At 42.0% G+C, this 144,179-nt stretch overlaps 1 protein-coding gene and 1 pseudogene across 1 annotated transcript; both read right to left on the bottom strand.

Moving 5' to 3' along the window:
• Positions 1-24,354: 24,354 nt before the first annotated feature.
• LOC124594454 (serine/arginine repetitive matrix protein 1-like) lies at positions 24,355-141,111 on the bottom strand. Its single transcript, XM_047132830.1, has 4 exons — positions 140,902-141,111; positions 65,656-65,946; positions 35,402-35,615; positions 24,355-24,707 (listed from the first exon to the last, which is right to left on the bottom strand). Exons 1-4 carry the CDS (start codon positions 141,109-141,111, stop codon positions 24,355-24,357), a joined length of 1,068 nt encoding a protein of 355 aa, XP_046988786.1.
• A 2,444-nt stretch (positions 141,112-143,555) lies between these two features.
• LOC124597714 lies at positions 143,556-143,673 on the bottom strand (annotated as a pseudogene).
• Between the last annotated feature and the right edge of the window lie 506 nt (positions 143,674-144,179).

Genomic DNA, 144,179 nt, shown 5'->3' with positions numbered 1-144,179 from the left:
TAATTTTCGAGGGATCCTCAATTTGCCATGGTTACATACAGCATACGTACTTATGGGCTTCAATTAAAAGCCAATACGGCGTCTCGCGGCTATGTACTGAAGAAAAATGGCGGAATGGGACGTAGGTGGCGTCCTTCCATCTCATTAGTCTATGTTCAAACACACGTTCAGCATATCTGACATGCTACATATAGTTCTGCAAGTTCGGGAAGACTCCCCAACGTGAGGTTTCCACGCTATGTCGTCAAGAACTCGGTACGCTCAATGCTTGATGTTCGAATGCACGGTCCGCGTGCCGGCAGCTATAGGGTGGGACGACGTGTGTAAATTACTTTCTGGAGTCCGCTCGTAATCACTGGTCACGGTAGAGGTTCGTCTTACAGTCTAACACATATTTCCCTCAGGTGCTTGACAGGTGTTTAGCCCGGAAGCCACGCGGTCGATGGCCAGCGAGCGCTACCTTGCACTCGCAATATATCATAACAGACTGGCGCGGTGCGAAGCGGTGTGTTTATTCGGCCGCGGGGGCTGTTTGCGAACAAGTACAGTCCAGTGACCCAGCCAAAAGGCCCGGCCGGCCTGCGGCTATTGTCGGCCATCTCAGCCAGAGCGGCACTTTCGCCGCAGCCACTGCCACCTGGCCGCGTAAGGCAATGAGGACTCCGTAAATAACACGGCAGCCGCTTCCCGCACGGATTAAGTCCGAGGAATTTAATCTTTTTGTGGGACCACGTCCGAGCGGGTCATCATGCCAACACTTCGTGACCTTCGTTGGCGTGCAAAGTGGTTACACGGTTGTTTTAGTTTGCTTGCCGTGGCCAGGAGAGGAGATAAAGTTAACCAGTCATTAACCTGGAGGTTGGCTCGCGCACCTCTGTACTTTATTGGGCATGGAGGAAATTCCTGTGATCTCAGAACCGGCCTTGGTGAGGAGCTTCACGACACTTACAACGCGCTGAAATTTAATCGCACACAAACACCTCTATCGGCTCAACTTACGCGCCAACCCTCTTGTTGTTTGAGGAGAGGAGGAAGATACAAAGCATATATTCATACATTGTCCTCGCAACACGTGTCACATAAACGTACTTGCTAGCAACCTTGGGCTCTTGATCATCAGCTCCCAAGCAGCCTCCAAACCTTGTTAGCATCCGACGCTATAGCAACGTAAAAAATCCTGTACGAGTTTGTAAACAGTGCCAACATCCCGATATAGCTCCCTGCGCTGCTAATCTAATGCTCTCGGTAATTATAGTGCCAGGGGAAGATCAAAACACTATTAACCGACTGGATTTCCACGTCTGTTCAGCAGGGTATGGAACACTCACGAGGAGAACACGGCTAGTGCCATAAATCCATTTTCGAGAAACTTTGCTCAGTGGAAGAGGAGACCAAATAAGTGAACATGTGTCTTGACTTATCCGTAGATATTCAGCCGTTTCTGAGAAGATTACTGTCAAAGATTTCGATGTAATTTACGTGTAGGGTGACCAGATGCAATTGTTTAGAAAGGAGGACAAACAGCTTCAAAAAGGAGGACAAAATAAGAATAAAGAGGACACATCAAACGGGTCAACTACAGATGTGGATACCACCCGTCAGTTTTGAACAAGTCACGTGACTGCCGGGAATTACCGGTAAAACTAATAGTTAATTGTTACTGATGGTCAGGTGTTAACTGAGCAATATAAAAAAAATTAAAAACATTGACTGTGGTGACAGTGTGGCGTAAATTGTTTTGTTATGTCAACAACACTAAATTGTTTATAAAGCGAAAAACGTGAGACCATTCACCTCCCTTCATTCGACGCACTGCTACCAACATCTACAATTCAAGCAGCAGCTGACGACATGTAAACTGCACTTTAACCTTCCGAATACAAATAAATTGAATGACTATGGAACAATGAAATAAAACCATGACAGTTAATCTGTAGGGTTATTTCTTACCTTTATTGGCCACTGAGACGTACGTTCCAGCTCTGCATATCTTACATTCCGCGTCAAATTCATTTCTCCCTTTCTTAAAGCCGGATATTTGCAGGAAAGGACATCAGAAAATGTACACATTCGTTTAGGCATAGCCAAATATTTTACGTAACTCATTCGGTTAAAAATTACACTCACAAATCACACGTGCACTACAGGAAGCCAAGCCAATACAAAGTGAAGATACGAAACGAAAATTTTAAATAATCTATACTTGCATTCGCTTATAAGTAGATCAACAATAACATCGACAGTCCTGGTGCCACCTACTAACACCGCTTTCGTGCGTGTTTATCACGAAGGCTATGCCAATAGTTAAAGTATTTAAGAAATGAGCAACAGAACGGGACGAATTGTAAATTTAACTGTATTACGCTCAACTTTGCGAAAAAGCCGGACACTGTAAAAATCCGCCCGGACCCGGGACAAAGAGCTAAAAAGGAGGACACGTCCGGATTAATCCGAACGTCTGATCACCCTATTTACGTGTCTTTCAGCGCGTGATAATCTCTCAGCCGAAATGGTGTCACAGTAGCTAGCATCGTTTTTTTTTTTTTTTCGCTTTCAAGTCCGTTGTTCGAAACCCAATTAATGTTCGTATTTATTTTATTTATTTATTTTTCATTTATCTACCAATGTCCGTAGAAGGTCATTACATGAATGTTTGTTGCCAAATTCGTGATGCAAGGACGTTGTATTTATTCGAAACCCACAACTGGGTTTCACAAGAAGTATCATACATTTACTGTATGATGTATGTGTGTATGGTATTTTCAGGGGTTACAATCTTTTTAAATTCTCATATTTCATTCATACATCAATTTATATTAATTCTAATATGTTATTCTTATATTTACTCTTCAGGAACATTTAGTGCATTCTCTTGAATGACACCGATCGTAGAAACATTCGACACATAAAAATTCCGAACACCACGAGCATCACGCAAAGGCAGATTTGCCACAGTGGCAGTTCTTCATATGGACCTCAGTCGGGAGCGAAACGAAGTTGACAATGCTGAAGGTTTCACGCGTCGGTAATAAGTTCGTGGCTAACTGCGCATAACGGATCACTTTACCGAAGACTGGCACTTGCAGCTGATTATGAGTCAGGACATACATAGGAAATTCACCGAAAACAATTTCAAATAATTTTGTTATTCATTATTGTTTTCATTTATTTTTTTGAATTCATGCACCACACATACATTCAGTAGACTAATAAGGACATCGTTATCTCCGTATACAATGGAAAAACATCCCTGTAGCAATCAATTCTGACACTGGTAAATGAAAGAGAAATAAGTGTAATCGAATTTCGAACACGAGGCGCCAAAGTGTGATGCAGCGACGCTAGCCACTGCATCATCTCTTTGGCTGAACTAGTTACCCGCTATAAGGCGAATAGAGTAGCTCGCAAACTTTGACCGCCGTTTTCTCAGAAATGGTCGAGTATCTACGAATAAGACGAGACACATGTTCGCTTATTTTGACTCCCCTCTCACTGAGCGAAGTTTCTGTTAAATCGGGTTATGGCACTTGCCGTGTTTTCCTCGTCAGCCTAGAAGAGTATCTCACTACGTAGCTCATACATGTATGTGTCTGAATACTGGAGTGTCTATACGTACGGCTGCAATACAGAAACCTGGTTCTAGTGTAGTGTTCTCATGTTCTATCTAGATGGTACTTACAAATGGCTCTGAGCATTATGCGGCTTAACTTCTGTGGTCATCAGTCGCCTAGAACTTAGAACTAATTAAACGTAACTAACCTAAGTACATCATACACATCCATGCCCGAGGCAGGATTCGAACCTGCGACCGTAGCGGTCGCTCGGTTCCAGACTGTAGCGCCTAGAACCGTGGTACTTAAAGACCCGTACAAATATTCTACCTGCAGCTTTGAAACGATTGTACTGATAAGTTAGATACATAGTTATTAACATGGAATGAATTGGGATCTTTGTTGTCGTACATTTTCGTCTTGTTTAGTTGTTTACATATACATTTGTTTTATGTTGGAATCTGTCCTTTGTTAAGCCTATGTAAATTCGTAGCAGCGTAAGAATTAAACTAATGTTTATTCTGAACTGTCAAAACGAAGTGTAAGAAAACATTTCTAGTGCTGAGATAGCTGTGGACACTTGCCGAAAGCCAATAAATTAAAAAAAAAAGGCATCGTTACAACCTGACGTTTTCCATAAACAGAAAGCAATGCTAGTAATGACGGGGGAACTACATCCGAGTAACAAGATAACTGAAATGACTCTAGCATCTGCGGAAATGTATTAAGTATATAAATCAAAGTGTTCAGTGTATTATTATTTGTTTTACTGACCAGAAGTAAGCAAATGAACATTATTTAACAGCACTTCTGAGCAGCTACGTATTTCCCACTTCTGAGCAGCTACGCATTTCTAGTACATTTGAAATTTTTTACATAATAAAAAAGTTTCCTCGTGTTTTAGATGATATACTAGAAAATCTCTTTCTGAGAATAGTTAATGTCCTGCTTGTTTAATGTAGTGCTGAATTTACCACTTTTTATTTTCTCTGTCGCTCATAAATAAGAGGAAAGAGAGAACGGACAAAACATCAAATTGTCCGCCCACATTCGCGCCGTGTTGCACAAGCTGGCAGCGTTGTATGGTCACGTCTTACTGTTGCGTATGCGGTGGTTTCGGTGTCCATATTTTGTACTATGGCAACAGACGACTTCAGAAGACCTACACCGATACTAAGTAGCATTAGTCTGCATGGCTTGAATCTGCGATTGGTCAGCATTGAATCAAAATGGTTTCGCTGTATTGTCACCTTTGGTACAGCTACCTGGAATTATGGATTTTAATCCAGACCTTCAAAATTGTTTTTCTTTCAATATTTTGAATTGTTTCCCTTTCACGTATTCTTAACAATGTACCAAAAGACGCACCGTTTATCGATCCATAATGTAATCTGACCCGAAAATATCTACTGAAAATACATTTTTGTACATAAAAGGAATTGTATCTTTTACTACAAATTTTCATCTACGTTCCATTTTTGTTCCTCTGTATCACTTGGTGCAAACGTCAGTTTCGTGAGTAGTATCTGTGTTGACGCAGGTGACCTGATAAAATCTTTGAATGAATAAGTATTTTCGGTGATTCTGACAGGACCAAAATGTTAGCTGACGTAGATAGTTTTTACACAAATTTGACTTTCAAACCCTAGTCAGCTTCTTGGGTAGACTTATCATTTTTATTATGGCACTGAGACATTTTCATTCATAATTCGAACATTTTTGTAGAAAAGTCACACTATATTTCTTGATACATCACACAAACATTCACAACCGTCGGAAACAAGCGAATTGGTGTAAAAATCATATTTGTGGTTTTACTTCGATCTGTTTGCTCAGAACCAGATCCATGATTTTATAAACCAATTTACTATATGAGGGTCATCTAGTGTGGAATATGTCTAATAGTCATGAACGTGTCGAATTTGTTTTGAGAAAGCTTCGTTACAAAAATATTTTCAGCTCCGCCCAAGAAGTGATTTTAAAAAACACGTAGGATTATAAGCTTTCACGTTTGAGTATTTATTTTTTAAAATTAATAAATGATGAAATCCATAGGAAAATATTTATTTGTTGCTATGCCGACATTGTTCGTATGTTAAGGATGGCCATGTAGTTGAAATTCGGAGGAAAGGACCAACAGAACGGGGAAGTGCACGGTTTAATGCCACACCGACGTCGAAACAAAAGCACAAACTCAATTTGGAGGAGATATGGGAGCAAAATCGGCTGCGGCGTTTCATAGGTGATTTAGGGTGACCTCGGAAATTATTAATTATGATTACTGATAGGGTAGTTGAGCCCGCTCCTTATCAGTACGACGCTACTGTTTTAAACACTGCGCGAATTATCCAGTGACTTTATAGCGACTGACTCACACCACAAGGAAATCTGTAAATAAACGTCAATCGAAAATAGTATGTACGAGTATAACATTTCAGTACTGAAATAATATCCGCATATGTAGTGCTTTCTTTATTTCTCTCTTTTTCAGCAATTGTCTCTAATTGCCTCTAAACAAAACAGGCCAGTGTTTGATAGTTTAGGCAAGTGGCCCTACTGAAGCTCTGTGCCATGAAAATGACGACCGTAACGGTTTATCGCAGAATGAAAGCGGATGCACTTAACAACGGTAACACCTGTTTAGAGGCCCGGCGACTTCTTGCAACGTTCAGGGGCTTTTTATGTGCCACGGTTGCGTCTGAATAATTTAACGTGATTAATGATAATTGCCATCTTTTTATTGTGAAAATGACTAGTATCTGAGCTTTGGACGAGTAGAAAGTGTCTGCGAAGGAACGGATCAGACTCTGAAAAAAAAAGTTGTTTGCCATGTTAGTGATGTTAATGCAGTTGCAGATAATTATGCTTGATCAACTTTGAAAATATTGGCTATTCACATAAAGAAAAATTATGTAACCACATAATTGTTAGCCGGACATGGAACATACATACCAAGATAATGTGTTACCTAACACTTTGACCAGAAATAATTTTTCACAAGAGAATTTCTTCGAGAATTATGAATACTTTTCTTTTTATTATTGCACTCTCACCTTATTAAAACAATGACAGAGCGTATGTGGCGAAAGAAAAATTTATTAATAACGTTACTAAATAGGTAATGGAATCACTTGTTGACAAGAGAATGACGTAGTGTTGGTGTAAGGATTAATTGAGGGAAAAACTTATCGCTATAGCATATTCATCGAGAGAATAGAAACGATGGTAAGGAAAAAGACGGTGGGGGAGAGGGTCTGTTTGACGGACTCTGATGCCTCATACACATTTACGTACCAGATTATTTAAAGATTATTTATATTTAAGTTTTTATCACTTCATAAACAGAATTTTAAGACAGATAATTTGTTGCTAGAGAGGAATAGTCAATGTTGTCGTAAGCGAATCACTGCTGCAGATGCTTTCCCCCTCCCAGCGTTTTCCTCTATTGTATAGTCATTAGCAAATAACTCTTGGCAGTTATGCTTTGTACAGACACCGTCATTACAGTAATATCTCTGATAAAAAACTTCGTATCTCCGACACGCTGCGTACCATCAGACAATTGATTCTTTCACGCTGTCCATTAACTATCATTATTTTGGTGAATAAATTTTGTATTCTTCAAATCTGTCTGTTGTATAAGAGTTTGATTCTTTGGTTGCCATAGTCGTACGGTCACGTGCAGAGAATACAGAAAGTAGTGAAAATGGTATAAGTTCTTTTGGAAACGAGGGAATTCTGCTGTGCCAAAAATTATGACACATCCTGTTTTCATGCTTTTATTTATTACTACAATTGGTTATTAAGAGAAATATATTCTAGTTCTAGCTACGCTTGAAACTGCGAGTTACGAATGTTGAGATTATTTTATTTGCGGTTGACTTTTGGTTGCTGCGGACTTAACACACATTGCGAGGGGAATTTGGGTGAGGGCATGAGGGGGAAGCGGGGAATGCTTACTTTTCATGAACTTAGTTCAAGCCCATAGAGTGTTAAAGAAAAAAAAAATTGAACCATAGCTAACTATAAATCATTCGGATATCTGTGAATAATTTTTTTTATTTAAGAGAAAGAATGAATTACGTCTGAAACAAACGAATTACTTCTGAAGCACGGATATGTAAGGTGCGTATAATATCTTTCCCCTTTTATGTGAGTTTAGTCTGACAGGAAAGTCAAGTATCTTTTACGCAGTTCTTGCCAGAAGCAATGTCACCTTCACCCCATTTTACGCAACGCAAGAGCAAAAACATCAAGTTTATCTAACAAAGAATTAGAGACACTGTTTTTCGCTGAGAATGGCAGAAATATTCTTCCATAGCGCATACTCAACTACCAGGCTCCTGTTGTTCAGTGCGAGAGGCGAAAGGTGACTCAACCGCATAGCACAAGTGAATATCCGTCGAATTACGTTTGACAATTGAATGTGGCCAACGTTTTGTCAGTGTCATAGTTTCTAGGAGTAAGTAGGTGGAGAGAATTTAAGAGGAGATTTTTAGTGGAAAATAAAATTACGCCGCGCATTTGATAAAAAGAGATTGCATAACCAGTGTAAGGGCGATGGTACTCAAATTCCATCCAGCCCCGGTTAAACATTCCCGCAGTTAACGGCGTATAGTCTAGCTTACCAACTGCCGTCATAATTGTGTTATTGGGCAAGACTTAGTTTGTTCCTAGCATAAAGCTTGCAGCATGGAAACGAGAACGATTTCGTTTGTTATGTTATTGGCAGACTGAACCCAGACAGATTCAGTTTTAGAATAGCAATAATGAAGAATGTAAACGAAATGTTTTACAGCGCGGTGTATTAGGTGTGTTATCCAAAGTGAAGGATGTGAATCCCTAATGTTGCCATGAAATTTAACACAGGTATTCACCTAGCGCATTTCATCTTTTAGTATGTATGGTCACAACACTGTCAAATAGAAACTTGAATTACTTTCTGTTACTACTCTTTCGTGCCTCAGTCTCACTAAAATCACGAATAAAAATCTAGAGAATTTCAGCAAATTTACTTGACTATGTTCATCGTTTCCCACGTCACGGCGGGAACGACAAAAAATAAATGTAGCTGTGTAAACTCTGAAAGTTATCGACAAGCGCTTTCCACAACAAAATAACATGTTACCGTGAAATGCTATATGCATCACATAAACTTTAGTTACTGCAATTACAGGCTCGTATTCCGGCACAGAATATATTCAGCGAATACTAATTACTATAATTACCTGGAGCCCCGCAGCATGGTTACTGTAATCCAAAAATACAGAATGCTACAAAAATGCCTAAAATTAGCTTCGAACAGTAAAACGACAGCTTCTCGTCGGTGCAGAACTGCCGTTCGTTTACCGTTACCGCGCAAAATCGAAATATGTTGGTGCTGTGTACTCCGGACCGAAGCGACGATTAGACGCCGTTCAAATTTGTTCCAGACGAGAACGTTGTCTGCACTGCTACACCACCAGCGACAGTTGCGTGTTGACTCTTCGGCATCCCACCGTTTGTGTCTTCTGGAAATAGCTCCAACCCCCGATATTTGATGACCGGAACAACCGCGGCGATGACGACTATTGGGGCATGTTGCTTGATGTTTATAATTTTTTCTCGCTGGTTAACGTTGCTGCACGTTTAGCATTTCCCTCGGCGATTTACAGATATTGTCCGAAGTCACGGAAGAAATTAGTGACGACCTGTGTGCGCGCTGCGAAGGAGATTGTCTTCATCTCTGGAAGAACCATAACGAATGATAATCCTCGAAACGCAGTTCTTTCCCCCTTTTAGCAGATTGTGCATACTGCAGGAAAGGCGTAATTTTTTTAAATAATTCGATAACTATAATTAAAAAAACAAATCCGAGTGAGTATCATTTTCAAATCAGCTTTTGTGTGCAGCATCACCGCCATCATATTAGAGAATAAACTGGAGCTGGAGAGCACTGACTTAGACTATACAATTCTGAGAAAAAATACTTCAGAGTCTGTCGTACTGTCTCCAGAGACAACAACACATCCAGTGAGATAACGATCTCTATTTATACAGTTTAACGCGATTATAGGCTCTACGGTTTTAGAGTCAATATCCACGGATATTTTCAAAATCGGATGCGGTGTATTCTTTGACAATGGACAATACACAACTGCTTTTTCTGTCACTGTACCTCATACTATGGTGACTACGTGTTGTGTCGTTATTAGCCTTCTTTAGAGAAAGGGCTAGAACCGCAAATGGAGAATTACACAGGAATACTGATTAGCCACGAAGAAAGCTCGTTGGAAATGTCCAAAAACCGACGGAGAATTAACATACAGCAGTCAGTCTCGATCATGAAAGAGAAAGCGGAAAAAAGCTTGTGTGACTAACAGAAGGGCCTTGCAGTGAATATACATATAAACACTGGACAGAGCTGTTGTTAATTGACAACACTGTTCGCCTTCAAATATTTTGCCAGTTAGCATTTTGCATTCCGTTTACACAGCATATTATTACGAATCAAGGAGCTATATTTTCACATTTTATGTCTATAGAATATTGTGACACTGTTGTTCCGATGTACAATATTACATAGACTTCAAATTTTAAAAGTGAAAAGATGTTAGTATTCCACTTGGTTAAAACAATTTTTTCTTATCATTTAACATTCCTATCCTCGACGTGTTTGAGTAACGTTAAAAAACCATCATAATTGTGACGTACAAAATATGTTGCGATAAAGATTCATCAATGGTACCTCTTTCACAGCAGTTTCGTGGTATGATGTCGTGCCACAGATGATACGTGTTGCCCTCTTCTACCCATCTCGTGGTAAAAGATAGTTCGTCAATTAGTACAAGTGCATGCAAATATTTTTTAATGCAGTCTGTTGTTGCCTTTGCAATGATTACTGGTGTCGTTAAAATTTTGAGCTTCGGAAACGGTAATCATTAAAGGACAAATGCGGCTATTGACTGCAATATAAATGTGTTAAAGTAGTCATTCAGCTGTCGCGGATTTATCTTAATTTGACATCCTGTCAAGCTTTCATAAAAAACCATGTAATATAAGAAGGAAGAAAATAATACAATCCATGATTATTTCATTGGGTATGAAGGAGAGAAGAATTAAAATAACAGACACGTCAAAATCCAATATTCGATGAAATTATGGTCGAAAAAAGTAGCAAAAAAACATGTCGAATATCTGTTAGCATGAGGAATATTCGATGCGAGTTTCTTTTACGAATATATGTATTTAATATCGTTCTCAAATGCTATATTGCAGTTAAACAGATGTCTCCTCAGGAATAACAGCCGATGTTGCGCACCACTTACTTTTTCTTAATAGGTTTTCTTTGTTTGTGTAAAGTACACAAAAAGTATGGGCATTTTCAACAATCCCTTATTGTTATTAACGTATTAAGACGGGTTAATTATACAAGCAATATACCTTTTTAAGCTGTGGTATGGAGTTTCTTACACCGATTACAATAAAAAACAGAATAATCATTCAGCTATCTCCAATTGACCTCAAGCTTTCATAAACAGTCATGTAATAGAAGAAGGAAAAAAAAACAAAAAAAACTCTCTAGTGATTATTTCGTTTGGTACAGGGAGTGAAGAATTAAATTACCAAGTCAAAATCCGTGATTCGATGAAACTCTGTTCGAGAAAAGTACCAGAAAAACATGTCGAATCTGTTAGCGGAGGAATATTGGATGCGAGTTTATTTTACGAAAATATGTATTTAACATTGTTTCAAACTCTATGGTGTACTTTCATTGATCTACCCCACTAGACTAATAGCTGATATTACGCACCACTTACTTTTTCTTAATCGGTGTTCTTTGTTTGTGTCAAGGTACGTTTACACTGGGATACATGTATCGCGACATGTATGAGCGACATGTCAATTTGACATGTCGCGATACATCACCTCATACAAAAATTCACGGAACTTGTATGCGGACCCTCGAGCTCATACATGTCGCGTATACATTTTGTATATCGCTTTTTGGCCATATACGCGACATGTATGAGCGACATTTGAACTCGCGCATGCGCAGTACTATCATTTCCTGTCGCCTTGTCGACTGCCGCTTATTTCGACGATTAGCGCGTGCGTAGTTCCAGGCTCTTTGGCGGCTGTTTGAGTTTTGAAGGTGCCGACTGTCGTTTCGACGTTAACGTATCTGCATAGAATATCAAAAAGTGCCATATGCAACATTATTCTTCGTGTTTGCGAGGCCATTGTGCAAGTTTTATCCTAAGAAGTGAAGGTAAAAGTTTTATATATATATATCAGAGTATGTAATACATTATATAATTTTTTCATGCATCTGGCACGTATATCAATGTTTTGCTATTATTCCGGCGGCCTCGCGTGATAATGTTGACAACGGATGCCGACACTCGTGTGTGAGACGTTGGCATTAGCAATCGCGCGACAATGCAAATGTTTTGTCATGAAATCTTCGTTTTACGAGGAATCCCCAGTGGCTAAAAAACGGAGTGTTACTGCCAACTGATCCTCTGGTGGAATCGCTTCCCGAAAGTTTGTGTTGGTTTTGGACACAAGAGGAGCCACAAGTGATAACAAACCGCGGAAATCGTCCATACTCATCCTAACATAATTTCTAAAATATGCGCCATCCTCTAGCGTTAATTCGCGAGAAACTCTCTGTGGCACCATCTACGCTTCCTCCGCCTTTTCTTCCTATCATCTTCCAAAAGAGCAAGTGTATCAGCACATAAAAATGTGAAATCTTCCAAATCGTCGTCGGAAGCTATCGCACAGTGATACATATCAACCAGTGTAAACGCACGCTCATACATGTATGAAGTCGATACTTGTCAACTCATACAAGTCGCGATACATGTCGCAAAGTCGCATATACATGTATCTCATACATGTGCCGATACAAATCGCAGTGTGAACGCACCTTAACGTAGACAAAAAGTATGGGTCATTTCCAACGATACCTTATTGCTTTAAACATATGAAGACGGGTTAAGTATACAAGCATTACATTTTTTAAGCGCCGGCATGGAACTTCCTATACCGAATTGCAACGTAAAGATTTATTACAGAAATTAATTTCCGAAACTGAACGAAAATAATGGACAACTCTCGATTTCCGACTCACGTATAATAATTGTATAATTGCGTCGTTGTAGAAAATTCCGAAAGATGACACTGGCGGATTGATGCGAGAATGGATACTTGCAGCTATACTCACGATGGAGCTCAGACATGCGATAACTATAAAAAGTGAAGGAAAATTCACGAGATCTGTAAAAGAGAGAATTTATTTTCTTTGGATGTAGTCAACTAAGAAGTTATTCGAGACCATCACGGAGATCGCATTTAATGAGAGACTGGATCAGCGTTTGTTTCGTCTAAAGACAACAATAGCTATGGTTGTTCATTTCCATAATATATCTGTAAAATTTTCTTCTTTCTTTTCTCAATTTTTCAGCCACATTTCATAAGATAATAATTCTAATTTCTGCTATGTCTGCTAATTGTTTACTGAGTTCCGATAAAAGTTTTTTTGCGAAGCTAGAAAATTCGTGGACATTAGTAATAATAGCACTCTGACCGCATACCAATGAAACAATGTACAGCTAGCTGTAAAGGAAAGTGGGTATTGCTAAATACTTTCCAATTTTTATACAGTATGTATAAAAAACACATCTCTCGAAAAAGTTTCAGGTATGACTAGTCTCTCCATCAGACGTCAAACAACACAACCGAAGGAGACCTTACTATCAAGGTCTACAATTTGAATTACGCATGAATTTATTTTGTGTGAAAATAATTCCTCTCGAGGCAATATACTATTTTGGACAGCGTGTGAGTGATTTATAGCGCGTGTCGCTATGCGTTCGTTCCTTTCCTGACTCTCATTTCTTTGCGTAAGAAATGACAACAAATGAATTCCAGGAGCAGTTCTCACGACACTTATGGAGATCTGTCCGATGTTGGATAGCCGCGGGGAGGAGAGACGGGGTAAAATGTGAAGCCTTATCTTTATTATAAACTAAAAAACGTAAAGAAGTCAACAAATGCACGGTCATCATATCTGTCTATCACTAGATACAGCTACGTAGTCTCTACATAACTGATGGACAGATTACAAGCCATATTTTGTTTAGAACCTTATCCACGGCAACATCTGCCCATCATCAAGTGGAGACGATTTGATAACTTAAGAAGATAAAATAATCTCTTGTAATTCCTCTCACCTGCTAATGTCGACGAAGTACCGAGATCAATATTGTGAACAGTTTATAATAATTATCTACCCTGGCTTAAAAAAAAGATTTTATTGAAGCCAAAGGTGGATCCTACGACTTCCTGGTGACGTTATGTTATTCTTTACCTTCCGTTGAGTACGACAATCTTTTTGTGTTGCGGGAAAAACGCTGTAGTTGATAACGGAAAAAAAATGCGTTGCTGTTGTTTTCTAAAATTTAACCACAACACTCTATAACCAATTAAAAATATACACATTTATTGTTAGTTGTTAATGGAAGTTAGGATGATTCTTAAAACAGTGACTTACATGAGATTATATAGCAGTCAAAGAATGATCAGTGTGACCCAACCAAGATCCAATCCGCGGCCCTCCTTGTATGATTCCATTGTATTTGTATTCTGATGTCTGAAATGACGTAGGGTGGGATACACTGCTGTACTCTCATGGTCTTTGTCGCGAGCTCTGGGACAATTTTCCGCTTCTTTTTCAAGGACAAGCGCTGCACAATGCCTGACGTTGTTGTACCTTACCACCAGCTGGTTTTAAGACTTGCTGTTTCCTGCAATCGCGCCTCTCCTTTCAGTTCCATTTGAGGGTTAAGCAACAACCAAACTTTTCGATTTTTATTCTTGGCAATTCACTAAGTCAGAAAAATATAACTGAAAGCATTTGTTTGCATGTTCGCAGCCGAGATTAAGAACTCTGGCCAGCAATCGATTGCAAAACTACCTTGATTTTCGTCTCATTGGTTTATAATGACTAAATAAACAGAACATGGTTATATTCACCGGTGATCTCTACAAATGAAGAAAGCCGGAAGCACGTGTGGCGTTCGCCCTGGATCTACCTCCCATATGTCCGTTAGTGAGGAGTATTTGTTGAATGTAAACTACAGGATAGAGATAATAGAGAATCTGGTAGTATCAATTTCACTCACTGTTTGAACAAAAATAAAAATTAGACGTATGGAGCGTTCCAGAGCAACATAATCATAAAAAATTTACAAAGGTGCTGATCCCCTCAGTATTCAGTTCCTCTCTAATCTGTCTTTCCTGATCCGTCCTGGCGTTTGCAATCTTTTTCTGTTCTCAGAAATCCCGTTTCACCTGCCTGTATTTAGCTCTTGTCCCTCTTTGTAGGAACGCAGGTTTCACACCTGCACAGCAAAGACGTCCTATTTCATCAACGGACGTTTAACAATATGTGCATCATTAACTGAAGACCAAGAGTATTACTAAGTGAGGTTCAAATGTAGCACAATGTTTCGTTTTATGTTTAGACTGTACAATCTATTATATTCGTATTGTTTGTATCTTTCCTTATGCAATACTGCAACACTCATATTTATTCATGAGATGAGATGCAAATGCAATTTTTCTTCTTTGTTCTACATCTAAACGATGAAGTAAATTAACCTAGAACAGCTTCAGTTCATTCGTGTACCTGTGCTTCTGTCCTAAAATTTCTGGCCACGATGATACATACACATTGATAGCAAACACCGGGTAAAAAGAACAGATACAGTAACATTAGTGGGTGCACCAAATAACAAGTGAACAAACGAAACTGAAAGAAAGCTATTCTGTGTTCTCAGATACTCTTAACAGTCTGCTCCATTCTTTTTCTATACAGATATTGCCTTAATACTCCAATAGTACTCCAAAACTATCACCCTCCTCCACATCTCACAATCATGTAGATTAGCTGTTTCGTAACCTTGATTAAAAAAAGGACTGGATCGCTGTTATCCCTGTCCGTAGCTCGTGGTCGTGCGGTAGCGTTCTCGCTTCCCGCGCCCGGGTTCCCGGGTTCGATTGCCAGCGGGGTCAGGGATTTTCTGTGCCTCGTGATGACTGGGTGTTGTGTGATGTCCTTAGGTTAGTTAGGTTTAAGTAGTTCTAAGTTCTAGGGGACTGATGACCATGGATGTTAAGTCCCGTAGTGCTCAGAGCCATTTGAACCATTTGATGTTACCCCGAAGATCAAATGACTTGACTGAAACGATGGTACTGTTTATGTAACTGCCCGAATCTCACGTTCTGTTCGTACGTTGAATATGCAGGGGATCAACAAAAATGCGGAAGCAACAGAAACAGAACACGTTAGCGCACCCAATACGATGTAGGAAATCATTGACATTAAAAAGAGCTTGCAGACATCTCGGAGTGGATAAATACAAGTTCTGAATTACTCTATTTCTCCTGCAAAATGGTGCCAATTCAGGTAACGATGATGGTGGTGGGTAGCTACCACGCATTCTTCTCTCCAAAGTAGACCTCAGAGGCTCAGTAATACTGAGATCTGGTGACTGAGGTGGCCAGACACTTCATCCTCAGGTTCACAAGGCCAGTCCTTACGGAAGTGAGCTGTGTGAACAGGGGCCCAATAGTCCTGTAACACGGCATCACCGTTGAGGAACCTGATCAGCCAAAATGATCACATAATTCATGGCAGTAATGCGGGATACGGCCTGGCCCATGGGGTAGCACATTACGGTCGTCCAAATTATCACCGAACTCTTGAGACTTGAAGTCGGCCAGAAGTTCGAAAAAATATGAAACAAGACTCATCCGACCAAATGAATTTCTTCCATCCTCCACCGCGTTTTCCTGTTGCGGGCTTTTTCATGACTGCTGAGCAGTTTGGAACTTCAAGCTCATCCTGAAATCCCCTGCCTATGAAGCTCTCTTCGTGTCTTTTTGGCGCTGACAGTGTTTGCGTCTTTGACATTCACTTCTGCAGTGATTTTTGCAGCTGTCGTCCCCTGATTTTCTGCGATAATCCTCTTCAGTGACCAACTGTTCGAAGCTGTTACAACATCGGTATGTTACTATCAATCCAAACAATCTCAAATGTCGCTGATTATACATCAACGTGAAAAGGAAACTCCCTGGCAGATTAAAACTGTATGCCGGACCGAGACTCGAACTCGGGACGAGGTACTGGCAGAAGTAAAGCTGTGAGGACGGGGCGTGAGTCGTCCTTGGGTAGCTCAGATGGTAGAGCACTTTCCCGCGTAAGGCAAAGGTCCCGAGTTCGAGTCTCGGTCCGGCACACAGTTTTAATCTGCCAGGAAGTTTCATATCAGCGCACACTCCGCTGTAGAGTGAAAATTTCATTCTAGGAACGTGAAAACGATTAACGCATTTTTGTAATCTGTGCAGGTTATTCTTAATATCCTCGTCTGCAATGAGAATCTTTCTCTTAACATATAGCGTAAAATGTCCACATCCCGGATATACTCCTACAAATTGCAGGAGAGTAGTTGTATAAGTAAGGATGTTACCACCACGCTCGTCTCCGACGACGGCGGTGAACTGCTAATATATCAGTGTCAAAGAGTGCTCTGGAAAGGTCAGAAGTATGATAAAAGTTGTAACATATAAGCGGGGGACCCCGGCCCGCCTTGGTCGGACGCTATCTCGCCGGCCACTTCACCCCTCCGGACGGGCAGCGCTGGCCGGGTGGGGGGGGGGGGGGGGGAGTGGATAGCCGGAAGTACTTGCTGGCTCACCGCCATATGGCGGCCCAGCCTCGGGCGTTTCCACCTTAATAAAAAACCGAAAATAAAAAAGCCGCATGAACGGCCAATTAACGTCTCCAATGGCAGCAAGTCCTGATTTTCTCGCGATGTTTCGTAGCATGAAATAGCTTTCCTATTTATCTAAGTTACATAATTGGAGTCGCATCCTTGCTGATTTTTTTATGTCACAGACAATTATGTCATTTTTTAGCGGACAGATAAAAGGCGACTGTTTTCTTCTTTACTATTTGTCTAAGAGCTAACAACACTGTGGATTAATAAAGGGCCAGAAGGTGAATTCTAAAAATGACCTGAGCACCTCAAATAATAACCAGTTGCGCTTTGATGGAGGAAGCGCAACTGCATGCTCTCTACTCAGGGCATGAATGTTTAATGCGCAAAATCAGGCAAGTCGAGTTCCCACATTAATTTGGTATACTATCTTATGTTATCATACTTTCTAGAACTATGGTACTGTTAAAAAAGAAAATGAGTTTCAGTCTTCATTCAGTTCTGTATTATTAATTAACGGCGAGTTAGTGTCACGGGGCCCACTTACAGCAGAAAATGCATATATGCACATATTCAGAAATATAAACTCTGGAAAATAATGAAGAACGCTTCTCATGTTGTGCAGGTCACAGAGAAAATTTCTAATATGAAAAGGACGTTATCATAATATTCATTATGACAGTTATCACTAAACATATTTCAAGATCCTTCTATTACGATCTGTCTTTCGCTACTACTTTATTTTTATTTTGATCAGCAACTTGCGATCACACGCATGTAGTTATAATAACTACATTTACAGGTTAACTGCGAGTAAAAACATACTTCTGTCTGTTAGATAGTACAGACAAACCTGTCGCAATTTACCAGTTTCGTAGCTACCATTTTCAACTTCGTTTTCTTCGTAAACTGGGAGTAATTCACTTGCTAGAACATTTTTCTTAGCTACGTCTCCTACTAAATATTTATTGCTTTTCTTTACTGTGGTGTTTGTGGACACACGTCGTACCATGTAAATCTGAGAGTTTATTGAAACTGTATCTGAAAAAAAAACAGTAAATTTATATGTCCACCCTGTTTTTAAATTTTCGCTCTACCATTATTTTTGGAGTCACAGTCATGTGGAACTGTCTAAATGACAAAACTCAGACCAACTGACCATTCTTTTGTTACCTTTTGGACACTGTTTAATCTCTATACCCATTTGAAAGTAATTCATTCTTATCATGTGCTAATTAGTCATATTTCCAAACATACCACACCATACGCCAAAAACATCATACGGGGCCTGATGTTCACTGCATGGTTAGATGTTGCATAATATGTCCTTGACATCTGTTACGGTATGCTATAAGTCTAATTACCACAAGGTGGTAATGAGTCACTTGAAAATGACTATAGAGCTGGTGTTGCAACCGTGTTCGAAAGGAACTGAAAAAATAGTCAAATGGCGAAGTTATTACCATTTAGACTTTAGAATGCATATACTTTGAATATTCATATGTCTGCTATCTTCATAGGCCTCAACAGTGGAATTTATGTTTTTCTTTTAGACTCAGGAAACTTGGACAACTTAGTATTTCAGAGCCATTTCTGCATGCAGACGTGGGTACTGAAAAGAGCTCCATAACAGCGACGAAGATAAATGTAACTGAAACATCCGACATAACAGGTGTTATCTGCGTTTTAGAACGCCTGCATCTAACACCCCGTGTCCTTTGACAGGTAGGCCTAGCTCACGGAAAGGGTTTGTGCTTCTAGGCGTCGTTAAACAGCTAACGCTGATTCGCAAGCGAAGTTGCTGCAAAGCGTTACAGTGCTTCCTTCACGTCCTTATCCAATTACCCAACATGATGTTTCGGTGCGTTGTTTCCCGTTTACTTCAGTCAAATGCCAACAATAGGTTTAGTTCAACAATTCACAAGCAAATTAAGACTCACTGCCCAAGTTAAAATGACTAAGGTCCCATAGCAAAGCATTGTTGGGATGATCCCTACAACAAAGTTTGAGACTATTACTTCCTCATTTTATGTAAAAACGTTCGTGTTACATTATCATTAACACTGCTTTCAAGAAGTGTAACGATGAGCAGAGGAATAGAGGGGGAAGAGAGACACACAGACACTGAAAATTGCAAATTTAATTCTAGCAATGAAAAGACAAGTGAAGCACAATTTACATTTCAGCCAAGTTCACATATTTTCGTTATACCTGGAATCTGTCTGCTATATTCCATAAAAATGTGACGATAACAAACCCTAAAACAATGTCAGGCTTCGCTCTAGTTAGATTCTCATACGATTTAGTCGAGGGATAAGTCACGTCGACGTCGGTGTCTTTACGAACCGTGCGCTAGCCCAGTTGGACAAGGATAATGGTGGGAATCTGAGTGAGCCTATCTCTGGAATGCTTTTATGTATCTTATTGTTATAGTCATCTGTCGAGCGACTGCGTCGATATTGTCCTACAACAGTTCTTGTAAATTTGTGTCATTCTTTTCATTTGTAAATATCAGCTTCACTAACGTGTTCACTAGTCATTGTAATCTATATCTGAACCCTGCTGTTTTGTTGTTCTGCTTCTTTCAGTACAGGATGATCCTGGAGATCTTAGCACAAATACAATATCCCTTCAGCTGTGAAATGTTTCCCGGATGATGTTTTCGTCAGTTACATTTGAGGAGCTTCTTCATCAGGCCGTTGCAAAGTGAAAAAAAAACCCTAACAGTGCTTTGAACTTCTGTCGTTTGTCTTGATCTCCAAGATTGTTGCTGCCGTCGTGTCCCGAGCGTAAAAGGAAGACCTAGTTCATTTCAACAGAATGTTTTAAAATCCCTGCAGTTTTCCACTGTGGTGAAACCAGAGCAATTGCTGGTCATCCAAACGACTCTTCCCGACGGGTAGTGGAGCTTTTTTTCCTTCACGGAGGAAGAATAAACACTTTTTATTCCGCTCTGTTCTATGTATTATCTTTCTTCATTCATCTGAATTTATTGATGCCTTTGGTTTCAGAGCAAAATAAAAAAAAATATTTACCTTTTTCAGGGCTATTTCCGGAAAATCAGAAACAAAATCCTCAAAAAGTGAGGTTCATTTTCCAAGAGTCACACGAGACATTTCGCCATGAGTTGGTGGAGCAGTAGCAACTTGGATGTAGCGAAAGTCTGTTTCACTGGTGGATCACTGCGATATTCCTGAAAGTTTTTTCTTGTTGCTTTTACGACGCTGGAGAATAAGAACTTGAGATGTAAGTCATTTTGTTTTGGAGCACACGGGTTATATTTTCGCTCTAATTTTCCACTCAACCTTTTTTTTTTTTGTTTGCTTTATTTGTAATCAATTTCGAAGCTTTCTACGGCTTCATCCTCAGGCTTTTAAGCAAAGTTATCCAAGTCAAATACAACTGCAAATACAGGCGACCGCCAAGGGTGGGAAAAGGGGGAGGGATACACGTGGGGGAGCTGGCTGCTCCACCCCCATCCCCGCCTCCCTCAACCGGAATTTAGATTACAGTCACCTATAAAATTTAGTTCTTATGTCATGTCTTGAAAGTGATCGACCTATTATGGCATGACATATTTCGGAATTGACCGACTCATTTATATAAAAAATGGCAATTTTAAAGGCCGTACCAGAGCCTCCGATAATGTGATCTACAGTTCGTAAAATACATGCTGTGATGCAGTCCAACCCCTTTGAATACCACGTTGCCAGTATTACGATCTGAGAGGGGTCAATGCCAGTTGAAAAAGGTCATTTCTTTTGAACTAGTGGTACTATGCCAAACAATAAACTGTTTTCAACTTGGAGGACTTTTACGATGGTCCACCAGTAAAATCGATTCTTGCATGACACAGGCGTCACTTGTTCACGTCATGAAAGCTTTCATGAGACTTGGAAACACTGACGGTGGAGCCTATCACTCTGAAATTCGTGTCGGAAATAAAAACCTGAAAAGTCGGACTTTTGTTCGTAAAATATGCAGGATGAACATAAAGTCTGTCCATGATTACAAAAATTTATTTCTAAGAAACTATGCTAAGTACAGATACGCGGCTTGTTGCAAATGGTAGCTGAACTAAAGGTTTTTTGTGGATGCCCATTCATGTGAACGTTTTTACCAGTAGAACGATTACGCGATAGTCTCTCCCCCTGTCTTTGCCAAAATCTCTTCCGTCGCCGGCTCCACGGAATCTCAGGAACTTAATGCAAACTCTCAAGAAAGTCAAGTGGGATAAGTTTGGTGAATGTGGTGGCCATGATGTAAGGCCGTATCTACCAGTGCATCCTTCCGGAAAGGTTTCATCGAGTGTGGCGATACGCCATCTTATTGAAACACTATTAGCGGTTGAAACTCCTGTAACTGAGGTATCAGAGCACATGTACAAATGTATCTATAAAAACTTCATGAGCGAAGCTGCCATTTGCAAAAAGCTGCATAGCTCCACCTAGAAAAGTTGTTTAGCAGTAATTTTTTGTTATCAAGAAAAAGAGATTATTCTCACCCTGTACACAGGGTGCTAGGAAATTTGTAGAGAAGAGTGAGTATGTAATATTTTGAACAGATACCCATATCCGGAAAAGTACCGTTTCCATTCTATGGCGGTTTCAATTCAGATGTTTAACTCATCCAGTTCTGCTTGATTATGTGAATTAGGCGTGACGCCGTATAATTATTAGGCAACAATTCAAAGGAAAACGTAACGTGACATCCTTTTATCGCTTAAGCAATTTGTTTGTATTAACACTTAGTCATTGTTTACATGATTCCAAAACAAAAAAGAACCCAGCATACTGTACGTACAGAACAGTACTGATGCGTTACAACAGTCGCTCGATGTGACGACCACCAACGTTGTTAAAGATTTTGTACCTACGAGGCATGCTCTGATATAAACTCTTCATCCCATCTGGTGTTTCTTCAACTTCCAGTGCAGCGACCAGAAATCGTCCTCCTGAAGAGGAGTCTCATAAATTAAATTTTCCATACACATTAAGTGGCATCAGGTGAGTCTGACGTAGTACACGTCGTCCTGTCTACACTATTGCATACCAGGACAAGCAACCTGACTTTTCTCTTTCCCTTCGCAGACGTGGACGCCTTACACATCTTTGTTTCCAGACATGGATTCCTATTCAAAATATTTACTTGGTTCCTTCTACATGTTCAAGGAGTTTGTAATGGGAATTACCAAATACCACGTATACCCGTAGTTTAGTGCCTCTCTGTTCCATGTCAAACCCTTAATGGATTTCCCAAAATAAAAAAAACAAAAAAATCCATGAAGTTTTTTTATCAACTGGGCAGCCCCATTGTCTTCCCCTACATGGAAAATATAGTATGATAGTGGTACAGGAAGTCTGTCTCACATAATAAGGTAAGAAGAGTGTGAACATGGACGTAGAGTGTCCCTTCTTCTGGTGAGGTGTTTGCTCTGCAGTTCGTACTTGACCTTCTTTTCTTCCTGTACAGGTCGTTAACAAATACAACATGGCGCAGTTAAAGAAAGTAGCCCGCCTCCCCGTTGAACGCGTACGCAGTATTTCGACTTCTGAAATAAACAGCTACAACAATGGGCAGTTTTATTCAATAATCGATTGTTGGCAGCATTCTTCTGTCAGTATTTCAATTTACTTCATCAGTGAAGTTAAGACATTTTTCTTTGCGGTCTGCAAAATTATTTTCTTGATAGAACAAAGAACGGAAATTGTGGTAGCGTATATGAAAACAGGTTCGATTAAGGAAACTCGAGAAATTTTTAGGGGCAGGAATCTGGATGGAGGGCTACCAGCAAGGAGAGCAATACAGAGCCTGTACAAACATTGTCGCACCTATGGACCCGTGCAGTATCTAAAACGACAAGTAATATCTTCAGTTTGCTCATCAGAAGTTACTGCTGATATTCGCCGGAGACGTATTCAGAACTCAAAGAAATCTCCGGGTAAACTGGCGCAATAGGTGCATGTAAGTAGGAGGAATTGATAGCTGGTATTGAAAAGTACATCATGTGACGACTGTGCACCAGTTAGGGGGAGTGCCAGTCAAAAACGTGTAGATTATTGGACGTGGCTTTGAATAACATCAACAACGGTTTGCTAGGCCCTTTCCATTACATTGTTCAATGATTAAGCATGGTTTCGTCCTTCCGGCCATGTGAATTCACAGAACACGGGGTACTGGGTAACGGAGAACCCTAACACTGTTAGCAACCATCCATGATGAACAAAATAGGCGTTTGGTGCGGTGTACAGGAAAGCTCATCTTTGGAGCGATATTTTTTGACACTATCCTCAACACGGTTGAATATACGAAATTTTTTGACACAATTTGTGCTCAACTCACGGAAAAAAAGACAATAGTGTTTCTTCCAGCAAGATGGGGCCACATGCCATAAGGCTGTGGTATCCCTGGAACGAGAAACCAACTGTCAGCAACATTGATGGCCACCACGTTCGCCGGATCTAAGAAGATGAAATTTTTTTCCTGTGGGAACGCCTGAAGAGCGAGGGTCCACACATAATACAAGAACTCAAAGAATACGTGAACCGTGAAGTTTATGCCATCGAAATCCGAACTTTGCGCTGGGTGTATCTGAATATGCTTACACGTGCGTAACTGTGTAATGATGTTGCAATACGTCTTGTATAAAAATATTTTTCACTGTATTTTTTATTGTAAATAAATGGTAAGTCCATCTTAGCTCTTAGTTTGCGTAATTTCACTGTATTTCCTTTATACTTACACGGGCTACTTTTATCCGCAGCCGGCCGGTGTGGCCGAGAGGTTCTAGGCGCTTCAGTCTGGAGCCTCGCGACTGCTACGGTCGCAGGTTCGAATCCCACCTCGGGCATGGATGTGTGTGATGTCTTTAGGTTAGTTAGGTTTAAGTAGTTCTAAGTTCTAGGGGACTGATGACCTCAGATGTTAAGTCCCATAGTGCTCAGAGCCTTTTGAACCATTTTTTTTATCCGCGCCACCCTGTATTATGGACGAAGTTTCCGAAGAAGTAAGATGATATTCGGAGATTGTCAGTGTTAAGTCAGAGGAGTGCACGGCGCTCCCTTTCCTGCAGATTCCTCGCGCCTTTTCTGCCGCTGCTGTGTTGTGTCCTCCGGAGCACGCAGCAAGGCGGCGTGGCGCAGGGCAGACTCCGCCCTCCGGAGAGCTCTCATATGGGGCCGGGACGCCGATGTGTACGGCAGCGGGCTTCCCACGGCCGTCATGCGCTGCCGGCGTATCTCGGCGATCCTCGGCCTATCCGCGGCCGCCCGCGGACGGCTAATCTGCAGCCGACATCTCGGCCCGACAGCCGTAACTCTGGCCGTCACGTAGCTCGCAGATCGTGACGCTCCGCAGATGCCGCCGCCGCCGCCAGCTGCCGCCGCCGCTGCCGTCGCACACGCATCGCAGGGCCTCCTGCGTGGCCGCCGTAGTCGCCGTGTGCGATAAACGGGGTAACAGGCCCGTGGCAGGACTCGGCGCGGCGTAACTAGGCTTAACGGCGGCCCCTACTATAGCACGGAACAGTCGCAGCGCGTTTCGCTGGATGCTAATAAGGCAGGGAGGGTCCGTGACTCTGCTCTGCGCTCAGAGCGCTGGGAATGTTCTCTTCGAGGTCCTGCATTCTAATCTCAAGAAATATTGTTTCAGTGCAATTTCTCACATATTCTCAGGCGTTATCTGTCTACTTAACATAGCTGTATTATTGCGTTTTCAGTGACAGAGATGTGTTTCTCCTCGACAACTCCTTCTATTCCATAAAAGAATTTCTACTATCGTAATGTGTAAAAGGTGGTGGGTAGGAATTGCTAGCTCTATAAACTTTTATAATTTAACTTTACATGGTTCACAATCATGTAGAATTTTTAATTGACATCATATGGGTTGTTCACTGTGGAAATTATTTATTTTACGCCGCGCGGTGTTAGCCGAGCGGTCTGAGGCGCCGCAGTCATGGACTGTGCGGCTGATCCCGGCGGAGGTTCGAGTCCTCCCTCGGGCATGGGTGTGTGCGTCTGTCCTTAGGATAATTTAGGTTAAGTAGTGTGTAAGCTTAGGGACTGATGACCTTAGCAGTTAAGTCCCATAAGATTTCACACACACATTATTTATTTTACAATTTCAATTTCGGCTTTTGGGCCATTTTCGAGTGGTACGGCAAAATATTTTGCTTCAGCGAATGTTAGACTTCAAAATCCCCCGACATGTATACACTATTTACATGCGGAAACATCCACGGCACGTGAAACTAACTATCGCATGTGTTCCACCGAGTAAACAAGTTTCCATCAGTATTAAAAAAAATGGCTATCTTCGGAGTTTACCATAATACAAACGGCTTACAAAATTCGTATTGTAAAACTTGTATTTGTTTTTCACCGCTACAAATTCTATACCTCAACTACGAATGATTTAAACTAACCAAAATTGCCAAACAAGCGCTGATTATGAATATCGCATTACAATATTAAATAGTTAACACTTCCTAACGTTCTGCGAAACTGTATCTATTTGAAAAAAATTCCCACCATTTCACTGTTAATTTTCATTTATTTTACAAAATCATGATTTCATCTTATAGTCTTTCTCAAGTGCATGTTGAAGCGTTAAAATACGGTATATCGGACCTGTATGTGACATGTCATCGTAGAGAAACGTATTTCTGGTCTTACAGTGTTTTCGACGATGACATATTTGTGACAGGCAGGTTACATATATTTTAACGTTTCACCTGACAATGGCTCTAAGCCGAAATAATGACTGTGTAAACTAAGTGAACAATTAACTGTCAGACGGCGGAAATTTCTTACAAAAAGTTCTACGTGATTGCAGCCCCTCTCGAAGGAAAGTACACGTGTCTCGAACCGGCTTTCGGCTGCTTAGGCGATTGTTGCAAACACAAGTAAAATGACGTGCGACCTACAATAGAGATATTATTTATACGGAAGATACAAAGATACAAATGATGTGTAGAGTGTTTACATAGGAAAGTTTTACATTCTTTACGTCACGCAGAAACGGCCACATTGAATAAAAGGGGAAATAAAATCTTTTATCTAGAAATGCATTTAATTTTTAATCTGGCATTTTAACTAAAAATTTAACAGAGGACGGTGGGGGGAAGGAAACTGAGTTTGGCTATTTAAATTGAATACTAAGCTGGCATTCTGTCTCATATGTTCGTTGATGCCCAGTATTTCCAACAGGGTTATCTTTCCGCCTTTTTATTTTTATTTACTTTACTTCATTTTTTGCAGAGTGCAAAACTTTGCATTATACGTCACATGATTGGTCTCCTGTTAAAAGATAATTGGCAAAGATTGAATCCTTCTTACTTAACGTCAAGCGGTTCTCGTTTTCAGGTAACCTAACTGCCACAGCTGTGTCTGGCTGACCAGCATATATTTTTCCGCAGTATTTGCATGTGATTTTATACACAGCAGTCTGTGGCAAGGGTTGCAGTTTCTCTTAACTGTTGAATAAAAATTTGGACATGCTGCTGGCGTTATAAAATGCAAGTCTGTAGTTGCGAAGTTATCTGAAATGTTGGCAGTATGTGGGATGGTACATCTGTTCTTGTAAGTGCTGAATGGTTCCTGTCGCTCAGCGTATATACGTGGTGTAAATTACCCATTTTCTTTTTTCGTTTTCCCCTTGTTTCCTTTTGTAGCTAATATAACTATTTCCGTGCGAAAAAGAAAACGTATTACTTTCTTATATAAACTTTCCATATTTCATCAGTTTGCCATCTTTTCTAACGTACGTGTGAGTAATATCTGTGTAAGTCGCACGTCATTTTATCTGTGTTTGCGACATTCAAATGTCACCTGACGATAGCCAAAGAAGTCGAAAGCCTCTTCGTGACAAAATAAAACTAGTTTTTCATGTCATTAAGAAACGTTTCCTATTTAATATTATCATCATATGGTGCCAAACACGACGGAAAATTCGCTTAATGTTAAGTTTCCTTATATATTACGATTAAAAGAGAAATACTTTATTGTTCTGGAATATTTTTTTAACTGCAGATCCACAGATACATTGCATTGTTTTTATTTTACTCTTTGCTCCTTTCAGGATTGAGGCCTCAATTTGGAGGGATCATTCTTGTAATTTGAAGCGATCAGTCTTGTCAAGCGGGAGCCTGGGGTCATCATCACTGTCTCCAATTAGTCTAATAAATGTCTTTTTTATTCCAGTTTTTGATCAAAATATAAAGTCCTTCGACGATGATCGATTTCACTCAGTAATGACCATTTTCAGATCTTTTCTACATCATGTCCCAATGTGATAAAGCCGTGATGACATCGTCAAAACATATAAATACACTCAGAAAAGCATCGTCACGTAGCACTAAAATAAGGCGTAAAATCGGCCATTGCTGAGTATACTTATACATTTTGACGATACCATCACGGCTTTATCACATTAGACATAGTGTAGAACAGATCTGAAGATGATCATTACTGACCGAAACCGGTTATTGTCGAATGACTTTATATTGCGATCAAAGGCTGGAATTAAAAAAAATTGACAATACCTGGTTCACTGTTTGTATTCGAGACTATGTCGCAGCTGGTGAAATTAGACTAACGTCTCTCCAGGAGAGACTTGTACAGTGGCCAGTGACAATGCCAGATTCAAGCTTGATAACCGGACTGATTAAAAGAACGAACGCTTGAGAATGGCGCTATGAAATATAACTAAACAAACTGCAAAATAAAAACATTAATTTTTTTGCACTGCTATTTCCAAAAATATCATACACCTGTCAACAAATCACATTCTCCTTCTTGCAAATCGGGAAAGATCACCATAAACATATTTTATTGACGGCTGAAGGATAGCATTATTTTTGCTTGTTAAATGGTACAGTGAACATAAAGGACGCAGCAAAAAATGTGGACGAGGGTTACATTTAACGCAGTTTTAAACGGGAAACAATAAGAGAAATAAGACACATTGTTTTGGGTAATTATACAGAATGAATGACAATAGGATTATAAAAAAATCTTCAAATGTCTCGAGAACAATAAATTAACAACAACCTGCTTCCGAGAAGTTAAAATAGAAGCAGCAGAAGGAACAGTTTTCTCAAAATAAAAAATATCAAAATTTGAAGGACTGCATGGAAAAGGCGGTAAGAGAATAGGTGTGAATTGGCCTAAGAAAATAAGCAAAAGAGGTATAGTGAAAAGATGAAAATAATGGACAAAAATAAAACAGCAAATGAGGAGGAATTGAAATTGGCAAGTGGTAGCTTATTTTTAAAAAAAGCAAGTTTGTCTTGGTTCCCGATGATACAGTGTACTGCCGAAACGCTTCTTGACTATTTTACTTTATGATAAAAAGGTAACTAACGCAGAAATTGTTGCAATAATAGAGAGACTTTTTTTTTTGGGACACTGCAGAATACACTTGATTCGTTAGCTGGAAGACATTTTTGTCCCCACAACCTTTTAAGGTAAGAAGCAGCAGTTGTAGGTCATCTCTTCGAGAAATTTTTACTTGTACCTTCATTGATTTATCTGTTTGTGTGTTAGGTTACTGAGATGGAAATTTGCCTCAATGAGTGTGGGTATGAGTGTGGGAAACTGCCCCAAAGGCGTACCCACGACGGTTAATGTACTAGACCACCGGTCGCTAATCCTGCACGCGGATCACATCCAGGCTTTCGGCTCCTTGCCTGCTGAAGTTAGTGTCCTAATTTTTGCCCGCAACGCAACACAGGATGACAAGTTACCAATGTGTCAGCACAGTTTCCGTCCGCTTCTACAGCGTGAAGTCGCTAACGTTTGTGAACGTTCTTTGTATCTCATTGGTCTTGTCTCAGCGCTTGTGCCGCCGCCAGCAAAACGTTACGAAATTTAAAGCACATATTTTACACAAAAAAATAAATATCGACAGCACTGCATTCAGTGGTCACAAAAGAGTGAAAAAAGTTTTTTTTTTAAAGAAAACTATTTTAAGAACACCAATAATGCAGACTACCACATAACTGAAAAAATTATAAGGATATAGTCGTACGGGACACTTTCCTTAATGTTATAACTTCTAGGAGAAATATTTCTAAGCAAAAGTCGCGTAGCAGAGAAGTATATTTACTGTCTTAATTTGATTTTCCGACCTGTCATTAAGATAAATAGCTGGAACTGATTTTAATTAATTGCTCCGAGTTAGTATTAGCGTTGTCATATTTCCCAATTCACGCCAAAACTGGTGTCTCATTTCTAATCGGACTTCGGTCGATCAGAAATTCAGCGCCACGAAATAAAAGCGTGTTTCCTTTTTTTTAAAGCGACATTTACTTTAGGATGTCGATCCCTCTGAGATAATTGAAGAATGTTTGTGTTATTATGATAATGGGAAGGTATTTTATAGCTCAAAAAACCGTGTTCAGATGCTGTGATACGTTCGAAATACTGTAGACGGCAGCACCGGGGGACAGAACTGGTAATTTCTAGATTTAATTTTACAAAAGAATTCTGAAAACAATCAGGTACAAACATCTTCACTTGATTCGACTATTTCGGTGTTACTGCAATTATTATTGATGTTGTTACCAGTTCTTTCTAGTAATCAGTGTTCCACTGGTATAACGCCTTGGTGTACTTTTTTCCGCCCTGTTCTAATGTCATCGCGTGTACATAAGCCCATTCTTACGTATTCCAGTATTTGATACCGATTATATTTTTTCCTCTTTGCTATGCACTATATATGCAAATTATTCAGTCCTCGGTGGCGGCGGCTTAAAATCGTGTACTGTGACACACCAACAGCTCGTCCTTGATCGGTTCATTTAATTTCTTGCACCCGTCAGTAGCATTATATTCCAGACACTTCCTGTTTGGTATTACCCAGTCTTCCTGCTATCCACGTTTCACATCCGTGCGGTGCTGTGTTAAAAACGTGTAGTTTAAGTACTTAGGCTACAACAGTGACATTTCATTGTCCCAAATGAACTTGTACATTATTTAACGGGACAGTAAAAGCACTTGGCACAAGCGAAAGAAAATTATTTTGCTATTAGTATACAACTCATAGGAAGACAGCAAGTCAGTCACTAATAGCAAGTCACTAATAAACGTTCACAGGGTTTGGTATCTACGAAACAGATGACGGCAAAATTTAGCATTGGTAAAGTACCAAGATTGTAAACCGTCTCCTTCACTCACAAGAACAGTGGATTATATCTATCGAAATCCAGAACTAACATTTTAGCGTAACTTCATTCCTCGTTTTTTTAAGGAATGGTCTGTAGTGGTCAATATTTTGGTACACGACATAGATATTAGGTTTTTTTTATGTCCCACTCACTTTGTTTGAAAGCGCTCTGGCACTAGACCTGAGCATCCGTTCAAATTGTTTGTTTCTTTGGCGACCCAAACACATCATTTGTTTTGGAGAATGTTTATTCTGTTTGAAGCAGGCTACACATAAAAACTAATCTAATACTTACACTTGCTCAGTCACAAAAAAACACACTTTTGAATACATTATGTTGCGTTCTCACAAAAAGAAGTACATCGTATCAAATGAAATACTGTTAAGTTTTTTATACTATGTGTTTTGAAACGTAGATAATTGAAATGCAAAATAGCTGATCGTTTCATGATCAATGATTTCGACTAAGCTGTTATCGTTCTTTGTTTCACTTTGTGTGCGTATGACACATGAAATTCACAAAAATATCACATGAAAATATAAAAGTTTTACACATGTTACGGAGCCAAACCAGTAAAAACCACTTACTGGTGCGTTACAATACTGAAATTATATTTTATATCACTCGAATTAATGTTTGATTATACTGCAATTAAGGTATGTATAACAGATACTGTAACGCTAACATTATTATAATATATCTTTGAAAAAACGAGTTTCTTCTACAAAGCTAGGAAACGAGAGCGCACATTCGGGATCAGATGCTACTTCAGTATTGCTGAATACGTAGCTCTCCTTTTTAAACATATCGTGGTTCACCAGTATTTACAATTAATTATCGCACTCCGAGGACACAGATGCAGTGAAAAGAAAGGGTACAGGAGAATATTAAACGCTCGCTCCACCAATTATGATTCAGCCTACTTCTACGTCATTTTGACAGCAGTAGATAGTCTTTGGAAACAAAAATTATTTACACTTCGTTGACATGCAGCTAGCAATATTAGTGATCCCAAAGCTAAGAGATTCTCAAATATTCCAGTACAATACATGTTGTCATCCAAGTATTGACGCTGTTCATAAATGAGGAGTTACTCAAATATGCTTTTTGTTTTGATCTTGATCATGCTATCATGGTCGTAGAGCGCAAAAGTTACTATTTTTATGGGATACTTGCTAAAGAACAATGCTATTATGGACGAGAGAAAACATCTTTGCATCTCTATTTGGGCCTAAGCATTAGACTTGTGTTCCGTAATCGCAGCACCTCTTGACAGTGACTACTGTCTACAAAAGGAGCGTAGATAAATTATTTTACGATGTTTTATCGATTTTACAAAGTATGTTACCTTAGCATAGCGTTATTTTTATGCGCGCTGGTGGTTGCAAAACTAATCGAACGTTTATGGTTACAGTTGCCTGTTTTTCTTTTTTTTTTTTTTTTTTCAAATGTTTCTGTGTTCCTAGAATTGTCTTCTCCGGAGTTTTAGAAGCCAATGCATTTATACAAGCAGTGCATACGATTGTAAATACTATTTGAACGTAGAACAGGCACAGAAATTTGTAACCGAATTTACGGCCAACCACTATTACAATTCCAGTGAAATTAGAGAGGCTAAGACATGAAAAAAAGGACAGTCATTATTTCGTATTTCGCAACTATACCTAATACTACAGAAGTAAAGACACGTATAATGAAAAGTATTCCTGCATAAAAATTTCCGATTGTCGAAATTCGCCTTTGCGCTTTTCTGAACGGTAGTGAATATTTATGATAAGTGTTATATCTAAAACATAACTTTAGCAGCGGCTACGTGTTACTCATCTACACTTTGCGAATTCTTCATTTTTTAATTTGAGAAGTTAAGGGGAGTTTTGCCATTCTCTTCTTCTAAATTTCCACAGAGGGCAATAAATTGTCACCTATAATGTAGTATGCTAGGCTATCTGTCACAAGAGAATTCATCAGTTAGCTATTATGTGTACCTGTCATTTGTCCGTTAACTTTATGCGTACCTGTCTTTTGTTCATAAGCTTGCCTCATTTCCTAATGATATTTGCAATCGTCTGATGAAACGGATCCTTCAGATTGTTTTTCTGTACCTTAATTACGAACAGAAATCCGAGACAATCTTTTCGACTCTTCGCAAGATACCCGAATATCTAGCGATTCTTGCAAAATAAAACGACTAACAGGTGCTTGCACGCTGGCGCTCTCGGAGGGGCACGACAGCCACCCAGGATTACGTAGGATTACGTAGTCATCACAAATCCACGAGCGCGAATTTACTTCCAATTTCACTGCCATACTTATCTGAATGAATCATTTTCTCAGGATTTCGAGGCTGTTGTTTTTAGACGAGACAGTTCGGCCAGAACGAGACGAGGAGAGTAGTTTTGGGTTCTGTTGCCGACCGAATTTGCGGGCAAGGGTGAGAGGGCCTGCAGCCACAACGTGGTCGCCACGCGGGCGGTCTGCAGATGGCGGGAGGCGCACGTGGCGGGCACGCGCATTGGCTGTCCCACACGGCAAAGTGCCTCTGCCACCACCTTGTCGTTCGTATCACTGTTGCCCACATTTACTAGGCGTCTTCGATGTGGTAGTTTCACACACACATTGTCGCATTATTTGCTGAACGTAACTACGCGAGTCGGTACGAACATAACATGGCTATTTCCACGTACTGTACCTTCGGAATAAAAGATCCCGAAATGTGCATTCGGCGCTTCTCTTACGAACAATGACGACTCGACGTTAACAGAAAACTAGGGCGCTAAGAAATACAGCGAATCTTTACACGAATTCATACACGTATAAAGAGAATCCGAAAACATTCTGTGCGCACGGCTCCTGCTTTAGCTTATTTAGCTTTTGAGGCACTATAATCGTTTGTCGAAGTATTCGTTCGTTCTGAATCTTCAGCAGCATTTTATATTTTGTTCTGTTACTGCTGCGATTTGTGTTTCAATATGCGCATCAGGAGCACACACGACGCTGACGAAAGCCGCTGTTTTTAGTCCAGAAAACAGCTCTTCCGGGAACAAATATTATAGGATGACCCGTCAAAGGAACGGAACCGGAGGTAGCATTCAGTTGAAAAAATTTCCCAACTTATTTTTTTTGTGGGTCATCAGTTTTCTGACTCTTTTGATGCGTCCCGCCACAAATTCCTGTCTTGTGCCAGTCTCCTCATCTCAGAGTAGCACTAACGGACTTCTGATTTAGGGTATAATTCTTGAACTTGCTTACCCTGTAGGGGTATCCTTCGACAGGAAAAATATACCGAGTGGTTTAAAAATGGTGCCAATGAGCAACTATGTTGTTGTACTCTCTATATATATATATATATATATATATATATATATATATATATATATATATATATATATATATATATATGTGTGTGTGTGTGTGTGTGTGTGAAACATATAAGAATTTGTCGGAGCTACTTTCGTTACACGGTTAATGTTTAAGTAAATAATTGAACATACACGATGTGGAATTAGTAACACACTGTCCTGTTTAAAGGAATAGAGTAAATATTTCTCAAATAACATTATTTGCGCCCCCAACTGTAATTATTGTCTATTTCCCACTAACGGCAAATTTCTATCGTTACGCCGTTGTCATCTGGCAGTTGACGACATACGTGAGGACGGGCTATTAAATTGTCCAGTCATTGGCATATGGCGCGCAAACATAAGATTTACGACAAGTAATCATCCGAAAAACTGCCATAATTTTTATGTTTGCCTCCGCTTGACAATGACATAATAGGCAAACTGCTAATAAACTGTAATCCTGGGCGATGACAGAAATGTCATTTCAAATACATTGTCAATGAAAGAAAAGAATAAGTATTATTAAAACGGTGGAGGCATGTCGTGCAGTAAATTGGAAGTATCACGCTAATTAATTTACAGACTTTGCGTCACAGTTTCAATTTTTTTTTTACGGTGTACAGGACTTTTGTAGCGCTCTCGCTGGTAGACGATACAATACGATCGCTCGCACACGATTCAGACGTCCAGAACGCGGATCACGAGCCGGAACGGAACGTTCTGCCGCGAACGACGCCAATAAAAAACGAAGCGCTCGTAGGCAGCAGTCTGTGGCTGATCGTTAATTAGTGGGTGCGCTTCAGCAGGTTCTCACGTTACGCCGGCCTCAAAGGATGCCGCCGCTCCCGCCGCTCCGATAAATCTTAGGCCCTGCGGATGGCCGGTCAGTTGGCCTGTCCCACAGCGAAAGGCGAGCAGAACAAGGCGGCATGGACAGCGTACTTACCATCTGGAGACCTCCAGGCGAAGGATCGGCCTCCTGTTGCAGCCTGCCGATGTGACGGAATCGACGATCTACGCAGGAGTCTCGAATTCGAAGCTTGCCGGTTGTTGTCACAGTCCTCAGCCTGGTTACAGAGTTAGTGGTGTGATGACCGGTGATGGCTATGTTCTAATCCTTTTCATTACGGAACCACCCTTCTTGTGAGCGCACACAGGAGAGCCGTCTCAGGGTCGTGCTCGCTTCACTTCCCCCTTTTTGTTTTCTTAGATCACTGCACTCGCACAAAGTCCGAGAAAGGGGGAAAACTCTAGTTGCCACTGTGAGGGAGAGTTTTCGCTGACTCTCGCGCGTAGTTTGCGCCGAAGCGAGAGGGGGAACTGAAAGTGTGTGCGTGTCCAATCACAGTCCTTCACTTTATTTATTCTTTACGCATCCCACCCCTGGCCTTCACTTGTCTCAAGTTTCATTTGCTCGCTCCCGATGCTATTTAAATAACAAAAGGGCAGCGGGGTGGCGCGCGGGAAGGCTACGAGGAAAAGAAGAGAAGCGGCAGCGGGAAGGAAGGGCGTCCAAGAAAACAGGGAAATCCTGCGACGAGGGTAGCACTCGGCGGATAATTATGCGGGATGCACCTGCCGTGTAGCAGCCGCGTTGTCTGCTTGGCGGACGATGCTGCTGCTGCTTCTGCGGAGGAGGCGGCAGCGGCGGCGGCGGCGGCGGAGGAGGCGAGCTGTCACGATCAGCTGACTGCGGCGCGCGCAGCGTAAACAGTTTAGGCACATGCGCCGGCCGACGGGCTGTCTGGCTGGGCGTGTTTGTCCGCCCCGGAGGGGAGCACACGTGCTCCTGCGGGCGAGTCCACCGCTGCTCACGGTTACGGGAAAGACGCTCCGCGGCGAGGGCTCGCTCGCTACTGCCTGGGCGCGAGGGACGGCGGAGGCGGCGAGAAAGGAGTGCGGCAGACTCCGTCCGCCGGGAACAGGTGGAAGATGTGTTTTGTTTCGGGTTTGTGCGAGGAGTAGATCTACTGTGGCCGGTAAATCGACTCGAAGGCGAGTGCAGTTGCCGCGCGCGGCACCGGCGCCCGGGAGTGGGGGGAGAGCGGCTGCGCGCCTCGGCTCGCGAAGGGGGAGAAAGAGAGAGGGAGAGGGAGAGAGAGAGAAAGAGCGAACGAGGTGAGAGGGGGATGGAGCGGCGCGGAAGGGGTGGTGGGCTACGGAGCGGGGAGGGTGGCGCTCGCGGAGTGCCGCCACACACGGCGCGCTGGTGGGGGCCAGCGGCCGGCCAGGGGAGGGAGAGCGCTGGAGGGGCGGCGGCCGACCGTGAGAGAAACCAAGACGCCAAGACGATGGCAGCAAATTACCAGAGCTCTCCTTGCCGCGCGCCGCTTAGCCCGACTGATAGACCGTGCCCACCTCCCCTCCCCATCTCTCACCCCTTACGCCCGTGTCCCTCAGCCCCTTTTCCTGTCAACCTGCTCCCGCCGTCCACACCCCCACCTCATCCCTTCTGCCCCTCCGGACCGCCTCGCGACGTCTTGCAGTCGCCGTGCCCAGTTGATCGACCTTAACAAACGGCGTTTCGGTGCTTGTGTTTGTGTGTGTGTGTGTGTGTGTGTGTGTGTGTGTCCAAGCGAGCATGAAGCGGCATAAAAGCTAGAGGCCGGTAGTAGCGCTCTATTTGTTACCGCGAACTACATTCGCTGCGAGAGAGAACGGTGCGGAACGGAGCTCGTACGTGTGCATCCACTACAATTATTTACACATCCTATCCAGCCCCAAATGAAAATAAATAAATCCAGCTTTAATTTATCCGTGACAGAGTTGGTTGCTCTCCATGGCCGAGGATAAAATTATTTGAAGAAATACAACTGACAACCATATTTCATATGTAAAATATGACGTATTACTCTTGCACTATTCCGCTAATTCTTGTCACTACTCCACTAGTTAGATAACCATTCAAGTTAATTGTCAACATAATCATTCCTATACTATTAGTCTAAAAAAAATATATAGCTACAAAACAGCGTTAGCCGTTACAATACGCACTTTGTATGTGAGGCAAGGAATTGGAAACCACTGATTTTTGCAGTCTTACAGAGGCATGTATAATTTATAAAGTCAGAAGTTTGTAAACATACCTCACTTCATAAGTGTTTTCACAATGTAAAAGAAAATTCTTACTTGAGTACAGATGTGATTCCCGAAGTAAACAAACGCGTAAGCCGGTTTTCATGATGAATGCTGCACTGCATCGTTGAAGCTGAAAGAGTGTGTATTATGAAAATAAAGACAAAAACGAGCTAAATCTTTCAGAATAAAAGTAAGTGCACCTAATATTAATTAAACGTAAATATACAGCTCGACAAATGTTGCAGCTAAAAGAATTATTATTTTGCTCACAGCAGTTACTGGAAAACAACACAAAAATGTTGTGTTGTTGAAACATAAATGTATTACGCCAGCTGAAGATGGGTAAAAATCTAAAGGGCGTCTTTACATAAGAAGCGCCCTGTTGCTGTATTTTTTGAAGTAAATAAATCGAGGGCTATCCGTCTTACGACGGTGTAAACTATAATCCATCTGTCCAGCGGCCAGCAGCTGAAGTACAAGCTCATGACAATGTACGAGTGTTAAGATAACAGAGAATATGAACCGAAGAAAACATAGAGACTGTATAGTGTAGTGTTTACAGGGGGTTGACATTGATCGTACAGCTCACGTCCAGCACGAGACGGCGCTCGGATTCTACCCAAAGGTGTTCCCAAAACTTTTTTCTATGCGCGATGTCTAGTTGTTAGTGTCACCAGGACCGACCTAAATTCCATAATTTTCCATAGTAATTTGCACATCGTTCGTCATTTAGAAAACATATAAGCAACATTTAGATTCGGAAATACTTGTAAAATATTTTAATTAGCTTGTTAATTGATCAGTCCATAAGATTGACGTCTCAAATACCAATGGAAATCTAAAAGAAGAGTTACCACCGACTGTTAACGAAATTGATGAAGTAATTAAAACCTGAAGAAACAATGAAGGTAATAGAGAAGACTCCATTATCGTGCAACTTTTGAAATGGTGTCTACCATCAAAAATAGGTAAAAGTATTGTTTGCAAAATCTGGAGAGCAGAAAAAGCCATAGGATACTGGAAGGCAGCATCCGTTACATAAAAAAACAATAAACAAGACTTTAAAAAATACAGAGAAATTTCTTTGCTACCAATTGGATATTAAGTATTTTCCCAGATTTTACTAAACAAAAGAGGAACAACGCTGACAGTCATTTATGTAAGTTTCAAGGTGATCTTAGGAAGGGCAGATCATGTTCTGACCACATATTTAATCTGAAGTTAATCGAGCGCCACAAATTACGGAATCCAAAAGATGTTGTGATGGTGTTCGTTGCGTTCAAAAAGGCCTTTGATTCTTTTGACCGAGAGCTATAGATACAACAGTCTGACAACTTGTCTAGATTAGCCAATTCAATTCGTGAAACACTTACAGCCACAATTATAATATAAAGTGAAATATCTCGAAATTAACACAGGTGTGCCGCAAGTTGAAAGCCTATGTCCAATTCTTTTGGATTGTGTTCTGGAAACAACAGTGAGAATTAGGAATGAAAAACGGAATGCATACAAAATTTCGCCAATAAGTTTGGAAAGAGGAATAAAAAGTACTGGAATAGAGTCCCGTATTTGCGAATTGCTATTCTTCCTGGAAATGTAAAATCTGCTGTAATGCAAGTGAAACTTTTAGAAGTAATAGCCAGTATGACCGGCTTAAGAATTTCTGCAGAGAAAAAACACAGTTTATAAAAACATTAAAAATTCGTCGACATTCTGAAAACGGGCACTGGTCAATATTTAATACCTTGGGGCGATAATCCAAGAAAGTGGTTTGGGAAAAGCTCCTCTAAAATGGGAAGGACATACGGCATAACGAAAGACCTTTACAATAAAAAGATGTTAGTTTGAAAATGCAGGAATAAGGCACTACAACACATTAGTGATGCCAGAACGTCTATATGCAAGCCAATGTCTAGGATTAAAATACAATTTAGACAAATCAGAAATACTACAAAGGCCAGAGAGGCGAATCACTAGAAAAATATTAGGCCCCCGAAAAACAATGGAACATTGGAAATTATGAAGTAAAATGAAATTTATCTAAACACAGAAAACATTTCTGAGGTAATGGAAAAAATAAGACCGAGATTTTTTTAACATTTACGTCAAATGAAAGACAGCGCATTAGCGAAAAAGATTTCTAAGAAATTATGGCATAAAAAGTCAACAAGACTTGGGATCTTCGAAATAGCAAAAGTCTTAGAAAAAATAATATAAAAAGACGAAGTAACAACTGATGAAGAATAGTTTAGGAAAAAAAGTATTGTATTAAACACGGAAGAAGTATAATGGAGAAAAAACTGCTCGGGAAAAGAGTAAGGAACATAAATCGGCACCTGGACATTGGTTGGCCCGCCCGAGAAGATATAAATATTTTACGAGTTTATTCAGTCTGTCTGTTTATCGGACCTAATCAAAATTGCCTTACGAAACAATACGTGGTCTTATTACTTCTTGAAGGAAAGAGTAACCTGTCTCACTCTTGCTATGACAACGTCAGGCGCTTTATAAATCTCAGGTCGGAAGTGTTTTCAGAACATCCACATACTTTTGCTGTGTTGTTAATTCAGTAAGGTTCATAACAACACACTTTGGTATTTCTTTAATTGTTGGTGTTCATCGGTTACTATATCTTACCATGCAGTCCAAATGACATATTCAGACGGCACAAAACAACACATTCACAGCGGATAATAACACATTCACAACGGATACATTTTCAACAGGCAAGGAAAAATTTTAACGATGTATGGCGCAGAAGATCAGGTATAAGGTTTCACTATTTTGTAGGTTTCATCATTTTACAGATTGATACGTCGCAGAGGATTCTGTAGACGCATTTATTATTTCGGCTGCGTTACTCTTTGAAGTGTAGCCGTGGCAATCAGCCCTCGATATTTAGTCACAAAATTAAGCCTGCTTTGCAATTTTTGACGAAATTAGTGTTATGATAAAAAGTGGGTATCTCTTGCCTGCATTTCTCCTTACAGCGAATAAAGATTGCACCTCACTGGTCTTCCCCTTTTTGCTGTGTTTTAAGTATAGAGTTCACAATCAAAAAACACAATATTTTTATTTTGATGTATAAAAAAAGGTGTTACTGTTCGATACGAAAACTATAACTTGTTTGCTCTTATAGAGATTTCTAATTAATACGTTCCCGGTCGTGGCGCTGTTTTATGCTTGTTACAAGTTCCATCACAGCAGATACTTCCCATCAACTGAGACGCCTTTTGTGCTAGGTGACTACATTTGTTGTCAATTACATTTTGCAATAGTTTAGAGCAAATGCGCAAACACAAAAAATTGCAGCTTTTTCTTTTTCAAGTTGTTTGTTACAAGCTACTACTGGAAACGAGGTCAGCAGATATGTATAGTACAAATGCGTTATGAATGATTTAAGCCAAATGAGAAACTGCAGAAGATCTGAACGGAAAGTTGGAAAGCGTCGCAGTGATTACCGCCGATTTAATAGAAGACTGCTTGAGTAAGACACTTTACGAACAGTCCGACTTTTATGGAGCTTTCACAAAAAAATTAGTGCGACCATTATTAAAACCTTGAGTTATGGAGGTTGACATTGTTCAGTAGCAGACTCTTCTTATCGAAATTTAAAGTCAAGGAGCAATTTTTGTGGTATATATTACTTCTTCACGTATTATCGCTGAGTAGGCATCGTAGTAAATTTCGGTTTGTACTGAAAGAGAAAAACGTATTTGATCTTTGCTTCACATATTTTGTCTTATGTCAATTGTTGACTGGCCGGCCAGAGTGGCCGAGCGGTTCCAGGCGCTACAGTCTGGAACCGCGCGACCGCTTCGGTCGCAGGTTCGAATCCTGCCTCGGGCATGGATGTGTGTGGTGTCCTTAGGTTAGTTAGATTTAATTAGTTCTAAGTTCTAGGGGACTGATGACCTCCGAAGTTAAGTGCTCAGAGCCATTTGAACCATTTGAACCAATTGTTGACTGAAATGCAGCCGACTTACATACACAACGCTTACGTGTATTTTTTGTTTTTCCTGGAACTGTTCATCTATTTAGCAACTAAGATTTTATATTGGTTAAATATTTTTGCTCTGGTACAGCGTACTCCATACGCATGTAGACATATAAACTTAGGATCTAATTCTTCTTAATCGTTAAACTTACATAATGAAACTATCATATGATGAAATAAGGCATTTCGTTGTGCAGTAACCGACAATTATTAAAAAGGAAAACTATTTGAAAACTATAAAGACGCATTATTTATTTAAAATCTTTTTAGTGTCCAAACTCAAGACGCATTTGAACATTTCGGTAAATGGTCTAAGAAATTACAGGAAACGAGCGTTACGAACGAAATACCTTTACTGGCCTTCAAAGCAAACACCTATAGCTACAGCACACTTGTGACATCAGTTGTAAGCCTATTGCAAACCGTCAGCAAACTCGCCCGAAGCACCGTGGTTAAGGAGATGAGACCAGGCGACAGACAGTGGCATGGTGTTCATCGACTTCACCGCCCCCTCTGGTAGAAATTCATGATGAATAAAGACCTTGCTGTCGAAAAAGGCGATAAACATTGTCGTAATTTCGGATTTTGTTAGTCGACTGTTTTTGGGAGGTGGGGAAAACGGTTACATTGATTGCCAATGACCGTTTGACGCCTGACAGTATGCATGAGCGTAATTGTTCGTTTGCCAACCCCCTCCCCCCCCCCACCCCCACCCCCCCCCCCCATGATTTTAGAAATTCCGAAGGAATGTTATCTTCTTCCTGACATATAAAGTTGAACTGAAAATGGCTCTGAGCACTATGAGACTTAACATCTTAGGTCATCAGTCCCCTAGAACTTAGAACTACTTAAACCTAACTAACCTAAGGACATCACACACATCCATGCCAGAGGCAGGATTCGAACCTGCGACAGTAGCAGTCCCGAAGTTGAACTGAAGAGTAGTCATGTAGATGTATCTTACTCCCAAAGCTCTGTTAATACTGGAGCCTCCATGTCTTCCGTATCGACTATCATTCCTTCTTGTATCACGTCGTAGAGGCCTCCAGTCTGCTCTTTCCACATATCCGCTCTCTCCTCTGTGTTTAAATGGAAGTCCTCTTGTCCTCTTAATGTTGACGCCTTTGCTTTTAATACCAGCGAAGATTTTTTTTATTGCTGAATCTGTCCTCCTGACGACTATTTCTTTTTCAATTTGTTCATATTTTTCCTGTAGCCATTTCGCTTTAGGTTTTGAACACTTCCTATTTAACTCATTCTGAAATGACTTGTATTGCTGTATTCCTATTTTTCTTAAACATTTTTGTACTTATTCCTTTCATCGATCAATTTAAGTATTTCTTTTGTTACTCAAGGTGTCTTCGCGTTTACCTTTCTTAAACCTGTATTTGTTTGCCCCAATCCATGAATGCCCGTTTCAGAGAAACCGATCCTTCCTCAGCTGGACTGTCGGTTTCGTTATCGCAGTATCTACAGCTTTACAGAACTTCATATGAATCTCATAATTCCTCAGTACTTCAGTATTCGTTTCGTGCTGCGTTGATTCTTATGGGTGATTCTCTTACGTTTCAGACTATTCTAATTCATTGTTAAGATGTGATTTGAGTCTTTATCTGCCCCTGGAAACATATGTGTCTCAAGGCCTTTTCCGAGTACACTGTCTCCTCTTCTAATTTGTGATCAGTGTATTAGGGTCCGCAGCTCGTGGTCGTGCGGTAGCGTTCTCGCTTCCCACGCCCGGGTTCCCGGGTTCGATTCCCGGCGGGGTCAGGGATTTTCTCTGCCTCCTGATGACTGGGTGTTGTGTGATGTCCTTAGGTTAGTTAGGTTTAAGTAGTTCTAAGTTCTAGGGGACTGATGACCATAGCTGTTAAGTCCCATAGTGCTCAGAGCCGTTTGAACCATTTAGTGTATTTGGTATTACTCGCTGAGATTTATTGTAGCACTAAATTAATCTTTCTCCTTTCTGATTCCAACTACCGAGTCCATATCCTCCCGTAACTCGGTAGTTTATGCTTGCCCCTACTACAGCAATCCAGTCGCCCATGTTATTAGAGTTTCATCTTTCCTTACATACTCAGTTATCAGTTCAGTGTCCTCATATAATATCTCCATCTCTTCTTCTTCTGCTTCTGACGTCAGGACGAATGCTTGAACTGTAGTTGTTGGTGTTGCTTTGCTGTCGATTCTCATGAGAATAATCCTATCATTGACGTGTTATTCATGACGAATCCAACACCTGCGAAATTAAGAATTATTCATCTGTTAAGAAATTCTTATCTTCTTTCCACATCACTTCATTGACGGTCACCCCATCCCCCTCTAGATTGAGCGTTTGCATTTCCCTTTTAGTCTTCCTATCTTCGCTATCACATTCAAACTTGCAACATTCCATTCTTCGGTTAGTAGAAAGTTATTCTTTCGTTGGTTATTCCGTCTTTTTCTCACCGTTGCCTCAACATTGGCAATGTCCCTCACATAAACCCGAATCGAGGCTAATGAACAATCTTTTGCAACTGGCTAGATCATCACGACTTTTTTTATCGCTTTCAGGTCACACTTTCTGTGGATACACATTATGTGTCCTTAAACCATTAGTTTCCGTTACTGTCTGCATTCTCAAGCCGTTCATCATGGTGATTATTTCGCCTTTCAGGGGCAGTTCTCCTCCTTAAGAGCAAGAGGGTGCTCTGAACTTCTGTCAGCGCCCTTCACACTCTTCGGCAAGGCCATTTTCAGAAAGATGGTGACTGTTTGTAGTGAAAGTCTTCGGCTCCCATCGATGATGAGCTGTATTCAGAATTTAAACAGTGACTGGGTCGAAACCGGGATCGTTTCGGTTTTTATTAGTAATCAAACAGTGGCCTCCAGGAAAAAAATAAACTTCTTATCACGAAATTTGGGGTGGAAATGTGTCTTTGGAGGAGGTTAACAAGGACAGAAAGAAAATTCAATAAAGAAAAACTAGAAAAATAAAACAGAAAACTGGAAAAATAAAACTTTTGGAAGATTAAGAACAAAGTTTTTAACAGACGTAGTGGAAGGAAAGTTTTTGGGAAAGAAAGCTAAAGGGAGGCCAACAAAGAAAATAGTATACCCATTGGAGAAAACAAAGTGTCAGATTTACCAGGAAATGAAGAGGACAGCACGAAATAGAGAAGAATGGTTGCAGCGACATCGTACCGCCTACAGACTTACATGATGATGACGAAATCGATTGCGTGTACTGGACTGACAATGTGAACAATAATGAATGCGAAAAAGGACTCAGCTAGAGATAATATATACATATAACTATTGTTTTTTCAACATCAACATAATAACGACTGAGACATAATGGTGAACCAGTTTTCCCGATACTGCAGAAAAAGTCCGCTTTTTTAGCGCAGGGCAAACAGAAAGCATAAAGCAGAAGGGATAGGAGCTCTTGGTACATGATTGCAACAAATGTGTCTAACGATACTATGACTATATCGAAAATACCTGAAACCTTTCTGATAGTGCCTCTCGTTTCAATTTCCGGTACTACTGGAGGTCGAAAAACGTAGCCACTGTATTTATACCTACTGTTTCGCATACTGAAGTCTCATCTGTTACGTTTGCTTAGAGCTAACTGTCGTAGCCTAAAACTGCTGCCGTTGTCGTTGAGTAGCTTAAAACAGCTTATAACGTAATACTGCTTATTGACGAGGGACTGCTGTGAGAGATGATGCTCATCCTGACAAATCAATATTTACTGAAAACATCCTTCAACCAGAAATGACGGTTTGTTATTGTTCAAGTAACTACTTTTCTCTTCTTCACCTCTAGAATTTTCGTGTTTAAGTAGCTTACGTGAAAGTTTTTCTGACAAAGAACTATTTTTGTGAAAGATCTTAGCTTTCGAAGAGAGTCATCGCAGAAGCCATATTCATGGAGAATGGGCTACAAAACTAACTGAAAACTAAGTTCGATATAAACAACTGAAAAACTTACTTTCGAGTGCATGATATGTACTGAAAACACTTGCAATATTAGTTCTCCACTACAATTTTTGAATGATTAGAAGATAATCAGAATACTCCGCCATATGTAAGGTTAGATGCCATGTTATTGTAGCCATCAGTCCATACATCAGTTTTATGCTACTCACCACGGTAGCCGGTCTTCTGCAACTCAGATCATACACATACATAACTATGGCCCCCATCATCCGTTTAAAACATCTTACTGTATTCAGTCTTTGGTTTCCCACTGTAATTTCAGTCTCCCCCGCCCGCCGCGTTTCATTCCATACCGTATTAACTATTTCTTGATAATTCAGGATTTGTCACGTCAGCTGATTTGTCACGTCAGCCTATCTCTTATACTCACGTTGTGTCATACTGCTTCTTTATCCCTAGTACCTCATCATTACTTACTCGATCTACCCACTTAAATCTTAGTATTCTTCTGTAACTGCAAATTTCAATTGCCCCTTTTTTCTTCTTGCCTGCCGTATCTTCCGTTCGCATTTAGTTTCGTATACAGCCACACTCCAAATAAATATTTTCAAAGGGGCTTTTGAAGACAGTATTTCAGCCTATATGAATGAACAGTCCTGCTAAATTACAGGGTAAACTCCCTGTACACTCGTTCGGCTGCTTTGTTAGAAGTGTCAGAGTCCTGACAACAGTTCACATGTATCCTGAAAGACAGCTGCATATGTAGAATGTGGCCATTGTGAATTTATAAATCGCTTGTTTTCTTCAGACACTTGAGACAAATGGAGAGATCAACTTTTCAGATTTTCAACCCTGTCGTTTCTCTCTCGAGAGGACATACCACACGTAAATACATACATTAGAATCTACATCTAGATCTACATGACTACTCAGCAATGTTCATGTTAAGTGCCTGACAGACGTTCATTGAACCACTTTCAGATTATTTCTCTATCGTTCCATTCTCGAATAGCGCGTGGGAAAAACGAACACTTCAGTCTTTCTGTGGGAGCTGTAATTTCTTTTACTCGTATTTTATTACGATGTTCTTTCCTCCCTATGTAGGTTGATGCCAACGAAATATTTTCGTGTTCAGAGGAGAAAATTGGTGACTGAACTTCGGTTAGAAGGTCACGCCGCAATGAAAAGCGCCGTTGTTTTAGTGATAGTCACTCTAACTCGCATATCGTATCTGTAACGCTTTTTCCCCTACTCCACGGTAATACAAAATACGCTGCCCTTCTATGAAATTTTTCGATGTCCTTTGTTAGTGCTATTTGACACAGATTCCATACTGCAGCAATATTTCAGAAGAGGACGGACAAGCATAATGCAGGCAGTCTCTTTCGTAGACCTGTTGCTCCTTATAAGTGTTCTTCCGATAAAACACACTCTTTGGTTTGCTTTCCCCGCAACGTTTCCTGTGTGATTGTTAAAATTTAAATTGTTCGTAATTGTAGTACTCAGATAGGAGGAGTATTCCGAAAGTAAGGTCCGATCGGTGGCGAAATGGAAACCACAGTGAAAATCCGATAAAGTTTTGCATAGGTGTGTCTCAAGTATGCCCGTTGATCGCGTCACGTCTGTCTTTTCGGTTCTGAGCACACAGAGAGCACGTAAAGATGTCCAGAAAACTGTGTCTCCCGCCAAGTTTGAGTGCCCGTGAGAGATTTCCCTTGATTTGATGCAGCCCACACAACACAACTGTCATGGAATTCCTCCTTCATGACAGTTCTGGGCCGCACTCTGCAGGGGCAGTGAGGACGTCCCTGCAAAGTTTTCGATGGGAAGTGTTTGATTGCTCTCCATGCAGCCCGGATTTTGCTCCCTCTGATTTTCATCTCTGCTGACATGAACCGCTGGCTATGAAGTCGACGTTTTAGCACAGACAACGAACTGTAGGTCAGCGTAGAGAATTGGCGAAAAGTGCAGGCGGCTGCCTCCTATGACGAGGATATTGGTGCAACGCTACGACGAATGTCTCAGACGGAGCGGCGACTATGTGGAGACGTTGCTGGAAGCTATATTTAACTGTTGCTAATAAACACTTTTGATTTTCACTGTGGTTTCCGTTTCATAACCGATCGGACCTTACTTTCGGAATATGCCTCGTATTTACTTGAATTGAAAGCCTTTAGATTTGTGAGAGTTATCACGTAACCGAAATGAAACGGAATCCCTTTAGTATTCATGTGGCTGACCTCACTCTTTCTATTATTTCGATCCAGTTGCCACTTTTCACTCCTACAGGTATCTCATCTAAATCTGCTTGCAGCTGGTTTCGATCTTTTGACGACCATACTAGACGAGAAACGACCATCATTTGCTAACAGACTCTCTCCTAAATCTTTTGTATAGATGAGGAACAACATAGGGCCTATAATACTTCCTTGGGGAACGTTTCCTGAATCCGTGCCAACTTCGAGTCAATAAATCGTTTTCGTCTAGGTAATTCATAATGTTCAAATGCAGTGTGTGTTCCAAAATCATACTTCAAATCGACGTCCTTGGTATGAATCTGTTATTTTTGGGATTATTTCTATTTGCTTTCTTGAATGTTGGTGCAACTTTCCAGCTTTTCTACGGATCTTTCGTTCAGCGGCGTAAGTCCCATCTTCGTCAGCCGTAGTATTTTTTTTTTAAAGATACGCAAGGATGCTGACGTCGCGAAGCGTGTTCAGAACGCCCTTGAACGTTGATTAATCAGTCTTATAGCTTTCCTGGGCTTTCCTATCCTTCGTCCATCACTAAAGCCGGTTTTTTCGGCGATTGGTAGCTGGATCTCGTATATTTCGGTAACACACTTTTCTTCTGGATATATTATTTCGTTTCCATTTTTTAATTTACTTGAAGGAGTACATTTTTATTAGTTCAACTCTTTTCTGTGAGACTGATTTTTTTCTCTGATATATCGATCTGTCTATCAAAAGACGTCTTCCTGTAGAAATTTTATTAGGTGCCCGAATAACAAATAGGCTGTGGTGATGGATGAAGGACACTGGATCACAGTTACGGCTTCCAGACTAAATACCATAATTAGTTGTCCTCCTAAGATAGTCCACAATACAATCTAAGAACTCCTGGTACTGAGACTATTATCTCGAAATATTTCACGTGAATAAAATTTAAGTAATTTATCAAATGACTGCAACCAGCAGTTTCGACAAGAAATAAATTGTCAGTATACTTAAACATTCTTGCCTCCGATTTTCAAGAGTTGTTTAGAGTTCTGCAGGTAAAATATTAGTGGATGACCACTGATAAGTTCTGCCATTGTTTGCTGGAAGAAGCTATTTCAACATGAAAATTAGCACGTTGAACACAGGCTAAGAAGAACGACGAAATCTCGATTCTGTTGGTTTTAGCTAGTAACTGTTACTGCCAGTCAGCAGTAAATCGTTATTTGTAGTTCCTTATGAAGACGATAAACAAAAGTAAATATAAACAATAATCTTCACTTCGTGCACAGATAATCAGCGGCCGAACACTCGTAATCTTAAAGTTACAAGTCAAAATTCCAAGTTAGCTAATAATGTTGGTCGGTAAACTCGTATTCTCTTAGCTCTGAGCCGATGGGAAGGTAATTGTGAACCGAGGGCAGGAGAGAAAAAGGCTGCAGTCTTTGCCGCCATTCCGCAGCTGCCGTGTTATAAGTATAGTGCACTGCTGGAGTACTCACCAGAGATTTCACACTATAAATCAACCGCTCGCAACCGGTTGCACGGATCTGCTGACGCCTTATGCAAGAAAACAGCTTGTGGTGGATGATAAATGAAAGCCTCTTGAAAGAACTGACTCGTAATTCTTGAACCCAATACTGCAACAGACTTTAAAATCCTACGTTTTCTACTGTATAGTAACATTGTCACTGAAGAAATTGAAGTAAACTTTTCAAGGACACTATGTTTGTAACCTTCTTCGTTATCAGTGAAGACAGCATAGCGGTTTTTACACCTATGATCTGTTTGAAACACTATGAACCGGAAAAATTTTCACAGGAAATGAAATAATAAAACTGTATGTCTGTTCACAATGTTCATTTGTAATACAGCAAAAAGTAAGATCCGAAGATATGTTTCAAAACAGATTTTATTAACATTTTTTCGACTTTGTTAATTTTAGTGGCGATAATGTCCGTGGTGGTTGTACAGTTGTTAAGTGTCTCTGAATTCCGTTTGCGTAACTACCAAAAAATGCGCGTCTGTGCGCAAACCTCAGAAATGTGCAAGCAGATGACAATTCCTGACGTAAGCAATAATCAGACATAAAATGCCACAGGTAAAAAAAAAAAAAAAAAAAAAAAATATTGCACTTAAATACCTCTTGTAACGAACTGTTTGTATATTCAGACAGCAAATCAAACTTATAAATATGATTCATTGCGTACCACTGACAAGTTTTATATGAAAAAAAAAAACGAAAAGCATGTGACGATATAAATGTGTGATTCTGATAGTTGTTTCGTCTGTTGGGAGTACCCCAAAAATTTGTCTAGAATATTTTTCGACACCGTTTTCTGGAGATGTGATATTAATATTGTTAAAAAGTGTCATTTGTTATTGTTCAAAAAATTCGGCGTACAAACTGGGTGTGTAGTTTACTTACAGTTACTTACAGTGAGCGCTAAAAGAAAAAGTACTGGAGAAAAAATGAAAATTGTATGTGAATGATTAATTTGTATGGATTTCGTAAATTGTAAAAACTCAGCGTCTCGTCTCGCTTCGTTCAACTTCTGTGATGAACCACCTTGAGAAAAGATTATTTGCTGTGGTTTCGCAGAATTTCGTCGAAGTCATGCTACTGTAACGGTGAATTTCGTGAAGGTCTACCAAAATCTGTTACTGTTCTTCCCAGTGCCGATGTCAGCACTACTCGAACTGTTCGAGCAGTTGACGTCACAACTCGAAAAATTTCGGGCTTTGCTCGAGCTTTCGAACGCCGCATTATCTAATGACTTTTTGTGGTTTTATCTCTGTGAAGTGTCATAGCGTAATTATGATGAATTTTCATCATAAAAATTACTGTGAAGCACGAACTGCAGCATTTTGTAGAGTGCAGATTGTACGTAAACAAAGCCATTAATAAATAAAAGATCACAGTTACTATTTAATCTAATCCTGTAGCTTTAGCTCGTCTTGCGTCCTTTGGCATTCTGTCCACAACGGTTCTTGCCACTGTTTATTCCCACGACTGCAGATACAGTCAAATTAGTGTGATTTATTTTGTGTATTAGCCATTCAGTTCGCAATTGATTTTCTTCCTTTTTTCATCTGAATGTTACTACCTTGGTTTAAAGCTGATTACCTTTTCCGCACGTTATTCTAATATGTGGACAGGGATCTGAACTCTCATTTGCAACTCCTCTGGTAAATTAACGTGATCTCCAATAATGTAATAAAACATTGTACAAGTCGAGTAACAGTTTTGAACAATATTTTTACCTTTAACTCAAAGGCTTACATAAAAATTACCGTTTATTTATCCATAAATATTCTATGACAACTCTTATTGCTTCGCCGTGCAGTGTAGCCGCGCGGTCTGGGGCGCCTTGTCACGGTCAGCGCGGCTCCCCCCATCGGAGGTTAGAGTCCTCCCACGGGAACACGTGTGTGCGTTGTCCTTAGCGCAGTTAGTTTAAGTTATGTTAAGTAGTGTGTAAGAGTATGGACCGATGACCTCAGAAGTTTGGTCCCATAAGATCTTACCACAAATTTAAAAAAAAATTCTTATTGTTTTACAGTTAGATAATATTTTAAAATAAAATCTTGTAATAGTCAAGATCGCAAGTGAATAACATTAAATGATGATGAGTTTTAGCTGAATATACAGCAATCTTCAGATAGATTATAAGAACATGCATATTGTATGTTCGTAAAATGAGGCTAATGCGCAATGTCCGTATCACAGTGAACTCTCGTGTAAGAGACGGGTCTCAATAAAATGACACCGCTGAGATAAAAATTAGGTGTTGAAGACACATGTTAACAGTCCACATTGTTCTTCAACTTTTGTAGTCCTGTCTTTCTCAGCTGCGTGCAATATTACGGTATATTGATAATTTATACTTTCTGAGCCGTGTGACTACAACTGAATGAAACACAATTATCGTGCCATACACGTTTCGCCTTTATCCTCTGCAAGACATCTTCAGTGGCCTGGAATATGCACATATCTTTACTATTTAGTTTACATTTTGGGGCAATGTACTTATAGGTTATAAACAGGTCTTGTTATAGTCAGACGGTCCCAAAAGTAAAAATTATCAGTTTATCGTAAAGTCCACATTATTCATTCGCGATCTTGACTATTAAAACTTTTCATTGCCAATTTTTTTTAACGTAGTGTGATCTTTTAGATTTCCATCCTGGCTATTTTAGGAATAAACAATTCTCATTGTAAATTAATCCAAATACAAGAGGTGTTTGCGCAGTGATAGAATTTATTACCGTTTCCACCTGCGTTTCAACAAACTCAGTTTTCAAGCAGAGCTATAATTCGTTCGTGTGGCAATTTTTTAGTTTCTCGCGACCACTTGCTGTCGCAATAAGTGAGTCAGTGTCACGTGACTATTTCAGCAGTGCTACATACTTTATCGAGCTCTGCGGTGTATCCGAAATGTCGAGACCGTACGAGAAGGGTATCGTTTTCCCAGACCTAATCGATGCTGTGGCGACATTATTGATTAGGATAGGCAGGTGACTTACCGGTACACAGACTACAGTGCATTTGATATCGCATGAATACTTAGCTGTAAAAATGATTTGTTTCCAATGGATTACACACAATAATACCGAAGCTCAAAAAGAAACCCGTTCCAGTTGGTTTAACGTGTAAGAAAATGCTCAACAAATTCGATCGAGGAAATGCAAAATCTGTATACGACCTCGTAACAGAAACCGAAAATTGGGTACATTCTTACGAACCGGAAAGTAAGCAAAAATCAACTGTTTGGGTTTCCAAGACTGACCGAAGGTAACAAAAGGAGTCGTTAGCGAAGCGCTTACGAGAAAATGATCGCTTGTTACTTTGGTCACGTCAGACATTTCGCGACCATTGCTATAGAGTATCAAAAAATAATTACGTTATTGGTATGCAACAATTCCATGAAATCAGGAAAAAAAGCGGAAACGTAATAACGATAATTTACGTAACGCATTAAAATGATTATTTGACGATAAAAACATGGAACTGATACCTCGTTACTCATATTCACCTGATTTATCACGAAACAACTTTGATTTGCTGCCTCACGTCAAAAGAGCCATGTTCAGCAATTTTGTTCAAGATACTGCTGAATCGGTCAGCTGACCATATTTTTGAGGTACTGACATCCAATTGGCAAAAATGTTTCCAGGAATGTTTTGAAAACATGCCAGAATATGTAGACTGGAAAAGCGAATGTTTTTAGAAAAAAATAAACGAACCGTTCAAGAAATTAATTTTCCGTCATAATTTATGTAATTTTTTTTTTGAACTTTATTGTCCGTCTGTCTGTCTGAATGTCTGTCTGTGTGATTGTTACAAAATGCTTTTTCTAAGTGGTTGACATACCGAGTTAAATTTATGTCACATACTGGGGCCTTAGGTTCGTTGTCAGTGTTCTTTGCAGTGAAAAGATACGGCCACTCTCAAACTCAGTCCTTAAAACCTATAGAGTACTTTCCGTTAAGCTAGAATCAGGAAATTGGGAAAGAATAAAGATTTCACAATAGAAGTATAAGGAAAAAATCAGAAAGTAGTTAATATTTAACTACATCACACAAAAAATGTCTCTTGTCATTTGCTAACTGACTTCAAACATAAAACATTCTGGAAAGCCTTGGAATTCCCGGGACTGATATCGTGCCAGTATCTGTCTCGGTAACGGGTAACAATAGTCGATAGATGAACTGTCTACATACATAGTTGAGTTTGTACGGAAACACCAGAGCGCGAGTCCTACACACAACTGGCCAATTTCGTTTTTTATATATTCTTAACGTTGTCAGTCTGGGGAGATCTGAAGTGTAACGTAACTGAAGAACACTTCGCAAGCCAAAGTTGGCTAAAAAGGGGGTTTATTGGATGACCGACTTCGACAGAACTATGCTTCCATCATCGGATCTTATTATGCTTTTGAATTTTTACAGTATGATATACATCAGAGTTTTAAATCGCGTCACATTATTGTTGTGTCTAGGCAAGACAGCCTAGACACAATTAGAGGAAGCCGACAGGCACGCGCTAAGCCAAAGAGGGTGCGTGAGGTCTGAAACAGGATACGTAATGATTGCTATAAAGAAAAGTACGTAGCTTCTGAAATACTTAACTTTAATCCATCCTTTTTGGTACATCTGGAGATTGTGGCGATACAAGTGAGACTCTTTAGATACATGCAATGTTACTAATGGCGCCTTGCTAGGTCGTAGCCATTGACTTAGCTGAAGGCTATTCTAACTATCTGCTCGGCAAAGGAGCGAGGCTTCGTCAGTGTAGTCGCTAGCAAAGTCGTCCGTACAACTGGGGCGAGTGCTAGTCCGTATCTCGAGACCTGCCTTGTGGTGGCGCTCGGTCTGCGATCACACAGTGGCGACACGCGGGTCTGACATGTACTAATGGACCGCGGCCGATTTAAAGCTACCACCTAGCAAGTGTGGTGTCTGGCGGTGACACCACAATTATATATGCACTTACCACTACCATGAAGATCACCACAAATCGGAGTGTCAGAAGTAAAAGTATTGCATACAAACATAAAAATAGCAATATTGCTATTTCTAAGTGGTTATGTTCAGTGTCAGCTGGCATCTGATCTTCTAGGAAGAAATAACGCTTTCAAGATCTTCAGCATTCCACAACCCTTCAAATATTCCCTCCACCTTCCCAGGATCCTTTCCTTCTCTGCTAGCGTATTTCTCTCCTTATCATTAATAACTAACGCCCATTTCTTTGACCGTTCCTCACATGTTTCATCAGCTGAAACATTAGCTATCAAACATTATATATGCCCTCTCTATTTCATTAATCATGCTAGTCATGTTTAGTCATTTTTCTGTCCTTAGAATAGTGTTTGTTTTTCTTTTTATGCTCTTGACCGTTTCCTGCTTTTCTGCACAATTTCTATCCAGCATGAGTTTTTCCATAGCTCGCTTCCTGACCTTGACACTTTGTTCACATTTTTCATAGAACTATTTCTTCTTGGTTGTTAGCTTTGTTTCTCTCAGAATATCCTTCACTGCTTCAGTTGCAGTGGTCTTTATATATTCCCATTGATCATTAACACTTCTTTCATTACCGTGGTTTCAGGCCAGGACTTCAAATATGTTATGCGCTGTTGCATTACACTGGTGACACAATTCTGGACACTTAAGCTTCTCAATATTAAACTCTCTCTTGACCATGTTGTTCCTCTTTTTTTTACAACAAAACTGTAATTGTAATCTGCCGATTTCTAGGTAATGTTCGGTGTGCTAGGTAACGCTACGTCCGCATCAGTCCCTGTGTAAAACATAATATTTATTATTTTCATTTATGAGCATATGATCAATCTGATGCATGATATTACCATCTGTCCTGGTCCCTTTGTGTATCTGTTTGTGGGGAAGGTCGTCGAGCTCACCATAAAGTTCTGGCTTACCGCAAAACTGATGAGACGCAGTACATTGTAATTTGTTTCCGCCTGCAAACTCGCCCACTGTTAGCGTATACAGGTCTTCCCGACCCGCTTTCGCACTGAAATCTTCCACAATTATGTGGTACCAATCGTTTCCAGTGTTCTTTCTAGTTATTCATAAAACCCACTTTTCTCCTCCTCATCACTTACATTTGCTGGTGCGAATGCATCAACAAATGTTGCACCGCCGTACTTGACATCCTCCTGATATTTGTACTGGAGCTGTTCACTTGATTTACCAAACGGTCACTCACCACAAATCCTATTCTATGTTCATGCTTCCATTCTCTTCGCACCTCCATGAAGGATTATTGGTGTGTTCTCACGTATAATGCCTTCTCCTCACCTCCTAGTTTCTTGTAATGCAGTGACGTCAACTTTATATGTCTCCAACTGTGACAATACAATTTTGGCAGCTACTGTTCTATGTATTGGCACGTAAACCAATCCGTATATCAATTTCCTTCTTTTGGGATCCATCCTATCCCGAGGCACTCTCATAGGGCTTTATGTAATGATAAATGTCACCTGACAGCGTTACAGGTGCACAGGTGCAGTGAAGGGTTAGCCAATTAGTGGGACTGCCGACCGCACCGACCGCACCGACAACGTGCCGGTGCCTCGGGGGGGGGGGGGGGGGGGGGAGGGGGGGGAGCATAAACATAGTATTTAGATAGTCATTAATTCTTATGGACTATTTTATTCTTATAAACAGACTTACCCAGTTGGACAAGAGTGAGGATCTAAGGCAGCATGCTGAAAGATCCCATCGCAGCATACGAAATTATTTAGAGAAACTATGGACAACTATGGATAACTGCACGGAAACCTGAATACTGCTCTTTCAGAACATGAATCGAGTCTTTTACCAAACGTGTCACTTAACTCGATGTTAGATTTTAGCAAGAAGATTTTGTGTTTTGAATGAGAATATCTGTATATAAGCTGGAACAAAATTATAATAAAATATGACGCAAATGCAAAAATGCTCTAGATACCATTCAAGATCATCATTCCTAGAAAATACAATGACTAAAAGATACAACATAATCAGAAACAGATAAAAGATGAACAGGAACTAATTGAACGTAGTCAGTAGCTGTTCCGTGAAAAAAAAAAAAACACCTTCCGAACAGTACCGACCGGCCGCCGTATCACCCTCAGACCTTAGGCGATAACAGATGCCGATGCAGAAGGGCATGTGGTCAGCACACAGCTCTCCCGGCCGTTGTCAATTTTCGTGACCGCTACTTTTCAGTCAAGTAGCTTCTCAATTGGCCTCACAAAGGCTGAGAGCACCCTGCTTGCCAACAGTACTCGGCAAACCCGGAGGATGACCCATTTCGTCCTATAGGGATCCAAACTACCCCGAGGCCGACAGCGCTTAACTTCGGTGGTGTGACGGGAGCCGACGTTACCACTGCGACAAGGCCTTTGGCCTGTTTTGTAAACGCTGGCTATAAATTGTTTAAAGATGAATATAACTTACGGAAGAGGTGTAGCAAATATGCATACATCAGTACAGAAGGGCTCGTAAGCTTTAAATTCATCATTATACAATTGAAATGAGGACATTATAAATCGTTTCAAAAAGCATGTAGTGTATCAGAGTTACTTCTTTCTGCCTTAAAACTTAAGATACCATTGCCTCACTGATTGTCAGTAATGGTCCAGTCGACTATTTCTCAAGTTCAGAAACACTTTGGCAAAAACATGTCGTCCGCGTTAACTCATTATTTAACAACTTGAAGACAGATTAGCTGTTTCGGGAAAACTTCCGAAATTGCATATCTCTAAAGAGCGTACTGTAAAAAAATTCTGTTTCTTTCTACCATAACTATTGTACTCCTGAGCAGGCCTGAAACATTAAAGAGAGCTGTTACTTGCGGATCTATCTTTCTATTATCATTATCTATCAGCTGCCCCTACCGGATCAAATCCTATTTTACGACCAGCTGTTCCATGTCTTTGGCCGGCTCACGAGCGAGCATCTAACGATGCCCGCACGTCGTTTACTTTTCTTAATCTTGACCAGAAAATTAACTGGCAAGTGCAATGCGCGGAACAGATAACATTATCAAATGCATGTTGTATGAACGACACAGAGGTGAATGTCTTAAGCTTACGTCATGAGCAGTTCTCATTTTAATAGGAAGGACGTAATCCTGTCAAACAACTTGTAAATATATACCCGCAGTTATTTTGCCTAAACTTGGAATATCATCATAAATATCGCCTATAGGATGTTCAAAGAGTGTGTAAGCATAATTATGCTTCGCTGTTCTCCATGTGGCTTCATACGCTTGATTCGTGGTACTGCTCGTGGCGGCTGGATACACTCGCGTGCGCCTAAATTTTCAGTCACATCATTTATAAAAAGTACACAGCCTACGTGATACCGTGTGGTATTTTTGGAATCTGTAAAAGATCATTTCACAACTTGTCATAGTCAAAATGAGAGTACAGTAATATCAGTAACACGTGGTAGTCTGATCCCGCACGATAGACATACTACAAATGGTCAGAAATTTCTCTGAATTTATGTGAATAAGCCGTGGTGGTGGGAGGAGGAAGTACGGTGCCGCTAATTGCATTAGACACAAAGGTAGTTGTCCATTCTTATGCTCAACGCAACCTCTCTGAATCTCTTATTCGAGAGGTTGCTAAGTTGGTACCCAAGCTTACATCACAATATTACTCCCTGACTCAGAAGCAGCGCATCTGAAATGTTATTGAAATCTTTGTTATTAACTCCAGTTTCATACAGAATGGTAATGAGGGCGAGGATGATGGACTGCAATAGATTAAATGAACAAACACTAGTGCATTCTCCTTGCTATTGGCACAATCTTGATCTTCAGCACTACAACAAAATAATTAGGTACATTTATTATCTGGTATTGAATAACGGCACATAATGCACGCAAAAAGTGGGACACATTGCTTCTTCTCAACGGTTAGAGAAAACAAAAACTATTATGGAATATGGCAGTGATGAAAATGATTAGTTTTATTTTAGAAGTATACCTCCCTTAAAATGTGCGATCTATTTTAATAGTCATATCTATCAATGTGCCCCCAATTATTGTCTCGCTGGGACGTTATTTTGATTTGTCATTGATTTTATGAAACATTCCAAGTGTACCAGTGACGCAAAAAGTATTGCTTACCTCATTAATAAGGCAAAAAAATAAAAAGGTGTACTACTTTTAGCAGGCAACTCTCGCGTCAGAAGCTACTGAGCTTAACCATTACATCGCAGCCACTATTAACGCGTAGCTTCATAGAAATATCTTTGAAACTATCAGAAAAGCAGAGGAAGCAAAAGTTCGCTCCGTTCTGAGAAAAAGCTAACTGAAATAGTCTATTTAAGCGTAACTAGAGCAACTATGTGTGTATAGCTTAGAGAGTCATCTTTCGTGTTTTGATTAAAAAACTATCAGTCTGAATTCCTAGTTATAAAGATTCGTTAGAAGTCTTCTTGGAACTACCATACTAAGGTTTTTATATAGGAACGAAGTGCTGCTCTCTTTATCGCGAAAATATTCTACATTGTCGCTAACACAGAAAGACGAATACTTGTTTGCTTATTTTTCACCCTACTTTATCCTATGGCATCGCATTTTGGACTTCGCATTCACGAAAAGTAGTCGAAGATAAGGAAATGCGACGAGAAATATTACCGCTGTTAGCTGCCGATTTTTTGTAGGTCATAGTTCGTAATGTGTGTTATTATTTAAAATTCTGCGCATTTGGCTAGTTATATGCCTGGTAATTTATGGACATGGGTAACATCCTGTTTTCAGTTGTTCAAATATTACAAGGGATTCAAACGCTTGCTTACGATGCAACTTGCTGCAACTGATGATGTCTTAGGCACATCATACACTAAGCTGATATTGTATATATAAAAAAACACTAATTCATGCAAGTAAAATGTAACTTACTTTCTGAGTGGTTATAGCTACAGGCGTTATGTTACAAAATTAAACTAATTGTCTCGAAATGTTATGGTCTCAAACAGTCATGTTAATAAGTTCCGTTTTTTATAGTATAAAGGAAAGAATCTTAGATTATCCGTCACTAGATGACATTTAGAGGTTTCTGTGATGGTAAGGTGGGGTATGTTTTTACATACGTGTCAATTTTGATTACATCTGATGGAAACATTTCATTGTTCGCATTCGCATTATTTTTGCCCCTTTTTTCTTTCCTTGTCAATCTTTACGTATGATGGTAGGGAGGGTTGTAGTACAACTTAATTATTTTAATCCAGATCACAACAAACTGGGAGATCGGGAAAAATATTCCCAATCGGGAATAATTGGAGGATGTCTCCACGTTTGGAATTCGACTGGTAATGGAGGGAAATTTTATTTTTTAAGGGAAATTCCAGCAAACTGGGAGAGTGGTAAAGAAGTTTCAAATTGTGAAATTCTGGGAGGGGATGACAGCCCATTATAAATCCCAAACATTTTCGACCAAATTTCCAGTCGAGCTCGTTGTGGGAAGAGATCCCAATCGAGAATGTTAGGGAGATAATTTCTAGTTCCAGCTTTCCAAGATAAATATTCGAAAAATTAGTTCTTTTATTGTGCTTTACATTACTTACCCTGACACCCCCTGAGCGGAATGTTGGACTTAATACCCACTGAACATTCAGGGATTTTTCTGTTTTTCATTCCCAGCGTGTGAGAACCTGGCGTTGCTGTTACAGAATTTCTGACATACAAGGTTCAATTATCATACGAGCAGTGAACTGGTAATTATTGTTATCTGTCACTCTATTAACGTTGATTCTGATGTCTGCGATGCGAAAGATACAACTTGCATTGTGGTGAAAATCCATATTCTTCCTTACCTCAATGCATAGAACATCTGCGGAGCGGTGGTACTAATTTATTTGGGCTTCTTCTTACAAAAATCCTCCAAAAGGATTAGCGAGCTTGACAGAAGGTTTAAATTTTAAATTAAAATTTGAGAAAATACCTTCAGCACTATTGCTGGTCGAAAACGTATAAGCAAAGAACCTATTTAACTCATTTCATTGACAGTCTTACAAATTCCAAAGAAATACTGTCTAAGAATTGCGTGCTAATAATCTCCACATGCCATACGTTCAGTATTTATACTATTACTTCGGCAAGTTATTCAATTGATTTAGAACAACCTAGTTGGTGATTTTTTAGTTTTCGTCTCAGTGGCCCGTTCAATCTTTAATTAGTGCTTTATCTCAGATACGATTTTCCTTTTTCTTCTGTTTCACAGCATTCCACGATTTCTTCATACAAATCTAAATACCAATTTGTATAATCCTAGGATATAGGATTTTATAATGAGATTTTTATTAGATTCTCTTCAACTGATAAACTCACTCCGCTGACATAAAGAAAAGGAAAGAGAAGATTTCTATATCTACATCAACACTCCACAAAACACCTTATGGCGGTTGGTAGAGGGTACCAATATCATTTCCCTCTTTCCTGTTGCACATGAGAATGGTTTACGGAAATAAAGATTATTGGTAGGTCTCCCTTTGAGGTCAGATCTCTCTAATTTTTCTTCATGGACTTTTCGCAAGAAGCAGAAAGCAACAATATAATGATTGACTCTTCGAGGGATCTCAGACTGACAAGAAATATTGAGGTATTAGAGGAATGAAGGTTTTGTAAACTATCTCCTTTGTGGACGGACTTCTCTTCCTAACGATTCTTCCAACGAATCTCGGTCTGGAATCTGCCTCCGAGCAATTAATTAGTTTTAGTTCCACTTCGAATCACTCCGTGCGCATACTCCCAGATACTTAATGCATCCAACTGCTTCCAGAGATTGATCTGCATTCGTGTAATTTACAATAATGAGTATTTCTACGCATTTATGTGCAGTACTTTACACTTGTATACATGGTGAAAAGTATTTAAACCGACAAACTCTGGGAGGTTGTAGGGGACATCAAAACAAATATTTTTCCTAGTGTCATTTTTTCCTATGAGGAGTATTTAAACCGGTAGAGGAAGATTTCTCTGGCGACAAATTAATTAAACCAACAAACACTCTTCCATTATTTTTACGAGCTAGAGACAACACGTTAACACAACCCAATTTCAATTATAGTAGATTTTCAAAAATGCCTCCATTAACACGTAAAAAACGGTTACACCGCAGGATCATGTTCTGTCTGACACGGGCAAAAACCCCAGGAGTATCCTTAATTGTTCCTGCTGCTGCTACTATCCGGGCAACCGGATCCTCTTCTGATGCAACAGGAGTTGCGTAAACTAAGTTGCGCATCTCTCCCCACACAAAAAAGTCCAGAGGGGACATATCTGGGGATTGAGCAGGCCATGATCACAGGACCACCTCTGCTAATCCACGTTTTTGGGAACCGTCGGTATAGGAATCGACGCGCACGACGACTGAAATGTGCCGGCGCCCCGTCATGTTGGAACCACATGCGTTGTCTTGTAGGGAGCGGGACGTCTTCCAGCAATTATGGCAATGCTCTGGCGAGAAAATTGTAATAGTGCCTGCCATTTAATGGCCTAGGTAGCAGATACGGCCCAATTAAACAGTCCCTAACAACACCGACCCACACATTAACGAAGAACTGCATTTGATGAGCGCTAGTAACTGTGGCATGTGGGTTATCCTCACTCCAAACATGCGAATTTTGCATGTTGAAGACTCCATCACTCCCGAACGCTGCTTCATCGGTAAACAGCACAGAGGATGGAAATGTAGGATGCATTTTACACTGTTCCAGGTACCACTGCGAAAACTGTGCTCTGGTTGGATAATCAACTGGTTCTAGGTTGTGGACACGCTGCAAATGAAATGGACGTAACAATTGCTCTCGAAGGACTGTCTTTACATTCGTCTGATTCATCCCCATGTTACGTGCAATTGCACGAGTGCTAATTGAAGGATCCCGCTCCACATGCCGCAAGACAGCTTCCTCAAATTGCAGCGTTCTTACTGTGCGACGGCGTCCCTGTCCAGGTAATCTGCTAAATGACCCGGTCTCACGCAGACGTTGGTACACAGCAGCAAAGGTCGTATGATGCGGGATACGGCGATTAGGATATTGCTGTTGATAAACCCGCTGTACAGCTCGTCCGTTGTGGTACGCTACGTTGTACGCACCAGCCATATCAGTGTGCTCACTCCAGTTGTATCGTTCCATTAGTATACAGAGATAATGCACTACTACACAGGTGGTCAGCAGTTGCCTACAACTGAAGAGCGTAATACGCCCTCTAATACGTAATACGGCCTCTAACAACTGAAGAGCGCAATACGGCCTCTAACAACTGAAGAGCGTAATACGGCCTCCACCGGTTTAAGTAATCCTCATAGGAAAAAATGATATTAGGGAAAAATATTTGTTTTGATGTCCCCTACAACCTCCCAGAGTTTGTCGGTTTAAATACTTTTCACCCTGCATGTTGAGGATCAAGTCCCAATCCCTGCGCGAAGCGTCGGTCCTCTGTAGGTCTTCTTGCATTTCATTGCAATTTTCTAGTGTTACGACATCTTCGCATACCAGCATTATACGCGAAAAGTCCCTTGGGTCTTACGACGTAATCCACTGGGTAACATTCCCTTGCGGAAAGCGCGAATTTACTTTTATGTCTGAAGATATTTCTCCATTGACAGTTGTGTTCTGTTTGCTAGAAACTCTTCAGTCCAGTCACACAGCTGGTCTGATATTCCACACGCTCGTAGTTTATTAGGCAGCAATTGTGGAACTCTATCGAACGCCTTCTAAGGAACACCCAATCAACCAGCGCGCCGGTACTTACTGCCTTCTGGTTCTCGTGGATGCACAGAGAGAGCTTGCTTTCACAGGCTCGTTGCTTGCACACTACTGTTAATACCTACAGAGGGGTCTGCGGTCTCTAGAAATGTCACCACACGTGGGACTAAAACGTATTCCAAAATTGTTCAACTGATGCCAGCGATATAAGTCTACAGTTTTGTGCGTCTTTTCGATTATGTTCGTCGTCAAATGGCGTGGCCTGCGCTTGTTTTCCAGTTACTACGAATGATTCACTCCTCCAGTGGCCTACTGCAAACTGCTGCTAGAATTGTAACGAGTTATTTTGCGCACTCTGCGTAGAATCGCACAGGTATCCCATCGGGTCCAGCGACCTTTCCTCTGTTGAGCGATTTCAATTAGTCTGTAGTTTGGTCTCTTATTTCACTATCTGTATTTCTGACATTCGTGCAACGATTTAAACGAGGAACTACAGTTCGATATCTTCCTCACTGAAATAGTTTTGGAACAGAAGTACAAGTATTTCGGGCTTTCCTTTGTACTTTGTTTCAATGCCATTGTGCTCCCAGAGTGTCTGGGCAGATTACTTTGATTTGTTTGCTGATTTAGTAAAAGACCAAATTTTCTTATGATTTTTTCTATTTTCACAGTTTTTATTCCCAACTTTTGAAAGCTGGGAGGGCTTCTTTCTTTTGAGCCAAATTTCATCGAACTGGCAATGGGCCAGGGGGACCCCAGTGGGGATCTTTCGGCGTGGATACCCAGTTCCGGCATTCACCTCGGGGCCAAGGGAAATCTCCTCAAAACCTTGGACCGTCTGGAGGTTGATTCTATAAATATATTAATTATATTGAGTGTAATGCGTAAAGCGGTATAAGGGAAGTAAAAGAAAGGTTGAAGAGTGCGATTAAAATTCAGCGTCAAACGATATCAGTGGTAAGATTCACTGATGACACTGCTGTACTCAGCGAAAGTGAAGAAGAATTACAGGATGTGTTGTATGGAATGAACAGCCTAATGAGTACAGAATGTGGATTAAGAGTAAACTGAAGAAAGGCGAACGTAATGAGAAGTAGCAGAAATGCGAGCAGTGAGAAACTTAACATTGGAATTGGGGACCACGAGCAGACGAAGTTAAGGCATTCTGCTACCTTGGAAGCAAAATAACCCATGATGGACGGAGCAAGGAGAACATTAAAGACATACTTACACTAGCAAAAAGGGCATTTCTGGCCAAGTGAAGTCTTCTAATATCGAACATAAGTCTTAATTTTAACAGAAGCGGAGTAGTCCCTTCAGCCGAGTATAAGAGCCTTTTGGCTCTCCTTTATGAGGGGATTTACGGAACTCGATGTGTGAATGAATGGATTAAATAATTATTTACAGGCATAGCTCCACGACGCTGCATTTACGACATGGAATCACTCGACTTATTTTTCTTCGATTGGACGCAAAAAAGACGTAAAGATCCTTGAAAACTATTCACAGAAACAAAATTTGGCAACATGTTTAGATTTCTTCTCTGACAGGGCCTAGAACTAGAAACTTAAGATTTTATAGAAACGACCTATCAGCGGAGCCATGCGAGAGTCTGACACACACAATGACTGAAAATTTATTTAACCGGGTACAACAGTTTAGATTAGCTATAGGAAAATCCATCCGAGATTTCCTTCTTGCAGTTTGATGCAGAAAACAGCCAAAGTAGTGAATTTCAGTTCTGTTTGTGTAAATGATGACTGATTTTGCCAACTACGCATCTACGTCACAACTGACTATCGTCCCCCAAATATAAACACCGCAAAGATAGAGGACAGTAGACTATAAAGAGCGATATGGCGACTAAATCCCATGATCACCATACGTATCTACACTCATCGAACCCATCCTAACGTAGGTAAATATTGCATGGATTTGTGACCGTCCCAAATTTTGCCACTCCTTTCAAGGCCTTGAAGCTTTGAACATCACGCACTCTGTTTCGATTTCCGTATTAGATAGTCCTCCTCCACCCGCATCCCGTATTAAGTAATAAAATTCCCCGCACCTCCCCAAATGTCTGTAATACTTTCGACAGGCCTGTATACCTCCTGTAAAATCGCATCCCAACACGTCACGGTTTCCCCCAACCATGAACTGCAACGGCACCACCATAACTATGTCCCAACTTTCTTACATCACACATTCCACGTCCGTCCGCTGGGTAACTTCAATCGCATTCCTCTCCCAGACCAGTCTTTTCTATTCCAAATGAAGGTATTGTATTGTACTGTATGTTAACCGGGGACCTAGAAACGACGGAGAGACTTCGTCCCAGCAGCCGCAGCCGCAGTGGTCCACAACCGCATGACGACTACCGCAGTACACTTCACCCCTCTACTACCCCACACCGAACCTAGGGTTATTGTGCGGTTCGGCCCCCGGTGGACACCCCCCCCCCCCCCCCCCCGCTCCGCCGGGGAACGTTTAACGTCTCACACCAGCCCCTATGGTAGAAGAGTAATGGTGGTGTAAGCGTACGTGGAGAACCTGTTTGCGCAGCGATCGCCGACGTAGTGTAACTGAGGCGGAATAAGGGGAACCAGTCCGCATTCGCCAAGGCAGATGGTAAACCGTCTAAAAACCATTCACAGACTGGCAGGTTCACCGGACCTCGCTCCTTCCCGCTCGGAAAGCCGTGCGTTAGACCGCACGGCCAACCGGGCGGGCAAATGAAGGTATGTCCAGCCTTTGCTTACGTAACTATAGTCCTACTCGCATCCTGCCGTTTACATCCCCCATCTTGACCTTTGCCAACACCCATTCCATAGCCTTTATCGCATTGCTTCGATTCCAAATATATCCACATCCCTTAACTAAAATATTATATTGGGAGCCCAGAGCACTATCACCATCTCTGGATTCCAGACTACACACATCACGAACATATCATAAAACCTTACATAATTTTTGCTTTTCAAAGATCGGCCACATAGTCGCCGACATCCCCTCCTCCTCCCCTCCCGTTCCCGCCAGTTCATCTATGTAGCTAACAAAAGAGCTCTTAAACATTTACGTTTGACAGAGATTAATGCAGGTGGTGTTACGTAATTGTTGCTGTTTCCTCACGTACCGACGTTCTCGTGAGGGAAAAAACGTTCGCGGATATTTTTCTTATCAGCGAGCGCAAGACTGCGTTCGAGACAGAAAACTGCCATAAATCAATTCAGCCGCGAGCACCCAGCAATCGAGCGCGTGACGAGACCGCATGGTACGGGGTGCAGTTCCCGGCGATACAGCGAGCGGAGCTTGTTTTTCAGCTGTCACTGCGCAGGTGCTCTTCCCACGGCCACTTTTACTGTGTCATTAAACCGGAGGAAATACCAGAGCGGAGCGGCGGTGCCGCGACGTTCGGCGTGTGTTACCTGTGGTTTCACGCTGGCGGGCCGGCGTCACGCTGTCTGGAGACGGCGGGCCAGCCTCGCCCCGCCGGCTTTTTTCTTCTCTTCCGCCCCGGCCGCAGACTGCGGGCCTCTGGTCACTCGGCGGTGCGGCCTTGGAGAATGGCGCTCCCGGCTGCCGACCGGAGGTCGAGTAGCGGGAAGCGAAGAGCTGTTGCCAAAGCGGCGTCCACTTGCTCTGTTGAGTCACAGTGCTGTGACTAACAGTTACCACCTGGAATAACCACCATTTCGAAAACACACAACTCTAGGAAGCGATTCGGTCAGGCCTCCAATGAACTGGAGGCTCTCTGTCAGCAGTTTCTGCTCACGCCGTCGCTTGGGGGAAGGTTCTCTCGGGGAACACAACTATCATGGTGGTATGATATTAAGTCGTGTTAGGATTTGGAGGTTATGGGGGACATAGTAGACTTTAAGGATTTGATAATGCTCTTTCAGCCATCTGAGGTCGACACTGCCATGCTTAGTTTTGCGTTTTATGCGGGCAGGGGGCTTTTTACCACTTGATCTAAGTGTTTGTCATTCTTTGTGTTGAGTCTGGCCTTTGATCTACGATTTTAGACTGGTTTTTTTAGTGTGTTTCTAGGTGGTTGGCTTTCCCTTTTTTTGTCTCTATGCTCGGCCAACCCCTGTCACACTCTGTGTGCTTTTTAATTCCTTTAGTCTTGTCTCTGTCTGAGTCTTTCTTGTCCTGTGTCGTCTCTTGTCATCTCCATCGTTCATTTTTTTTCTTTGTGGGTGAAGTTTTTGAAAAAAGGGACCGATGGCCCTAGCAGACTGGTCCCTTCAATCCCACAAACCAACCAACCAACCATCTGAGGTCGCTTTCAGCCATGATTTTTCCCGAAAGATCTCACGCTCCATATGGAACACCACATCGGTTGAAGGTAATGTTAGAGAGGGGATTCATAGCAACATCGATCAAGATTCCCATCTGCATTTATTATTTTTTCTAATGAGAGGAAAAGCCAGCCGTGGTGGCCACGCGGTTAAAGGCGCTACAGTCTGGAACCGCGCGACCGCTACGGTCGCAGGTTCGAATCCTGCCTCGGGCATGGATGTTTGTGATGTCCTTAGGTTAGTTAGGTTTAACTAGTTCTAAGTTCTAGGGGACTAATGACCTCAGCAGTTGAGTCCCATAGTGCTCAGAGCCATTTGAACCATTTTTTTAATGAGAGGAAAACTAAGTGTTAGCAGTCTCTCCCCGGATTGCTCGGTAGCGGATAAGATTCCCCTGGCAAACACAACGACCATGTTCGCCTGACAGGCCTTCAGCTGGGTTAGGATTCGAAGATTTTGAGGGACGGTGATATATTAGGTTGGTGCATGTGTTCGTAGCGTGTTGCCGTAAGTTTAATAAAACACAACAGATACACATAACAGTCACCAATAATATATTCTCCTTTACTCTTTACAGTCTGCCAACGCAACGTTTCAGTTCCTCGAGTGTAGAAATCAGGTGGTTTTGAGGTGAAAAGCTTGTCAAGCCTTGTTCGGAGCGGACTTAACATTTGATAACAAGTTCCTTGAAGGTTGATTCGATAGAGAGCGGAAAATGTTAACATCTGACGGCATAAAACTAGGTGAGTAAGATGAGTGCGAAATGATTTCGCAACCCAGCTCCTGCATAGTGTCTTTTGTAGGTCTAGCAGAAGGCGGGCGGGCGATATCGTACATAAGCATCACTTCAATCGGTCTTCCTGGTCGTTGTTCATGGGCTGCGTCTCCAATTGTTGACTGTAAATGTCAGTAGTGATGGTTACATCCCGGAGAAGCAATTCGTAGTACGTCACGCCGTCGGTTTCCACCAGATACATAACATTATCTGTTGTGGATGCGCACAGGTCTTTGTGCTGCGAGTTGCTGGGGCTCAACCATTCCTTCCTTTTTCTTGTGTTAGCAGTAACGATATAGGCTAGCAATGGTCGGTGCTGTTCACAAGCCAATTGATGGCAAGCAACCAGAGATGATATTTGTGATTTTGGCTTAGAGCATGCAGTACCCACACACCTGAATTTCTGAACCTTCTTCATTGCAGCCAAATGTCGCACGATGGAGGAATGAACACAGTTCATCGCATTTCTCAGTTCTCTAGTTCACCGACGTAGAAAACTGTGGATTAATGCGTTTAAACGGCCTTCATCAAACCCCGAAGGCCTTCAAGCACGTCGAGATTCACTAATGTCAAAACAGTCCTCCTCAAAACGGGAAAACCATTTTATTGCCGTGCTCTGCCCAGTTGCATTATTCCCATACACGGCGCATGTGTTTCTGGCCTCCGCTGCTGTTACTCCTCTACTGAACTCAAACAGAAGAAAACGTCGGAAATGATTCGGGTTCTCCACTTGACACGCCATTTTCTAGCTTCCACATCTCCACTCACTATGACCAAATGACAAAATCACAATATGTAAACTCAAATAGCAAGAGTGAAATACAAACGAAAAATGACAATCGATAAATAAACCCCTAGCACCCGGAATACCAACTTGCAAAACAGCAACGCTACGAATTTATGCACCAACCTAATACATCAAGACTTGGTATTGCATTTCCAGCCGTCTGTGGTCTTCTTCAGTCATGCATCGAAGCCCATCATTTTTCTGAAAGATCCAGTGCTGCACATGGGAGTTAATGATTATGTGACTGCTGTATTAGAAAGTGGATTCGTAGGCAAGTCGGTCAAGATTTCATTCCGTGTTTGTTAGTTCTTCTAGAGAATGAGACGAAAACAGAAAGCTTGGGCCTTGGTGTAAGCAGTCTTGTCCCAGGCTGCTGTGTGGTGGAAGATCTTCCCGGCGAATACGACTGCCATGTATGTCTGACAAAGGTGCAGTTTGTTTGGGAATCAAAGATTTTGGGGGAGCACTTATATAATTTCAAGACTTGATCTTGCTCCTCCAGCCACGTGTGGTCACTTTCAGCCATGAAGAAAAGCCCATCATTTTTCTCAAACATCATCATGTGAATGCGATGAGAGAATCTGGATTCATAGCCAAATCGTCCACGATTACCTTTGACATAAAAAAAGAAAACCAAGAACCGACATAAGAATCACTTAATCTGACCTTCAATATATGTTAATGTTTATATGAATGTGTGGTGTCTGTTCTTTCCGACATGCCTGAAAGAAGAAAAAATGGTTCAAATGGCTCTGAGCACTATGGGACTCAACTGCTGTGGTCATAAGTCCCCTAGAACTTAGAACTACTTAAACCTAACTAACCTAAGGACATCACACACATCCATGCCCGAGGCAGGATTCGAACTTGCGACCGTAGCGGTCGTGCGGTTCCAGACTGTAGCGACTTTAACCGCTCGGCCACTCCGGCCGGCTTGAAAGAAGAGACACCATGCATTCATATAATTAATTCCACAACCTTCAGTGCGAAAGCACATTTACGTCCGACCTCCAGCGGGAATGAAAAATTAGCAAGCATAGGGGACAAGGACGGGGACTGCAGGTAGGTGATGCTGAGTGGGAGCGCACCAGATAGTCCGTGCAGTTGCGATAAGCGCTGTGGCCCACTGATTATCGAAGTACCCTGTAAGCAGCAGATCCCGGGTTCAAGTCCCCGTTAGGGATACATTTTCAGCTGTTGAGGCAATTCCGCACAAAGTCCCGATGCAGCTGATATCATGGGCTACAGGACTATTTGACACCTTTAAACTCACGATGGCTTGCCACTTTGAAGCTGTGCACGTTTGTACATTGTTATCATGGCCGTTTTTGTTTGTTTCACTAACAATAGGTTTTTTTTCTGTCACCAGTCTGATGCGACCCACCACGAATTCCTCTCCTGTGCTAACCTTTTCATCTCAGAGTAGCACTTGCAACCCACGTCATCAATTATTTGCTGGATGTATTCGTATCTCTGTCTTCCTCGACAGTTTTTGCCCTCTACACCTCGCTGTAGTACCATGGAAGTCATTCCCTCATGTCGTAGCAGATGTCCTATCATCCTGTCCCTTCTCCTTATCAGTGTTTTCCACATATTCATTTCCTCTCCGATTCTGCTTAGAACCTCCTCATTCCTTACCTTATCCACCTAATTTTCAACATTCATCTATGGCACCACATCTCAAATGCTCCGATTCTCTTCTGTTCCGGTTTTCCCACAGTCCATGTTTCACTACCATACAGTGCTGTATTCCAGACGTACATCCTCAGAAATTTCTTCTTCAAATTAAGGCCGGTATTTGATATTAGTAGACTTCTCTTGGCCAGAAATGCCTTTTTTGCCATAGCGAGTCTGCTTTTGATGTCCTCCTTGCTCCGTCCGTCATTGGTTATTTTACTGCCTAGGTAGCAGAATTCCTTAACTTCATTGACTTCGTGACCATCAATCCTGATGTTAAGTTTCTTGCTGTTCTCATTTCCACTACTTCTCAGTACCTTCGTCTTTCTCCGATTTACTCTCAAACCATACTGTGTACTCATTAGACTGTTCATTCCATTCAGCAGATCATTTAATTCTTCTTCACTTTCACTCAGGATAGCAATGTCATCAGCTAATCTTATCATTGATATCCTTTCACTTCAAATTTTAATTTCACTCCTGAACCTTTCTTTTATTTCCGTCATTGCTTCCTCGATGTACAGATTGAACAGTAGGGGCGCAAGGTTACATCCTTGTCTTAACACCCTTTTTAAGACGAGCACTTCGTTCTTGGTCGTCCACTCTTATTATTCCCTCTTGGGTGTTGTACACAGGATACGTATCTCCCTGTAGCTTAGCCCTACTTTTTTCAGAATTTCGAACATCTTGCACCATTTTACATCGTCGAACGCTTTTTCCAGGTCGACAAATCCTATGAAAGTGTCTTGATTTTTCTTTAGCCTTGCTTCCATTATTAGCCGTAACGTCAGAATTGCCTGTCTCGTCCCTTTACTTTTCCTAAGGCCAAACTGATCGTCACCTAGCTCACCCTCAATTTTCTTTGCCATTCTTCTGTATATTATTCTTGCAAGCAATTTGGATGCATGAGCTGTTAAGCAGATTGTGCGATAACTCCCGCACTTGTCAGCTCTTGCCGTCTTCGGAATTGTATGGATGATGCTTTTCGGAAAGTTGGGTGGTATGTCGCCAGATTCATACGTTCTACACACCAACGTGAATAGTCGTTTTGTTGCCGCTTCCCCCAATGATTTTAGAAGTTCTGATGGAATGTTATCTACCGCTTCTGCCTTATTTCATCTTAAGTCCTCCAAAGCTCTTTTAAATTCTGATTTTAATACTGGATGCCCAATCTCTTCTAAATCGACTCCTGTTTCTTCTTCTGTCACATCAGACAATAGAGTAGGAAGCGAAATTTATTGTAGGCTGCGTGACTTAAATTTTAGTATTAAGATTCAACCAGCTTTCAGATATCGATACTAGCTGCTTACTTCTTGGAAGAAAACATCCGTGGTTATGATTAATATAAGCTCTGTAGATGTGTTAATGAAGAGAACACTTTTCTGTCCATTTGTTTTTGAAATTAATAGCTTTACTCGAAACTGAAACTCATTTTCTTTAATTGGGTCCCAAATGAGAGCTAGTATTGTGAATAATTGTCAAAATCTATAGAGTTCTGATTTGTTTTAAGTACGTGATTTATCTATAAACCGCTAGCAGACACTGCTAACATCTGTAGCAGGGATTTTTTTCATTTGTTTTAAAACCCGAGTTGAAGTAAATTAATTGTTTCATCATTAACAGTCGACAGCCGCAAAATCACAACCTTCACAAAAATTCTATGAAACAAGTTTTTCTTTTTGTTCAGAAATGGTTCAAATGGTTCTGAGCACTATGCGACTTAACTTCTGAGGTCATCAGTCGCCTAGAACTTAGAACTAATTAAACCTATCTAACCTAAGGACATCACACGCATCCATGCCCGAGGCAGGATTCGAACCTGCGACCGTAGAGGTCGCTCGGCTCCAGACTGCAGCGCTCAGAACCGCACGGCCACTCCGGCCGGCTTTCTTTTTGTGTCTTGACCTGTGGCAGAAAGATAAGTATCCAAATTCGAGTATCGTATGGGTATTCCTGCGTCTTCTTCGAACGGAAGAAGGAATGAAGGAGGGGCGAGTTTCACTGCCCGTCGACTGCGTTATAGGTAAGAGAAAGTTACAGAAAATCAGGAAGAATTAACGAATAAGGAGGTACAACATTGAAGAACTGATGATTGGTGCTACAAGTTCTCCTTGATTTTAGATGTTACGATGGTGAATACCACTGTAGAGGAGGAATTGACGACACTAAATAGGGTAATCAATGAAGTTTGACAGAAGAATATTAGTATAACATAGATAACTGGTGAGAAATAGTTGGTGAGAGAAAATAAACTTAGTTTAATCTACAAAAGAAGAATGCGATGGAAGGAAAAATGTGCAGATCTCGGAGGAAAGGAAATGGTCGTCCGAATCAAAGCTGGGAGAACGTTGGAAAAAAAGGAAATTATCTTTACCACGGCACCCTCGCTCGGAAAAAAAAAAAAATGCATCGTGTTTCTTTCTTCTCCGGTGTTTCTCTCCGGTCACGTTAATTTTTATCTCTTCTACGAGGCGAAAAATATGACTCATAGGTGAAAGCCATCATCAGTACCAGCTGTTGATCTTCAACACTGTTTAACAGATTCAGATATTCTCTATCTGCGAGTGTGCCCCGACGTTTTATAGGTCGAAAAATGCTCTGAAAGTATTATTTCAAACGAACGATTATGAAAGTTAGGAACTAACTATCAAATATTTTTAGGGTCTATAATTCTTCGCAAACTTATGTAATAAGTTTATATAGTTGTTTAGAATTTAAATGTCTATAACAAGAGAAAATATAAAACAATTTTTCTCTCAATTCAGTACGTTTTACATTGTGTGTGTAGACGGTTGAGAAGAACAGTAGTTCTCGCTGTTCTGGCCATAGTGATTTTTGTGTACTTATTGCCAAATTTGTTATTGAGTGTGATTAGGGTTTAATATGTGAGTCCTGCGGATTTCGTTAGTTTCTAAATTTTTAGTCTGATCTTATACTTCTACTTATTTCCTGAATAAATATAATCTTACTGACTGGCTTTTTTGTTCTATAAGTTAAACAGATTCGTCACACAACCTCCACATACAAGTTTGTACTGAAGTAACGTGGCTGATGCCTTGTTACGGAAACAGTTATCACAGTTTATTAAAACCGCGGAATCATTTTTCATAACACGGTCTTGTTCGTTCAGATACAATGGAAAGCCAGTGGTATTTTATTGAACGTCTGTAATCAGAGTGAAATCGACAGGAAAGTGGACAGAAGCTTTTTATCGGACGGAAGCGTCGTCGAGTCCCCAGACTTTGCAACGCCGGAAGTAGCAGTTACATGCTACAAAGGAGGTGGCACGTCTTGTTAAGGTGAGAACAAGTTTTCCGCGCCGAGGAAGCACGAGGGCACCGGTCAATTAGGATGCCAGTATAGATTACAGTTTAGGTTTTGCCATTAAATTTGATAGAATCGATGTCTCAGAACGAAGTTCTTAACGATATACCGGGTGATCAAAAAGTCAGTATAAATTTGAAAACTGAATAAATCACGGAATAAGGTAGATAGAGAGGTACAAATCGACACACGTGCTTGGAATGACATGTGGTTTTATTAGAACCAAAAAAATACAAAAGTTCAAAAAATGTCCGACACATGGCGCTTCATCTGATCAGAATAGCAATAATTAGCATAACAAAGTAAGACGAAGCAAAGATGATGTTCTTTACAGGAAATGCTCAATATGTCCATCATCATTTCTCAACAATAGATGTAGTCGAGGAATGATGTTGTGAACAGCACTGTAAAGCATGTCCAGATTTATGGTGGGGCATTGGCGTCGGATGTTGTCTTTCAGCATCCCTAGAGATGTCGGTCGATCACGATACACTTGCGACTTCAGGTAACCCCAAAGCCAATAATGGGACGGACTGAGGTCTGGGGACCTGGGAGGCCAAGCATGACGAAAGTGGCGGCTGAGCACACGATCATCACCAAACGACGCGTGCAAGAGATCTTTCACGCGTCTAGCAATATGGGGTGGCGCGCCATCCTGCATAAACATCGTAAGTTCCAGCAGGCGTTTATCAGCCAGGCTGGGGATGATGCGATTCTCTAACATATCGGTGTACCTCTCACCCGTCACGATAGCAGTTACAAAACCAGAATCACGCATTTCCTCGAAGAAAAAAGGCCCGATAACGGTAGATGTGGTAAATCCAACCCATACCGTGACTTTCTTGGCGTGCAATGGAGTTTCCACGACAGTCCTAGGATTTTCGGTAGCCCAAATTCTGCAGTTGTGGGCGTTGACAGACCCTCGGAGCGTGAAATTAGCTTCATCGGTCCACAACACGTTACTCAACCAATCGTCATCTTCCGCCATCTTTTGAAACGCCCACACCGCAAATGCCCTCTGCTTCACTAAATGGCCAGGTAACAGTTCATGATACCGATGGATTTTGTACGGATAGCATCGGAGGGTACGCCTCAGTGCCAACCAAGCAGTAGTGTACGGAATGCCGGTGTGACGTGCGACTGCACGAGCACTAACTTCCCCGTGCATAGACGGACCCGCTACAGTCTCCATTTCTTCCTGAACTGTCTCAACAGCATTACACCTTGTGCTCGGTCGGCCATTACGGGATCTATCGTCTAAACAACCTGTGGCTTCGAACTTCGAAATCATTCTCGCCACAACTGCATTTGTCAACGCACCTTTACCCGTTCGAATCCCCTTCCTATGGCGATAGGATCGTAACGCTAAACTAGCACATTCCCCATTCTGATAATACAGCTTCACTAAAAGTGCCTTTTCAGGTAACGTCAACATGCTGCGACTGCTGGCGCATCTGATCCTCTCTCTCATTACAGCTCCTTTTATACACGATTGTCATGGGCAGTCACTGACGTTTTGCTGTCCAGCGCCATCTGTCGGACATTTTGTGAACTTTGCTTTTTTTTTGTTTAATAAAACCCCATGTCATTCAAAGCATGTGTGTCAATTTGTACCTCTCTATCTACATTATTCCAAGGTTTATTAAGTTTTCAAATTTATACTGACATTTTGATCACCCGGTACATGTAGATGTTGAGAATTTTGAAGCTGTTGCTAGTATTACCCTTGCAGCTTACGAAAGTAGGATACTGTCATTACTGAGTTCCTGCACAGGAGCCTTCACCTGTGTGAACATTTATGTGGGATGTTGGTGCTTAGCTAAGGACACAGGGTACTGTGCATAGGGAAATACAAATTTCTCATTACTTTATTAAATCCTAAGATCGTTTCAGATTACACTGATATTTGCTTTATTGGTTTTAAAATGAAAGATGACCACTATGCACTAAATTTTAGACTCACACAAGAGTACGGTGCCATGCCCGAGCTATTTAAATTGTAGAAAGTCTTAAAAATTTTGCTAAACGGCTAAAAAAACTTTTGCTTTCAGTGATTCTGTTCGGGATGTACTGTGTATGTTGGTAACACTGTCAGTTTCCAACATATATAAATGATCATCTTTTCTCCTGTTTATTTTGGCTCTAGTGAAGTGTTTTGTTGGCGAACTGATGAAAGTTTGTTGTGTAAGTGCAACACAGTGTCTAGATGTTCATTAACGTGTAATAAATACTAACAATGCCACACACCAAGAAATTTGATAAGAGAAAATCGAAGGGCGCTTAGTTTAAAACAAAGCAGCCCATACTACTGAGAGGAATACATGCATCAATTCCTCAGATATGATTCAATTTTTTGTATAAACAGTGATGGTTTTTGTAGTGGATCCTAAATCATTCCTACTAGTTTGTTGTTCAGTTACTTTCAGGCAGTCTAGACCATCAAATAATTTACATTTCGTCACTTCCTTTAGCAACGAAGATGCTTCGATAGTCGGAAACTGATTGTGAAATTATATTACAGTACCCACCACAATGTTACACATAATAATTAGATATATCTAGAATGTAATTGCTAGACAAATATAATTTACCTTAAGCAATTATGTAGCTCATATTAACAGAATCTTCCGTCGGTTCTTGGTAGAACAACATTCAAAAAATCATGAACTTTATCCACATAATCACATTTGTTCAAAAGCACAATACTATTGCCTTTATCAGATTTTGTGGCAACGATACCTTGGCGTTGTAATTTCTGTTTTAAAGACTTGAGGGCGTGAAAGTCAATACACTGTGAGTGAACCTCTAACCTCAAATTGTAAACAAAGTTTTTCGCAACGTGTAATTAACTTATCGAACTTGGTTCTGTCCCCAAAGGAACAATAAGTGCTTGAAAACGGTTTTAAATATCCTCCTCCCCACCCTCCATCAGAAAAACAACTGGATGTTATGAAAGTTGATATTGATTATGCCTTAACGAAAGACACCACTGCAAAATATATAGTTGCCAATGCACTAAAGAACGAAACTAAATTCGTCTGTAACATCCCACGGTCTATTGACTTTCACGCCCTCAAGTCCTTAAAACAGAAATTACAACGCCAAGGTATCGTTGCCACAAAATCTGATAAAGACAATAGTATTGTGCTTTTGAACAAATGTAATTATGTGGATAAAGTTCATGATTTTTTGAATACCACAGGCTTCCAAGTCCTTCCTAAAGACCCTACTAAATTGTTCAAAGAGGATGTTAAATATGCAATCATTTCATGCAAAAGCGTATTCTCTGAATTTGAAGTAAAACTGTTAACTAATATGAACAAAGTGCCTCCTAGAATGTACGGGCTTCCTAAACTGCATAAACAAGATGTTCCTATTCGTCCAGTTGTATCATCATTCACTGCTCCATCTTACAAACTAGCCAGTAAACTTGATGTCCTAATTAAGAGCAAGACTAAATTCAAACCAAAGCATGGTATTTCAAACTCTGTGGACCTAGTAAACAAGTTAAAAGGTATATCTGTCTCACACACTGATAAATTAGTATCCTTTGATGTCAGCAGTTTGTTTTCTAACATACCAGTAGTAGAATGTATTGACATTCTGATAGAGCTGATGCACAAGTCTAATGTCAATCCTGTGGAATTGAATGACTTGAGACTGGCCACACAGACCTGCCTTGCACAGAACTATTTCCAGTTCCAAGGCACTCTTCATAAACAATTAGATGGCTTAGCTATGGGTTCCCCTCTTAGTCCACTGTTGGCTGAAATATTTATGGACCATTTTGAACAAAATTTTCTAAAAACAGAAACTTTGAGTGCAAACATCAAATACTGGTTTAGATATGTAGATGATGTCCTGTGTATGTGGACTGGTACTACAAGACAACTCAATACATTCTTGAAAAACCTAAACAGTCAACATAAAAATATCCAGTTCACTATGGAAATTGGCAACAAATCCATAAACTTCTTAGATCTCACCATTGACACCAGTACACACACACATTGTTTCAAAATTTACAGAAAAACAACAACTACAGACACAGTAATACCTTCTTGCTCACAACACCCCACAGATCACAAACATGCAGCTTTCCACTCAATGGTACACCGTCTTATATCTATCCCCATGTCCAAAGATGATTTTAAAGCAGAGTTAGATACAATAAAATTTATTGCCTCAGCCAATGGCTACAATCCAGTTCTTATTGACCACATCTTGCACAGAAAACAAAAACGGGAAATTATACCCCTCCTCTATGCCCCACCTGCTTCCCCATCCACTGTCTGCAAGAAATGGTGTACTGTACCATTTCTAGGTCAGGTATCACAGACTGTAGCCAAAGCACTGAAATCCTGCAATTATAGGGTTTCCTACTATGTCAGGAACACTACAGCCCAGTGTGTTTTTAGTAGCAAAGACAAGATCCAGTTATTATCCAACAGTGGGGTATACAAAATCACCTGTTCTGATTGTGACAAATTTTACATTGGTCAGTCAGGCAGAGACATATCAACTAGGCTGGCTGAACATGAACGCAGCTGGAGGTTGCAGAATTCAGACTCTGCATTTCCTGAGCATGTACTGAGTGAGAGTCACAACTACCAGCCAGTGTCCCATGTACTTCACTTAGCAAACAAAGGCCATAAACTCAACCTGCTGGAAGCCCTGGAAATTAACAAACATCTTGCTCACAGTCCAGATCTCATCCTAAATGACCAGACACAACTCAACACTTCCCCTCTCCTAAACTTCATATAATCATCTTTGTTGTTCATTACTTCCCACACTCTCTCTTCCTACATATTCCCATTTTCCTGTAGTCATTAAGTTGTTTTATTTGTTACAGTTGTCTTTGTATTCCACATATGCTGTAGTTTCAATAGTTAAGGGTTTGCTGTTAACTTGTACTTGTATTACTGTCCATGTTTAACTCCCCTTGTAGTTGTCTCATCAAGCACTGTTCATATTTTACTTTGCTCATTTATTTAATGTAAACAGGTATACAGCCACTGCTTTGATTATAATGTTAATGTTAAAATGCAGTACCATCACACTCTCAAACTGTAGGTTCCCTCAAACACCTCAATTTTCCTGTATTTACTAATTTCTGTTTATCTTATTGATGCTTAAGTTCCTCATGTATTCTGTATTTACATTGACAACTGTCTCTCCTTTTTTTAATTGGTTGTGTATCACTCTCCATGTTTAATACCTCTTGATGCAGCTTTATCTAGTACTAATTTTATCTTATTTTATTAGTTTTGTTTATTAATAGAAACTGTTATGTAGGCATGCTATTCCTATTTTGTGCTAAAGGTGTTCCTGTCAACTCCATTGTTATTTATGTACTGGTCAGTTTTTACTATTTCATTGCAAAGATGTTACTCACTGTATGTTTCTACTTCACTCTAGATGTGTTAGTTCTCTTCCAATGTTGTCTGCTAACATTTAACTTCTTTGGTGATAATAGTCAGTAAATGTCTGAAGATGGCCTTGTAAGCCGAAAACCGGTTAGCAATAAAAATAATACTGTAGAACAAAAGCAAACTGGTGCTTTTCATTTATTATTAATTATATAGCTACTGATTTCTGTAGAATGTATTTATCTCTTTGGCAACCTCATGCAACAAAAATATTTCAATAGTTATTTTTGCTGAAGTATGTGGGTAATGAAGATACATTAACCAGGGAAGTAATAAATACTAAAAAGAATGGCTAAAGGAAACCTACAAATGAAGAAATGGGCCAGGACGAGGAACATGCTTCCATAATGTTCTGAGACACACTATAATATGGCTCAAATCTGAACTCGCACTTTCCCATAAGTTGTAAGTTTCAGAATTTAGGTACACATATCTCTTTAAGTTTGAAAAGCGTCGCACTAACTTTTTTCTGTGAGTTATAATTGTCTGTGCCTATATAGTAGAACAAACCTTTATTGTTGTTTCAAATAAATTATGGAGAAAGAAAATTTTTGAGTAGCAAAATATTCTAAAAATTAAAATACGAGACGTAATAACTGTTGTTCTGGTTAACATACATAATTCTGAAGTTAAATAGGTCTAGCATCTCAGCCAGTGTATCATACACGTCTGGTAAAACTTGGTCTCCTTCACATGTGTATTATTGGATTAAAGGGTACCTAAATGCGAAGAAGCATTTTAGAAAGTTTTGTCAATGACTTATTTACCGTTTTTTTGTAAACATCAGTATGTCTTGCAAACTATTTAGAAAGTATTCTGCATCAACTGTCACAAACTAAAAAACTGTAAAAAATACGCAAAAGAGAAATGCGTGATAGGAATAGGTGCTGAATTCACAAAATATGGAGGTGTAAAGGTACCCTGCATCCTGAGGTATATTTAACATGATGCCAAACCTCTGCTATCGTTCACTGAGTACGCAGATATCTTAGGTTTGTGTTCTTGGTGTGGTATCGTCCAGTGATCGCAGTACCACACCAAAATCGAAACCCATATCGATACCACAGACGTTAATGGAGTCTCGCTTCAATCCACAATGCTCTTGAAGACTTTGCCACCCCTCTCAGCACAGCAGCATCCTCGCACCAGAGGTCAATATAGAGCCAAACACAGAAGCGCCTGACCGCAGTTGGCGTCGTCATCTGAAGAAGCCAACATCTTATTGTAGGAACAACGTCTTGTTCATTTATATAATGAAGTGAATTAACATTTCAAGCATTCTACTTCCTACGAGCCACCTCACCGAGCAATAAAAGCTGCAAGAGTTATGGCCGGATGCTTGTGATTTCGTCTAATCACAATATTTTGAACAATTGTAGACAGGATGTGAGCATAATAGATGTTCTTTGTGAAGTATATGCGTGGTAATTCCACACGGTTCGGCATATACACATACTCGCAACCTTGACATACGAAAAAAAAAATTGTACATACTATGTTAGTGCATAAGTTCTTACCGTTTTTGTTTTGCGTGTTAGTATTTCGGTTGCTATGGATTTATTTATTGATTGCCATTTTTATTTGTAGTTCACTTTTGATATTCAAGTTTACCTATTGTCATTTGGAGATAGTGAGTGGAGCTGTGGACACTAGAAAATGGAGTGCCGAGTGCAGAAATCGGAACATTTTCGACATATTCTTCTGTTCAGCTCAATGAGGGGTAACAGCAGCGTAGGCAGCCAGCAACATTTGCACGGGGATATCATTTGTATGTGGATATTACCATTGGTCAGAGCACGGTAAGAAAATGGTTTTCTCGTTTTAAGGAAGAGCATTTTGACTTTCTAGATGACCTTTGGAGTTTTATGAAGGTTATTTAAACGCATTAATTCACTATGGTCCACGTCAGTTTACTCGATAACTTTCAAATGGGATAAACAGTTATCATTGCACCATTGTGCGTCATCTGTGTGCAGTGGGGAGGGTTCAAAGATCGGGTCTCTCGTATGGGTATCGCATGCTCTAAACCAAAATCACAAACATCAGAGAGTGGCCTTACGTGCACCTCTGCTTGCTCGTCAGCAAATGGCTCGCGAACAGCTCCAACCGTACCTGTCCTATATCGTTACTGGTGACGAGAAATTGTGTCTTCATGCTAACATGAGGGAAAAAAAAAGTAATGGTTGAGCCCACATAAAGGAGTCTCCCCGTGCAAAGATCTAAACGCATTCAGAAAAGATAATGTTATGCATCTGGTGGAATGGCGACGGTATGATGTGCTACGAATTGCTTCCCCGAGGTGTACTCGTCACTGATGAAATTTACTGCCAATATCTAAGACGCCTTGTAGACGCAATCCAAGAACAATACCAGTAAGATCGCGTGAAGCTACTTCACGATAACGCCAGCCCGCATTCAGCTATACTAACAAAATACACTGTACAGGAGTTGGGTAGGGAAGTGATTAAGCACCTTCCTTATTCATCTGATCTTGCGCCGTCAGATTTCTATCTTTTCCGCTCTCTAACGAACAACATTCAAAGAATTTCCTTTCCGGATGAGAATGACATGGAGGAGATGTAGCGAAACAGCAGACTCCACAAGTCGGGATTAATGCTTGGAAAGAGAGAGATTCCCTAGGGGCTTTGAGGAATACAGACATATTGAAAACTGAATTACATGTTAATAGTGTTCCGTAGTATCATGACTTCTGTAGTTCAGCATGTTTATACTCATATCTTTAGAGTAAAAAATATTCAGTACATCATTACGTATCTTTGGAATAACAGTCTTTCTATTGCTAGAAGTCTCGCTTATGTTACGTGGAATGTCTGACCAGTCTTAAATTGTCTCACGATGGTGTACGAAGTCGGAAACCATTTCACAACAAAATATAAAACAAGTAAGATTGGGTAACATTAATGGTGTGTATTTTAGTTTTTTTGTATTTAAAGCTTGTTTAGAACACCTAACAAACATCAGCTGAACGACGAAATAGAAGAATAATTTCGAGGCTGAGACCTGACAGGTCAGATCAATAGTATTTTGTGCTGTACGTTATATGGTTATTGTAACACGATACGCGGCATGTTTCTGTGGATAACGTTGCGTCTCCTAAAGCTGGAGACTTCATCAGAGCCTATAAAGACTCAGTTAGTTTAACTTACTCCAACTAGAATATTACATAATTGACTATATATGAGACTGACATTCACTGAACTTGTTAAAGTCGGAAACTACTGTGTCTTTATAGCCTCCAGCATAAGAAGAAGATACTTTAAGAAATAGCAACCTGCCTTAGACGACGGCCTAGTTATAAAACGGACAGGTGCTGGTACGACTTGCGCTCTACGGCTTCCCTACAAACTTTATTATCTATATACACTACTGACCATTAAAATTGCTACACCAAGAAGAAATGCAGATGATAAACGGGTATTCATTGGACTAATATATTATACTAGAACTGACATGTGATTACATTTTCACGCAGTTTGGGTGCGTAGATCCTGAGATAACAGTACCCAGAACAACCATCTCTTGCCGTAATAACGGCCTTGACACGCCTGGGCATTGAGTCAAACAGAGCTAAGATGGCGTGTACAGGGCACAGCTGCCCATGCAGCTTAAACACGATACCACAGTTTATCAAGAGTAGTGACTGGCGTATTATGACGAGCCAGTTGCGGCCACCATTGACCAGACGTTTTCAATTGGTGAGAGATCTGGAGAATGTGCTGGCCAGGGCAGCAGTTGAACATTTTCTGTATCCGGAAAGACCCGTACAGTACCTGCAACATGCTGTCGTACATTATCCTGCTGAAATGTAGGGTTTCGTAGGGATCGAATGAAGGGTAGAACCACGGGTCGTAACACATCTGAAATGTAACGTCCACTGTTAAAAGCGCAGTCAATGTGAACAAGAGGTGACAGAGACGTGTAACCAATGGCACCCCATACCATCACGCCGGGTGATACGACAGTATGGCGATGACGAATACACGCTTCCAACGTGCGTTCACCGCGATGTCGCCAAACACGCATGCGTCCATCGTGATGCTGTAAACAGAACCTGGATTCATCCGAAAAAATGACGTTTTGCCATTCGTGCACCCAGGTTCCTCGTTGAGTACACCATCGCAGGCGCTCCTGTCTGTGATGCAGCGTCAAGGATAACCGCAGCCATGGTCTCCCAGCTGATAGCCCATGCTGCTGCAAACGTCGTCGAACTGTTCGTGCAGATGGTTGTTGTCTTGCAAACGTCCACGTCTGTTGACTCAGGGATCGAGACGTGGCTGCACGATCTGTTACAGCCATGCGTATAAGATGCCCGTCCTCTCGGCTGCTAGTGATACGAGGCCGCTGGGATCCAGCACGGCGTTCCGTATTACCCTCCTGAACCCACCGATTCCGTATTCTGCAAACAGTCATTGTATCTTGACCAACGCAAGGAGCAATGTCGCGATACGATAAACCGAAATCGCGATAGGCTACAATCCGATCTTCGGAAACGTGATGGCACGCATTTCTCCTCCTTACACGAGGCATAACAACAACCTTTCACCAGGCAACGTCGGTCAACTGGTGTTTGAGAAATGGGTTGGAAACTTTCCTCATGTCAGCACGTTGTAGGTGTTGCCACCGGCGCAAACCATGTGTGAATGCTCTGAACAGCTTATCATCTGCATATCACAGCATCTTCTTCCTGTCGGTTAAATTTCGCGTCTGTAGCACGTCATCTTCGTGGTGTAGCAATTTTAATGGCTAGTAGTGTAGATAATTTCGTAGATAATGGTCGTATCTTTTGATTAAATTACTTAGAAAGTTAAATTATTTACACCATGAAGGCACCATACTAAGCTATTTGACATGAGATTCTATTTGATACCTCTAGATATTGAAGTTTTTATAGATGACCATATCTTTCGATTGCAATGGCTTAGAAGATTAGTTTTTTGACATCGCCAAGGGACACTAAACCTTAGTATTTGAGATAAATTTCAATGTGACACCTGTAGCCATTTCTGAGAACAGGGGGTCTTCACAAATGAACGAACTGGCAGAGGGATAACAACTGGCAAAAAAATATAGTTTATGTGATATAATTACAAATTAACAATTTTGATATTTTTTCCTTTGCTGTACTGTAAAACCTTGCTTGCTGCCAAATATTATGAGTGTAGATCAACGGGAAGTACCCTAAAGGTACGGTATCTTTTGATTACATTGACTTAGAAGCGTAAATGTTTCACTCCGCCAAGGGACCTTAGTATGTGACATAAATTTCAACTTCATACCTGTACCCGTTTCTGACAAAAAGGAGTCTTAACATTCGGATGGAAGGACGGACAGACAGACAGAAGGACAACAAAGCAATCCTTTAAGGTTCCGTTTTTACCGACTGAGGTACGGAACTCGAAAAATTACCGATAATTCAAATAACGGCCGTGGAAGCTCAACTTTTGTCGAGAATAGCTTCTCATGCGAGACTACCAGTGTGAAACAGATGATCCTCGTTGGCAGAAGAGAGTGTTTTCGGACGACGGAGGCACCAGTGGCAGAGGAAGGCCTCGGAGAAGCAGCGGCCGCCGCCGAACACTCTGGCCTGCCCTGCGACGGCTCCTCCGCGCGGGCATCCGCCATCCGTATCTCCAGTCATTGTTGGCCGCGGAGCTTGATGCTGCCTCTTGTTCCATCGCGATACCGGCCGGCTCGCGGCCCGATGTAATCTCGTCATCCGCTTCCGCGTGTTGTACGCCATATCCCGCACTGACGGACTGCATGTGGTAGGCGGCTGACATATGCCACGTGCAACTACTTCCCCCACCATATCACTCCTTTCAGAGTAGACGTAGTACGGGGCGTGTTGCGAAACTAAGGACCATTTGTTTATAAAAAATAAGCCCACGAGAAAAGATTTCTACTGACAATAATATTTTACTACATTACAGGCCATCAAAATTGCTACACCACGAAGATGACGTGCTGCAGACGCGAAATTTAACCGACAGGAAGGAGATGCTGTGATATGCAAATGATTAGCTTTGCAGAGCATTCACACAAGGTTGGCCCGGTGACAACGCCTACAACGTGCTGACATAAGGAAAGTTTCCAACCCATTTCTCAAACACCAGTTGACCGACGCTGCCTGGTGAAACGTTGTGATGCCTCGTGTAAGGAGGAGAAATGCGTACCATCACGTTTCCGACTTTGATAAAGGTCGGATTGTAGCCTATCGCGATTGCGGTTTATCGTATCGCGACATTACTGGTCGCGTTGGTCGAGATCCAATGACTGTTAGCAGAATATGGAATCGGTGTGTTCAGGAGGGTAATACGGAACGCCGTGCTGGATCCCAACGGTCTCGTATCACTAGCAGTCGAGATGACAGGCATCTTATCCGCATGGCTATAACGGATCGTGCAGCCACGTCTCGATCCCTGAGTCAACAGATGGGGACGTTTGCAAGTCACTACTCGTGATAACTGTGGTATCGTGTTGAAGCTGCATGGGCGGCTGTACCTGTACACGCCATCCAAGCTCTGTTTGACTCAATGCTCAGGCGTATCAAGGCCGTTATTGCGGCCAGAGGTGGTTGTTCTGGGTACTGATATCTCAGGATCTATGCAGCCAAATTGCGTGAAAATACAATCACATGTCAGTCCTAGTATAATATATTAGTCCAATGAATAACCGTTTATCATCTGCATTTCTTCTTGGTGTAGCAATTTTAATGGTCAGTAGTGTATTTACTTTAGGCCTATTTGTCCACGTAACCGCCGCTCACATCTATACGCTTTCTGTAAGGCTGCACCAACTTCTTCAGCCCCTCTCCTTAGAAGTCTACCGCCTAGGAACTGAACCAGTTGGTAACGACAGTCTTCGGTTCATCATCGTTTTGTAATCGTTGTCCACCTAGCCCCTTTTTCAAATTATGCAGCCGCGCGGTGTAAGGGGTCTTGTCACTGTCTGCGTGGCTTCTCCTGTTGGAGGTTCGAGGCTCCTTCGGGTATGGGTGTGTGTGTTGTCCTTAGCGTAAGTTAATTCAAGTTAGATTAAGTAGTGTGTAAGCTTAGAGACCAATGACCTCAGCCGTTCGGTCCCATAAGACCTTACCACAAATTTCCAAATTCCTGTTCAACTGTAAGAAGAGGCAACAGGCGCTTGGTGCAAGGTCGGGACTGTACTGAAAGTGCTCAAAAAGTTCCCAACGAAAATCTTGAATCATTTCCTTGGTTGACAGCGGTGTGAGGGCGTGCATTGTGGTGAAGGAGGGATTATGCCAAACCGCTGTTTCATGCGGCGTCGATTTTGGAGAGCACGTCTCATTTCGGTTAGCGTTTCACACTATACGTCAGCTGTAAATGTTGAGCCACGGTCGATGAAATCAATCGAAAGGACTCCCTTTTCGTCCCGGAAAATAGTACTCATCATTTTTCGATTCGAGAACGGAGACTGCTTAAACTGTTTTTGGTTTGTGTGAATTAGAACAGCATTGACGTTTGTTTCGATTGTGCGTTGGTGTCCGATATCCGCATATCGTCGGCCGCAACAATGTGAGAAAACAAATATTCTCCGTCTTATGTAATTCTGCAGCTTTTTGTGGCCGTTGGCACTGTAGATAAAATCTTCTGGTTTATTAGGCAGCGGCATATTTCTACTAAAATGAGTGACGTTTCGACCCCTCTGCTGGGATCTTCCGCAGGATCTTCTGCTGTCCACTACTGCTAGAACACTCTCTCCATCTTATCTATAGCTGTCCAAAAACGATCGTGCACTACGCGTTCTTTTCTCTTTGTGCTGATCAATGAACATGTTTGGAATCCACCTCGCGCACAGTTTGTGATACCCAAACTGTTCAGTGACAGTCCTGTAAAACGGGGTTCGAGCAACATTTCGGAATTTCTTTGCCAGACCACTAAGTTTTTGGTTCACTTGATCAACGTTGTCGTCCGTCAGAATACTGGGCCTGCCACTACGTTGTTCATCGTGAACATCTGTCCGCCATTTTGAAATTCTCGACATCATTTTCGAACTTATTATTTCACTCCAATACGCTAGGCGTAACTCACGGTGGATTTAACCGGCTGAAGATCCTTTTGTCTGCAAAAATATAATCACACCGCGCACTTCACAACTTGAGGTATCTACGACTGTCTCGGCCCTTGCGATCTGATCTTACCGACTGTCAAACGGCTACTGAATCAGACCAACGCTGGTGTTGTTTCCTAAAGAGTCCCAGCGCTGCATGCGTGAAACTTCAATCAGGCCTGCCATCAGTTAAATATTGGTCACCGGATCGTAGATTTGGAATACGCCTCAATAAATATGGCCATCCGAGAGGTACATTTCCTAAGCGACTTCACTGTGTGAAATAGCTGGACGGCGTGTACAGCGCAGTACAGATGTGGAATCATGCGTGGAAAATAGTGCGGCTGACCGCTGGAGTGTCATCCGAAAGTCGGGCGTTGCCGCGGCTCGAAACCGCGAAGAGCTTCCTGTTTCTTGCGTCTTCCCGCCACGCCTTCCCACGTCGTGTCGGTACGGACGCTGAAATAGTTAGCCAGCACAGTTTGTCCTTCCTGTACGTTTTTTGTTTGGTCCTGTAGTGGTCGGTGTCTGCCGATACACGTGCGTCTGTTTCTCTGCAAAATCTCGTAGTGCACTTGGAAGAACATACTTGTTCAAATGGTCCAAATGGCTCTAAGCACTATGGGACTTAACTTCTGAGGCCATCAGTCCCCTAGAACTTAGAACTACTTAAACCTAACTAACCTAAGGACATCACATACATCCATGCCCGAGGCAGGATTCGAACCTGCGACCGTAGCGGTCGCGCGGTTCCAGAGTGTAGCACCTAGAACTGCTCGGCCACCCCGGCCGGCTAACATACTTGTTACAGCACTGGTATTGTCAGGTGATATACGAGTTATCCCATTGACTGGTTAATGAGGACTAAATGTTAACTACCTGTGTCTCTTTTTATGGTACGATAAAGGTAAGATCGCTCCGTGAAACGTGTCAGAATTTGTTGCTATGTGTCACAGAAAATAGTTTTGAGGTTTCGGGCGGAATTCTAACGAGTAGCCCAGTGTAATCCCGAACGGCGTATATTCTCTGTAATATTCGAATGTAATTTGAAAAAATAGTATGAATAGAGCTGACTTTCAATGAATATGTAACTATTAGTTTTAGGACAGTGTGTCGCATTGTGCGTGTGAGTGCTCACAGGATATCTTCATGCTCGGTACGGGACCTGCTTCCGTTACATTTGTTGTTGGGTCACACTGCTTATACTCCCTTGCTCTGACACGATTCTAATGGTTAATAAAAAACTAATGCCTATTTTATTGAGTTATTCGTGTTGTGCAGTACTGACGCCTTTGTCTCACGACGTTCGTCGGGTAATCATAGTTATTTTCGCAATACGACTATTTATTATTCCACGTTGTTTTTTACACTTTTATCGTTTCTTACAATTTTGCATTAGTTATCTGATGCTATTTTTAATTGTATTCCATTAAAACAATGCGATCCTTGTCCTTATTATCCTTACATATTTTTGGATAATGAATGTATAGGATTAATATTTGCATTGCAATAACGCTACTGTCCATTTGAGTTACTTCAGGTAGGCGACTTGTGTCTTGCACTATGTGCGCAAGCTATGTTATATATTAATAGTACATCCTTGACTGGGCTCTGAATGTATTACTTCATTTCTGGCTCCCTTTGACCTACACACACACACACAGATATATATATATATACTTTGTTTAGTTTATTTAATACCATGTATGACATCTTATTACGTATGTTTTATATGTAATTGGATCTACTGAGTCAAAACTGGTAGCCTAATAAAAAGCTATAAACATAACGGCTGTTGAAATATTATTTTTACAACTGTGAATACCTTCCGCTTTTGTAACTACAGCGCATTGTATACAATGCACTCTAGTTATTACATACCTCAACGAAGTAAAATTATACTGCCGACCGCGGTGGCCACGCTGTTCTAGGCGCTGCAGCCCGGAACCGCGCGACTGCTACGGTCGCAGGTTCGAATCCTGCCTCGGGCATGGATGTGTGTGATGTCCTTAGGTTAGTTAGGTTTAAGTAGTTCTAAGTTCTAGGGGACCGATGACCTCAGATGTTAAGTCCCATAGTGCTCAGAGCCATTTGAACCATTTTTTAAAAAATTATACTAGTTCTGTTCAAAAAATTTCGGAACCACAAAATTTGTCTGCGGTTACCTTTTACTTATTGTGCATGGTCTTCTACGAAATATCTCCCTTACAATTGAAGGACAGTGAAGGGGGAGGCGTGTTTATAGTGATAAGAAGTGCAATAGTATCGAAGGAAATTGACGGAGATCCGAAATGTGAAATAATTTGGGTGAAGGTCACGGTTAAAGCAGGCTCAGACATGGTAATTGGATGTCTCTATAAGCCCCCTGGCTCAGCAGCTGTTGTGGCTGGGCACCTGACGGATAATTTGGAAAATACTTCGAGTAGATTTCCCCACCATGTTGTAGTTCTGGGTGGAGATTTTAATTTGCCGGATATAGACTGGGAGACTCAAACGTTCATAACGGATGGCAGGGGCAAAGAATCCAGTGAAATTTTTTTAAGTGCTTTATCTGAAAACTACCTTGAGCAGTTAAACAGAGAACCGACTCGTGGCGATAACATATTAGACAGTCTGGTGACAAACAGACCCGAACTATTTGAAACAGTTACCGCAGAACAGGGAATCAGCGATCATAAAGCGGTTACTGCATCGATGATTTCAGCCGTAAATAGAAATATTAAAAAAGGTAGGAAGATTTTTCTGTTTAGCAAAAGTGACAAAAAGCAGATTTCAGAGTACCTGATGGCTCAACACAAAAGTTTTGTCTCAAGTACAGATAGTGTTGAGGATCAGTGGACAAAGTTCAAAACCATCTACAATATGTGTTAGATAAGTATGTGCCAAGCAAGATCGTAAGAGATGGAAAAGAGCCACCGTGGTACAACAACCGAGTTAGAAAACTGCTGCGGAAGCAAAGGGAACTTCACAGCAAACATAAACATAGCCAAAGCCTTGCAGACAAACAAAAATTACGCGAAGCGAAATATAGTGTGAGGAGGGCTATGCGAGAGGCGTTCAATGAATTCGAAAGTAAAGTTCTATGTACTGACTTGGGAGAAATTCCTAAGAAATTTTGGTCTTATAACAAAGCGGTAGGTGGATCAAAACAAAATGTCCAGACACTCTGTGACCAAAATGGTACTGAAACAGAGGATGACAGACTAAAGGCCGAAATACTAAATGTCTTTTTCCAAAGCTGTTTCACAGAGGAAGATTGCACTGTAGTTCCTTCTCTAGATTGTCGCACAGATGACAAAATGGTAGAGATCGAAATAGACGACAGAGGGATAGAGAAACAATTAAACCGTCAAAAGAGAAAAGGCCGCTGGACCTGAATGGCTACCAGTTCGATTTCACACGGAGTACGAGAAGCAACTTGCCTCCCTTCTTGCAGCGGTGTACCGTAGGTCTCTAGAAGAGCGTAGCGTTCCAAAGAATTGGAAAAGGGCACAGGTCATCCCCGTTTTCAAGAAGGGACGTCGAACAGATGTGCAGAACTATAGACTATATCTCTAACGTCTATCAGTTGTAGAATTTTGGAACACGTATTATGTTCGAGTATAATGACTTTTCTGGAGACTAGAAATCTTCTCTGTAGGAATCAGCATGGGTTTCGAAAAAGACGATACTGTGAAACCCAGCTCGCGCTATTCGTCCTCGAGACTCGCAGGGCCATAGACACGGGTTCCCAGGTAGATGCTGTGTTTCTTGACTTCCGCAAGGCGTTCGATACAGTTCCCCACAGTCGTTTAATGAACAAAGTAAGAGGATATGGACTATCAGACCAATTGTGTGGTTGGATTGAAGAGTTCCTAGATAACAGAATGCAGCATGTCATTCTCAATGGAGAGAAGTCTTCCGAAGTAAGAGTGATTTCAGGTGTGCCGCAGGGGAGTGTCGTAGGACCGTTGCTATTCACATTATACATAAATGACCTTGTGTATGACATCGGAAGTTCACTGAGGCTTTTTGCGGATGATGCTGTGGTATATCGAGAGGTTGTAACAATGGAAAATTGTACTGAAATGCAGGAGGATCTGCAGCGAATTAGCGCATGGTGCAGGGAATGGCAATTGAATCTCAATGTAGACAAGTGTAATGCGCTGCGAATACATAGAAAGAAAGATCCCTTATCATTTAGCTACAATATAGCAGGTCAGCAACTGGAAGCAGTTAATTCCATAAATTATCTGGGAGTTCGCATTATGAGTGATTTAAAATGGAATGATCATATAAAGTTGATCGTCGGTAAAGCAGATGCCAGACTGAGATTCATTGGAAGAATCCTAAGGAAATGCAATCCGAAAACAAAAGAAGTAGGTTACAGTACGCTTGTTCGCCCACCGCTTGAATACTGCTCAGCAGTGTGGGATCCGTACCAGATAGGGTTGACAGAAGAGATAGAGAAGATCCAACGGAGAGCAGCGCGCTTCGTTACAGCATCATTTAGTAATCGCGAAAGCGTTACGGAGATGATAGATAAACTCCAGTGGAAGACTCTGCAGAAGAGACGCTCAGTAGCTTGGTACGGGCTTTTGTTGAAGTTTCGAGAACATACCTTCACCGAGGAGTCAAGCAGTATATTGCTCCCTCCTAATTATATCTCGCAAAGAGACCATGAGGATAAAATCAGAGAGATTAGAGCCCACACAGAGGCATACCGAAAATCCTTCTATCCACGAACAATAGGAGACTGGAATAGAAGGGAGAACCGATAGAGGTACTCAAGGTACACTCCGCCACACACCGTCAGGTGGCTTGTGGAGTATGGATGTAGATGTAGATGTAGATGATACACCGCTACCAACGCCTTTTCCATTTCCGAGTTTAGTTTTGGTATGCCTCTTGCTGGTTCGCTCGAAACACCGGCTGCGAATTTTCTTTTTTCTCCTTTATCGTAGCAAATCTTCATCCTTTCAATGGGGTTTTCAACTCTGGAAATAAAAACAAATGTCCTCAGGGGGCCAGGTCTGGAGGGTACAGAGTATCAGGCAGCACAATGATTTCGTTTTTTGTGCAATAGTCACGCACTAACAGCGGACGAATGTGCGGAAATGTATTGCCACATTTCAGGTCGTTTTCTTCTTTCTCGCAGGTGTCGTATTACGTCCCGATAGCACCATCGATTAACAGTTTGTCGTAGCACGAATTCGTGATGAACTGATCCTACAAAGAAGACTATCAGCATGGCTTTGACGTTTGACCTGATGTGGCGGGCTGTTTTTGGTGGATAAGCAGCTGGAAGATAAAGGCATTGCCCAGTTGCTGAGTACAGCATTATTCTCGAACTTCTAAGATTGTTGTTCTGAAGAATGTTGAAACGTACCTCAGGAGCTCATTTTATTCTCCTTTCAAACACGTCACAGAGGTGCAAAGCAATAATAACCCTACCTTACTAACCTACATCTGAGTATCAGGTATCATACTCTACACAATTGCAGGTTTATGCTTACGATAAGGTATGATGTCTCGTATCATGCTGTAATTATTATTTAACCGACAGGAGCGCCAGTCATCTTTCTCCGTAGTATAAGGAAACACCAACATTATAATAGTTACCGATATTTAACTTGATCGTCGATGTATCACTCTGCATTTCAGCAAGAGCTGTAAAGATAGTAGGAGCTCTCAGGTCAAAACACGTCACTGTTTTAGGTACACTGAAAGTTCGGCTTTGAAATTTCTGTTCAGTTTGCAGAAGGTATTGTATTTTTACTCTTCTATTTATTTATCTATTTATTTCCTTGTTGATGTTGTCTTTCCCCTCCACTGACCAAAGAACAAAAACTCATCAATTGGTTCTACGACTTAATGGTTAATTTATACAACTTATACATTATATTTGTCTTATTGCAGTTGAATTTTACGCTGTTGAGTTTTCCAATTAGCCGTTGAAGTTTCTCTGCACCAGCGGAAAAATAACGCCTTACCTTCAGCAAATCGAAGCTGGTTGAGACGTGATCTCTAGCAGGCATTCCTTGTTCGTTTCTCTAGTTTAAGGATTCGCAATTTTGGTGATGCGGAATCCCTTTGCCTCATACTTCATTTCTGAATTTCCCGCCGTTTCGACGAAGTCTAATAGAAGCTGTAACTTGAGAACACAGTTTGTCCCATTTATCTTAAAACACCCAAAATAACATTCTGTCCAGAAGGAAAATAAACACCACACCTGCAAAGTCGATGGAGAAACACTTATGGCTAAAGTGATGAAGCCCCTGTTATATAGACGTTGTTAGCTCTCAAGGCTCGTCAAAGAAACAGACTGGAGCTGTGGTCACTAGTCCACATAGTGACACTGAGTTCAACAAGCTGTGGTCACTAGTCCACAAAGTGATACCGAGTTCAATAAGCTGTGGTCACTAGTCCACATAGTGACACTGAGTTCAACACAGGTAACTGATTGAATCCGTTGGCTGGCGATGTCCAGATCTTGATCCATATGTACGGAATATGCTGTAATTTTCCGCTCCTCCCAAATTCGATTCCACTCTCAGAAACATCCCTTTGCCGAAATTTTCCGCTAAGAACAGAAGTTTCATTAGAACTGCGTACAGCCTAACGTACAAAGTATCATGGTAGTTGCATTTTCTGATGAAAGACGTTTGTTGTTATAAGACGTAAACTGCTATGCTAAAAGTCCATTACAGGCACGCCGCTATCCTGGGTGTAATGAGTCCAAATTGCTACCTACACGCACGTTCCGTGGCGTCGTAGAGGATGCGTCATTTATCTCCATTCCCATTTTTCGTGGAGAGGAGGGGACGGGGTGGGGGTATGGTGGGAGGGCCAAAATAATGAAGCCGGCAGGTGCGTTTACTGAATACGTGGCCGGACTCGTAATCTGTTCCCGCCGGTATGGAGATATAAGAGTTATTTATTCACTCCGGGCGGCGCGGCATCCTCGGTTCGTCACTGATTTCGTGTATAAATTACGCTCTTAGGAACCGAGACGTGGCAGTAGGCGGCAGGCGGCTGGCCTTCCGGCGTGCCGGGACGTCGCCGGCCGGCCTGTCAGGCTGGTAGCCGCCGCCAACGAGGTGCCGACGCGTGGAACGCAACGCCACACTCGCGCCGCTGCGGCGCTATAATAAGCGCGGGATAAGCCGGCTGCCTCATTCTCCCCGTATTTAACGCACCCCATAATTCAGCCGGCTCGCCACTTCCGGAATACTCTCTCTCTCCCTCTCTCTCTCCCTTCATTTCTTCCTCTTCTTTTTTAACTGCTACTACCCCAACAACCCCGAGCCCTTTGCCCTCTCGAGAGCTCCCCTCAACTCTTTCGGCCAAAGAGGCGGCTTCCCTGGCAATTCGTTCGGAATTGACCTCACGACACTACAATCTGACATCCTCACCATATAAAAAATATCACCTTCTCCGAATGCTCGTATTAACGGTCCGATTGCCTGTAAGAAATACTGCTTTGCTAGTGAGTGGAAGGGTGTCGGGGATTAAGTTGATTATTAAGTGAATCCGCACCTGAAGTGAGAGGAGGATCTGCACCTGCTCCGGACCCAGTGATTATTCGTGACCGGTGCCAGTAATTTTCAGCAGTCGCAAAGCCCTGGTTATGCGCTTTAATGACTTCCACTGAGCAATATATTTTGACTATGAAAGCAGCCTGCGTTATATATTGTACACTTCTTGCTCTTCAATAACGAAAGAGAAGATGTAGAATGGATCATCATTAATGCAAGTGTTCAGGGCCACAGCAGGATGTAGCTCGTTCTGCCACGCTCCTTTTATGGCCACTACCTTCTCTAACAATTAACGGAGAGTATTCAGGGGATTCTAACTGTTCGTATAACATACCACCTAGAATGCTAAGTAAGTAGCGATGTCGTATGCCAGTACTCCGACCACCTGAATGTATTTATTCGGAATAGCCTTATCCAAACAAATTCCGGTCAGTTTTTGTTCCCAGAAGCCCATAAAAACGCCGATTAAAATTTACAGGTTTACTGACTGATAGCATATACACTAATTTCTCTCCCCATTTAGGTCCAGACATAGTCGTGCAGGTTTAGTGAGTAGAGTGTTAGAGATCCTAAAGAACGCCGGGTTCAGTCGCGGCCATCGGCAGCGTGTGTTCCTCGTTCCAACGCTTCCATGACGGCCCCGGGTCCTCTCTGGTTGCTGACGCAGGGTTTCTTTTCCAGGGGTGAAAATCAAACCGGCCAGGAACCGCTCTCCCTCCTAGTGCCACAGCTTATAGGAAGGCATTAGTGCAATCAGACCGACAGTCCGGTCACGATCTTGAGCCACAGAATTTGCATTTGCATTAGTGTCACATATAGTTAATAGTGAGAAATCCGGCTCGGACTATCTGCAAATAATAGACAGTCCCTGGAAATAGCGGACAACGGGAATGACACAGAGACAGGTCTTAATTCTGAATGGATATTGTTTCTAATTTTACTTAGTGACGACACTGCTTTTCTTGCGGGAAGTAACAAGACGAAAATTTGTAGACCTTCCGTATCGAAAGACACCCTTTCGTAATATCGAAAATCGCCTTCTTTTAGGCGATAGTCGCTTATAATATCTGCTACAACACCGTGGTTCTATTTTTACTCATCCTGAGTTTATGTAATCGCATGGTTTCTCTGAAGGCTTTTGACATTGTACCACACGAGCGGCTCGTAGTGAAATTACGTGCTTACGAAATATCGTCTCAGTTATGTGAATGGATTTGTGATTTCCGGTAGCAGTTCGTAGTGGTTGACGCAAAGTCATCGAGTAAAACAGAAGTGATTTCTGGCGTTCCCCAAGGTAGTGTTATAGGACCTTTGCTGTTCCTTATGTATATAAACCATCAGGGAGACAATCTGAGCAGCCGTCTTCAGTTGTTTGGAGATGGCGCTGTCGTTTATCGACTACTAAAGTCATCAGAAGATGAAAACAAACTGCAAAACGATTTAGAAAAAATATCTGAATGGTGCGAAAAGTGGCAGTTGATCCTAAATAACGAAACGTGTGACGTCATCCACATGAGTGCTAAAAGGAACTCGTTAACTTCGGTTACACGATAAATCAGTCTAATCTAAAAGCCGTAAATTCAACTAAATACCTAGGCATTACAATTACGAACAACTTAAATTGGAAGGTACATATATGAAATGTTGTGGGGAAGGCCAACCAAAGACTGTGTTTTATTGGCAGTTGTTGTTGTTGTGGTCTTCAGTCCTGAGACTGGTTTGATGCAGCTCTCCATGCTACTCTATCCTGTGCAAGCTTCTTCATCTCCCAGTGCCTACTGCAACCTACATCCTTCTGAATCTGCTTGGTGTATTCATCTCTTGGTCTCCCTCTACGATTTTTACCCTCCACGGTGCCCTCCAATGCTAAATTTGTGATCCCTTGATGCCTCAAAACATGTCCTACCAACCGATCCCTTCTTCTAGTCAAGTTGTGCCACAAACTTCTCTTCTCCCCAATCCCATTCAGTACCTCCTCATTAGTTACGTGATCTACCCACCTTATCTTCAGCATTCTTCTGTAGCACCACATTTCGAAAGCTTCTATTCTCTTCTTGTCCAAACTAGTTATCGTCCATGTTTCACTTCCATACATGGTTACACTCCATACAAATACTTTCAGAAACGACTTCCTGACACTTAAATCTATATTCGATGTTAACAAATTTCCCTTCTTGAGAAACGCTTTCCTTGCCATTGCCAGTCTACATTTTATATCCTCTCTACTTCGACCATCATGAGTTATTTTACTCCCTAAATAGCAAAACTCCTTTACTACTTTAAGTGTCTCATTTCCTAATCTAATTCCCTCAGCATCACCCGACTTAATCTGACTACATTCCATTATCCTCGTTTTGCTTTTGTTGATGTTCATCTTATATGCTCCTTTCAAGACACTGTCCATTCCGTTCAACTGCTCTTCCAAGTCCTTTGCTGTCTCTGACAGAATTACAATGTCATCGGCGAACCTCAAAGTTTTTACTTCTTGTCTATGAATTTTAATACCTACTCCGAATTTTTCTTTTGTTTCCTTTACTGCTTGCTCAATATACAGATTGAATAACATCGGGGAGAGGCTACAACCCTGTCTCACTCCTTTCCCAACCACTGCTTCCCTTTCATGCCCCTCGACTCTTATAACTGCCATCTGGTTTCTGTACAAATTGTAAATAGCCTTTCGCTCCCTGTATTTTACCCCTGCCACCTTCAGAATTTGAAAGAGAGTATTCCAGTTAACATTGTCAAAAGCTTTCTCTGTCTACAAATGCTAGAAACGTAGGTTTGCCTTTTCTTAATCTTTCATCTAAGATAAGTCGTAAGGTCAGTATTGCCTCACGTGTTCCAACATTTCTACGGAATCCAAACTGATCTTCCCCGAGGTCGGCTTCTACCAGTTTTTCCATTCGTCTGTAAAGAATTCGCGTTAGTATTTTGCAGCTGTGACTTATTAAACTGATAGTTCGGTAATTTTCACATCTGTCAACAGCTGCTTTCTTTGGGATTGGAATTATTATATTCTTCTTGAAGTCTGAGGGTATTTCGCCTGTCTCATACATCGTGCTCACCAGATGCTATTTTGTCATGACTGGCTCTCCCGAGGCCATTAGTAGTTGTAATGGAATGTTGTCTACTCGTGGGGCCTTGTTTCGTCTCAGGTCTTTCAGTGCTCTGTCAAACTCTTCACGCAGTATCTTATCTCCCATTTCGTCTTCATCTACATCCTCTTCCATTTCCATAATATTGTCCTCAAGTACATCGCCCTTGTATAAACCCTCTATATACTCCTTCCACCTTTCTGCCTTCCCTTCTTTGCTTAGAACTGGGTTGCCATCTGAGCTCTTGATATTCATACAAGTGGTTCTCTTCTCTCCAAAGGTCTCTTTAATTTTCCTGTAGGCAGTATCTATCTTACCCCTAGTGAGACAAGCCTCTACATCCTTACATTTGTCCTCTAGCCATCCCTGCTTAGCCATTTTGCACTTCCTGTCGATGTCATTTTTGAGACGTTTGTATTCCTTTTTGCCTGCTCCATTTACTGCATTTTTATATTTTCTCCTTTCATCAATTAAATTCAATATTTCTTCTGTTACCCAAGGATTTCTATTAGCCCTCGTCTTTTTACCTACTTGATCGTCTGCTGCCTTCACTACTTCATCCCTCAGAGCTACCCATTCTTCTTCTACTGTATTTCTTTCCCCCATTCCTGTCAATTGTTCCCTTATGCTCTCCCCGAAACTCTCTACAACCTCTGGTTCTTTCAGTTTATCCAGGTCCCATCTCCTTAAATTCCCACCTTTTTGCAGTTTCTTCAGTTTCAATCTGCAGTTCATAACCAATAGATTGTGGTCAGAATCCACATCTGCCCCAGGAAATGTTTTACAATTTAAAACCTGGTTCCTAAATCTCTGTCTTACCATTATATAATCTATCTGATACCTTTTAGTATCTCCAGGATTCTTCCAGGTATACAACCTTCTTTTATGATTCTTGAACCAAGTGTTAGCTATGATTAAGTTATGCTCTGTGCAAAATTCTACAAGGCGGCTTCCTCTTTCATTCCTTCCCCCAATCCATAATCACCTACTGTTTCCTTCTCTCCCTTTTCCTACTGACGAATTCCAGTCACCCATTACTATTAAATTTTCGTCTCCCTTCACTACCTGAATAATTTCTTTTATCTCGTCATACATTTCATCTATTTCTTCATCATCTGCAGAGCTAGTTGGCATATATTGGCAGGAAACTTAGAAAATGTAACAGACCTACTAAGGAGACTGCCTACACTACGCTTGTCCGTCCTCTTTTATAATACTGCTGCGCTGTGTGGGATTCTTACCAGATAGGACTGGCGGAGTACATCGAAAAAGTTCAAAGAAAGGCAGCTCGTTTTGTACTATCGCGAAATATGGGAGAGACTGTCACAGAAATGATACAGGATTTGGGCTGAACATCATTAAAAGAAAGACTTTTTCATTGCGACGGAATCTTCTCACGAAATTCCAGTCACCAACTTTCTCCTCCGAACGCGCAAATATTTTGTTGATACCGAGCTATATAGGGATGAACGATCACCGCGATAAAATAAGGGAAATCACAGATCTTGCGGAAAGAATATAGGTGTTCATTCTCTCCGCGCGCTGTACGAGATTGGAATAATAGAGAATTGTGAAGGTGGTTCGATGAACCCTCTGCCAGAAACTTAAATGTGATTTGCAGAGTATCCATGTAGCTGTAGATGTAGATGTCTCACACCACATTATTTTAACTGGAAAGAAGAAAATTCTCTACCTGCCATTCTCGGATTTTCACATTGCACATGTTTGTGGGCTGCCTTTATAAGGTGGAAAGTGTCTGACATTCGACCACTGCGTTTGACGCAGTAAGATCATTTGAGGTATCGAGAAAAATTCCCGACTTGATTGGAGAATGCGTAAGAGAGAAACGCAGCATGTTATCTTAGCTGTAGAATCATTGGGAGGTGCAGAAGTCACTTCAGGCGTGCCCCAGGGATGTGTTGGCACCTTTGTTGTTCATATTCTGTGCTAACAACCTAGTTGACTATATAAACAGTAACGTCAGATTTTCGCTGATGTCTATGAAGAAGTAATGTTTGAAAAAACCTACACAGATATTCAGTCAGAACTTGATAAGATTTCAAAGTGGTGCCAAGACTGGCAGCTTGCTTTAAGAGTTCAGAAATCTAAAACTCAGCACATTGAAAACTGGAAAAAGTGTTATCCTATTACTGCATTTTCAATGAGTCACAACTGGAAATAGTCAACTGGTACAAATATACGGGTGTAACAATTTGATGAGATCGGTAATGAAACTATGACGTAGGACCAATGATAGATAACTCAGGTGTTCACTGGTTCATTGGTAGGACACCGGGAAAGTGCAAACAGTCTACTAAAGAGCACTTGTGCAACCCGTCTTAGAACGTAGCTGAAGTGAGTGGGATCCGTGCCAAACAGGATCAACAGGCGATTTTCAGCTTATCCAAAGAAAGACAGAACAAAAGGTCCTAGGTTTGCTCGATCCTGGGCAAGAGTGACGGATGTTATAGAAAATCTGAACTGGCATACGTTTGAAGACGCACCCTATCCCGTGAAAGCCTGCTTAGAAAGTTTAGAGAACCAAGTTTAAGTGAGGAATGTAAGAACATAATTTAACCCACTACGTATTGCTCCAATAGGGATCGCGAAGAATATATTAATTCCAGTGCGGACATAGGCGTTTAAGTAATAAATTCTTCTCGCTATCTATACATGAACAGGAAGAGGCAGAATGAGAACAAATGGTACAATGGGAAGCACCCTCTTCCATGCACTTAACGTAGATGTGGATGTAAGTAGATATAGGAAACAGGATAAAAACACACTCACACCTATCCTTCGTCCAAGTTATTGATAGGCTTCTTAACGTGGGCGTGCATTCGAGAAGTATCTCATTCACCGTCGTATCTCACAAGCAAGTACTCTACACCTTACGCCATAAAAGGCTGGCAATTCTTCAAGCTTTCACACCGTAAATGTTAATTTCTTAACTGCAAAAATCGGTAATACTTTTTCCTGAACCCAAATGCAATAATTGAATACCAAAACACGTTTTATTTGCACGTACACTGATACACACCATAATGTGCCTCACACCACTAATTTCAACAGCTATGGAAGGTCTTTACAAAGGGGGGAGGACTTGCGTAGTGATGTAATAGAAGAAGAAATGTGAGTCGATACGGGGGATTCAATATTAGTTGAACAGAGCCTTGGAAGGCTTGGGATCGAATAAGACAGAATGGATAGATAACAATCATTCTGAATGCTTAAATTCATGGGGGAATGTGGTAACCAAACGACTATTCAAGCTGGTATGTAAAATATATGAGACTGGTAACGTACTATCACACATACGGAAAAATACCATCCACACAGTCTCGAAGATAGCAGAGGTAGAAAGAATCGGGAGCTATTTCATAGTTAGGTTTTTAGCTCTTCTGACGAAACTAATATGCAGAGTGATGGAAAATAAAACTGAGAATCCTTAGGTGGTAACTGCTTTGGCTTTCGTAAATGTAAAGGAAGCAGAAGGCAGTTCCAACGTTGTGATTGATAACGGAAGGAAGACATAAAAATATCAAGACACCTTCATAGGATTTGTCGAGACACAAAAAGCATTGGACCGCGTAAAATGGTGCAATATGTTTGGCTTTTGAGAAACATTTGAGCAAGCTATAGGAAAGACGGTTAATATACAATATTTACAAGCACCAAGAGGGAACAATAAGAATGGAACACCAAGAAGTGCTCAGTTTAAACGGCTCTAAGACTGGGATGCAGTCTTCCGCCTCTACTATTCAATCTATACATTGAAGAAGCAATGACGGAAGTAAAAGAAAGGTTCAAGAATGGGATTAAAATTAAGACTGAATGGATACGGTGATACGATTCGCTGAAAAAATTGTTATCAGCTGTCACTGAAGTGACCTGTTGGTTGGAATGAACAGTCTAACAAGTATAGAATATGGACGGAGAATAAACAGAAGAAGGGCAGGACATTACTGATGGCCTTAATACCTAAACAGGTGAACATGTAGTAGAAGAATTCAAGGAATTATGCTACCATAGAAACAATATAACAGATGTCGGACGACGCAAGGAGAACATAAATAGCAGACTATCACAGAAAGGAGGGCATTCCTCGCTAAGAAACGTCTACTGGTATCAAACAGCGACGTAAATTTGCGGAAGAAATTTCTGAGAATGTGCATTTGCAGTACAGTAAAGTATGGTAGAGAATCCTGAACTCTGAGTACACGAAAAAAAAAAGATTCGATGAGGCTGAGATATGGAGCTACTATACAAGGATGTTGAAATTTAACTGGACTGCTAAGATAAGGAATGAGGAGAGTTTCTGGAGAATCGACGTCCCGTCGACAACGAGGCCATTAGGGACGGAGCAAAGTTCGGAATGTTGCAAGGATGGGGAAGGAAATCGGTCGTGCCCGCTGGAAATTTGGAAATTTTTGGTAAGTTTCTGTGGAACCAAACTGCTGAGGTCCTCGGTCCCTAGGTTTGCACACCACGTAATGTAACTTAAGCTAACTTATGCTAAGGACAACACACACACACACACCCATGCTCGAGGGAGGACTCGAACCTCCGACTGGGGTAGCCGCGCAAACCGTGGCAAAGCGCCTGAGACCGTGCGGCTACTCCACGCGCCTCGTGCCCTCTCAATGAAACCATCTCGTCACTTGTCTAGGGTGATCTGTGGAAATCCTGGAAAACCTAAATCAGGATGGTCGAACGCGGATTAGAACCGTAGTCCGAATGCGAATTGAGAATGCTACACACTGCACCCACTCGCTTGTTAATGCCTTCGCGTGCAGCTCCGACGGCTTCCTGTTAACGGGCTCTGAGCACTATGGGACTTAACATCTATGGTCATCGGTCCCCTAGAACTTAGAACTACTTAAACCTAACTAACCTAAGGACATCACACAACACCCAGTCATCACGAGGCAGAGAAAATCCCTGACCCCGCCGGGAATCGAATCCGGGAACCCGGGCGTGGGAAGCGAGAACGCTACCGCACGACCACGAGCTGCGGACTCCTGTTAACGTCATTCAATTTATCGGCGATGACAAAAGGATAGGAATGACAGTGTCGACGGAAAAGGTGAAGGAAACGTACAAATAATATGTGAGAACTTTAGTAGGTCGATGGAGTTCAAATCACGGCAGGAGCGACAAGATGCTGAGAATAACGGGATTCGACGTCGTGCCTCGTGCTGTTCATGGCATTGGCGTTAAGACGAGCAACGTACAAAAACACTCTTGGAAAACTGTAGTGTACTCTGCCTATCCTCGCCGTTTCGAGGGTGTAAACACGACGGTGCAGCCACACTGGTTAGGTCTTCAGCTGGTTTTACTGGGTAATAACAATGACAGCCGCTAAAACATGCTATGGATGCCTTTCATTCACAGGCGTTGGGTGCGCTTCCTTTCCTAGCTCAAGGCTCTTTTAAGGTAAGACATTTCAGAGACAAATTCTTATTTCTAAACTGGTTCCAGCCAGACAACATTACCAAGTTTCGCCTTAGACGTTGCAGCGAGAGGAAAAGAATGAGATTCTCTCATTAACTTCACTCTCTAATGACGTAACCGTCGACAGACTATTAAATCTTAATTTTCCTTCTTATTACATCGTTATCAGAGAAATTACGGTTTTTCCACTAGAAGACGAAAGTACCGTTACAAAGTTCCTTCCATAATGTAGCAGGTGGTGTTCAGGATAGTTATATTAGTAGAATATCACTTCGGTGGTGATTGTTATACAAAAATACTAACATACTCTTCTTGACAGTTGTAGCTGCAGTTTTCTTTGTCGGGCGGAAGGAACTTTGTTCCGTTTCCGGAACTGACAATTTCGCACAAAAAGCGGCCATTTATTTCATTCCTCGCGACAAGACTGCTGCAGATGACGCCTGCATAAAAATCCCTTATCGCCGTTAGTTCCGAGCCGTTTCCGGAGACACGTTTAATGTTGCATCCAACACGACAGAGGCGCGGTAATTCGGCGCGAGTTTTGCGGCGCCCTCCTTTCCGCAAACGACAAATCAAATTACCACCGCGCCTCATGTGCGGAATTTAATGGAACACCTCTTAGGATTAAAGTTTTAAGTGCAGTTTTCCCGTCCTTTATAAGGCGGCGGGCCGGCGGGAAGTGGCTACGTCCGTCTCTGGAATAAATTCTTCCGGCCGAGACGCGGCTGCGCGGTCTCTGCGACGTGGTGAGGGCGCTGGCTCTGCGCTCGGAGCGTGGATCCGAACCACCAGAGGCGAGCACAGACCTCACTCAACCACTCTACACGCGACAGCAGGTATATACGAAAGGTGTTCAAAGAGTAGTGCAAGGCCAGTTTGGGTGGAAAAATGTCGAATGTGTTATGGGACGTTGTGAAAAATTCCTGTAGTTTCATGACGTTCTAATATGTAGCCTTCAAAATGGCGTCCTTGAGGAGGTGTGTTCTAACAAGAGAGCCCTCATTGCTCCCAGAAAACCAGAGTATCGCAGGTATTCACAGGCGCTTGCAGAATGTTAACGGATACCTGAACAAAAGCACGGAGAGTCGTTAGCCGTGGTAAAAGTTGCTGTTTTGAAGAGCGCACCGCAGCGCGTAGTGTGAAGCAGTCGCCCTCCGTATTGGCGGTGGCGTCGCTGTGGCAATCGCGGCTTTGGTGTCTCCCTCTGGTGGGAAAGGGGAAAGGTTGCCTGTTCACGTGCATTTAAGGGGCACTATGAGCTCTCCAGTCGGTCAGTCTGGGTCAGCCTCTCGTCCCCATCTTGCTACTCTATCTCTCGTCTGCATTTGTTAGGCAGTTAGTGCCTGTCTGTCGTTCGAAGTGCTAGTATGTCTGTCGTTCGGATCAACCTTTAAAGCCAGCAAAATGAGAGTCTTTCCACTCCGCCAGTAAGAGAACTCAGTGAGTGGTCGCCCTGTCGGGGCTTAGTTCCTGCATCTGAGTCTGCGCGTTAGGCCGCCAGTCTCCTCGAGTTTGCTCAGACAATGGTCATTGGCGGTTGGAACGATCGGTTGGTCGGTCGCGCACTGAGACACAAGATGACTTGTCCGTCTTGAGCGTCGGCGCATGAGAGGTCGCCACGTGAGCCCAGTGGGCCGCGGAGTATAGCGAGGGGTAGTGGAGACACAAGATGACTTGTCCGTCTTGAGCGTCGGCGCATGAGAGGTCGCCACGTGAGCCCAGTGGGCCGCGGAGTATAGCGAGGGGTAGTGACTTCACGGTCGACACGAGAACAACAGGAGTCAACCCACGACATCAGTCTGGCCGGTGCGAGCTGCGACGCCGTGAGACGGGAGGTCGGCGCGCCTTCCTGCGTCCCTTGAAGCGGCCGGCGGCGGACGGTTCGGGAGAGCGATTTGGGGGTGCTGCGCCAGGTCTTCTCGAGAAAGCGCAGTTTATTAGAATTTAAGTGATTGGTGATATCTTGTTTGATTTACTCTTGTTAAATTCTACTTGTTTTCTTGGTGAGGTCACCAGCCGTTTTGCTTTGGGGTCGTCCCACCATTCTTCTCCGTTTGCCCACCTGCGAGAAGGTGGTTGTTTATAAATTGGGTGGTCCGTTTTTTCCTTGTGGAGTAGGGGCGGGTTAGAGCAACCTGCGGTTCGGGTTGTTCGGTAATCTCCCTATCAATCTACCGTACGTTAGCAGCTGCCTCTGTCATGTTTGTCGGATTTGGTGTGTTAACGAATTTATTCCTTGGAGTGTAACGGCCTAATGCCTGAAATATGTTTTGATCTTTGGAAACTTTGATATTACTGCCAATGATCTTGAGAGGCGTTATCTGTGTACTGTAGAGCATCTTAACTATTGTTTGACCAACCTTGTAGAATTTTATATAAGATTGCATTTCATGGGCTTTTATTTAAATGATCATTTTAGTATATAAAGTTGCCACCCTATCACCGTAAGACTTTTCTTAGAAGTTAAAAATCAAGCTGCACGTTCGGTGGCAAGGTTAATATTTTAATTGTTAGTGTTTTGTACCATTTTCATCCCTCCTATGGGGGGTACATAGTTTGTGTGCTTGTGTAAATTGTCAAAATTCTTAGTTTAAAGTAATCTGGCGTGTTGCAGATTTGTACCAGTGTAGTCTTTCAGAGGCTGTTGTGAGCGGTCGTAACTACGACCGTGTCAAAAGGGAACGGCAAGGTTCTCTGTCCGAAAGCTCATAGAGTCAAAACGTGTTTCTTTCTGCCCCTGAATAAATTGTAACTTTGATATTTAGAGGGTGCTTTCTGATTATAATTTTAAATCTGTTTCTTTTAAAAAATGATTTTAGGCACTATTAAAGTGAATAAAATTCTCATTTGTTAAAAGTAATTTGGTTATGATTTCATCAGTTCCTACCTGGTAACTACTTCCATGCTTACATAGTGTGATTAAATGTGTTAATGTTCTTGATGAATCGATATCAAATAAAGTAAATTCTTAAGAATATTCTTTGAAAATAAATCACGGTTCAAGTCGTTGGGCGGGGCGTCTGTCATCATCGCGACAAGGTCTCACAAACCAGTCCATCTCCTGCGTGCCGGCCGACCGTATACAGCAGTAACTCCTGCAATGTTGGAACGTGCGGACACTCTCTTTCATAATGATCGATTGATCACAAACACTTTGTTGCTCAATTGGCCGTTTCTCTTAGTAGTGCAGACACACTCGCTCATGAGTTAGGGTACTCAAATATGTGTGCCCCTGGGTTTGCCGCCTAGTTCAAGACCACAAAGAGCAACTAAGGACCATCTATGCGGAACTGTTTGTGCGTTACTAGCCTAATAGTGAAGGTCAGTGATGAAGCGAAACGTTGGCTCCGATGTAGAATGGTACTATGTGGGCATACAAGCCCTCCAGTAATATGGCGTAAGGCCGTCGCATTGAGCGGTGATTGTGTTAAGAAGTTTTGCTTTGTAGGCAAAACAGTGGGGAATAATGTCGTGTATTGAAATCCTAAATAAAACCAACCTGCTTTCAGAGAAAATATATTGCATTTTTCCCTCACCCTGCTGGCCGGTGTGGCCGAGTCGTTCTAGGCGCTTCAGTCTGGAACTGGTGACCGCTACGGTCGCAGGTTCGAATCCTGCCTCGGGCATGGATGTGTGTGTGTGTCCTTAGTTTCATTAGGTTTAAGTAGTTCTAAGTTATACGGGACTGATGACCTTAGATGTTAAGTCCCATAGTGCTCAGAGCCATTTGAACCATTTTTTCCCCTCACCCCACAGAGGGAAGCTTGAAGTTTCAGTATCTTCATTTGCTTTTAAGCCGCTGAAACAACTGTATGAATGTAGACTTCCCCAAGGTATACTCCGCATGAAAAACTCTCGCGGTTCCAGCCGGGTGGGATTTTCGAGAGATGGGGCTTTCGACGAGCTAACACAATGGAACTTCGTTCAAATGGCTTTCTTTACTCCGGATCTCTCATTCACCCAGATAATTCTTTTAAGTGTAGTAGTTTACAGTATTTAAGACAGTCCACGACGATATACATGTATTTAAATTCAGTCAGTTGGCGTCCTAGGACGTCGTCGGTCAACAAGTTAACATTGAACCACGCAGTACTGTATATTATTAGTTTCGAGTGTAAAAGACACCAGAGAGAAAGAAAGTGGTAGTCTTCATGAGAAAAAAATTAGACTCATCGCATAGAAGGGATAAAGAAGAATTGTGGAAAAAATATTGAAATTGGTGTTGGAATTTCAAATTCGTGAGACTGAAATAATAATCAGGAGGACTCTGAAGACTTTTGTCCCAAAGTGGTGATACGTGATGATCTTTGTTCGTTTGCAGACAACGAGGATAGCGTCGAAGCCGACGCTTCCTATGAAGACGTTTGACACGTAGAGAGTCAACAACGCACCGCGATAAAATAATGGCTTATTTGGAATGCCAGGGGGACACAACTTCCGCGGAGCTAACGCTGGTGAACGTTCGCGTGATATTATTGCTCATAAACTGCTCAAAATCTGGTTGCAAAAACTTACTGATTATTCCCACGCATTAAAATAAATCTGTTTTTTCCCAATATCTCGTCAACATTTACCCGAAAAATGTGTAACTTGTGTGTTTGCTTGAAAACATATTTGATGTGTGTGTTTATGACGTATTTATTCTGTAACCCATGCTTTCTTGGTTGTTACCTTCCTTGTACCTTATTTAACTGATGCCTATGAGTGCTCTTTTTAGAGTTGTCCATTGCTGCTCAACTGAACTGCCTATTGTGGTATTCACCATCGCATTATCTACAGCTTGAGAGAACTTCAAACTCTGCTCTTCAATCCTCAGTATTTCTTTCCACACTGATTCTTCTGTGCAATTTAATAACACCCCAGTCTAGAGTTCATTAATACTAGATTTCTCACCGAGTCATCTGCTGCTGGGTATGCCTTACAGATGATTTTGGAATCTGTATCTGGGCATGACTGCAGACAGGTGTCTCTTTTCTTGTGTCTTATAACCTGAATATTAATTGTGTTCCGACGTAACGACAAGCGCCGGCACGGCGACGAAGAACGGAGAAGCAGAGAGGGCCAATAGTACGCTGACTAGGGTGGCACCAAGACAGGGGCGGCATCTACACGAAGGGAATATAAGGTCCGCGCCGCTTGGCTGCGGGCGCAGTGGACGACGAGCCGCCATACTAACGCTACAGCAGTGACTTATGAGCTGAATTGTTTTGCTTGCAGTGAAACTGCATATACCGAAAGAAATTGATTATTTGCATGTAGCCATTTGCTTGCGACTCGCGGAGTCTGCAGTCCTAGGTGGTGTTTGACTGAGCCAAGTATGTCCTTAATTTTACTTGGGGCATGAAAAATTGTCTTGATGTTGTGTTTCTCCAGAATGCGGGCAATCTTGGCTGTTGGCGGTCCCGCAGCAACGGTTATAATGAGACGCAAATCTCGCGCGCCCTACACAAGAGCAGGAAGGTAGACACACCAGAAGAAGAAGATGAGACCAGATGCCTGGCATTTCTACCATACGCGGGACCGCCAACAGCCAAGATTGCCCGCATTCTGGAGAAACACAACATCAAGACAATTTTTCATGCCCCAAGTAAAATTAAGGACATACTTGGCTCAGTCAAAGACCACCTAGGACTGCAGACTCCGGGCGTATACAGTATTGAATGTGAATGTGGTACGAAATACATCGGACAAACGCAGCGCTGCATCACGCAGAGGCGCTCGGAACACATTAGAAATGTACGCCTTGGTCAGACAGAAAAATCGGCGGTAGCGGAACATAGCCTTAACGAAGGACACACCTTCCTCTTTGAGGGTACGAAGAAGCTGTGTGACGCTAAAGGATTTTGGGATTCAGTTTTCAAAGAGGCTGTAGAAATTCGGTTGAACAGCAACCTGATCAATCGAGACACTGGTTTCCAACTTAGTACAGCTCGGAATTCCGCAATAACTAAAATTAGAAGAGAACGCTCCGGCACGAAGACGGTAGCGGCCACAGACGTATTAGGAACCGGCAGGGACTCGACGCCCGGTCCGCGCCGCGAACCCTCCACCACTGGCGCGGCGGCCGATTCCGCAGGTACCTGATTGGTCGGCGCCCGGAATCAGTCACTGGTCCAGGAGCCTTTATAGGACCGCGCAACACAGCAATGTAAATGTCTACCAGGCCCTGATCCGGCCAGTAATGGAGTATGCGTGCCCTGTCTGGGGATACGCGGCAAAGCAGCACCTGGACAAACTCCAGAGGCTGCAGAACCGCGCCCTCAGAAGGGCACTACACTTACCTCTTGGGTTCCCTACAGACGACCTGCACGCCGCAGCCGAAATCCCACTCCTGAGAGAGCGTTTCCAGGATCTGGCAAGGGCCTTCTACGAGGGTTCTTCCAGATCCGGAAACGCACTCATCCACTCCCTAGGTCGGTATGACATGTCCCGCGATAAACACAAGCGCCCTATGACGATCTTCGACGACTAAGTCGAAGAGAAAATCCCAACACCCAATCCATCATCCTGTTCCATCCCATATAACACCAAACTCTCGCCTACCTCAGGCAAGTACCAGACACACTCACAACAATCATCACAAATCACAGACACCAAAAACTATAGAAAAATCACACACACACGTTCACAGGGGAGTAAAAGCCGAAAGGCTACAGACTCCCCCTCACACTTCCCCAAAGAGGGGAAAGCAAAAGATGAGTGCAGGCAGGCAGCATCTCGACACTTCGCTTGAAGATGATGGGTACGAAACCCTTCGAAACGTTGCGAGAAGACGACGCCTTTACTCGGCTGATCACCCGAGAAGATTTCACGGAAGTAAATGTTTTTTTCTCCAGATTGCTATAGAATACGCAACATCGGAATGCTTTTTCTGACCTGAATGGATAATGTTGTGAAATTTGTAGCCTTTGGTTTTAGAAATTGTTTTTTCCCCGCATAGCCTTTGTTGGCAGATGATCAGTAGTAACATGTCACTTTTAGGTTGTGCAGTAGTTGGTGTGTCTGTGTATGTATCGTTCGCCATCGTTCCTGAAAAAACTCAATGCTACTAGAGGTATAAGAAGTACGATCACTGACGCCTTTCAGTTCCTCTGCGGAAAATCTAGCTTTTAACCTATTAGAATAGAAGGTTTTATTGTCAGTGACATGGCTGTGTTTGGCCAGAACTACGTGAACAAATGGAGTAGGCGTAGTGTAACGTATCGCAGGACAGTATTCGCCACTGTACGACCGTCTGGATGCCAGAATCAGGCCTACGTTGTCACTCTTCGTAGCTACACCACATACTAATATGGGTGTTTCAGCATGGGCGATACCAGATACCTCAGAAACATTTGTGCTGTTGATCTGTAAATACATTTACCCCATATGCACTGTTTGCAACTATCAGTCTTGAATGAGTTGCAAACCTTTGAAAGGGTGCACTAATTTTTATGTGCATTTATTTTACTATTGAATTAACAAAGAGGGAAAAATTGGAAAATCCCTTTTCCTAATGTCCATGAAATAGCAGATATGCATGGGCAGGGCATGGCGGAAACGGAACTGACCAGTCTGGCCTGTTCTTAATTGGTACCATTTAATGAGCCCGTACTGAATTTTAAGAGCCATATAGTAATAATAGCTCTTCTGAATCCTTAAGGCATAAACTGGTATATTCGACACCATAGTAATATGTCGTTCCAGAATCACAAAAAAATACCTAGACTGTGAGTTGCTTATACCTCACGCAGGCTGCGATTGTTCCTCAAAATATGGTTATATCACATCTCAAACATGTTTTATGGATTTCTTGGAACGGAAACATCAAAGCAGTGAAATCGAGAACAGACGAATAATTTCTTCTGATGGTTTACGTCACAGGTTTGCATATCCATATTAATAGCGGCTGCAGTCAAGCGAGACTAATTGCTAATGAATACACCTTCACGCAGCTCGTGAGTCTATTAGGTAACGGCATTAAGAAGCTAGCGTGACAGAGTAAAAAAATCATGTCGACTTCCCCATAAATATTTTTGATAGTACCAGTAACTGTCAATATCGGTTGCATAATTAATTCAGTTTGCTGTCTGAAGCACACAGAAAACGTACGGCTGCAGCTGAGCAGAGAATGAAGTTACACCCTTCAAAACAGCAATTTCTCACTCGACTCGCAAATGTAAATAAGCAAAAATGGTGTAGGTGAAATGAGAAAAGATAGAAATTTGACAACGCCAGGTCAAAAGAAAGTAAATTTTTGAAATTAAATATAAGATTTTGAGTATTTGAAGGATAGGCAAAGCGAGAAGAACTCGTAGAGCAGGCGAAAATGGTTGATTAGATTGTTTTTCGTGCTCCTTAAATGAACAAAATAGAAAGCAGAAGCAAAAGAAGGAAGTAAGATAATTATTAGATAGACGAATGGAATTATGCCGTTTGGATCATTATATTATTTTTAAAGTCAGAGTAATAGTAATAGAAACGCTGTTGTGATGTATTACGCTATTAGTCGTCATGGTCTGCCTGAGACGCGATGCCTTCAGTTAAGAAAATATTAAGTCTGAGAAGAAACGAGATAAAATGCGGAGGGAGGGAGAGGAGGCGGAGACGAACGGACGGTGCGAAACGGGGGCGAGGGAGGGAGATATAGAGAAGAGTAACTTATGAAAAGAATGTGTTCTCAGTGAGAGAAAACTAGATAGACATTGGGGAGGGGGGTCAGGTAGAGAAAGGATCAATACAAGGTTATTGTAAATGACTGAAGCCCTTTCATAGAAGCACTACAGCTACATTAATTGCCACATTGTCACAAAACTCAACACTCACATAGAAAAACTCAAAACGTTTTGTATTGTTACAATCGCACTTCAGGTTTCTTCGTCGAGAGGGCAGTAGTGAGCAATTAGACAAAGTGACGACAGGCACCGAGAAAGCATGTTGTGCTTGACATGCTTTCACATTATTCCGCAGTAACAGTGCATTAACACTTTACAATGAAGTTCAACAAAGATCCAGTAATTGCCAACTGCATTCTGCGATAGTATGCGTAGTTTTTAGCTTCAAGAGGCCTGTGCAATGGCTGAGGAAACAGTTGACCACGTGCGGGAGTGTTTCGCACGTAGCCCACGGAAGTCGGCGAAAAGAGCAAGAAGAGAGCTAAACATACCAAAACGACCGTTTGGAAGAACTTAAGGAAAAGACTGAAGCTGGAGTCTTACCGCTTGCAATTGCTACAAGCCCTAACTCCCGATGACAAATTTAAACGTTTTGAACATCTCATGGAAGGGAATGGGTTTTGTGAAAAAATCTACTTCAGTGATGAAGCAACATGGCACAATGGACAACTGTGGGAGCAGAAAATCCCAACACTATCGTGCTACACATTCGAGAATCACCAGAAGTTAATATATTCTGTGCAGTGTCACGGTTTATACTTTACAGTACCTTTTGCCAAAAGACCGGCTCATGCCACAACTGAAGACCGACAGTGTCGACTTCATCTCCCAACAGGATGATGCTCCACCCCATTTCCGTTGCTTTCTCGCTTTCCTGACCTAATCCCTTACAATTTTTTGTGTCGGTTTATGTGAAAGGTTGAGTGTTCACGCCCCCTGTACCAAAAAAACCTACCAGAACTTCGAGTTCGCATCAACAGAGTTTTTGAAAAGACTGTTAGGGACATGCTGCGCCGAACGTGGAAAGAATTTGATTATCGACTTATTTCTAGAATCAGAAGAGGAGGGGCACATTGTTTCTTGGTTTGTTTTGCATATGGTTAGAACCGCACATCGTTCAGTGTTAGTCCAGCGTGTATTTTATATACCTACAAAATATAAATTGCATTTTATAGATAAAGAAAATTAGGTTATCGCGTGGCTTCTGCGCTTTTATGTAACCAAAACAGTTACTTTTGTTGCAAGTTTAGTTTACATGCACAAATGCAAAAGCAATCTATGTGATTATTGTTGTTAATTTGTACTCAATGGAAGGTTCTTCATTGCGATCAAAGGCAAGAGTTTCCTGCTGTAACTGGTAAGTGCAAAGTTGTTTAGCAAAAAGAGAAACATGTTTTATAAAAGCTCGACGATGTATTGAAATGACTTTTGATATGTATTTGTTTTGGATTCTTTTTTTAAATTTCAACTGTTTTTTTTTAGGAGATTGCGTCTTCTAGCACTGCACGAAAATCCTGTTTTTTCCTTTTTTCTTTGCACCACAACATTCCTCTGTCTCACGTTACTAATCAACAATTTTCAAACAAAACGTTAATTAAACAATGACAATTCCAATTTTGCTGTAAGTACTGTTTATTTTTATGTGACCGACAGGAGGATAACTAACAAAAATGTTCCATAGGTTATGTGGCCCTCTATATACATTCACACTCGGTTTCCACACAGTTCGCCACTTCCGGTTTCTAGGGGAATCTAGTGAGACACTGGCTGCAAACGCAAACAAAACGTTCGACATGAGCCAATGCCTGATAGATATGCGACACACCTAACGTACTGGTAACTCTGTTACAATCTTAACTGACCAAAGCTACTAGGAGAACTATCGAAGTAGCCTGCGGTAGTTTACCAACTCTACTTGCCACAATATGCCAAATAACATAGCTAGAGAAAACCTGTGTAGTTGCTTCAGTACTTTATAGTAACCTTGCATTTTGCGTATTTTGCATGTGTTCCGACTTTCTTATTCTATCCATTTACTACTCTACACATATCTTTCTTCGTACTTCCCCACCTAAACCGTCCGTTCCATCCCGTGTTCTTCTTTTCATGCTTCTCTTGCCATTATTTCTCTTTCCCTCCGTTTCACTTGTACTAATTTCGCTTTTCGTTAACCTTTTTTAGCTATCGAAGTTTACCTCCCACGATTTCTTGTTGTTTCTGGTTAGGATTTTTTCAGTTATACTATGAGAGTAGTAGATTATTGAGAGGTATATTCTCGATTTTGGCTGCAGTTTATCTCTCCTTGTACTCTCATTTGTCTAGAGATTGCTATCATTTCCACAGTCTGATTTGTTGCCTAGTGTACGTTCGTATGGGCGAGCTCAAAAGTCATTTGCATACTTGTATGTGGTTTTCATTTTGATACTGGGTGGGGGTGGGGGGGGGGGGGAGGGGAGAGGTAGCCAGAGTGAGGGCGAAGTCGTCCGGGTGTGGACCCTGAGAAATGACGCAGCTCCGGGCGTATGGCATCCGCAGGTAGCCTAACGTATTCGGCGGTAATTACGATCACCTGTCCGGCGTATCTCAACAGCGGCACTCGATGCTAATTCGGGAAACCGGTCCAGAAGGTGGCACGCGCCTTCGCACCTGCTCGGACAGATTTCAATTTAACAGCCACACCAGGAAATCAATTCGACATCGCTTGTTCCAGGCTAAGTAATTAAGGAGAAGTGAGAAGTCCCCCTCGTACTTTCGGCCGAAATATGTTAAACGACCGCCATTGGACAACAGGAGACACGATACCTCTTATTATCGAGTCTTTTCCTTCATCGTCCGGCTAAGAACTTGTAAGATCAGCCAAGAAATTCAGTTCCAGGGGTACCCTGTTATTTGCAAACTTTGTCAACCTATTACAACGATTAAATCTCTTATCGGTCTGACGTTTCAGTAATTATCTTGCTTGTTTGCTGGACGCGCTGACGCATAAATCAAATTCTGAATTCTTGATATGTGTCATACAATCATGATGTCCTATACATTAAGATTTAAGATGAAGCAACATACTTTGTTAGTTTGAGCTTTATGAAACCGCAGCTCTTAGTGTTTCTTTTCATAATTTAATTACCAAATATCATATCTGATTTGGAGTACTGCCATGTTGCCATCTTTAGATGTTTTCACAAACGTTATTGTGTAGCTCACTCTTTTTATAAAAGACAAATTGAAACAGTTATCCCCGGCCGTCACTTTAATTACTGTCGAATCACTAAGCTGGAGAAAGGAGTAACGTTAGAAAGACGTTTTGGTGTGTGAGTCGTCGAGTAATAAGTAGGACAAATGGGAGGGGGAGGGGGCACAACTGTCACATAATTCCTCCGGACGCACACACAGGAAAACTTGGCGACACCAAATAGAGAACGCCAAATTTACACTGTATTTGCACTTTTTCTTAATGAAATGTTCAAATGTGTGTGAATTCCTAAGGGACCAAATTGCTTAGGTCATCGGTCCATAGACTTACACACTACTTACACTAACTTATACTAAGAACAACACACACCCATGCCCGAAGGAGGACATGACGTTTAATTAATGATACAGCGCTTCCATCCGTGTTATATCTACAAGTAACCCAAATTCTATGTTACATGGTTCGTTCACCCATTGAAATTTTCGCCTTTTTCTTCTCATTTACTGTCAAGATTATACAGAGTGTCCCAGGAAAAATAGTGAATATCCAGAGACATGACAAGAACGATAATCTAAACAAAAAAATCTGGGTAACATTGGCTCTAAAACGCCTACCGAAAGAGCTATGAGCACTCCTTCATCTTCGATACTGTGAAACAGATCTCTTTTACTGCAAACTCTTTGCTTTCCATATTCTGGGAGGTGGTAGTGTGGAGCTAAACAGGAAGTTATTTCCAATAGACATGGGCTCTTAAGTGCATGCATTAAGAGCTAACAGCACTTGTTCATTTCCGCTACTGTGAAACACATCTCTTCTACTGAATAACAGTTAATAGCTCTTAAGGTATACATTTTAGAACTCATGTTTACTGGACTTTTTGTCTTATTTTGGTCCAAAGTAAAGAGCTTGCAATAGAAGAAATTTCTTTCACAGAGTGATGAAGAAGTGCTCATAGCTCTTAAATAATGCGGTTTAGAGCACATGTTTACTATAAGTGTTCATTACTCTTAAGGTACGCAGTTTGAAGCGCATGTCTACTAGGCATTTTTGCCTCGAATTATTGTTCCTGTCATGGCTCTGAATACTGACCATTCCTCCTGGGAACCCTGCATAATAACCAGCAAACCGGAGGACTAATGTAAGCGGTTATATTTAAAGTAATGAAATATTGAACCTATGTTCCGTCACCATTTGAATCCTCGTAGGGCATTCTCCGTTCGTCACCCAGTACTACAAAGCATGTTACGCATCTCTGTTTTCCGGAATGAGGAAGAAGAATACGGTTCTTTCCAATACCGTAGCCCTTTTGGTGTCGATGATCTAATAGCTTTTGCGTGTTTTCAGTGGCATTCAAATGGCTCTGAGCACTATGGGACTCAACTGCTGAGGTCATTAGTCCCCTAGAACTTAGAACTAGTTAAACCTAACTAACCTAAGGAGATCACAAACAGCCATGCCCGAGGCAAGATTCGAACCTCCGACCGTAGCGGTCTTGCGGTTCCTCAGTGGCATTATGCAGCGTTTAGTGAAATTGCGAAATGAGGCCATTTGAACCTGGAGAGGAGACCTATGACCCTTTTTAACGTATTAGATTGGGCACATGTTACTTTACTAAAATTGTTTACCTGTTTCGGCATTGCAGCCATCGCAAGATCTAAAAATAAAATACAAACAAAAACACATTAGTAGATTTATAAAACAAGAATATGTACTAAATAAATATGCGAATGTGATAAAGAACGTTACCTAACAATAAAGCAGCTCGTAGCCAATACGTAAAAGAACAACGGTAGAGAGTGCATATTTAAAAGTAAAGTGAAAGTTAAAATGATCAGAGCTAGTGAAACTTGCAAAATAACAGTTACAGAGAACAGAATATACTTGTCTAAAATACAGCGTAAGCTGTATTTTAAAAATAGATAATAATTTCAATATGTGTCGAAGCCATAAATCAGCTCGTTTCACGTTTAATAGGAGAACGTAATTTATAATGTGATATCAGAGTTCTGAAGCATAAAAGAACTCAAAATGTGCTTGAAGGTTGTATTTATATAGATGGATCTGAAATTTTAATAAGCTATCTACACGGTTTTATTCACAAAATATTCAAAACAGTCTTGGAATAATACAGAAAATTCGTTTCCCGTACTGGTAAGCGAAGTACAGTTCTACTAGTCAAGGTGGACGTAATTATGATGAGTTATCAAGCGACTAGACAGTATCCAGAAGTGCTCTTGTCATACCAAATTTCTGAAGACATCGAAATATGTGTTGTGTCGTAACTCATTGTTCATACAGGAAGTTCATGCTGCTGTTGTTTCGGTTGAGTAGAGCATATTTTTACTCTAGATATAGAATTTTTAAATCGGGTTGGGTAACACCGAAAGTATGTCCAGTGACGTTGATCTATTCTCCATACGCATTTTTATGAGTCTATATGTCTTCATATCGCGCGTGAGAAAGTTTATGTCCATAACGAACAGCATATGGCGACCTCAGTACTTCTCCACCGGGTATTGGTATTCAGGTATGTTTTACTAAATTACTGATTATCCACCATATCTCATTAGATGTCACATCCACGTATTATTTTGCTATTCACTTCACGTTTAAGTCAACCACGATGTTGTTGCACTTGGCTGTTTTTGGAAACACATAGTGACGTTTCAATAAACAAGCCCTTTGGTGATTAAGAGAAACGCTTCGCAGAGTCAGTGTTTCTATGTCGGGTGTGCATGTATGGTCAACACTGATTACGTGGCGACTCACGATAAGTTGATCGAATCGCCCTCACTCCCAGGAACAGTAGTACTGCAGTCGATTAGTAAATCTAGATGGATCATACAGGTGTATTTGTTTATTTTCACTGCACTACATATCTGAAGAAGACCATTCCTGATCGAAATAGCTAGTGTACAGGTAATTATTTATGGCTATTGACTGGAAATAAAGAAAAGCTTCCAACTACTTTTCTACATAGTTGCTGCTCCGACTCAGACGTTTATCGTAGTGTAGTACAAACTTTCCAGTATCCACATCTTAGAAGGCAACCGCTTGTGATTTCCGCCAAACGACGATACACTGGTCTATACTAGGACTGTTGATATTTTTAAAAATGTCAGGAATCAGATATTTCGATATTTAAAAAGTATCATGAACGGCTTTCGAAATATCGATAATATGAGTTGACATGTTGTTCTTGTTGTGGTCCTCAGTCCTGAGACTGGTTTGATGCAGCTCTCCATGCTACTCTATCCTGTGCAAGCTTCTTCATCTCCCAGTACCTACGGCAACCTACATCCTTCTGAATCTGCTTGGTGTATTCATCTCTTGGTCTCCCTCTACGATTTTTACCCTCCACGCTGCCCTCCAATGCTAAACTGGTGATCCCTTGATGCCTCGGAACATGTCCTACCAATCGATCCCTTCTTCTGGTCAAGTTGTGCCACAAACTTCTCTTCTCCCCAATGCTATTCAATACCTGCTCATTAGTTATGTGATCTACCCATCTAATCTTCAGCATACTTCTGTGGCACCACATATCGAAAGCTTCTATTCTCTTCTTGTACAAACTATTTATCGTCCATGTTTCACTACACTCCATACAAATACTTTCAGAAATGACTTCCTGACACTTAAATCTATACTCGATGTTAACAAATTTTTCTTCTTCAGAAACGCTTTCCTTGCCATTGCCAGTCTACATTTTATCTCCTCTCTACTTCGACCATCATCAGTTATTTTGCTCCCCAAATAGCAAAACTCCTTTACTACTTTAACTGTCTCATTTCCTAATTTAATACCCTCAGCATCTCCCGACTTAATTCGACTACATTCCATTATCCTCATTTTGCTTTTGTTGATGTTCATCTTATACCCTCCTTTCAAGACACTGTCCATTCCGTTCAACTGCTCTTCCAAGTACTTTGCTGTCTCTGACAGAATAACAATGTCATCGGCGAACCTCAAGGTTTTTATTTCTTCTCCATGGATCTTAATACCTACCCCGAATTTTTCTTTTGTTTCCTTCACTGCTTGCTCAATATGAATAACATCGGGGAGAGGCTGCAACCCTGTCTCACTCCCTTCCCAACCACTGCTTCCCTTTCATGCCCCTCAACTCTTATAACTGCCATTTGGTTTCTGTACAAATTGTAAATAGCCTTTCGTTCCCTGTATTTTACCCCTGCAACCTTCAGAATTTGAAAGAGAGTATTCCAGTCAGCATTGTCAAAAGCTTTCTCTAAGTCTACAAATGCTAGAAACGTAGGTTTGCCTTTTCTTAATCTAGCTTCCAAGATAAGTCGTAGGGTCAGTATTGCCTCACATAAAAGTATCGGCTTCACATTGTGAATATACTACCGGTTATAGAGCTATATAGCTAAGTACTGATTTATTATCAGATATTCCGTACATCAACAAACTGGCAGCGTGCCTATCCCCCTTACAGCAAGGATTGAAAGGAAAACGATGCACGTTCAAGCTCGGTGATTACCACTTTGCTAACAATGGTGTTGACTTCCCCGTCTTTTTCTTTTTCTTTCGTTTCTGCCAACGTCAGTGACCTAGAAGTTGTAGTGTCAAAGCAGTTTCTGTTGGTAGTGGAAGCGCCGATTATCAACATTTCCCATCACATGACTCCGCCCACCACGAAGACCAATCTTGTCATTTAGATTTTGCCGGCCGTTGTGGCCGGGCGGTTCTAGGCGCTTCAGTCCAGAACCGCGCGACCGCTACGGTCGCAGGTTCGAATCCTCCCTCGGGCATGGATGTGTGTGCTGTCCTTAAGTTAGTTAGGATTAAGTAGTTCTAAGTTTTAGGGGGACTGATGACCTCAGATGTTAAGTCCCATAGAGCCATTTGAACCATTTAGATTTTTGTTCACCACTTCCAGCAACTCTTTTTGAAGAAGACCGATGTGAAGTTGCGTTAAAATTGTTTTTTAATACAACTGGTGTGCTATTTCTTCCGGAAATCTTGTTATTCCACTCACACCGCCACATCCCAGTGCAATAGGACTTCTTCTTTTGTGCCACTTGTTTCACACAGGCAGAAAGACTGGGCTTGATGAAAACTCAAAAAGTAATAAGATTCCTTCACACAGTGAAAGTAAAATTATGTTCTACTAATATTTCAAAGGAACAATTTAAAGTATGCACCAAAAATTGTGAATTATAAAATAAAATAAAAATATCGGCATTCAATATTGTCGTTTTGATATCGATATATCAGTATAACGGGGAGAAGGTATCGCCGATATATATCGATATTTTACCTGCAACTTGTCCGCCCCCGGTAACTGAGTGGTCAGAGCGACAGACAGTTACTGCTAAGGGACCGGGTTCGATTGCCGGCTGGGTCGGAGATTTTCTTCGCTCAGGGACTGGGTGTTGTGTTGTCCTAATCATAATCATTTCATCCCCATCGACGCGCAAGTCGCCGAAGTGGGGTCAATTCGAAAGACTTCCGTCTGCCCGACGGAAGGATCTCGTCACACGACATTTAATTATTTACCTGTAACTTGTCGTCTGCGCCAAAACATTCTCCTCATAGCCAACTGTTCATCTGAACGAACAGATGAAAATCAGAGGGAGCCTAGTCTGGCCTGTATGGTGAATAAACAAACACTTCCCATCATATTCGCTGCAGGAGCATTGCACCTGCAGTGTGTCGCTGAGAATCGTCGTGAAGACGTGACAGTTACGTTCTGTAGGCTGCATGGAATCAGGCAAAACCCCTCAGCAGGCTCTTACCACTTGGTAGGCGACACTGTTGGTCTAGGCATTTTTATGTAATCGCTATGCACTCAGGACTGAAAAGTATGACGTAGTGGACATTATAGAGACACTACACATGTCTATACAAAGCTACATCATATCACTGTTGTTTTAATTTCGCGATAGATTGGAGGCTGGAAAAAAAAACACTTCGAATTTACGAAGCGACTATACAGAAACGAGGAAAACGACAAAAGTTTGATTTTCTACATTTCATATAATTATTGACAGAATTTAAAAGTTTAAAATGCTGTCATCATCTACTCACGAAGACGTATACTCACAAGTTTAACACAATCATGTTGGGTACGACTCTGTACACAGTGGTAAGGAGAGATGGGCTACAGAGTGACGTGGCAAGTGTCGTGGGAAAGCTGGACAGGAGCAGAGTCCAATCCGTTTTCTCATCCACTTTTCAATCAATTGTCACGTCAGTAATGTAAGGACTCGCAGTTAAATTCTCGTTACGTCCTAAGAGCTGTTTTCGTGGGCCTTACTAAGTCCTCTAGCAACACTTCCTGCTTGTCAATAGGGACAAGTGGAACTTTTATTCGAGTTTCGAATTTACGTTACCTGTATACCTTCTGTAGGCAACGCCCTTGCGGCAGTGGGTACACCAGTTCCCGTCAACTCACCGAAGTTAAGCGCACTTGGATGGGTGACCATCCGGGCCACCATGCGCTGTTGCCATTTTTCGGGGTGCACTAATTCTCGTGATGCCAATTGAGGATCTAATCGACCGAACAGTAGCGGCTCCGGTCAAAGAAAACCATCATAACGACCAGGAGAGCAGTGTGCTGACCACACGCCTCTCCTATCCGCATCCTCAGCTAAGGATGACACGGTGGTCGGATGTGGCCTGAAGACGGAGTGCTATATATTTTGTGCGAATCAGTGCACCGAGGAATGTGACGGTGCAGTATGTGTTCCGCAAAACTGGCACACATGGCCAATGAAGCAAAGCAGTGTTGAAAAACTTTCGTGTTGATGGCTACATTAACTTTTCCCGAGTATGGCACTTTCTGTCCAAAAAATCTAAGTTATTGTTTTCTAACTCTACAACCACACCAACGAAGTCCATACCATTTCCTTGATTCGTGGCTGGAAATTACTCGCATGCCATATAGTGGATGGAGAAGGAAGGTAAGACAGACTTATCTCTGAGCTCGAGGACGTTATTATTTCAGAATAATTTGGATAGCGGACAACGCGGCAACTGCGTAGTATTCGTCCTTAATTATTTACATTAAACATGACATCCCAAAGCGGGAAAGTCAGCGTTTTTTTTCCTTTAGACTCTGAATTCTCAACTACGAGCTTAGCGTATTAAGCGCGGGAATACTTGACTTAACAGAAGACCACTGAAGCCGGCCGGTGTGGCCGAGCGGTTCTAGGCGCGTCAGTCTGGAACCGCAGGGCCGCTACGGTCGCAGGTTTGAGTCCTGCCTTGGGCATGGATGTTTGTGATGTCCTTTGGTTAGTTATGTGTAAGTAGTTCTAAGTTCTAGGGGACTGATGACCTCAGATGCTAAGTCCCTTAGTGCTCAGAGCCATTTGAGTCTTTGAAGACCACTGAAATTCTGCGATGCAAATCCACTAGTTTCGTAAACAAGACTGTAAATTCCTGTCTTATTGAAGCTAACCATGAAGCACTTCCCTCTGTTAACGAAACTGTTTGAATCTTGCTGTTTATTATTTTCTTCACGAGCCGGTAGATTTATGAGCATCTGAGTGCTACTGAACATAACCCTTGCCACAGCAATAAAATACACATTCAGCACTAGAAAACGATGGAACATTGTCGACGCTGTCGTGAAAGCGGACTACAGTCGACAGCTTGTTTATTACAATGAAGAACGAAAGAAACTGGTATAGGCATGCGCATTCAAATACAGGTATGTAAACAGGCAAAATACAGCGCTGCGATCGGCAACGCCTATATAAGACAACTGTCTGGCGCAGTTGCTAGATGGTTTTACTGCTGCTACAACGGCAGGTTATCAAGATTTAAGTGAGTTTGACGTGGTACTATAGTCGACGCACAAGCGATGGGACACAGCATCTCCTAGGCAGCGATGAAGTGGGGATTTTCCCGCACGACCATTTCATGAGTGTACTGTGAATAGCAGGAACACGTTAAAACATCAAATCTCCTACATCGCTGTGGCCGGACATCACAAAGGACATCACAAACATCCATGCCCAAGGCAGGACTCAAACCTGCGACCGTAGCGGCCCTGCGGTTCCAGACTGACGCGCCTAGAACCGCTCGGCCACACCGGCCGGCTTCAGTGGTCTTCCTGCAAGAACGGGACCAACGACGACTGATGAGAATCGTCCAGCGTGACAGAAATGGAACCCCTCCGCAAATTGCTGCAGATTTCAACGCTGGGCCATCAAAAAGTATCAGCGTGCGAACCGTTCAACGAAACATCATCGACATGCGATTTCGGAGCCGAAGGCCCACTCGTGCGCCCTTGCTGACTGCACGACGCAGAGCTTTACGCCTCGCCTGCGACCGTCAACACCGACACTGGACTGTTGATGACTGGAAACATGTTGCCTGGTCGGACGAGTCTCGTTTCAAATTATATGGTGTGGATGGACGTGTACGGGAACCTCGTGAATCCACAGACACTGCATGTCAACAGGGGACTGTTCAAGCCTGTGGAGGCACTGTAATGATGTGGGGCGTGTTCAGTTGTAGTGATATGGGACCCCTGATACAACTAGATACGACTCTGACGGGTCCTGTCTGATCACCTGCATCCATTCATGTCCACTATGTATGCGACACCCCTCACATCCAGAATTGCTACAGAGTGGTTCCAGGAACATCTTGTGAGTTTAAACACTTCCTCTGGCCATACAACTCCCGAGACATGAACGTTATTGAGCGTATCTCGGATGCCTTGCAACTGCTATTCAGAAGAGATCTCCGCCCGCTCGTACTCTTAGATTTACGGGGAGCACTGCAGGATTCAAGGTATCAGTTACCTCCAGCACTACTTCAGCCATTAGTCGAGTTCATATCACGTCGTGTTGTGTTGCAGCACTTCTGCGTGCTCGTGGGGGTCCTACACGGCATCAGGCAGGTATACCCGTTTCTTTGGCTCTTCAGTGTAAAAGCTCTGTACTAGATGAAACAGAACGTAGCAGTGTTGTATAGGTACGATACGTCACGATAAAAATCTTTATGGTGCTAATTAGAATTTTGTAATACAGCTAATAAATAATATAAAATGGCAGGGAGCATGGATCTGGGAGTGGTAAGGTGCTAAGTACAATAAAAATAAGAAGATTTCACACCCTTCTTTATTTTCAATTTGGGTAAAGCTGAATCTTATATCTGATAAACATTTAAAATTTTGTCACAGAGTATCTCAGAACACTACCAACAATTATTCGCCTACTTACAAAACTGGCTTAGAATAATCAAGATTTGAATGACACTTTAAACATGTGAGGAAAATGTAAGATTGCAAATATATGTGACTCATTCTTTTAAATTTAATCACAGAATGAAGGTCGTAAACTTCACAAGTTTTAAACCAATCAAAAGCTTTTGGTTAATAGATTTAAAGCAGAATTACAAGACATCTGAAAACAAATGTATTAGCCCACATAAAGATTACCGACCTGAAGTCGTCCCACACGTCACACGTTTGCTTCATTCAGCTCTAAAACGTGCAAAGGATGCAAATTAAAATCATATACCAGAAGTTACAAATTGGACACAAGTCTTTGACCTAAGCATAGAAAATTTAAAGAAAGAGAAGTATGCCCTTTTAACCCAATAGTGCTTTGAAGTTAACAGACAATTGTAGATGAATACATTTTGTAATAGTTTGTACACGTAAGAATTCAGAATAAAAAAGATATTAAAGAATGAAGGTGTACGCTCAATCAGATCATGGGAGAACTGGGCAAAATATGATCCCATTTACAAGTCTGAAGAATAACTAGGACGTGTTCCGATTAACAGGGACGATGATTAAGAACAGAGACCCAAAATAACGGCGACTAGCCAAGTATACACAAAGCTATAGACGAGAACACAATACAAATTTCAGTGGCAGGGCCTCAGTAAAAGAACAGGGGCATTCACGAATCGCATTCGACTCTTAATCACAAGCAAGACAGGGTGCTTACCATTTATTTCTACGCCGGATATAGGTGAAATAATGAATGCTGGCAGGACATCCACGAACCAGCGCAGCAGAAATCGGAACTGTGCCGACTCAGAAAATGGAACCCGCTGCCACGAAGACAGAGGGAAGCAGTGATACTTCAAACGGCGTAGGCACGCTCTTCGCGGTGAATGATTGCCAACTACCAAAACGGCGATGGAACCTCTATCCTCGGCGAGCGACTGCTGTTGGCACGCAGAACAGCCAACAAGATAAGACCTAGTGGATAGGAGCTCGGGCGATTACAGCATCTAAAAGAGTGGCCGCCTCATGGGTCGTCAGGGAAGCCGTCACTAAGAAACGAAGACCAGAGGCGTTAAACAAGCGGCTAGAATCGAAGGGAGTGTCTCATATTCCACACTGAATTTACGAGTGCAGATGAAAAAGAAATGACTCTTGTGCCATAAAACTCTTAACAATGAACGTACTCTCCAACAAAGAGAGGTCCCCAGTGGCGGGACCGACAATCTATACCGTGATCTAGGTTAAGGTCCACCGAATCATACCCCGCAGTCATTCATCCTGATGTGCCTTCGTTTGCCAGTAATTACATAGCGTAATGATTAAGATACTGACCTTACATGCAAAAGCTGCGTTTTTTTTTTTTTAAATCTTTGCCAAAATGTCTTTGATCACTATTTTTATTCAATTAACTGGTTTACACGGAATTTCTTTTATTTTTATTTCTTTGTCAAGTCATTTTAATCAATATTTTAATTTCTGGAACCGCTCTTACTTTTTTCTTCCTATCATTCTTGTTCCCCTTGGAATCTCTGCGCATATGAATTTAATTATTTTTGTTTATCTTTCACAATGTTTAAATATTTGCAAATGCCGATCTGTCTGTTACAAAACAAAAGACGAAATAATCTATTTATGCCGATTGTACAGCGGCGTTATGAACGTACTTTTCGTTAGAGGATGTACATATTTTTGGATAGTAATCATCATATAAACATTTAAAATATAAATTCTTGTTGCACTATGGACAAAAAAAATGTGGACGATGATTTAAACGAAAACAGGGATTACACGTAAACCGAAATTAAAGCAAAATTCGAAACAGGAATAATAATGCATTGACTTAGACGAAAATGTAAGATGATAAAATGAAAGCAATTGAATCGAAGTTAAAACGTAATAATGATCAAAATCACATACATGAGGACTGCAAGTGTAAAGAGACTCTTAGGAATAAAAATGTGAGCAAATGATATGTTTCATATGACATATGGGTTAGAAAAAAATTAAATTTAAGCTAGACTAGAAAACAATAACTGAAGCTAGAGCTAGAAAACAATAACTGCGAGTTTTTGAACAGAAAGTGCCATACTCGGAAAAAGTTAATGCAGCCATCAGCACGAAAGTTTTTCAACACTGCTTTGCTTTATTGGCCATTTGTACCAGTTCTGCGGAGCACTTACTGCACCGTCACATTCCTCGGTGCATTGATTCGCACAGAACGTATAGCAATCCGTCTTCAGGCCACAAGTGGCCCATCGGGACCATCCGACCTCCGTGTCATCCTGAGCTGAGGATTCGGATAGGAAAGGTGTGTGGTCAGCACACTGCTCTCCTGATAGTTATGATGGTTTTCTTTGACCGGAGCCGCTACTATTCGGTCGAGTAGCTCCTCAATTGGCATCACGAGGATTAGTGCACCCCGAAAAATTGCAACAGCGCATGGCGGCCCGGATGGTCACCCATCCAAATGCCGGCCACGCCCGACAGCGCTTAACTTCGGTTAGCTGACGTGAACCGGTGTACCCCCTGCCGCAAGGCCGTTGCCTACAGAATGTATACAGGTAACGTAAATTCGAAACTCGAATAAAGGTTCCACTTGTCCCTATTGACAAGCAGGAAGTGTTGCGAGAGGACTTAGTAAGGTCCACGAAAACAGCTCTTAGGACGTAACGAGAATTTAACTGCGGGTCCTTACATTACTGACGTGACAACTGGTTGACAAGTGGATCAGAAAACGGACTGGAGTGCAGGCGTAGTTACGGCTACCATATGAATGAAAGGGTGTGGAACGTGTAACCAGGTGAACGAGTGATATGTGGAACGAGGTCGTTCGCTGCTGGGTTCCAACAGATGAGGAAAGAGCGAAACGAGAAGTTGATGGTAGCTTGGTACACAATATTAAAAGACATGCAGAAGCAACATGGATGCATACAACTTTATATAATTCAGGAAAGTGTCTAGGCTCTGAGCGCTATGGGACTTAACTACTGTGGTCATCAGTCCCCTAGAACTTAGAATTACTTAAACCTAACTAACCTAAGGACATCACACACATCCATGCCCGAGGCAGGATTCGAACCTGCGACCGTAGCAGTTACGCGGTTCCGGACTGCGCGCCTAGAACCGCTAGACCACCGCGGCCGGCAAGTGTCTAGAGGAGGCCTCTTATTTAGCAGCGTATATCTGATGTCTGACGGTGATTGTTAAGATGACGACTAAGCTATTGATCAGCGCTTTCGAAACCCTTGAAGTTCTAGCGTAGCTGTGACGTGACCCTACTCTGATCTGTTTGTTACACACAATGTCCCTCCGAAGCTCAAATGTCTTTTAAGCTCCTCCCTGGAAATTTTCACATCAGGAAAAAAGAAGCATATTTCTATTAAAAATTTGTTTCTATAAAATACTAACCGACGAGCCCTAACACGACAATGATAAATACATCAGCTGAAATAAAGAAAGGGTTAAAGGCGCCCAATAAAGAATTAATGATCAAATTATTTCAGAATTTTATCGTGACATTCCTGTTTTTAAGAACGTACGTTCGAGATTTTGCTAATACCACCAAGATTATAATAGCTTCTGAGAAACTGAATCGAGTTTGCATGTTAATTCAAGCGCGAGAAACTGTGGAATGTCAAAGAAGTTGGTATTCAACCGAAAGAGGAGACTCTGGTGGTAAGACAATGGATACCTATTCTAGAGAACGACGGATCATATCCCCTTCCGGATATCCCGAAATCGCTGACAGAAAACAATTTCAAACAGACACGTTCGGTTTGACTCACTAAACCGATTTCGCGGTCCGTCCCTAAGGATATGGTTGTCGACGGGGTGCTAAATATTTTAGCGTTATTATTTATTTTTTCTTAAACGTTTCATCCCAAAAGTGTTAAAGTTATCCAAATCTTGTGGTCTGAACGCATCTTTGTCACTTAGAAGCAAACTACAAATGAAACCTCAAAATTTCTATAATTTAGTTTTAAAAAAGTTGTGCAGTATGCGATAAGTGGAACTGAGTATCTTACGAATTAATCGTTTGTTTACCTTGACTGAAATCACCAGGAGCTCACTTTGGTCAGTTTTGCAGTGATTCAGATTGTTAATAAAAGAAAATACTCCGATTCTTTTTACAGATTTTTGGCATTCACTTGCCACTGCCTGCAGCAGTGATTAAGACTCATTAATCCCCACGATCACGGCTAAGTTATTCTTTATTATTACACGAGTAGACATGCTTACTCTAAATCTCAAGGTCACTGGCTTATTAGTAAATAAATGAAAAAACAAGGGACACGCTGAATGTAGCACGTGAGGCACTAAAAGAATCATAACAGGTAATGATATTCTGCATCAATCTAAGTCGGCAGTTTCGTCGAATCTTATAGAGCTGTAGTCTCGGCCAGTGATAAATGAATAGGAAATTATTCATACATCCTGCCACGCAGAACTGACGGGCGTGTTGGATTTAATTCTTTTTCCGCGGGATTATCATATCTGATAGTCAAGATCGTTTCATAAATTCTGACTAATCGATCGCTATTGAGCTAGGAATGATATTTGGCATTGAAATAAAGAGATCAGTTGATCTGTGTCTTTACTACTAATGCATGATGCGACATTTAGTGAAGAGCGACAGATGGGTTACTAAAGCTGTGAGCAATGATTCCTATTTTATCCAATATGAAGCCTTTTCTAACGAGTACGTAATATCTTTGCTCAGTATTTCACCTCTTATGGTATCAGTTTATCCACGCGATTTATGGCTACGTGTCACTGCTGGACTGCACTACGTAGTAATAAACTGTCACGAAAGCCTGTACAATCTGTCCGTTTACCTTAGGCGGTTATAAATTTAGTCTTATTGGTATCATTAGTATCCATGGTATGCTAGTAAACAGCCGCTGTTTCTGGACCCTTGAAGTCGTCTAACTGTAGCTGCAGATTTAAAGAAGTGTTATAAAACAATTTGTGATCAGCAGTTGTACAAGGCAGAAGCAAACTGTCCTCCGGAGACCACTGCGCCATAGGACTTGAACTGCTTTATGGTCAGTTTGCTGAAATGTCTTTGGAGGATCTCTGTATTGCAGGTTTGACCTTTGTTCCATGTACTGATCCGCAGTACAGAAAGTTAGACAGTTTTTGGTGGGGATGAGTGACAACGGTGCTATGCAACTCCGTATGTTTTGCATCTAATCGCTACACTCCTCTTCATCACTTTTTACTTTATCTTATTTTTCGAGGGCTTTTTTTCACGAATATTACCAAGCGTTGGGAGGTGAGACTTTGTTTCGGCCACCGGATTGCCGTTGTGGAAGGGTACATTCCAAATTATCCTTAAGCCACTGTAACGTGACTGGTGCAGATCGTTTCACGATCCTGAATCAGTTCATTTATGTTGATTTTATAAATTTTATCGGGTACTAAAAACTGTTGGAAAGGGGCTGAAGATTCTCACGTAAGGAAGCAGACTCCGGGACAACCTGTCCTTTGTGTCGAGTTGCGGCAGAAAAGCTTTATCAAGACTTGGACAGCATTCTGGAAGGTTCCCACAGGGCCTACTCGTCATGTTCTCAACTAATCCTTCACAACGACGGCAGGGCTGATATGCTCCGCACTGCCCATTTGAAATGCGACAAGTATCTGTTCAGCACGGATGACAACGTTCTCGTTTACCGTAAAACATGAGAAATTTCATAGCATCCCGGCATAATTTCTGTCCATCTATTGCGGTGTCCCCTTCTACTCCAAACTTCGAAGAACTTTCGCGTTCGTCACATGGCGACAAGCATGCATTCGTTCGTGCAACGGTGTTTGGGTGCAGAACAGAGAACTTTGAATTCTTACCATTCGCTTCCTGATGGTCGTCCCATTCTGATGGTGCAGTCTGAAGACGTCAACTTTGTTCCTTGTTAGTGGTACAGGGAGTTAGTTTCGTATTTCACAGCCTGCACTCTGAGGAGATCGCATTTCATATTTCACAGTCTGCACTCAGAGGAGATCGCATTTAACTGTTTTTTTTGTGCATTTGGATGTGAAGTTCATTGGGTTATTTTTCTTGTTAATTTCAAAAATTCGAGTTGCGCTGTTGAATAACTCTCATTTTGTTCTTCCTTCAGTCTTCCTAACTGTGAAAACAATGTCCTACATAATTAGCTTTAATGTTTCTGGTTGGTATCCTGCGTTTTTGTTTTTCAAGGGTAATATTGGAATAATATTCTGAAATACATTAGTAAGCGAGGAGCTGGGGGTGGTACGGTACCAGTACACAAAAACATAAAACATCACACACAAAATACTTTATTTAACAGATAGTGTAAATTTAAAAAACAGTATAAACTAAAATCACATATCTTAATGGGAAAAACATGACAAACTCACATGAATGGAAGAAAATCAGCAGTAGAGATTTAGTAATTTTAAATTACTGCAATTTTCAGGTGAGGTTTGAAATCGACATTCAATAAAGCACATTGTGAATTATGCTACTGCCGTACTGGAACAGAGAGGATAACATTTCACTTAACACTTGGTCCAAAAATATATATCAAGCGTCAATAACCATTTAGTTAATACATCAATTAATCCATCAATACAGCAGATCAGAGGAGGCAATGATTAGCTACAAAACGAAATTAAATTTAACCTTTACGCAATCTACAGAACTATTATTTGAAATCTCATAGGTAGGTAGCGGTTTATTATCAAAACAGCCAAACATGGTATTAAGTAAAATCTCAGCCAAGAGAAGATGTACTAAAGTTTAGTAGCTTGACTTAAGTTGTGATAACTCATTCAATTTAAGCAGCAATACCCTCATGGTTTCAACTAAAACAGTAGGTAGTAAACTTACACTAACCGTAGATATAGAGTAAATTACACAACAGCAGCACAAATAATATTCATAGACTACCAACAGTTCTCAAAATCTGTAGACAGGAACAACTGTGGCATAAAATATTTTAGTCATGTAAGTTGTCCAAGCTGGATTCGGTAAACACTCAAACAAAATCGGGTTAACTGAAACCTGAAACAAAATAATACACATAGTATGAAGAACTCTACGGCTCATCGGATTGCTCTGAAAAATCGTTCATACAGTCTACACATAAGTAGCTCAACAAACAAGTCCATCATGCGCCAATGGCTACGGCTCAGTAACCCCACAATGTCCGTGAATTTTTTGGACATAAATAGCAGCCAAATTTCCAGGCAGTCTTCCACCAAATCCGAGAGACCTGCTCCTCGGGCACAGAAGTTGGTAGAATAGAGAAACACATACCTGTTCTAAGTGATATTCAACTTCGACTAACGTTCATCGCCTCCATGTCCCTCATGACCAACAGCGCTTATCTTTGGAGGGCCATCCTGCAGTTACCGGTTGTAAACAACTGACCGTGAGCTCGTGCATATTGCCGTTAAGTTGCCATGATGGAGAGCGCATTCCTCTGGCGGAATGCCAAAGAGGTGGTTGCTTAACTGCACACGCAGAAAGATTATATCACGCTTTAGATTTAGCGCTGTATCAGCGCAAGATTCAGATTACATACTCGTTTTGTTTTTAAATGCGAATAAGAGTTTGGTAATTGTGAAGTCGGGTTCCATTCATGAAACCTATTTCCTATAACTTCTTCCATGATTAGGCGAACGTTATAATCAGGAGTACAGTAAGTTACAGTATCAGTGTGATCGTGTTTCACTTATTCACAGCGACCAAATTATGTGTGGAATGTTGCATAATTTGCAACGGTGTTAATTGTGGTGAATAGTGGGTAGCAAAAATGGTTCAAATGGCTCTGAGCACTATGGGACTTAACTGCTGTGGTCATCAGTCCCCTAGAACTTAGAACTACTTAAACCTAACTAACCTAAGGACATCATACACATCCATGCCCGAGGCAGGATTCGAACCTGCGACCGTAGCGGTCGCACGGTTCCGGACTGTAGCGCTTAGAACCGCTTCGCCACTTCGGCCGGCAGTGGGTAGCACTCAAACGTTTTATTTCAGAGCTTAAACCAGTTAATAATGCAGATTGATTTCACTATCCACATTTAAAGTTTGACTTGAATTGACTTAAGGCTAATTTTTTAGAAGACTACGAAACCGAATGTCTGACACGTCATCCTATGCAAGAAATAAACATGGTTTCCAGAATGACTGATCGTAAGAAACCCGGCTGCTTTTGACATTCATGAGATCCAGCAGGTAAAAGATTTTTGTCCTCAAACTATTCGTCTCTCTTGACACCCACAAGGCTTCCGATACACTTTACATCCGTGATCTAGTAAACATCATAGGTTTCCATGGAATAACCGAATTGGCATGCGATATTACTGAAGATGCAGTATCTTGTATTGTCAAAAGCAGACGTACGTCATGCTTACCTGAAGGTATATTAGTTGCTGTTGACGATAAACTTGTATAAGCAAAGGCTGTTTTTTTTTTCTTTTTGCTGCCTCCAGTCAGTCCTGAAATTAAAACCACAGTGAAAATCCGATGAAGCTTTGCAAGATATGTTTCGCAGTGTCTCCAATGTACACTATGTGATCAAAAGTATCCGGACAACCCCAAAAATATACATTTTTCAGATTAGGTGCATTGTGCTGCCACCTACTGCCAGGTACTCTATCAGCGACCTCAGTAGTCATTAGGCATCGTGAGAGAGCAGAATGGGGCGATCCGCGGAACTCACGGACGTCGAACGTGGTCAGGTGACTGGGTGTCTCTTGTGTCATATGTTTGTACGCGAGATAAAAAAAGTTCAAATGTGTGTGAAATCTTATGGGACTTAACTGCTAAGGTCATCAGTCCCTAAGCTTACACACTACTTAACCTAAATTATCCTAAGGACAAACACACACACCCATGCCCGAGGGAGGACTCGAACCTCCGCCAGGATCAGCAGCACAGTCCATGAGTGCAGCGCCTGAGACCGCTCGGCATATCCCGCGCGGCTGTACGCGAGATTTCTACACTCCTAAACATCCCTAGTTCCACTCTTTCCGATGTGAGAGTGAAGTGGAAACGTGAAGGAACACATACAGCACAAAAGCGTACTGGCCGACCTTGTCTGTTGGCTGAAACACACCGCCGACAGTTGAAGAGGGTCGTAATGTGTAACGGGCAGACATCTATCCAGACCATCACACAGGAATTCCAAACTGCATCAGGATCCATTGCAAGTACTATGACAGTTACGCGGGAGGTGAGATAACTTGGATTTCATGATCGAGCGGCTACTCATAAGCCACACATTACGCCAGTAAATGCCAAACGACGCCTCGCTTGCTGTAAGGAGCGTAAACATTGTACGATTGAACAGCGGAAAAACCTTGTGTGGAGCGACGAATCACGGTACACAATGTGGCGATCCGATGGCAGGGTGTGGGTATGGCGAATGTCGGATGAACGTCGTCTGCCAGCGTGTGTAGTGCCAACAGTAAAATGCGGAGGCCGTGGAGTTATGGTGTGGTCGTGTTTTCCATGGAGGGGGCTTGCATCCCTTGTTGTTTTGCGTGGCACTAGCACAGCACAGGCCTACATGGATGGTTAAGCACCTTCTTGCTTCCCACTGTTGAAGAGCAATTCGGGGATGGCGATTGCATCTTTCAACGCGATCGAGCACCTGTTCATAATGCACAATCTGTGGCAGAGTGGTTACACGACAACAACATCCCTGTAATGGATTGGTCTACTAAGAGTTCTGACCTGAATCCTATAGAACAGCTTTGGCATGTTTTGGAACGCCGACTTAGGGCCTGACCTCACCGACTGACATCGATACCTCTCCACAGTGTAAAACTCAATAAAGACTGGGCTGCCATTCCCCAAGAAACCTTTCATCATCTGATTGAACGTATGCCTGCGAGAGTAGAAGCTGTCTTCAAGGCTGGGTCAACACCATATTGAATTCCAGCAGCATTACTGATGGAGGGCGCCACGAACTTGTAAGTCATTTTCAGCCAGTTGTCCGGATACTTTTGATCACATAGTGTACCTATCCATCACGTCACAATTTTCAGTTCTGAGCTCGTAGCGAGCACCTAAAAAGCCTAGAAGGATTGTGTCTCCCGCCGTACTGAGGGGCTTCTCCTGATTTTATGCAGTCAACATTCTGTAACTGTCATGCCTTTCCTTCTTCGTGACAATATTCGGCCGTATGCTGAAAGCACAACCAAGATCCTCCTGCAGCGTTTTTGATGGGAAGTGCGTGATCACCCAAGATACATCCCGCAATTGGCTCCCATTGATTTTCATCTCTTCGCTCATATGAACCGCTAGCTACAAGAATAGCGTTGTGGGACAGATAGCGAACTGCAGACCAGCGTAAGGAATTGGCGAAAATAACTGGTGGCTTCCTTCTATTACGAGATAAGTTGGATCCACGCCACAGACGCGCAGAACAGTTTAATATAACTATTTAAATTCAAAATGCGAACAACTGGTTATTTTTTCTGTTTCAAATGTAAGTACATAATGGTTTTAAATAAAATTATTGAAATACAGAATGCGAAATCCATATTTTCAAAATACCTTTATTCCAGCCGCTACGGTCGCAGGTTCGAATCCTGCCTCGGGCATGGGTGTGTGTGATGTCTTTAGGTTAGTTAGGTTTAATTAGTTCTAGGCGACTGATGACCTCAGAAGTTAAGTCGCATAGTGCTCAGAGCCATTTGAACCACTTTTTATTCCAGCAAAAACCTATAGTTAGAGATCAACTGATATGACATTTATTTCACTTTTACCTCCAATAATTGTTCAAATATTTTACTTTTCATATTCTGTTTATGTGAGTTCTACACTCCTGGAAATGGAAAAAAGAACACATTGACACCGGTGTGTCAGACCCACCATACTTGCTCCGGACACTGCGAGAGGGCTGTACAAGCAATGATCACACGCACGGCACAGCGGACACACCAGGAACCGCGGTGTTGGCCGTCGAATGGCGCTAGCTGCGCAGCATTTGTGCACCGCCGCCGTCAGTGTCAGCCAGTTTGCCGTGGCATACGGAGTTCCATCGCAGTCTTTAACACTGGTAGCATGCCGCGACAGCGTGGACGTGAACCGTATGTGCAGTTGACGGACTTTGAGCGAGGGCGTATAGTGGGCATGCGGGAGGCCGGGTGGACGTACCACCGAATTGCTCAACACGTGGGCGTGAGGTCTCCACAGTACATCGATGTTGTCGCCAGTGGTCGGCGGAAGGTGCACGTGCCCGTCGACCTGGGACTGGACCGCAGCGACGCACGGATGCACGCCAAGACCGTAGGATCCTACGCAGTGCCGTAGGGGACCGCACCGCCACTTCCCAGCAAACTAGGGACACTGTTGCTCCTGGGGTATCGGTGAGGACCATTCGCAACCGTCTCCATGAAGCTGGGCTACGGTCCCGCACACCGTTAGGCCGTCTTCCGCTCACGCCCCAACATCGTGCAGGCCGCCTCCAATGGTGTCGCGACAGGCGTGAATGGAGGGACGAATGGAGACGTGTCGTCTTCAGGGATGAGAGTCGCTTCTGCCTTGGTGCCAATGATGGTCGTATGCGTGTTTGGCGCCGTGCAGGTGAGCGCCACAATCAGGACTGCATACGACCGAGGCACACAGGGCCAACACCCGGAATCATGGTGTGGGGAGCGATCTCCTACACTGGCCGTACACCACTGGTGATCGTCGAGGGGACACTGAATAGTGCACGGTACATCCAAACCGTCATCGAACCCATCGTTCTACCATTCCTAGACCGGCAAGGGAACTTGCTGTTCCAACAGGACAATGCACGTCCGCATGTATCCCGTGCCACCCAACGTGCTCTAGAAGGTGTAAGTCAACTACCCTGGCCAGCAAGATCTCCGGATCTGTCCCCCATTTGGGACTGGATGAAGCGTCGTCTCACGCGGTCTGCACGTCCAGCACGAACGCTGGTCCAACTGAGGCGCCAGGTGGAAATGGCATGGCAAGCCGTTCCACAGGACTACATCCAGCATCTCTACGATCGTCTCCATGGGAGAATAGCAGCCTGCATTGCTGCGAAAGGTGGATATACACTGTACTAGTGCCGACATTGTGCATGCTCTGTTGCCTGTGTCTATGTGCCTGTGGTTCTGTCAGTGTGATCATGTGATGTATCTGACCCCAGGAATGTGTCAATAAAGTTTCCCCTTCCTGGGACAATGAATTCACGGTGTTCTTATTTCAATTTCCAGGAGTGTATTTATGTGGCCTTATTGTTATTCCACCAAAGAAAATAGTCATCCAACAGGAGAATAAATTGTTAAACAAGTATTATATTTAAGGAAAAGATTTTTTACTGTTCTATATCTCTTCAAGGAATTTAGCTACTGTCATTGTCTTCTAAATATTGTAGTGTTTCCAGATGTATTGTATTGCTGCCACTGTCACTGGCTTTCGTTGCAAGTTCTTCCCACCTTCTTCTCGTTGTCTCTTCTGCACTTCTGAAGTAAACAGTTCTGCAAAGTATTCTCTGTTATTCTTTGATACCCATTTTAATTTGAGAAAAGATAAGATACGGATGCTAATATGCCATCCTTTGGTGTTGGTTCCTGTTGTTTATAGAATCTCTCAAAATACATATTAAGACTTTCTTTAATAACTTCTATCAGCACACCACAGTATGTATGTTTGTTCATTTCCAAGTTGAATGGTTTGTTGGTTGGGGGAGGGAACCAAACAGCGGGGTCCTCGGTCCCATCGGGGTAGGGAAGGATGGGGAAGGACGTTGTTCGTGCCCTTTCACAGGAACCATCTCGACATTTGCCTGAAGCGATTTAGGGAAATCACTGGAAACCTAAATCAGGATGGCCGGACGTGGGTGTGAAACGTCGTCCTTCCGAGTGCCATTGGCAAGCTGCTTAGCATTGTTTCGTTTAAAAGCTATTAATGCGAGTTTCCTTAAAGTTTCTTTTAGAGTATCCTTGGCTGTGAGTAGATCTTGAAAATAGTTATAGTATGAATTCTGTCATGGTGGACATGAATAAGTAGGGGATTTCCCAGTAGATTCTAAACATGTTTCATAAGCTTTAGGTGTCCCTGAACATAGGTTCCAAAGTGCTTAACATTTTCACATAGCTGCATCACAAACTTTTGTGTATGAATTACCTTGAGATCTGGCGTTATACATATCTCTTGAAGCTATTAAATGTAATGTGTGTGACCTCGCTCCTTCCTTCAAATGGTTCAAATGGCTCTGAGCACTGTGGGACTTAACACCTGAGGTCATCAGTCCCCTAGAACTTAGAACTACTTAAACCTAACTACCGTAAGGACATGACATACATCCATACCCGAGGCAGGATTCGAACCTGCGACCGCAGCGGTCGCGCGGTTCCAGACTGAAGCACCTAGAGCCGCTCGGCCACTCCGGCCGGCGTTCCTTCCTTCATTCAATTCCCTGGCGTTAAGTACGTTTTACACTAAACGAACAATAATGGTAAACATATATCTTGAACTAAAGTCTTACTGCCTTTTCTAATAATTAGGATCATGGTCATATTCGTGCGCCATCTGTATCGATCATCAGACCACTTTTGTTTAAACAAATGGCTCATTAAACGAATGAAAACTATAAAGTATGAAATAAAATAATAAGGAAAAGCATTTTGCATTTTACAAATACAAAGATATCTGTTTTCGATATTCGACTAAAGCAGAAAATGTTTTTTGAAAAAAGTATTTCAAATGTGAAATAAAAATAAATATTTCTCATTCTGTGTTTGCATATCAACTACATGTATTTCACATAATTCACATCTCTGGCTTGACAGATGTCAAAGTCGGAGCGGCGACTAAGTAGCGATGTAGCTGAATGTTACAAATAAAGCATTTTTTTTATTTTCACTATGGTATCCCTTTCGCGACAGATAGGAGGTTGGAAAAAAATAGGCATCGTAAATAAGCCGGAAAATAACATCTGGACCTCTGTAAATTGCTGATCGACGACGTAGCTGCTATATATAGAGAGGTGACATAGCTGTAAACTCGCTGCGAAATTCAAAGAAATTTACCGGATTGCCAGCTGAATCTAAACTTACATATAAAATATCGAGTCAAAACACTTTTAGCCGTCTAAATTTCCAATTTTATTTTATTTGTGCTACCAGTTTCAGAGTTACATTACGCCATCTTCAGCCCCCATGACCGAGGTGTTGGACGAATCTGATCTCTTGTGTAACGAAATAGGGGCCTACACGTCAGACAGTGAGACTGAAGATGACGTAATGTAACGCTGAAATGGTAACATATGTAAAATGAGACTGGAAATGTAGATGGCTGAGTTTTGATTTGACATTTTGTGTAGAACAGCCGAGGTCCCGTAACGATCTTGTATAAAGATTGACTTACAGAGGATGACAATTATTGAACATATTGAACTGTACGAAAAGAAACGTAAATTAGTACGAAACTATGGCATGCACACACTTTATTCAACATGTAGAGATCACTACAGATATTCAGATGCCACTATGGCTGCAGTACATTAGGACTTTGTTTTTATAAAACAGATCTGATGATGGTCATTACAGACCCAAACCGGTAATCTGTTAACAAAACGTTTGTGACCATAGACGTAAATTAAAAGAAACTGATTTAGATATAGCTTACGACATGTTCGATATGCCTGCCATCATCGTAAATGATGATGCACAGACGAATAGCGAAATCCTGCATGCCCTGCTGAAGTTTCGAAACATCGATGTCGTCGATGATCTCCTAAATGGCTGTTTTCAGCTCAGCAATGGTTTTGGGGTTATTGCTGTACATCTTGTCTTTAACATAGCATGTGTTCAGACCCGAAGAATATGGCGGTCAATCGAGGCCCATGCCAGTGGCCTCTGGGTACCCCAGAGACAGAATGCGGTCCTCAATGTGTTCTTTCATGACATCAAACATTCTCCTGCTCCGATGGGTCGAGCTCCTCTTGCACGAACCATATCTTGTCGAAATCATGGTCACTTCGGATAGTGGGGATGAGATCATCTTTCAAAACCTTCACGTACCGTTCGGTAGTCACCGTGCAGTCAAGGAATATCGTACGGATTATTCCGCGACTGGACAATGCACACCACGTTGAGGATGAAGAGACTTCTTGATTGCGAAGTGCAGATCCTCAGCACTCAACACATTTGCTTATTGACGAACCATACTAATTCCTATCATGCCCTGCGGCCAACCGTGCAGTTTGAACCGTTCAGATGTTATGGCGATTTTATTTCGTGTAGTTCAATAATTGTCACCCTGCGTATTTCTTCACGTCCTGAGCGATTTGAGGAGAAACGCCGACATAAATCTTGTCGAGGAAAAGGCAGACGACAAGCACTCCTATGGAAGGCGTATCTCATGTACTCCTTACGGTCAAATGGCTCTGAGCGCTATGGGACTTAATGTCTGAGGTCATCAGTCCCCTAGAACTTAGAACTACTTAAACCTAAGGAAATCACGCACATCCATGCCCGAGGCAGGATTCGAACCTGCGACCGTAGCGGTCGCGCGGCTCCAGACTGTAGCGCCTAGACCCGCTCGGCCACTCCAGCCGGCCCTTTCGGTCAGTTGTTGGGTGTTATTCACTTCAAATAGTTATCTTTTTTTAAATGTTACTGACACATTTGTGCACTAATTAGATAACCATTTATATTAATTGCCCAATAGTCATTTTTGTACCTTTAAACATGTAAAATTGCTTAACATACTGATTACATTGCAGACATTGTGTGGTAAGCAGGAGCCGGCCGTCGTGGCCGAGCGGTTCTAGGCCATTCAGTCTGGAACCGCGCAACTGCTACGGTCGCAGGTTCGAATCCTGCCTCGGGCACGGATGTGTGTGATGTCCTTAGGTTAGTTAGGTTTAAGTAGTTCTAAGTTCTAGGGGACTGATGACCTCCGATGTTAAGTTCCATAGTGCTCAGAGCCATTTGAACCATTTTGCTAAGCGGAGACTATGCCAGCATTCATTTTTCCAGCCATACAGCGGAATGTGTTAGTTTTTAATGTCTGCAGTATTAAGTGTGTAAAGACAACTGAAGATTGTAACTTGACTTAAGGTGTAAATAAACAAAAAGGTCGGCCAAATGGGATCAGTGTGTGTGTGTGTGTGTGTGTGTGTGTGTGTGTGTGTGTGTGTGTGTTTGCTAGGAATATAGATACGAAGAAAACGAGCTAGAAGTTACGCAATAAAAGTAAACGTTGCTTAATAGTAAATATGCGATTGGGGAAACGTGACAGCAAAGGGAATCATTATTTTCGAGACTGTAGCTATAAATGGAAATGGAAATGCCGTGTGGCTAGGGCCTCCCGTCGGGTAGACCGTTCGCCTAGTGCAGGTCTTTCGATTTGACGCCACTTCGGCGACCTGCGCGTCGATGGGGATGAAATGATGATGATTAGGACAACACAACACCCAGTCCCTGAGCGGAGAAAATCTCCGACCCAGCCGGGAATCGAACCCGGGCCCTTAGGATTGACAGTCTGTCACGCTGACCACTCAGCTACCGGGGGTAGCTATGGCCGACGGTATTGTAGTGTCGATGAAGATATGGCTGTATCACGCCAATTAAGAACGGGTGGAAACTTGAAACGCTTTTTGGAATAAAACTATGCAAAAAGTCGCTAGTTGTTGCATTTCAAGTAATTTAATCCACAGCCGTAGAGTTGAACCATTACTGTCATACATGATTAATTTCGTCTCACTCCCATTACTGCGCAGCCCGCATTATTAACGACAGAAAGGGTTTTTGGTAGAAAGACCGCTTCCTTTTGCAGCAGTTTCTCTGCCCGCACCTCTCTTCCCTTCGACGTGACCCGGAGTTCCCTCGTAGCCACGGTCGCAATGTGTTTTTTATTTCCGACAGTAGAAATGAAACGAATAACGCGAGTAACTGTTCGCGGTTTGGAAGGGCACCGGCTGCCGCAGCCTATGAAGCGGGCTGGCCAGGTGACGGTAAAAGTAGATCGCCAGCTGGGCGGGCATGTGAGCGGCCGCGCCAGACAATGGAGATGGCCGTGTCGGGAGGGACGATCGCTGCGCGCCGGGAGAAAGGCGGAGGCCGCCGCAGCCGCGGCCGCGGCCAGCTAGCTACACAATTGCAGTCGTGCGTGCCTTTCACATACACGGCCGGGCCGGGCCGCGGGGTCATTATGTGAGGCGGATACGCCCGCCGCGCGGCCTTCGCCCCACGCCCTCCGACGGGCGATCCCGGGTCGACGGCGTTTAGCCTGCCGGACGGGGGCGTCGCACCCGCCGAGCGGCGGCACAGCCGTCGGCTCTGTAGCGGGGATTCTGGACGGCGCACTCAGTGCTGCTGGCGAAAAACAAGTCATTTCCGCTACGAGCATAATGAAATTCCGTGAATGTATGGTGTCTGTTCTTTTGGACATGTCCGAAAGAACAGACACCACGCAGATATGGCTTTGAGCACTATGGGACTTAACATCTGTGGTCATCAGTCCCCTAGAACTTAGAACTACTTAAACCTAACTGCCCTAAGGACATCACACACATCCATGCCCGAGGCAGGATTCGAACCTGCGACCGTAGCGGTCATGCGGTTCCAGACTGAAGTGCCTAGAACCGCACGGCCACACCGGCTGGCATCCACGCAGAAACCGCAGCTGTTACACAATATATGTAAACTGAAAGTGGAGAGGGGAAGAAAGGAAATTAAAAGTTAGGGATCATTGCTGTCAGCTGCATTTGGGCATTACGCAGAATAGGCGACGACCAGTGAAATACTTACCGAACCGGGAGCCGAACTCGTGATCTTCCACTTACTAGGCAGGTGCGGTAACCACTGCGCCATCTGGGGTACAGTGTTAACGCACCTGCACGGACTACCTCGGTAAGCCTCACGGCCGATCCACACACCTAAAGAGCGTTACCTATCCGCAGCCCCTGTGCATTTCCTCCATATTCGCTCTGCGTTGTTATCGTACCTGCCCAGTAAGCAGTAGATCCCTGGTTCGAAACCCGATCCGGTACATACACTACTCGCCATTAAAATTGCTACACCAAGAAGAAATGCAGATGATAATCGGGTATTTATTGGACAAATATATTATACTAGAACTGATATGTGATTACATTTTCACGCAATTTGGGTGCATAGATCCTGAGAAATCAGTACCCAGAACAACCCAATAGATGTTAAGTCCCATAGTGCTCAGAGCCATTTGAACAACCACCTCTGGCCATAATAACGGCCTTGATACGGCTGGGCATTGGGTCAAACAGAGCTTGGATGGCGTGTACAGGTACAGCTGCCCATGCAGCTTCAACACGAAACCACAGTTCATCAAGAGTAGTGACTGGCGTATTGTGACGAGCCAGTTGCTCGGCCACCATTGACCAGACGTTTTCAATTGGTGAGAGAGCTGGAGAATGTGCTGGCCAGGGCAGCAGTCGAACATTTTCTGTATCCAGAAAGGCCCGTACAGGGCCTGCATCATGCGGTCGTGCATTATCCTGCTGAAATGTAGGGTTTCGCAAGGATCGAATGTAGGGTAGAGCCACGGGTCGTAACACATCTGAAATGTGACGTCCACTGTTCAAAGTGCCGTCAATGCGAACAAGAGGTGACTTTGACGTGTAACCAATGACACCCCGTATCATCACGCTGGGTGATACGCCAGTACGGCGATGACGAATACACGCTTCCAATGTACGTTCACCTCGATGTTGCCAAACATGGATGCGACCAGCATGATGCTGTAAACAAAACCTGGATTCATCCGAAAAAAAAAGACGTTTTGCCATTCGTACACCCAGGTTCGTCGTTGAGCACACCATCCCAGGCGCTCCCGTCTGTGATGCAGCTTCAAGGGTCTCCGAGCTGTTAGTCCATGCTGCTGCAAACGTCGTCGAACTATTCGTGCAGATGGTTGTTGTATTGCAGACGTCCCCATCTGTTGACTCAGGGATCGAGACGTGGCTGCATGATCCGTTACAGCCATGCGGATAAGATGCCTGTCTTCCCGACTGCTAGTGATACGAGGGCGTTGGGATCCAGCACGGCGTTCCGTATTCTGCTAACAGTCATTGTATCTCGACCAACGCGAGCAGCAATGTCGCGATACGATAAACCGCAACCGCGGTAGGCTACATTCCGACCTTTATCGAAGTCGTATACGTGATGGTACGCATTTCTCCTCCTTGCACGAGGCATCACAACATCTCACCAGGCAACGCTCGTCAACTGCTGTTTGTGTTTGAGAAATCGGTTGGAAACTTTCCTCATGTCAGCACGTTGTAGGTGTCGCCACCGGCGCCAACCTGAAAAGCTAATCATTTGCATATCACAGCATCTTCTTCCTTTTGGTTAAATTTCGCGTCTGTAGCATGTCATCTTCGTGGTGTAGCAAATTCAATGGCCAGTAGTGTATGTTCACTCGCCGCCGCCGATTCCGGGTAATGTCACAGTGCAGCTGACAGCAATGAAACCTCCCCTTTCCTTTCCTTTTTCCCCCTTTCCACCTTCAATTTACATATAATCAAATTCCGCTACATTCCACTGCAATATCAGATATTATTTATAATATAGCCTACGCAAATTACTGACAATATATAGCACTCCGTCTTCAGGCCACAAGTGGCACATCGGGACCATCCGACCGGCGTATCATCCTCAGATGAGGATGCAGACAGCAGGGGCGTGTGGTCAGCACACTGCTCTCCCGGTCGTTATGATGGTTTTCTTTGACCGGAGCCGCTACTATTCGGTCGAGTAGATCCTCAACTGGCATTACGAGGCTGAGTGCACCCCGAAAAATGGCAACAGCGCATGGCCGCCCGGACGTTCAGCCATCCCAGTGCCGGCCACATCCGACAGCGCTTAACTTCGGTGATCTGACGGGAACCGGTGTATCCACTGCGGCAAGGCCGTTGCCGATAATAAATAGAATTAATAGAAAAATTAAAGTATCAACAGCTATACTCAATAACCTTCTAGCTCGACCATTTGACGCTCAGCAACATCAAAGACGACAGGACTGTAATTGAAAATCGTGGATCGTTTACAAGGTCGCTCTTTCTATAACAATTGTTGTTTGCTACTTTTCTCTTTATGTGGGATTTGCATTTGCGAAAGGATAAGGAATTTATTCCCAAGGGCATTTTGTTAGCCTTACGTGTGAAATGTTACAATGCATCTTAAAATGACAGATCATATATGAACATGTAAATACATTGAAGCGCCAAAGAAACTGGTATAGGCATGCGTATTCAAATACAGAGATACGCAAACAGGCAGAATAAGGCACTGAGCTCGGCAACGCCTGTATAAGAAAATAAGTGTCCGACGCAGTTCTTATATCGTTTACTGCTGCCACAATGGCAGATTGTCAAGATTTAAGTGAGTTATTGTGCTTGTTAGTACAAGTGTAAACTTTTCGAT

The sequence above is a fragment of the Schistocerca americana genome, chromosome 2 (genome assembly GCF_021461395.2).
Source record: "Schistocerca americana isolate TAMUIC-IGC-003095 chromosome 2, iqSchAmer2.1, whole genome shotgun sequence".
Lineage (NCBI taxonomy): Eukaryota > Metazoa > Arthropoda > Insecta > Orthoptera > Acrididae > Schistocerca > Schistocerca americana.
The sequence above is the reverse complement of the archived record's forward strand: the minus strand, read 5'-3'. Positions and strand labels throughout refer to the sequence as shown.

Excerpts from the sequence above, each read along its gene's own strand:
- LOC124594454 (XM_047132830.1), bottom strand. The coding sequence starts at position 141,111 with ATGACTTGTTTTTCGCCAGCAGCACTGAGTGCGCCGTCCAGAATCCCC. Across the intron at positions 65,947-140,901 it reads CCGCGGCCCGGCCCGGCCGT|GTGGTAACTGTTAGTCACAG; the intron begins GTATGTGAAAGG and ends TGGTTATTCCAG. Across the intron at positions 35,616-65,655 it reads GGCACCGCCGCTCCGCTCTG|GAGCACGTGTGCTCCCCTCC; the intron begins GTATTTCCTCCG and ends ACTCGCCCGCAG.